The sequence below is a fragment of the Phascolarctos cinereus genome, unplaced genomic scaffold, assembly GCF_003287225.1.
Source record: "Phascolarctos cinereus isolate Bilbo 61053 unplaced genomic scaffold, phaCin_HiC Scaffold_9;HRSCAF=440, whole genome shotgun sequence".
NCBI classification, from domain to species: Eukaryota; Metazoa; Chordata; class Mammalia; order Diprotodontia; family Phascolarctidae; genus Phascolarctos; species Phascolarctos cinereus.
The window spans coordinates 74938420-75082598 of record NW_027556402.1 but is presented as its reverse complement, the minus strand read 5'-3'; the positions used below and the strand labels follow the sequence as shown (position 1 = coordinate 75082598).

Below are 144179 nucleotides of genomic sequence, written 5' to 3'. Positions count from 1 at the left end.
AATATAACACAGCAGCATAAAAATTGTCTGATCTTCAAGCTCAGACCTGTAGATATATATTCCAGCCTCATTAGTATCTAATCTTTAACAAACAAGAAACTGAAGTAGTTAAACTGTTATTTGAGGCATTTTATGACCTCTTACAAGTCAATCAGCTTCTCAGTAAATAGGAAGACCTGAATTCAAAACCTGCCTCAAACACTTACTGGTTATTTAATCCTGAGGAGGCCACTTAATTTCTTCTAGCCTCAGTCTCCTTATCTGTAAAATGGGGATAATAATAACCTCTACCTCAAGGGTAGTTGTGAAGTTCAAATGAGATAACATGTAAAGCATTGTACAAACCTTAAAGGGAAATATTGGAATGAATAATTATTAGCAATATATAAATTAGTAATGGTGTTAAAGTATTAATGATAGCTATACTTAATAATAGCTATTATTATATTCCAGCGATAAGAAAAAGCAGAATCAACTTGGTAAGTGTTGATACTTAAATCCATACTTCATATCCATAGAAAGTCAAAATGCCCTTAGATACAATCATACCACTAAAGTTTTTGTCCTCTCCCTTTCCCACTCTTTACAAACTGAAGGCTCTGGCATTATTAATACCTCTGTTTCCCATTCAGAACATTCTTGAACTGTGAAAGTGATAATCCATTCCTAAAGTGATCATGGCATTTACATTTGTTCTTTACACACATGCAGTTGTCTTTTCTAATAAAATGTCAATATACTAAAGTCAAAGAATTAATAACTGTATAGAAGTCATTAATAAATTTGCATTTCAGGCACAGTAAGACTGAATGAATCCATTAACAGTATGGCATGAAGGAGCCAATCTACTCCACGATGAGAAGCTGGCTTTCATCTTGTCACTGATTAGATTGTGCCAATGTGTGCCTACTGATCATTTGATAGACTCTTAATAATTAGCTAATAGTTGTCCTAATTTGATGGATGAATTTCCAGATATAGATGATAATATAAATACATCCTATTTCATTACAATATAGTTTATTATCACAAAATGAAATAGAGACATGTGTAAAGAAGGATGAAAAATGTAACTGAAAGCTAATCGGCTATAAAGATTTGGGAGATTCCTTTTATTATGTAAAATACAACTGAAAAATAAATTTTGCACACAGCTTGAGAAACAACAACCACATGCAACCTGCTGGAAAGATTTTAAATGGTTTATGCACAGCCTGCTGTAATTTTATTCTATTCACTTGTCTTATTTTTAAGTCTTTGGTTATTTTTTATTAATTAAAATTCATAAATAGTCTATATCTCATGACCTTACAACTATTTGCCCATCTCTTCCAAATTTGAATTTCTGCTGATTTCAAAGGAAATTCTACATGAAGAGAAAAGAATGAGGAGAGTCTTTTTTTTTACTTCACAGTCACTTCCAATTTTGTTGAGATTTTCTGTATTAGACATTTCAATAGGAAAATGTTTCCTCGAGTCTTACGTTGCTACTTAAGCTTGAAAATATTTATTGTTTAATGTACATGACTTTCCACTACCTGTCAGGGAATGCATATTCACCAGGCTCAATAAAAAAAAGTTTCTACCTAGTTTGAGAGAAAAATGAGGTGGCTCCCCTTGGGGCCAGGCTTCTAGTTGTCATCTAGTCATAATAATACAGGTTTACATTTACAGGCTGTTTTGAGATGCATAAATCACTTTCCTCATAGCCTACCTGAGATAGTATAATTCAGTCTCCTCATCTGTAAAACAGAGATAATAATAGCACCTACCTCAGAGAATGGTTTTGAGGATCAAATGCGATAATTTATGTAAAATGCTTTGCAAACCATAAATCACTAAATAAATGTTAACTTTCCCCCTCACCCCATTTTACACAAAAGGATACTGAATCTCACAGAGGTTATCTGACTTGAATGGGATCACACAGCTAAGAAGAGTCTAAACTCAGACCTGAGCTCAGTTTTATTGCCTCCAAGACCAAGGGTGTCCCCATTCAGTCCTATTACATCATGCTGTTGTTTGTCATTCATCCTTCCTTTTTGAAGAGGACCAATGCCATCAGGAGGATGATGTCTTGACTTACAAGTGAATACTTATTGTATTTAGGTGAGGTAGAGCTTTGCAAAGTTGTCAGCTTTACACTTCATGGCACAAAGGAAGCCAACAACAGATACTCAAGATCAACAAGAAAGAAATGAACTCTCTGTTTCTATCTTAGCCACCTAACCTTTGGGCAAAATGTTTAACCTCTCCTTGGATGGTAAGCAGGGAAATCAGAAGGAATGGGAAAATCACCCCCTTCCGTGTGGTTGGAATTGGCTCTAAAACCAGAACTAGAACACCAGATGAGGTTTGATGTTAGGATGAAATGAAGAACTTACAAGTCATTTATCAGCTAACAAAAGGATGTTTATTTTTCCCATCATAACAAGGATACAGTAGAACTTAGTTTCTCTGGACTCCAGCTCCATTTTGTCTCCATGTGGAACCATGTCTGGTGAATAGAACAGAATATGAGGAAGGAATTGGAACTTTGAATGGTCTTCAGAAATTTAAATTCTTGGGTCTCACATTCCACGTGGCTGAGACTTTTTATGCTCTCAGGTGACCAAGAAGCTATGTATGGGAAACGGGCCAATCAGGTCCCATGGACAGCCTCATCTCCTTTTAGGGAAAGCTAATCCTTGTCCCAGGAAGGAAGGGGGAAGGGTGGGCTTAATCCATGTAGTGAGCAAACCCTGGTAGCTATTAGACCTATCATACATGCATCTCTCAGTAGCCACTCAGATGGCATTGATGCCATCTGGTTCATTCCATCTCCAGCAGGAAGAACTATGATAGGATCTTCAATGCTTCTAACTTGATTTTATGTAACTCTCCTATCTGCTGAACAAACATTCAGTTTCCAATAAGATTACAACCATGATATATCACCTAAGATAACTTGTATAAAATCCCACTAGAAGAATCCTAAGGCATCTGATTTGTTGTTGTTGTTGGAATGGGGAGGGGGGAGGAAATAAGCATCTACATGATGCCCCACTATGTACCAGGAACTATGCTAAGTGCTTTTTACAAATTTTTTTTTTGATCCTCACAATAACCCATGTGGGAGGTGAATGCTATTACTATCCTTATTTTACAGTTCAGGAAACTGAGGAAAATGGGTTAGATGATTTGCCCAGGATTGCGCAGCTAGTAAGTATCTGAGGCTTGATATGAACTTCAGTTTATCCTGACTCCAGACCCAATGCTCTAACCACTGTACCACCTAACTGCATTAATGGTATATAAATCTAATGAGTTAACAACTAGAAAAGTTATCAGACTTTGAGAGCTGGAAAAGAAAAAAAAATGACCAAGAACTGATGGGGGCGGGGCCCAAGCCAAGATCTTCGCCCTTTGCCCCAAAGGGAATCTGACTCACAGGCCCCAGACCCTCATCTCCCTTGAAAGCCCTAGCTTACCTTTAGATCTTATTCAGATGCACCTTCAACCCTTGCCCTGAATAGAATCTGGCTCCTATTTGTCTACAGTACCTGAAAACCCTTAAACCTTCAAATTTCCTAATTGACTCTCATCTCCCTTTGAAAGCCTTAGGCTCCCTCTTGTCTAATAGGCCCCAGAAAGACCTTCCTTTGTCTTCTTTTGAAAGTCCTAGCCCCACATTGATTTTGTACAGATGCCTTTCAAACTTTTGCCTTCCTGTTCCTCCATTATCTATTCCCATTGTCTATTCAATCTCTCAGACCTCCTCAATTAGAATTTTTACCTAGACCCTTTACCCAACCCCCTTCTCTGGCCACCCAAAGTTACTTTAGTATTTAAGATCCATCTTGGCCCTCATTCAGATGCTGAGAATCTCAGGCCCACAAGGCTGAGAGCCTCTCATGCCCGCTCATCCTTACGGGGTGTCACCGGCCTATATGTTTTACCACTAATAAACTTTTCCTCTGGCTGAAGAAGATTTGAGTTGAATTCTTTCAGACAGGGCCCAGTACTGTGACCTTGGGGTCCCAGCACCCCAAAACCCCTAGACCTCTTCAGAACCTCTGTAGTTAAGTAGTGAATTAAAAGAAAGATTCTGAGTTAACATCTCTGTCTTTCCCACCCCTAATCCCAGCTATGGCCTCCCATTCTCCATTCAAGTCAAGGAACCATTTACCATCTCTCTTACACAACTCATTCCTGCCCTGCAGCCCCAGCTGATTACACCTTTAGACTGATTTCTGTCCTAGGAAAATGCATATAAGAGGTTCTAGGTAAGGCAGAAATTACTGTAATTTCAGAGTCTCCTTTTCTCTGGGGCTTCATGTCTTATCCTTTACTTTTGCTTGGTCTTGCCATTTGGTGTGTGTGCATTCCTCAGGTCTGACCACTTCTCTAACTTCTGACCTATTTCTTTACTTAACCACCTTCCTGCTTTCTGTCTTACCTGGCCTCTGAGTTCCTGGTCATGCAATGTTTGACTCTATATGGTGTAGCTCAGTCTCTTCATCTTTAAGATGGGGATAAAAATGGCACCTACCTACATTCTGCTCTAACTTTGTCAATTTTGGCCCAGCTTTCTGTCTTGCTGCCACTTCCCTTCTACTTATCATGCTAGCATGAGAGTGAAGTCTAAGATAGAGGCAATCTCATCCTATAATTTCATCTTGACTCCTTTTGTCCAGTTTTCTGGAACTATCTGTGAGCTACTAGTTTTATACGTATTTATTTAAAAATATATATTAAAATAAAATAAAAGTAAATATGTAAACTCAAAAATGAATCATGATAAACAAGAACAAAAATATGGAGTTGAATAAATCGTAATTTTTAAAAAATTGATTTATATATGTCAACTCTTAAATGGCAATATTAAAGAATACACATATTTCTCAGGATCCAATTATATGCCAATTAAAGCTGGTCATGTGCTAGGGCATAAAGAAGTCGTAATTAAATGGAAAAAAGCTGAAACAAATTCATCCTTTAAGATTCTTTTCAGTATATAACCTGGTCAGTTTTATAAAGTGATTATAACAGGGCAGGGGTCAGAGAAATGACTTATTGTTTAATATTTTCAGTGTATGGAATATGTTTTAACAAGATCAACAAAGCATTACTTCAATGGCTATTAAATGGAAAAAAAAATAGGACCAGTTTAGGTACTTCCTCATCTTCATTTCTCTACATCTTAAAACCCCTTGCTATCATCCTGTACTGTCTCCTTCTGTCCTTTGATGAAGAAGTTGTCCTGTGTCCTTGATCCATTCCCTCTTTCATCTCCTCCTGCAAATTTCCTCCAAAATTATACCACACCTCTCTTTAATCTTCTATCTCTCCTTAGGTACTTGTCCCCCCCCCCCATTCCAACAAAAATACTCAAGTCTTTCCCATCCTTTAAAAAAACAAAGCAAAATTCTCACAAACCCTCTCAGCCTCACAAGATATCATCCTATTTTTGATCTTTTCTTCACTGACAAACTCCTAGAAAAAGCTGTCTAATTTCATCATTCACACTTCCTCTCCTCTCACTCCTTCTAACCTTTTATAATCTGAATTCTAACCTAGTCACTCATCTGAAACTGCTCTCTCTAAAGTCACTAATGATCTCTTAATTGTCCAATCTGACAGCCTTTTCTCAGTTCCCTTCTATTTTGACCTCTGCAACATTTGACATTGTTAAACACCCTCTGCTTCTTAATATAGTACTCTGTGCTCTATGGGTTTTCCTGATATTGAATACTCTTGATTCTCCTCCTATCTGTTTAAATGCCCCTTATCAGTCCTCTTTTCGAGATTCAGCATGCATATCCCACCCACCCCCAACTGTGGGTTCCAGGGCTTTGACTCAAGCCCTCTGCTCTTTCTTTATTTCTCTATACTCTCACACCATCTCATCAACTATCTTGGTTTTAATTATCATCTCTATGCAGATGACTCTCAGATTTATATATTTAATCTTTCTCTCTTGAATTAAAGTCTCATATCACTAACTGCCACTGGACTTTTAAAATTAGATGTCCCATAGATACCTCAAACTTAACCTGCACAAAATAAAACTCATTATTCTCCTCCTCCTCCAAAACCAAGGTTTTCTTAACTTTCTCTTTCTGTCAGAGAAACCACCATCCTTCTAGTCCCTTAGGTTTACAACCTTGGAATCATCCTCAACTTCTCACCTCACCCCACATGTCCAATCAATTTCCAAGTCCTATAGATTTCAACATCTCTAACATCCATCTACTTCTCTCAATTTATTCAGCCATTAATTCCCAATTGCCCTTGTGCTGCAGCTCTGAGGCTAAGACTTAATCATCTTCAAGGAAGTGCCAGAGGGTCAATAGGCACCCTGACTAAGGGTACTCTAAGCCATTCATTAAGGAGATGTTGTCAATCATCTCAATTTGGTGTTAATGGGTTTCTCTATGCCTTCCATTGAGAAATCTAATCAAGTCCTAAATAAAGGACTTTAATCTTTTAAATTTGTTAAGTTGCCCTGGTCACAAAATTCTACAGAAAAAAAAAATAGCCGATGGAAAAGGATCAAAGGCAAAGCTAGGTAAGCATACAGCATAGTATGGTAGTCCAAGAGACATGTGCTCATGTTCCAAGCAGATAAAGTTGAAATAATCCACAGTGCTGGGAAAAAAAAAAAATATATATATATATATATATATATATATATATACATACACACACACACACACACACACACACACACGCATATATGCGTGCGTGTGTGTGTGTGTGTGTGTGTGTGTGTGTGTGTATAATTTTCAATTTTTAAAACTATTTGGAAGCATATCTGGAATCCTGGAAAGTGGCAATGTGAGAAGTTACCTACAGTCAGCTCTCCTCTTTACTTCCTCAAATAAATAAGAGACCCCAAATGCAACTGGAAGAAGGAAACTGACAAAAAGCCAAAAATTCACAAGATAATTCTTAGATACAAAATAACTTCAGAAAGTCAGTAGCTCTTTGCCGATACTTCTGTCCCAGCTTCCCTCCACCCCCAAAGTCCATGCCCAGGGTAACCTCATATTCCTAAATCAATTTACAGATTTAGTGTTATACCAATCAAATTTTCTAAAGGGTTCTTTATGGAATTAGACAAAGCAAAAACAAAATTCATCTGAAAGAATAAAAGGTATAGAATCTGAAGGAAAATCAAGAGAAAAATTACAAATGAAGGAACCATAGATGAGACATCAAACTATATTGTAATGCAAAAAGTAATTTAGTGGAACAGACTAGATAAGGAAGAAACAAAAGCAATTTAAAAACTGTAGTTCAGTTTTTGATAAATCCAGTAACACAAATTACTGAAGAAAGAGCTCTCTTTTTGAGGAATTGCTAGGAAAACTGCCAAGTATTTTGGCAAAAAAAAAAAAAAAGAACCTTTCTGGGGGGTTTTGGCCAAAAATTACAACTCAGTAAACAGGTTGGTCCATAGAGAGGCAGCTACGCTGCTGCTGTTTCTCCTTTGTGAGGAAGTTAAGATGTCATGACATGAAAGTGAATTGGATTTAAGTGAGGGAGGGCTGTGCAAAGTCACCAGTCTCACTTTCTCTCCTGGACCATCTGGGTCCAGTGACCAGATATGAATCAGGACAACTGGAGATGGCCCAGGATGCAGTGGGGGGACCTTGGCCTTTTTTAAGCTAAGGTCTTCAACAGGTCTCAACTTGACTGAGGCAGAGGCCTTTCAGTGATGGAGGAAAAGAATGGCCTCTTTAAAAAAACAGATCTGGGAGGGGAAGACCCTCAAGATTTCTGGCCAAAACAGATAATTTACATTCATTCTTTCTTTCTTTTGTCAGCTAGGGAGAGTAATGGTTGGAGTGCTGGGAGTCAGGAAGCCCTGAGTTCAAATCCAGACTCATACACTTACTAGCTGTGGGACCCTGAGCAAGTCATATAACCTTTGCCTCAGTTCCCTAATTTGTAAAATAGAGATAATAATAGCACCCTGCCTCCCAGGACTGTTGTGAGGACCAAAGAGATAATACTTGTAAAGAGCTTAGCACAGTGCCTGGCACTTTGTTGTGGTTCAGTCATTTTTCAGTTTGTGACCCTTTGGGGGATTTTCTTGGCAAAGATGCTGGAGTGGTTTGCCATTTCCTTCTCCAGCTCATTTTATAGATGAGGAAAATGAGACAAACAGAGTTAAGTGATTTGCCCAGGGTCATGGTAAGTATCTGAGGCCAAGTTTGAATCCAGGTCTTTCTGACTTCAGATCCCTTGTTCTATTCACTGTGCTATCTAGCTGCCTGACATATAAGAGCTTAATGAATCCTTCCTTCCTTCTTTCCTTCCTTCCTTCCTTCCTTCCTCATGCCAAAGGATGAAGCAGAACTGCATATGGCATTAAAATATTTGCTAATCTACCCAGTAAACTCTTCAAGAATAATTCGAGAGAAATAAGCTCTATAGGAGGAAAGACCCAAAGAGAGGTAACATCACCTGAAAGCTAAGTTCTTTTAATAGCACACACCATTTATCTTGTGCTTTAACGTTTGCAAAGCAGTTTACATAAGTTAAATCACTTGATCCTCAGACAACTCAGAAAGAGGCTCTACTATCATTTAGAGATGAGGAAATTGAGGGGTTAAGTGAGTTATCCAGGGTCACACAGCTCATAAGTGTCTGAGGCAAGAGTCAAACTCAGGTCTTCCTGACTTTAAGGTCTGTGATCTGACCATAGTCCACTGTTCCACCTAGCTGCCTTTTAATAAACAAACCTATTAGAAAATTAATTATTATATTAATCATATATCCTCTAGACTATGTCTTGGACATGGTAGACCCTCATTAAATAGAATTCAACACAAGGATAGAATGGCAGTGAAAAGCTGGAATGTCAACAGCATGTGAAAGATACTAAGCCCATCCCTTTAGGGGAGGTAGAAACTAGGACGTTCAGGAGTTCGACCTCATATTAGCTATGGAGTAATGTTTCATGTTACTCTCCTCCATGCATTCTACTGTCCAGGCAGGTTGGTCCACAGCTACGTTGTATCTATCTCTCCAGAGGGCCTTCACCCAGGCCTGGGCTTCAGTCCCTCTTCACCCAGGCCTGGGCTTCAGTCCCTCTTCACCTGGCCTCTTAGAATCTCTCCATCTTCTTCCAAGGTTTAGCTCAGGCAATACCTCCTCTTGGAAGTCTATCATCCTGGTGCTTACTACAGTACCTGGTACACAGTAGGCACTTAATAAATGCAGGTTGACTTATCTTGGTGCTGTCAGCTGTTAGTGCTCTCTTTACATGCTGGCTTATATTTATTCATCTATGTGTGTGTTATATTCCACCCAATAGTATACAGTGGGCTGGGCTTAGAATCCTGTAGACTTGAGTTCAAATCTGACACTCTGAATACCGACCATAATGAAGTCACAACTACTCAAAACCTTCAATACCTGTCTACCTCACTTGTTGTGAGGCTCATAATGTAATCCTTTACCAAAGTCTGGATGACTATTTGTCTAAAACATTTGTAAGGGAATTCTTGTTCAGGTATGGGCTGAATTAGAAAGTTGCTAAGGTACCCTCCAACTCTGAGTGTGTGTATTTGTTTTTAAGTAATCCGTTTATCCAGTCAGGCTGCTTCAAGTGGGAATATATTGCAAAATATGTTGTTATTGTTCAGTCATTTCAGTCATGAGTCTTTATGACCTCATTTGGGGTTTTCTTGGCAAAGATACTGGAGTGGTTTGCCATTTCCTTCTCCAGCTCATTTTACAGAGAGGAAACTGAGACAAGCAGGGTGAAGTGGCTTGCCCAAGGTCACCCAGCTAATAAGTGTCTGAGGCCAGATTTGAACTCATGAAGATGAGTCTTCCTGACTCCAGACCTCAAACTCTACCTATCTGCCTCATAATTGTAAAGAATAGGGCACCTCTAACCTGTTACTATTTCAGGTCATTCACTCATCAAACTTGGCAAAATCACATGTTCATAGCCATTTGAATGTATTTTTAATGAAACACATTAAGGCTTTTAAAGATTCCATGACAGAATTTTGATGTAGATATTCACTCATTAGTACAGATGGTAAGCCATACATAACTCCTCTTTCTCCACTATTCTGTTCATAGCTTTCCATAAAGCTTTTAATGAGAATCTATTGCACATGCTAGAGGCCTTTTTCTATGTTTTTCAATGTTTCAGAAGTGTCATAATCACATTAAATTAAATATATAATATATGTACATATATATTTAAAACCAGTTTTTGTAATAGATTCACTTACAAATTCAATCCTTTTTTTTTTTGCTTTCTTTATATATAGGAATGCTCATGTTTGTTTCGTTGATGATTTCTAGTTCAAAATACATTTTAGGTGACCCCCAGTCTCAAACAATCTAGACAAAGGGATCTATGCCCCCACTCCAACCAAATCTGTCTGAGTGAAACAGAGGGGCTGGAATTCAGTTAGATTAGATTCTCTTTGTGGGGGCCATCTTCAGTCGTCCTGATCCATCTCTGACCACTGGACCCAGATGGCTCCAGACGAGAAAGCTAGGCTGGTGACCTTGCACACCCCTCCCTCACTTAAATCCAATTCACTTGCAAGTCATGGCATCACCTTCCTGATGTCATAGTCCTCTTCGAGAGAAGGACAAACAACAGCAACATTTTAAGTCACGGCGTCGCCTATCCTCCTTCACTACCTAATCAGCTCATGTGTCTTTCTAGCCATACGTGTACTTGAGTCAAATGTGGAATTTAAAAGCGGACATCCCAGGTTGGGATGGTTTTGATGCAGTCCTGTTCAAAGAGAACTGGATGAAGAATGTCTTCTTCAGGTCCTGTTAGCCCCATTTCACTGAGATTCCCCCATTCTAATATTTTAATTCAACAAGTGTTTATCAATTACTTTCTATGTGCCTAGCACTAGAAGATCAAGAAGAAGAAGCTTGAAGGTCTTTGCCTCCAAGGCCTTTACCTGTCCCTTTTATTTTAGGAAGGGGAGGGGAGAGATTGGAGGGAAGAGTGTAGACAAGCTAAACCGTCAAGAAGGAGTCCCCAAAGAGCACAGGCTCCCAAGAAGACGACATATAGCTCAAGCTTATTTCAGTCCCAGCAATAATGCACCTATAAAAGTAGCAGTGTAGTTAGGTAAAACAGCAGGCCAATTAAAGAATTCATACAATTGCTAGGGCTTTGGGGGCTAATCTACTGCTTATTTACTCTGTCAAAAATTATCACACTGAGGCCTAACAACATAAATCTAGCAAGCAAAGCTTAGGTTCAGCAGTAAAGACAGATAGGAGATGCAGAAAACATAGCACACGACTTTATACTTTAAGTAAATTTAATCCTTCTCTTAATGTAAGAGATTAACATTCCATTATTGAGTTTTTGGCATTTTTAAAGGGATTTGTTGGGGGGTAAATTCTAGTGAAGATAGGAATTCTCTGGCAAAAAACCATTTAATCTGATTTAATCTGAATAAATCTGACCTGCCTAAGGCTAGCAGAGTATTGTAAGATTTTGAGATCTTAACCAGTATTACCAAGAGTACCTATTTGTACTGGAGTGAACCCATCAATGACAAAGCTGGAGGTTAACCCAGGATCACTCAGTGCCTTGTTCTCCTCTTCCCCTTTCAAGTTGACTAAAGAGGCACAAGGAACAATCTTTTTAAACGAAACAACAACAAAAAAAGATTCACTGAGGTATTTCCGAAAGAGCACAAAGCTGCCTTTTAGAGAGCTGAAATTACAATTGGAAACTGTGTGTTTCTGTCCTTAAATGTAGTCAACAAAATTGTTGCTCTCTTAGAAATGGTTTGTTTGTGATAAGTGAGCTTCCTGCCCATAGACTAAGCCCCAAGAGAAAGTTTTCATCACCAACATTTTATTTTCCTGGACTTTAGAAATTAGAGACCTCTCATAATGTACTTGTCTCCTCAGTGGCCTGAGAATGTTCTTAACTTCATGGGACTTCTGGGGCAGATTGGGAAATAGTCATCCCACAAAAACTCTCCAAGGAGTGGTTGAGAATGTTTATTTATTGGGACACTGACCTTCTGAAGTGGCATTGGCTTATTAAAAGTTTGTAGAATGTTTCTCAATTGCTCTTGTCAGTGCCTTTGTTCTGGGAAGGTTGAAGGAACTAGATACAAGTTATTAAGAATTTTCATTTATTAATGAAATAATAATATTCTGAAATAAAATTATTTGATTGAAAGGAACAAGCAGGGATATTTTCCCCCAGGGCTGCAGAATATTAGCAGTTTTCTAAGATGGGTGGATCTGCCATCCTATTGACATGAAATAGGGCAGACCATAATTCATTCAACACTCTCCCCTATTTTAAAATTGGGTATCAGTGTATCATATGTGCCCTCATGCTTTCATGCCTCCTTTTGTGGGATGACTATTTCCCAATTCACCCCAGAAGTTCCATGAAGTTAAGAACATTCTCAGGCCGATGAGGAGGCAAGTACATTATCAGAGGTCTCTAATTTCTAAAGTCCAGGAAAATAAAATGTTGGTGATAAAAACTTTCTCTTGGGGCTTAGTCTATGGGTAGAAAGCTCACTTATCACAAACAAACCATTTCTAGGAGAGCAATAATTTTGTTGACTACATTTAAGGTGTTACTGTGGTGAAAAAAACAATCTTGTTGTCAGAATATGATGTTTGAATGAACTGTGCTGTTGTTATCGAGTCATGTCTGACTCTTCATGACCCTTTTGGGGTTTGTGTGGCAAAGATACTGAAGCCGTTTGCCATTTCTTTTTCCAGCTCATTTTATAGATAAGAAAATTGAGGTAAACAGGATTAAGTGAGTTGCCTAGGGTCACACAGCTAGTAAGTGTCTAAGACCAGATTTTTTTTTAAAATTCAATTTTTTTTTTCTTTTTGGTGAGGCAATCGGAGTTAAGAGACTTGCCCAGGGTCCAATAAATTTCAAGTGTCTGAGGCTGGATTTGAACTCAGGTCCTCCTGACTCCAAGGCCAGAGCTCTATCCACTGTGCCACTTAAGTGCCCCTCAGACAAGATTTTTAATTCAGGAAGAGCACTGTGCCACCTAGCTGAATGACTGTTTTCTCCCTCACTGCACACCCCCATCATTTATAACTGAATACTTACAACTTAGCTTCTTCCATCCTCCTTATGCTGCTCACAAGCCCACAAATGTTGTATCTAACAGACAAATAAGGATTTTTCCAGACTAACTTCCTGGTCCCTTTTATTCAATTTGCAAATGATCTCAGCTGTATATTCATCTGATTTTAAATGTGGGAAAACATTCCCAGGAGGGAGGGAAAGGAACTTGAAATTTAACCTAAATGACTTAAATTAGTGAAATGTTTAAAAGATTGTAGCCACTAGAGCTGAGTTCTCTGGGGCTTCTAGCCAGCTCTGTCTATCCTGCCCACCTTATTCCTTAGTTTACCTAGGAGTTAAATGCATTTGTATTTATTGAATTGAATTTAGTTGAATTAGCATCAGTACTCAAATTCTTCCATTCTTCCTGACCCTCCCCTACCCTTTCCCTACTGGTATTGTTTCAGCAAAAATAAAGTCACTGCTAATGGAAAGCTCACTGACTTGCGAACCTGGGTTGAAGATTCAATTCTGCCGCAAGTCACTTCCCGAAGTGGGGTAGTTTCCCAATTCCCCAATACAAAGGGTTTGGACTTCATTGAGCCTACAAGGCTTTTTTCTCTTTCAGCTCTAATAATCTATGATTCTGTGGGTGGCACACCAAGTCTCAACATCTTTGAGCCTTCAAATAAAAAATTCCAATACATAGGGCCTTCTATAGGTAAAAAGGCGGAAAGGGTTAAGTCTTGAAGACAAGAAGCCTTGGTTGGGAGCATTTAAAAGACAGTCTTCATCCCCTTAAAGGAAGAATTCTTAACCCTTTTGTGTGTGTGTCATGAACCCCTTTGGTAGTCTGGTAAAGCCTATATACCCCTTCTCAGAATAATGTTTTAAAATAATTGAAAGAACTACTAAATTTCAGTTACAACGTTCATAGACTCCCTAAATTCTCTCACCAACAGATACTAGATTAAGAACCTCTGATTTAAAGAATTATCCCTTGTGGAAAAGAATGAGTAGGCATTCTTTTCCTTGTAGAAATGTAACAGGAAGGGCGGTTTGAATTGCAGTAGGAGATATTTATACAATATAAAGAAAACTTCCTAATTATAGTACAAAGGCTCCCAACCTCTTTGAAGTAGTATAGGATCATAGGATCAAAAGGCTGAAGGGACCTTAGTAGTAGATGTATTGGGCACATAAACTAGATGGATTTTAAATATACTCCCCTCACTAGTTTCTTTAGATAACTCTACCTTTTCCTCATCAGAATTGTTTCACTTAAGGGCTTCCCATTATTCCTTGGCTGTTGAAACTTAAGCTATGGCACGTTTTCTCTCAACCTTTAAAATTTGCTGTCTCGCTGTCTCCAAATCAAGGTTGAAGAGCAAAGTGTCCTTCCTCACTATCACAAATTCTCAGATGGAGTGCCTATCCACTGACGCAAGTTTCCTCCACCTGCCCCATTTCCACCTTATCAACCAGTTACTCCAGGACCAGCATAGTAATTCCCCATCTTGGTTCTTTTACCTTATGAATGATTAATTATCCTTAAGGCAAGGTTAGGCAATGCTTTAGGCACAGGAAACCATTGAATCCATCTACTGAAGAATAATGCTCTTATGCCTTCCTGGTGATTAGCTTCTCAAATCCTTCCCCATTCTCTTTTTGTCTCACCTGTACCATGTGCTGATGACAATATTTTGATTCTCTTTTCTGTCTCTACTGATCTTCACTCAGATGCTTTTCACCATATCTGACTCAAATGAGCATATGCTTTTTCTTACCCTTTTCTGTCTTGCTCCTTTTTAACAAGGTTTGCCCTCTGCAGGACACATTCCACTCATGGGTTACAACCCACCCAGCCTCAGTGACACTTAACGGTTTTGTTGTGGGAGTTTCTCATCCCGGGTTCCACAGGAACTCAGTGAATTTCAGACAATTATTTCACATACTGATACTTTCATATAATTTGTTTCACATTGTTATTGTTTTGTCCTTCATTCTCGAAGAGGACCATGATATGAGGAAGGTGATATCATGACTTGCAAGTGAATTAGATTTGAGGGAGGACTGTACAAAGTCACCAGCCTCACTCTCTTCTCTGGAGCCATCTGGTTCCAGTGGCAAGACATAGATCAGGATGACTGGAGATGGCCCTGGATGCAGTGGGAGACCTCGGTTAAAGCTAAGGTCTTTCCCAAGTCTTAGTTTGACTGAGGCAACACCTATTCAGCGATTAAGCCTAGATAAGAAATGAGGCAAAAATGGCTTCTTTTACCTAGTCAAAAAATGAAAAACAAACAAAAAATAAAAACAAAATTAATCTGGGAGAGGAAGAGCCTCAGGGTTTCTGGCCAAAATAGAAATAGTTGCTATTTACACTCATTCTGAGCCATCAGAGCCCAAACAATGACCAAGTGAGGCTTGCAAGTCACACATCATTTTCCTGATGTCATGGTCCTCTTTGAGAACTAAGGACAAACAACAATCTGTGAGTTGCAGTAGCTGCCCAACTGGGGACCCAACTGACCAGCTCAGTAGGACAATGTAGTTCAGCTCCTTCCCTCCCTCCTTCCCTTCCTTCCTTCCTTCCTTCCTTCCTTCCTTCCTTCCTTCCTTCCTTCCTTCCTTCCTTCCTTCTTCCTTCCTTCTCTTTCCTTCTTTCTCTCCCTCCTTCCCTCCCTCCCTTCCTTCCTTCCTTCCTTCCTTCCTTCCTTCCTTCCTTCCTTCCTTCCTTCCTTCCTTCCTTCTCTCCCTCCTTCCCTCCCTCCTTCTCTTCCTCTCTCCTCTCCCTCTCTCCTCTCCCTCCTTCCTCTCTCTCTCTATCCACACAAGGAATCATACCCTTACCTGCAATTGCTCTGCCCAAAGGAATATAAATTTTGATCACTGAAACCTCACAAGATATCTTGGGGCTTATGGGCTAGATTTCTTTTTTCAAGTTTTGTGCCTTAAACCCTAATCACTCTGGCTCTCTTTGATTGGCCAACAATAGGTTCCAGCCTCAAGCCTCACTTCACTGTTTGGACTCTGATGGCTCAGAGTGAGTGTAAATAGCCATTGTTTCTGTTTTGGCCAGAAACCTTGAGGCTCTTCCCCTCCCCCTTGATTTTTTGTTTGTTTGGTTTTTGACTAGGTAAAAGAAGCCATTCTTTGCCTCATTTCTTACCTAGCCTTAATCACTGAATGGGCATATATTTTACATATAGATGTTTTTAAGACCCTAAGAAATGCTTTTGAGATTTGGTGAGTCTTTTCAATGATTTTGATGTCATAAGTCAAAGGTCAAATACACACACACACACACAAATCAGTTGATACTACATTGTCCAATCCTTTAATTTTTCACAAGTGAGGAAAGGGGCTCAGAGAGATTAAGTGACTTGCAAAAATTCACACAACTAGAAAGTGGTAAAATTGCTCTAGGAATGGGGAGGGAGAGGGGGAGAAATGACCTGTACATAGACAAGTAAATTCAAAATATATAGAAGGTAAATTTCCAGGCAGTGAGAGAACTATATTTGGAGGAATCAGTCTCATGTAGGAGGAGGCACTTGAACTGACTCAGAGAAGGGAGAGAAGGTGCTATACAGAGAACAGCAAGTATGTGAGAACATGTGTGAGGGAGAATAGTGGGAAATGAGGCCACAAAGATAAGTTGGTACCAGGTTGTGAAGGTATTTAAACATCACCCCGTGACTGGGGGTTGTAGTAGGGGTAGGGTGCTTTGATAACCAGAGGTCAGACTTGTATTTTTGAAATATCAATATGGCATCTGGGTGGAAAATAGATTAGAAAAAAGGTTAGGACTGGAGGCAAGGAGACAACTTAGGAGATTGTTGTAGTGGTCCAGACAAAGGTGATGAAGGCCTGAAAAAGTGTATTAGCCCTGTAAGTGGAAGGAGGCAAAAATGTGAACAAATGTTCTGGAGGTAGTTTCTGAGGCAGCTGATTAGATGGGGGAGAGGGAAGAAGAGTGGGAGCTAAAAGGCCAAGATGATTAAGATTTATACCCAGACTGCTTGGGCCTAATTTCCTCTCCTCTGGAAACTTAAAGCTATTAACCGTAAATTCTAGGTCCGCACTTCAAAAAAACTTTCCAAAGGGGCAAACAATTCTTTTCCCATTCATATATACGTCTCCTGGGGGGGGGGGGCTGATACTAGTTTGAAAAGTTGTATGTCAAAGCCTCCTTCATATCAGTGAGCAAATTGCCTTTCTTTGATTCCAGAACTTTGTACAGTGTCTGGTGTACAGTAAGCACTTAATAAATGCTTGTTAACTGACTGACCAGGGTTGCAAAGACCTTTAACAATAGAAGCCTTTAGCCCTCTGCCAGGGCAAGGTGGGGTACACTTCTTTCTGCCTTTGTTCCTTCCTGTTAAAGGTGCAAAAAGGAGTTGCTTCAAATTTAGACCCTCCCCTTGGAAATTTTAGAAAATTCTCAGTTACACCTATCAATTCAAAGTCACTTTTCATTGACTCTCTAGTTTAAATTGCTGTGTTACCAATATTATATGCGCTTGTATAGACATCTGAGACCTTGAGTTTGGGGCTCTGTTAGATTTTGTCACCTGTGATTTTCAGATAAATATTTACAGGGGCTTTTAACCTAGGATCTCTAAACTTTAAGGAAAAAAAATTGATAACTATGTTTCAGTATAATTGGTTTCCTTTAGTGTCCTGAGTATTTTATTTCATGCATTGAAGAACATGAGAAGGGTTCCATAGCCTTCACCAGCCTGTCAAAGGGGGTCGATGCCACAAAAAGAGGTTAAGAATCCCTGCAGAATAAGTTTGAGGGAGCTGTTGCCTCATTGTAAAGTCTCTTCTTAGCTTCAGAGAGTAGATGAAAGATGAATTCCTGATTCAACTTGCTATCATGATGAGTGGAATTGTTAGAAATACAAGAAAAGGTGAGCTTATGTAATGGCAGGCATTATCTCCAAAAGCCCAGGGCTCTTAGTTCATCCCTGTTTAAGGGAGGAAGAGCTTTCAACTTTAACATAGGAAGGTTTTGAGAAGATAATCATGCTCTGGTAGAATAAAGAACAGAGATGCAGAGGGGAGATGGAGGAAGTTAAAGCACCCTCAGGAAATGAATGTGCTGTTAGCACCACTCAGAAATAATAATGCATCAGGAGAATGAGGCTGATGAGAATGACTAAGGAAATTGTGAGAGCTCTCAAGTGTAAATGAGAAGGCATGTGTCACCCATAGGGTCACACCACAAATTGCGAAAGGAACAAAGAAGAGTTAAGAACAAGGGCACACCATGAGGAAAACTATGATCTGCTATGGGTGACTTACTTCTGAAGGGAACAAATGGAAAGAAAAGCTATAAATATGTGTAGAAGGGAGAAAACAAAACTGTACTCACCTAGCCTAGATTCAGACTCAGGCTAAAAGGGCAGAGCAGGTATGTAGATTCATTAAAAAAAAATGTGGCTGAAAAATAAGATGGACTTGTCACATGGGGAGAAGGAACATAACCTTTGGACAAACCCAGTCCATTATTGCATATTCTGGATGTCAAGGGAATGTGAAGAAGGTCCCCAGCTCTTTGGGTAGATGCTGTACGATGAATTTACGGGAAAATTAGCATGAGAGTCCCAAAGGCAGGGCAGTCAATAAGCCTGTGTGCTGGGCACTGAAGCTACAAATAGAAAAGAATTAGTCTTTGACCTGGAGGAGCCTGTATTCTACCAGGGAGATAGAACATGTTCATAGATAAGTAAATGCTGTATATAAAAAAAGGAACTGGACCTGTCATCTCATTGGCATAAGGAGCTTCTGGGTGTGGAAATCTCATGAACCAATGCAAGTAGGCACATTCTCTGAAATGTATCCTTTTAGAGAGTTGTCTAGAGGACTGTGACGATCATAGGATCTTGTACATAGGATAATGTAATTATAGGTCTGGAGATCAAAGGTTCATAGATGGAGACAGAGGAGACCTCACAGGTCAACTCCCTCATTTTCATTTATTTGTAAATTAATTTTTAAAATACAATTTTCAATGAACAAAAATAGATTTTTCTTTTCAGGTCATCCCTCCTGCCACCAAGAGAGAAAAAAGAAAAAACCTTATAACAAATATGCATAGTTAAGCATGATAAATTCCCCATGTAAAAAAAAAAAGTCATATTCTGTACCTTAAGTCCATTTTACAGATAAAGAAACTGAGGACCAAAGAAGTTAAGTGATTTGCTTAGGGTTATGCATATAGTAAGTATCAGAGATAGGATTTGAACTCATGTCCTCTTAGCCTAGAGGTAGCAAGTTTCTACCATGGCTTGTGTAACGCTCCCAAGTGCAGCCCAAACCAGATTAAAATGTAAGTAGAAAATAAAATAAACACAGAACTGAACATAGATAAGGTTAATATGTGGTTTTCTAAATCAATATGCCCCTACAGGGATCCTTATGTATTTAGTGGCCCCTGTTTCTGGGTTTGATACCACTATACCCCACCATTGAGTGAATTGCCCAGGATCCACAGCTAAAAAGCGTCAGAGGTAGGACCTGAATCCAGGCCTTCAAGGTAGGCTGTCTTCCTCATCCTGCCTCTTTCCAGGGGGTGTGTGTGTGTATGTGTGTGTGCGTGCGCACGTGTATGTGTGTATATGCACATGCAGGCAGATTACATGTATGTATATGTGCATATATATAATGGTGTAATCTTCAACCCATCCCAATTACATAATATACAATCTATGATTATGTATATATGTACATATATACACATATATACATACATATACATATATATACATTATACATAGATTACATATAATATATATGGGACGGATTGTGGATTGTACCATTTTGGGAACGGGATCAGAGTTCCATTGGCACATCAGAGCAGATACTATATTATAACGTAACACAAATAATTACAATTGTTGATTATCTGTGTTGGATTTGACAGGTAGCTTTGTTTACCCTTTACATTCTAGAAAAGCTGAATGAGATTTATGTATTCCTGTCCATACATTAAAAACCATGGATATCAGAGATAGGCATAGACGCTTACAGCAGTAACTAAAGTGACTGGCTTCTCATAGAGACTTCAGGTTTAATTGTTTTGACCTCAGGTAGGGGAATTGGGATTTCTACCCTCTGTTTCTGATGACTCTGGCAAACTAGCAGCTCAGCTCTGTTATGGCTGGGTTCTCTAATAAAGAAAAGAGCCAACTCCTAATAGCCATGTTTAGAAAATTAATTGATGATGAAAACTTAGCAATGAAGTTTGCATTATTACCACTTCAATATACTCCATCAGGGAATGTCTTTAGTAGAAAATAAACTTTGACACTAGGTAGCTGCTAGCAATGGCCAGGTTTGGACTCACCCTGAGATAAGGTGACTCGGTGTGAACTAAGACTTCAAAACAATCATCCGGTAGTAAACATGTCATGCCCTCAATGGGCACTCAAAAATATGCAATCTGTGAGGATTATGACAAAATGAACAGGATCACGTCCTGCAATTAGCATCTAGAGCCATCAGCTAAAAAACATGTACTTATTAGGAAGGATGGGGCTATCTCCTTGAAACATGCTGGGTGCAAATTCATGAACCTGGCTATATGCAGGTCAAGGATTTGTAGGGGAGAGCAGGGGACTGTTGAGAAAATAGAGGTCTCATTCTGAAAACAAAGCATTTTTACAGTCTGACAAGAAACTGTTTTTAGTTTCTGTTAAGGAACCTTGCTACATTTTGTTCAGAATGGTCTGTGTACCAAAATTTTCACTTAAGAGGAGCTGAGAAAATGTACCTCCCTTTCTTCTTTACAGAGGTAGCAATCTATGGATATGGAACACAACAAATACTATCAGACCAAGTAGATGTCTTATTATTTTTCTAAGACACACACATTCTCTGTTTCTCTGTCTGCCTGTCTCTCTCTGTCTTGGTCTCTCTCTGTCTCTCTCTGTCCCTCTATCAGTCCCTTTCCCCCCCTTTCTTTTCCTTCTTTCTTTCTTTCTTTCCTACAGAGAGACAGATAGACAGATATACTGATTATTAAGATGATAATGATAGAATACTTAGAAGAGTCTTAGAAGTATAAGGAACCTCAGTTGATCATCTAATCTTTCTTTCTTTTTCCTTTTATTTTATTACAAGAGATGGCTCACTGGATAGGGCAGGGGAATAGTTATACTTGGAAATGAAAATTATATATTTTTTTAAAAACTATACAATTTAAAAATTCTGTGTAATAGATAGAGATTCTCTTAAAAGGAGCTTCCAGGAAGGTTTATATAAGAAAGGAAATTTTGAACTGAGCCCACTGCAACTTTAGCTAAGTTCCAGATCAAAAGTTTTAATGATGGAGGGAACCTAAGAGATACTCTAATACAACTCCTTCATTTTAGAAATGAGGAATCTGAGGTCCAGAGAGGTTAAATAACTTGATTCTTTTTTGAAAATTTTTTTCTTTGGCTAGGCAATGAGGTTAAGTGACTTGCCCAGGATCACACAGCTAGTGAGTGTGATGGTTCTGAGGTCAGATTTGAACTCAGGTCCTCCTGACTCCAGGGCTGGTACTGTATCCACTGTGCCTCCTAGCTGCCCCGGTTAAATAATTTCAGTCAATAAACATTTTTTTTCTATAAAACAGGAGGAAAGATCCTCAGCTAAGAGGGTGGAAAGAAGGAGAGCCACGGAAGGTTTGAGGAGGATTGAAAAGGTTTGGAAGAGCCACTGCAGAATGTGGGTTAGTGAGTTAATGAGAGAAGTGTAGAAGGATTGCCCAGCAGCAGTGAAGGCCCAATTGAGGTTGTATAACATAAATTTGTAGTGAACCCATTCGGAATGGTTCCGTGATTTTCTCTACTTTTACTCAACAAGCATGTGTATAGGAAAGGAAGCGGCAGACTGAGAGAGTCATCCATCGCTGAGGCTTAGCTAGGTACAATGGGCAATATGATAAGGGGGTAAGAGACTCAACAGGACACTGCAGAGTTGACTTGGTTCACCAAGCAGTCATGATGGGGAAAAGAGGAGAGAGTGGCTAATGAGGAGAGACTGCCCAGGACAGAACTGAGGGGTTAAGGAATTAGAAGTCATGGTGTGGAAGAAGAGGAGGGTTTTATAAGGGAAGGCAGAGGGAAAGGTGGAAAGCCAATAGATTATGGTCACATAATATGGTCAGAATATAGAGGTGGTGTATTTGTGGATGATGGAAAGATCAAAGGTATGATTAACTTTGTGTGTGGCTGAGATGGGGTGGAGGAGTGGGTCATGAAAAGGGAATAGGTTAAGGAATAGAGTGGTTAGGGCACTTGAGGAAAAGTCAGTATGCGTGTTGAAGTCCCCTAATTTAAGGAGGAGAAAATTGTGAGCTAGGTACTGAACTTATTAAAGAAGGAAGGGGAATGACCTGAAGGTCTGTAGACATCATCTACTAGGATTTTAATTGGGTGGAAGACATGAATAGCTTGAATCTCAAAGGAAGAGAGATTATTAGATGATGGAGGTAGAGGGACAACCTGGTAATGGGTATGGGAAGCAACGTGTATTCCTACTCTTCCATTTAAACCAGTTAGCTGAGGGGAATGAGTGAAGGTACTGCCAGTACTGGGAAGAGAGCCAGGGAGTTGTCATCCACAGGAGGCCAGGTTCTAGCGATAGGAGATGGAAAGAGAGGAAAAAATATTTATGATGAAAGGAAGATTGTTGCCTATGGAACTTGTCCAGGATCACATGGGCAGCAAATGTAGGATTTGAACTCAAGTCTTCTAATATCCTATTCTCTTTCCACAATGTCACATGACCTCCCATGGCTAAAGGATCATTGTTTAAAAATAAGAAGGAAGGAAGGAAGGAAGGAAGGAAGGAAGGAAGGAAGGAAGGAAGGAAGGAAGGAAGGAAGGGAGGGAGGAGCAATCACTGAAGTACTTCTTTTGAAAAAAATAAATAATTTAAAATGTTTAAATGAAGTAAAAAAACCTTCCAGGATTAAAAATAATCTTCTATATAAAAATTCATTGTTATAAGGGATGGCTCTCTGGAAAGGGGAGGAGAGGAATACGGGAGGAAATTTAGTAGATAAACAAACTGTGTGTATGTGTGTGTGTGTGTGCGCATGTGTGTGTACAGACAGACATAGATAGACAGATAGATAGACAGATACATAGATATACTGATGATTAAGATGGTAATGATAGAATCTTCCATAGAGTCCTAGAGGTATAAGGAACCTCAGTTGATCATCTAATTGAACGTATTTCCCCTTACTACGGATTGATGAACAACATTCCCTGACAAGTGGTCCCCCAGTCTACAGTTGAAAACCTTGAGCTGTATTATTTTAGACATGTTATTTCACTCTCAGAGTTTCATTTTTCTCATTTATAAATTGGGTCATTTATACTATCTACCTCACAGGGTGGTTGAGAGAAATGTGCTTTGTAAAGCACTATGTAAATATGAGTTATTAATACAGCCTAGGTTCATTTTTATACTGCTCTAATTAGGAAGGTTTTTTTCTTCTTCTTCTATGAATTCTAAATCTTCACTCCTGTAAATTTCCCTCATTGATTCTAGTCCTTAGGATCCTAGCACTAAACCTAGAAGGGACCACAGAGCTTCTATCATTTTAGAAATAATAAAACAGACGTCCATGCAAAATGACTTCTCTAAGATCATACAGTTAATATCAAGGGTGGAATTTGAACCCAGGTTCTCTGCCTATAGAACCAATGTTCTTCCTACTATACTACGTTGGCTCCAAAGGTGGGGGTGGAGGAATCCAAATTTCCCTCCCATATCACTATCTTTCAAATTTTAGAAAATCCTTCCCTTGTACAGGATAAATAATCTCAGTTCCTTCAACTATTTTGTTCTAGAGTCAGGGCTCCTACCCCATAGCAAAAAAGGGGCAATGGGAGGGAAAGACTGCAAAAAGACTACAAAAAGGAGCAATAGAAGACCCTGAGTATTCACATTGGTTACAAGTAATAAAACTAGCTTTGTAACCATATAGCCTAATTTGTCTTTTCTCCATGGATAGTATTCTAAGAACAAATTCACCCTAGGCATGCTATTTGAAGAATTTGTTATTTCATCTGTGAGAGCTTGTCCCACTATGGTTGATGACAGCAGTCACTTAGTAGATAAACAAAAGGGATAAGTGACTTGTCCAGGGTCATTCAGCTAGTACATATTGAGAGGTTGAATTTGGACCAGGTCTTCCTGGCTCTTAAGTCCACTATGTCAGGGGTTCTTAACCTGGTATCCTTGACTTTTTTTTTTAATAAATTGATAACTGTTCCAATAACCAGTTTCCTTTATAATCTATTTATTTTATCTTATGCTTTTAAAAACATTATTCTGCAAAGGGGCCCATAGGTTATACCAGACTGTCAGAAGTCTATGATGCAAAAAAAGGTTAAGAATCCAGGTACTATGCAATAGATTGTTGCATGGCTATTAGAGAATTGTTTCCTGTGATAGGAGCAATATCTCCTAGGACCCTGACACATAGGTTGGGCTAGCTTTTTCTAGGGCCTTACCAATATGGCAGATCTTTAATAAACCTTGTCTTTGGCTAAAAGAAGGCTTGGCATTGAATTCATTCAAATAGGACCCGCGTGTTGCTATTTTGGGGTCCTACTACCTCTAAACCTCAACATATGATTCCCTGAACCTCAACAAGAGAAGACCTAAGTCCCCCAGCTAGCAAAACTTGAGTTTATTGTAAAGTCTAATAGCATTCATACCAGCCATATCAGTAGTATGTGAATGATCTGCTTTCTGAATCATAGCAAGAGATCATGAACTTAGTTTGAAAAGAACCCTCTCCTCTCCCCAGTGACATCCTAGAACCCTAGACTTTCATCACATGACTAAGCCCTTCCCTCCCTAAGACGCTGTGGCTTTCAGAGGTGAACTCCCTCAGCCCAAGCCCTCCTCACCTCACACACACTCGACATCATCATTTTCTGTCTAGTCCTTTCCACTTGTTAGTCAGTCAGTGAACAAGCATTTATTAAACACCTACTGTATTCCAGGCACTGTGCTATGTGCTGGGAATACACAGAAAGGAAGAAACAGTCCCTGCTCTCAAGGAGCTGACAATCTAATAAGGAGAGAATATGTAAACAGCTGTGTACAAACAAGATTGTACCGAATAAATTGGAGGAAATCTCATTATTCTTATTATGGAGGGGGGGTAGAAAAAAAAGAAAAAAAAGGTATTGAAATCATCTTCAGCACTTAACTAGCTCCTTAATTAGCCCAGGGAATTAAGTAGCAGATACACCTGAATCTTGGTTGTAACTTCCTGGTGATCTAAGTAAAAAGATTGTTTAAGAAGAGTTCGAAGTTCCTCTGATTCCTGCCTGGTGGACCAACATGGTTAACAAAAAGGCAGGGAAGCAGGACCCACTAAATCAATGCCGTATCCTCACTGAGTATCTTTTCCATGTTATGGCTGAGAAAACCACTTTTTGTGAACTGTTATACAGTCAATAAATATCTCATTTCATCCCAATCCCAAACCTGAACCACCAGACAGACCTGAGTCTGGCCTGACCTACCTCATATCCCACATGAATAAGATTCATTTCTTAAATAAACAAGATTCATAACACATACAAATTATCAGAGAGATTTTAGAAAGGAGACAAATGCCCATTTTAATCAGATATATCTACTACCTTTCTGAATCAAGGGGGACAGCTCATTCAACATCCCTAAATAAACCCACTCCGGGACATTACAAGCTATTAAGATGACACAACTATTTGGATTTCTAGTTTTAGCAGATCTCATTGGCAGACTGGGGGGGGGGGAGGTGTTTACAAGGCTTACAAAGGATTTCCCCAGTATTACACAGTACAGGATGCAGTTTGCATTACCTAGCACGCCCCTCACTTCTCAGTTTTGTCAGCCTTGCTTCTGTACTCATGCCCAACACTATAGTGTCCTCAGCTCCCAACAAGTTTGTTGAGATGAATTTAATTGAATTGAAGTATGATAAAATTGCAATTGGGGATTCTCTAGAGAGGATCGGCCTCCTATTCCCTTGATGTATTTAAATGAAAAGATTTCTTTCACCTGAGAAGAGAATGAAACACAATTCAATTCCATTCTCTTGTGGAGAATCTACTATGTAGGTGTTTTGGGTGCTTAAAGGCTCAAAAATGAAGGAGGCATTGCTTTCACCATCCTTTCTAATCTAGCAAAGGAGATAAAACATCTATACAAATAGCTACAATTGATTGCCATAATTTGGTAAGTTCTGTAGGAAAGGAACGCATTTATTTTATATTTATTCTCGATGTATACTTATATGTGTACTTCTTGTCTTCCCCAATAGAATGTAAACTCCTGGATGCTTGAGACAGTGCCTAGCATACATTGGGTGCTTAATAAATGCTTACTGAGTGATTAAATGATTGATGGAGGAGATGCCTAGGGATGGATCAGATAGAGTAATACCTGGAGTGAATATCAACTCTAGTGAGCCTATAGAAGGGAAGTTAAAATGTTTCTGAAATTGTAGAAGTTTTAAAACATTTAAAACATTCAATGATCAAGGAAATTAATAGGATCAAATAAAAATAAATAGCTTAAGATAGTTAACAGGAAACTTAAAGGTGTCAGTCTAAATTCATAAACCATACAGATTTTCAATAATAGGATTCTGACCTTTTTTATGTTTTTCTTTTGTTGGTGGTGGTAGTGTTTTAGTTTTGGTCTAGACCTGTGATTTTGTGGGTTTAGGAAATTGCTGGTTTAGAAACTGTCAATGCAGGTAAATGACTTGCCAAAATCTGAATAGTCATAGAAGACTGACTGGTCAATCCAATAGGTTAACTAATTTGCCCATGGTTACACAGTTAGTGTTTGTCAAAGGCAGGATTTGAGTTCAGGTCGTCCTGGATTGAAGCAGACTCCCTACTATGCCAGGCTGCCCCTATAAAACCAGAAGAAAACACCTAAAAGGAAAATTATGAAAATACCCAAACCAGACTGAAAACTCTTATGGGGTCTCTATGTTTATCACCTATGTGTTAGGTAGATTAAAAAAAAAACCTAACCAAAATAAATTAAAAATGAATTTTTTCAATTAACAACCATTTTTTTTCTCCTCTATCTCATCTCCCCCTTCCTCTAAAAAACAACAACAAAAAAAAGAGAAACAAAACTCTTATAACAAATATGCATTGTCAGGCAAAACAAATTCCATTATTGGCCAAGTCCAAAAATGTGCGTCTCAAGACATTTATAAAGTTGCAGAAAAGTAAAACTGTGGTCTGAAGTTATAGTTTGATTCTTTATTCAAAAGGAGTTTGCAACTAAGAAAGAACTTCAAAATTTCTTAACTTGTCAGGCTGAGTAGTTCTGGTTTCCCCATTCATCAGAATGTTTTGGAATCTGTCAGCCTCGGTTGGCACTTCTTGCAGGACTTACCTGAAAATGAAATATTAAATCCAAGCTGTATTGTAGAAAATTATTGACTGCCCTTCCTTAAAACAATTCAACTTCCTACCTAGTTTGAAAGGCATTTCTAAGGTGAGGTTTGGGCTATATGATTTTCATATCTAAAACCTCTACAGATGTGTTTCTGTAAGTACCATGGCCTTCTCTATCTCGCTGACTGGACTGCTTAACCCTTCTGTGTCAGGCGTTTTGGATTTCCAGCGTGCCAGGCTAATCTCTTTTGTAGGTGAGGTCAACCTCGGAGGCAAGTTCCAATAAGTACAAGCTGAAGAATTAATGCAAGCTATTTATAATCAAGCTGCCACATAAATGTCTACTGAAGCAAGCTTCCCTATCTGAAAGACACCATAATTCCAGGTATAGGGCTGTAGCTGCCCCCTTTGAAAGCCAATACACGAACAGAATACATTATTTCTCAACTATTCTAATCTAAATCTTCCTTAAAGGTGAGTGCTTAACATAAACGTCTTTAAAAAAAAAAGAAAAAGAAAAAGTCAGTATTTTTCATTTGTGTTCCAGATGATACAGTTACTGTAAACCCACTGAATGGTTTAATGCTAGGTAGTTTAGTGATCCCTTATACTTTTCAAATCCGGGAAAATAGAGTTGATCAGAGCTGAATCTCCAGTTCCATTTGAGCCTAGGTCAATAATTATTAGAACATTGTAAAGCCGTCAGAGAAATTCCAAAAGATGTTTTCTAATGGTTTTCAAGATAGACTTTTTAGGATTCTGTTTTCTACCAGCATGTAGAGACTAATCCAGATTCTATTTTGATATTGGACTCCTTTCCTCCTCCTCTTTATAGAATCTGCCCCTTAACCCCATTTCCAGGAAATATCACCAACATGGATGCTCACTGATTCATGATAAAGTCTCAAATGGTGAAATGTAGATCAGACTGTGTCACTCCCTGTGGCTCTCTTATGCCCATGGAATAAAAATATATTCTTCGGTTTGGTATTTAACGCCTTTAATGATCTGGGTCCTGCTTACCTTTGGAGGTATACTCCAAATACTTTGGAATACATAGTACTCCACCTCACATAATTATGTTCCAGACACACTTGGTAAGTAGGCATGTTGACTTACTTCCTGTTGCTTGACATGCCATTCTCCTGCCTTTTTGTCTTTGCACAGCATCTCCCCAGGGTGAACTTAAGTCAGTTCAAACCCTGAGCTGATGGTTAAATTTGCAGCATGAACAGTTAGACCTCAGACCTCAGGAAATGCTACAAAATAAAGGTTTGATGTTTTTTGCTTTGATTATCTAGTTTTAAGAAAATGATAGAGAAAATGTTAATAATGCAGATTAAACATAAAAGTCTGTCATGGGCATGTTTTCTTTATTTTTTTTTTAGGAGAGCTGGTTGTTAAATATTTACCAACACAACATTGCTATCCTGAATCTCTAGAATGCACTCCCTTCTCACTTCTACCTCAAAGTATGAATCTCTGGCTTCTTTCAAAATTTGCTGAAGGTGTCAAATACTACAGCAAACCTACCCTGACCCATTTTTGCCCCTAGTTACTAGTGTCCTCTTGTATCTGTTTTGTCTTTACACATATAATAATAATAATAGCTAACATTTATATAATGCTTACTATGTGCCAGTCCCTGTGCTAAGAATTTTATAATTATTATCTTATTTCATCCTCACAACAACCCTGGGAGGTAGGTGCTATTTTTATACCCTTTTTACAGATAAGGAAACTGAGGTAAACAGATGCTCAGTGACTTGCCCAGGGTCAAACAGCTTCAGTTTCTGACTCTTTGTGATCCCATTTAGGGTTTTCTTGGCAAAGATACTGGATCGATCGCAATTTCCTTCTCTAGCTCATTTTATAGATAAGGAAACTTCAGCGACTTGCTCAAGGTGGCACAGCTACTAAGCGTCTGAGGCCAAGTTTGAACTTAGGAAGATGAGTCTTCTAACTTCGGGCCTGGCACTCTATACCTCATACACACAGCTAGTAAGTGAATATTTGAACTCAGCTCCCCCTGACTTTAGGCCAAAGGCTCTAATCTCAGCACCACCTAAGCTGCTCCTAAGTACTTGTTATTTAACGCCTGCCATATAAGCAGGCTTCTTGAGGACCTAAACTATTTCATTTTTGTTTTTGTATACCCATTCCCTAGACTGTGCATTCACAAAAAAAACAATTAATAAAAGTTTATTGAATTGAATGTAGTAGCAGTTTGGTTAAGACATGGAACTGGTGGTGTTTTTCTAACTGGTGAATAACTACCCTTGTTTTCAGACTCAAAGTGAGTGCTGCTATCATTGAGACTTCGCTCCACATAGAGATGAACTTGGTGATCAAGTCTTGAGATTTCTTTCTATTGCTTTTTGACATCCAGGGAGACGTACATGGATATAGCTGACAAAGTCTTCTCCGTCAAGTCCAAATGTGATTGAAAAGGCTACTCTGTGAAGAGCAATCCCCACCCAACCGATTTTATTAGGAATTTGACCTTTGGGTAATGACAAAACCTATTTCTACAGAGCCTGCCACTGTTTGAGTGTCATCATAATTCAGTGGAGTATTTTTGTTCAAACTTTGCTTACCTTTGATTGCTTCATCCTAGCAAAGTCCATCTGTTGCTGTCATTTCACAGCTGATGGTCCTTGGGGTGCAGCATTGCTTCAAACCACGCTTGATTGGAATCAAAGATAACTTGGAACACCTACAGAGTGCATTTCAAACTAACAATGTGCTGGAAAGTGGGCAAGAATCAGAGGCGAAAACCTGCCCCTGCTTTGTATCTGTAAGAAGTCTTGCTTTCATGGAGCTATTGTGAAATACAGGCTACCTGATTTGGCAGCTCTGTGATTTTAGCATTGTGGGAAGCTCCAGGGGAAGAATTTCTTTTATCAATGCAAATCTGCAAGTTTACTGCAGACTGGGATAAAGAGGGGTTAAGCGATTTGCCCCGAATCACAGAGCCAGTAGGTATAAGAGGCTGGACTTGAACCCAGGATGTCCTGGCTCCAAGGTCAGCTCAGCTCTTCATCTACATACCACATCATGCCGTTCCTCCAGCTTCAGAAGAAAAGAGAAGGTATGGCGTGTGAATAGTTGGCTAAAAGGAGGATTTCAGCAAAAAGGATGACAATTTTAGTGCAAGAATGACAAGGTTTAGGGGCAGCTAGGTGGCACAGTGGATAGAGCACCAGCCCTGGAGTCAGGAGGACCTGAGTTCAAATCCAGCCTCGGACACATAATATTTCCTAGCTGTATGACCCTGGGCAAGTCACTTAACCCCAATTGCCTCACTAAAAAAAAACAACAAAAAAACCCCAATAAACTGAAAATGGAGGGTTTAAAGAAGGAGAAAACTGCTTACAGTAATAGAGAAATCAAGAAGAGAGGAAACCATGTGGGAAAAGATAATGAATTCAGTTTTGGACATGTGGAATTTAAAAGTTCTATAGGACATATAATTCAAGATGCCTATTATGCAATTGGAGGTACAAGATTGGAAATTAGGAGAAAGATTAGGTGAGGAAAAGTAGATTTATAGAATCATCATCAGAAAGATAGTAATTGGATAAATGTAGGCTCATGAGAGGCCAGTAGGTGGCAAAGTTGATAGAGTGCTGGGCCTACAATGAGGAAGACTGAGCTTCTTGAATTCATATGTGACCTCACACATTTACTGTGTGACCCTAGGCAAGTCACTGAACCCTGTTTGGCTCAGTTTCCTCATCTGTAAAATGAGTCAAAGAAGAAAATACCAAACTAGTCCAGTATCTTTGCCAAGAAAACCCCAAATGGAGTCACAAAGAATTAGACACAACTGAACAAGAGCTCATGAGATCAGCAAGTGAAATAATATTGAAGGACAAGAGAAGAGGACCCAGGAAAGGGCCATTGTACAGAAAGAAATTCTGCATGTATTCTCTAAGCTAACTCAGGAAGCAGAAAGCCTGGAAAGTCTTGGCGGTGTAGGCTAGCTCTTCCTTTTAAAAAACAATGAAGTTATTTTTAAGAATTGATTGTTCTGGGAACTGAGGCTTGAACAGGTGATCTTGCTTAAGATGTTAAAAACCTACTACAACAATAGGTAGTGTTTCTCAGGCTTGATGAACACTGCTGTTTGTCCTTTGTTCTCTAAGAGGACCAACGACTTGAGCGTAAATTGGATTTAAATGAGGCACAGCTGCTCAAAGTCATCAGCCTCACTCTCTCCCAGAGTCGTTGAAGTTCAGCTACAAAAATCAAGATGACTGCCAATGTCCTGGGATGCAGTGGATGACCTTGGCCTCTCTAAATTAAGGTCTTTCCCAGGTCTCAGGTTGTGTGAGGCAACACCCATTCAGTGACTAAGGCTAGCTGTGTGAACCTGGGCAAGTCACTTAACCCTCTTTGCCTCAGTGCTCCCCACTGCTATGCAAGTCAATACACTCTCCCTACTAGATGTATCTCCATGGGGCATTGGAAGGTGATGGGGAGCACATCCAGATGATCCAACACCATATCCTTACGACACAGACTTTTAATGGTATGGTTGAGTAAGCTGATTTGTTAACCATTATATCCTTTACAAGCAGCGGTACACTGAAGTTGGCTCGTACTGGCTTATAGGAGCTGATTGTTAAAATTTCAGTGTGAACATCTACACTTCAAAAATTGGAAAAAGACTACACATTGGGGCTTGATTTATTTTTTGATTGTCTAGATCTAAGAGAGTGATAGAGAAAATGTTAACAAGGCAGATGAAGCTTTAAAGTGTGCCAGACATTTTTTTTCCTTTCCAAAGAACCAGTTGTCAAACTTTTATCATTGTACACTTGTCTACAAGAGTCTCATTTTGTTCCAGTTCCATGCCCAAACCACTGAACCGGGCTGAGTGAAACCAGCCCTAAATATAAAGACACCTATAAAATCTTACACTAGTATTTCAAAACTCAGCTGAGGAAAACACAAGAAGCAATAGTTCACATGACAAAGACTTGGAGATTTTAATGGATTGCAAGTTTACTATCTATCAATAATGTGACACTTTAACCAAAAAACCCTCATGCCAATTTGACTACGTAAGCATATAAACTTCAGTGCAAGGCAGGCAGATTACATTCTGGCTACGCTCTGTCCTCATTAACCCATATCCAGAGTTTTGTGTTTGCTTCCAGCCGTCACGCTTTACAAAGGGCATTGACAATGAAGCATATTCACAAGAGAATAACCAAAATGGTGAAAGAGACTTTAATCAATGACACAAGAGGATTGATTGAAGGAGCTGGAAATATTTATCCTCAACAAAAGGGGACTAAGAGGAAACAATAGAGAACCGTATTGAAATATTTGAAAAGTTCAGAATGTTGCTAAGGGTTTCATATTGTTATGCTTACCCCCAGAAGGAAGAGCTAAGAGCAGTGAATAAAAGTTAATACAAGGCACTCTTTGGCTCCATCTAAGGTTGTTAACCTGTGTTCTGTGCACTTGGTTTAAAAAATACATATTTTGGTAACTGCATTTTAATATCCTATGTATTTTATTTTATATATTTAAAAATGTTCTGAGAAGGGGTCTGTAGGCTTCAGAAGACTGCCCAAGGGATCTCTGCGACACACACAAAAAAGGTTAAGGAAACATTCTTTTCCCAAAGCAGAATGGCCCAATTTATGTGTTGGTGAGTTACCCTTCGCTGGAGTTCCTTAAGGGGGAGACTGGACAACTGCTTGTTCCATATATTGTCATATCTGTGCCTGTGTAGAAATACCCTGTTTTAGATGCCCTCAAAAGTCTCTCAAAACCTGAGTCTGTTCCTACAGACATATTGTTAGCACAAATGTTTTAGTTCCTTGCATTAGGCCATCATGTAATGACAAGTAAGTACTTTCCCTTTCAGTTTTCCACCTAGGGCAAATCAACCAAAAGAGGTCAGATATACAAGGGTCTGCTAGCAAAGAACTCTGGCTCCATAATAGATTGCATGAGTGATGTAGAACAATCTGGTATAGGGGGAAAAACGTGCGTGTTTGGTATTCCTTTGGTGTGGGAATACCAAGTTCAAATCTAGCCTCAGGCAGGAGCTAGCTGTATCACCCTGGTCAAGTCACTTACACTCTGAATACTTGCCTCATCTGTATAATAGCAATTATATCTCTAAACTTACTTCACTTAAGTTGTTGTGAGTATCCAATGAGAAAATGTTTGTTAAGTACTTTGCAAACCTTAAATGCCTATAGGAACGTCAGTTATTATTACTATTTTTGCTTTCATTATTATTAGCGCATTATTTATCACTAACAGTATTCTTGGTACTTCCATAACCACTATATTCCCAACAGTGCCATGTATATTTGTCTGTTCTTAACACTTCTCATTCCTTTTCTGTGAAGCTATAAGGCTTATTTTTTTATTGTGGGAAATTACAATAAACTCTTGATTTTGCCATATTAACTTCTAAAAATGCTATGTTACTGCCTTGGACCCAATTTTCTTTCTTGAAAAAAAGTACTTGATTATTCTGTTGAAATTATCCCCTCTTGAAATTTCAGAGACTGTACTGCCTTCTCATTTTTCACTAAGTTGTTTAAGATATGCAGAATTTAATAGTTTTCAGTCTATAAATTCAGGAATTGGGATATTTAAAGGCCTCCCTAGTCTTAGTTAGCCTTGCATATACTAATCACAAAGATTATGAAATCTGCCTAGGGAGGGCACATTTAATATTCATTTTCCTTCTAAATCCAAGAGTGTTCCTTGGACTGCATACTGTACTTTTTGTAAACCCTTCGGCAAGAGTAGGCCTGTATAATTAACTAGCACTGTGGAATTTATGGTGTGTTGAGATTATTACCCTTTCAAAAAGCCTTATTCCACTACTTCACTGTGCCAGAAGTGACCCTGGATTTTCAGAGGTTACACCAGCAAAGCACAAGCTCTGGCCTTTACTCAGGCTTCATTGTACTTGACCTCTCGGTCATGGTTGACCCCACAAGCACCTGCTCCTTAGATCCTTTCTCTTCTTTTGTCTCTAGGTTCTTCTCCTACCTCTCTGACCACTTCTTTTTTAAAGAAATTATTATTATTATTTAGGCAATTGGGGTTAAGTGACTTGCTCAGAGTCACACAGCTAGTGTCAAGTGTCTGAGGTCACATTTGAACTCCAGTCCTCCTGATTCCAGGGTTGGTGCTCTATCCACTGAGCCATCTAGCTGCCCCTCTGACCACTTCTTTTAAATGTCTTTTGCTGAATCATTATCCATTTCCTGTCCTCTTAATGTGCGTGTTTTCCAGGGTCTCTTCTTTCTCTAGGCTCCTCTGTCTTCCTGTTCTCATTAGCTCCAATGGATTTATGTATGAAGACTCTCAAGTCTAAATAGCCAGACTCTGTCCTTAACTCCTTGCATGCCCTATTGACTGACTGCTGGATATCTTTTCCTACATGTTCCCTAGGTATGTCAAACTCAAAATGTCAAATCCAGAACTCATTCTCCCCACCTCAAGCTTTGGGGGGAGATATCCCCCCCTCTATGAATTCCTGGGAAACTTCACATTGTAAATTTATGAAAACATCCTTGCTTCCATATAAAACAGAGAATAGGGTTCATTATTATTTATTTTTATCTTCAGTTTCCTTGTTTGTAAAATGAAGATTATAATAGCCCTTATCTCACAGGGTTGTTATGAGGATAAAATAAGATAACATATGGAAAGAGCTTTGCACACCTTAAAGTATTATATAAATGTTGCTGTTGTTACTATTATTGTTATCATTATTATTATTATTATCATTATTATTATTATCATATTGCTAAAGGCTAATCTTTTTGCTTTAGGAGGAAAGTGGAAAGTACCCAAGTGGAGAGTTAGGATACTTTAAGATTTGTTCTTTTTCTCTGAAATAAGCAGTGAAAGAAACATGCCAAAATGCATAAAAACAGGATGCTTGTTTCCTTTCCTAACTCATAATTTTGTAGGGGGGCTATTCTACCTTTTTCCTACTTTATTGTTTATTTTCCCCTAGTGCAAATAACGAAGTTCCTGAAGACACATACCATGCCTATGCCATGAACAGAACCCAATGAATTTTTAAAATTCAACTTAGTTTTTTTCAGTGGATCTCTGACTTCTTTTCCTCCCTCACTGAGAAAGAAAGTAAAACAAAACCCCTGCTATAAACATGTATAGTCAGGCAAAACAAATTGTGTCCTTGGCTCTGCATGTGTGTGTGTGTGTGTGTGTGCGCGCGCGCGCGCGTGCGCATACAGATAGATATAGATCTATATAGATAGCTCTCTTTCTAAATATATATATTTATTTATTTCTCTCTCTATATATGTATACCCACACATACATACATTCCATATCTCTTTATATAAAGAGAATTTACATATACATTATATATGTACGCACACACATTCCATTTCTCTTAATTGCCAAATCTGATAAGCTTTTCTCAACACTCATCCTTCTTGACCTCTCTGCAGCATTTGACATTATTGATCTCTCCCTACTCCTAGATTCTCATTCTCTTTTTCCTGGTTTGCTGAAAACAATGTAAGTATGTCTTCTATGGAGGGAAGTGGGAGGGAATTTCTTATACCCCAAAAAAATTGGAAATGGAATTTTCTAAGCTATTTAAAATTTTCCAGATGAAGAATTTCAGTAAAAATTATAAAAATGCAATTCCTTCCAATTAGTTTGCAAGAATAATTGATTGACCTAAGAGAAGATGAACTTGTACTTGCCAAATTTCAACAAAAACTTTTGCATAAACGGTGAATGGGATTGAAAAATTAGTATCACGATTTAGTAACCAATCAACGATGTCCTCCATTTGGATCTACCAATCTTTGTTGAAGGATCTGTTTAAACTGTATGATTAAAGCCAAGTATTAAAATTAATTGAACTTCGAACTAGACTTTCTAATCACTATATCACAAAGTGTTTAACCAAGACTTTCAAAAATAAATACTTGATCACATTGTTCTACAAAAAGGTTTTTGTATCATTACTGAACAAAATATTTTATTATTTTATCTTTAACTCAAATTTTTAAATTTCTGTGTTATATAAACTATTATACACTTATTAGTAATGTATGCATACAAATTCTAAATAATTAAATATATTGACATCTGTCATTGAAAATTTTTGATGATAGAGTATGAGATCAAAAATATTTGAAGCCCATTGGTTTAGATTGTTTTAAATAGTCACTCATAATAAAACATTTAAAAAATCTTCAAATATTAGCTTGGGTATTGAGTAGAGTACAGGTTGTGTAGTTAGGAAGAACTGGGAATAAATCCCCTCTCTGATACTAGTAATATAACAATAAACAAGTGACTTGATCTCTTTGAAGCTCAGTTTTCTCATTTGTAAACATGTGAATAAAAATAACATAAGATCTCCTTACACATTTGTTATAAGGTTCAACTGAGATATGTATGGAAATACTTCCCAAACTTTAAATTGCCATATAAATATATATCATCATCATCATCATCATCATCATCACCATCATTATAATTAATTGTAATAGTTTGAAACTATGGCTTTAGTTTCTTACTAATTCTCTGGGGTTTTCTAAGTACATCATCACAACATCTGCAAATAGGGATATTTCTTCCTGATTTTTCTTGGTGCTTATTACTTTAGTTTCATTCTCCTTTCTTGTTAGAGCTAATATTTTTAGGATGATGTTAACAGGGGCAGAAGGGTACCCTTATCCCTGTTTGTACTGGGATGGTGATATGGATTCATAGAAATTTTTGTTCCATAGGAAAATGGAAGTGACAGTATGAAAACTCAAGGATGACAATTCTGTCCTGCTTTAACCCCAGAAAAGAGCACAGACAAGCAGTAGACACTAAAGATAGTTTTGCCTATAAAACAAAGGTAGTTTTGCACTCTAGTTCTCAATGCTGTATGTAGCCTTGTTAGATTATATTGAGTGTCTAGAGTGAAAGTTCTTTTCCTGGGGCAGCTAGGTGGCTCAGTAGATAGAGCACCGGCCTTGAAATCAGGAGGACCTGAATTCAAATCTGGCCTCAGACCAAACACTTGACACTCACTAGCTGTGTGACCCTAGGCAAGTCACTTAACCCCAATTGCCTAAAAACAAAACAAAATTTAGAAAAAAAAAGTTCTTTTCCTGTTGGTGGAGCCTGTATAACTTGTGAATTTCCACAGATATGTGGAACAAAAATAACCAACTTGAGAGGTTCCTACCTTTGGGATTTACTTTCTACTACAAAAGTGTCAAACTAGTGTTTGTTACAGAGCATTTTATTGCATGTTGCATAGTCTGATGCTTAAAAGTTTCTCTTAATGTGAAGAAGTGGGAGGCTGTTCAGTAAATACAATGCAAAACACCTGCACATAATGCCCTCGAATGATAGTTTCCTAGATCCAGAGCTCAAATTGTGTGGAGTTGAGTGTGGAAGAATGCCATTTCTCCTTGTTAAATTGATGCAGTTAATTTATATGAGAGAGCAGAAATTAAAGAAATCTCCCCTATGTGACATGTTTGTCATTCCTTCTGGGAACCTTCCCACTGCCCATGTAAGAAGAAGAGTGTAGTTTCATCACCTGTAACAGATTAAGACCCAGGATGCCACATGAAGACATTAGAGGTTTGTTGTTTGTTTTATTTTGAAATCTTCCTAAGAAGCATGATTCAACACTCACTTTCCTATTAAATTCCAGGTATCCTGAGGTCCTGTCCTGTTGTTGCTTTCTAAAATATTTTGCTAAAAATATGTGGGCACGAGGAAGAAATACTGAATGTTCTGATATTCATTTGATTTCATTCATTCGATGACATTTGCATTTGACACTGATGCATTAATACTGCTTTGAAATTGTGATTTAAATCACATCCAACCAAACTGAAGAACTGTAATTTATCAATTATTCCTTTGTGATGAAGAGGCAAATAGAAATTCCAAGTTACAGCTGTATCTTGAAGTATATTTGGTGGATCCAGTGGGATTTTTGGATGGTTCATAAAGAAAAAACGTATCCCATCTGGGATGGGGAAGCATGGGAAACAACATGACTATGAGAAAGAATGTTACCTGGGAAGTTGCTTAAAGACAAAACCAGGAACACCTGATCTGGTGTTCCTGGAGCCATTATTTCCCTCCATCTCAATCAAAACAGATTTATCACCTCCTTTACTAAACCTTGCCCTTCTCAACTTTTGTATTTCTGTTCAGTACACTACTATCCTCCCCATCACCCCAGGTGCGTGTAACCTTGGAGCCATTCCTGCCTGTTTCCTTTTTCTCATCCTACCTATTCAATCAGAGGCCAAGTTCTAACAATTTTATTGCCACAACTCCTTCCCCTTCTCTCCATTCACAAGAACACCCGGCTCTCCTAATCTCTTGCACAGATTGTAATAGCCCCCAATTGTTCTTCTTGCTTCCATCTCTCCCTTTTCCAACCCATCCTTCACCCAGCTGCCAAAATAATATTTCTAAGCCATAGTTTTGACCATATCCACCTCCTACTCAAAAATGTTTAGTGGCTTCCTATTATTTATTGCCTCTAGGATAAAATGCAATCTTTACAGTCTGGTATTTAAGGCCTTCTACAAGGTCTTATTTCACATTACCTGGTCTTCATGTAGGGGTTACATTGTTTAAAATTTTTTATCCCCAAAGCTCAATACAGTGCTTGGGATATAATAGGCACTTACTTGTTGATTGATTGACTGATGTATTTTACTTTTTAGCCAAAGGGGACTACTAGCTATCTCCCAAACTCTTTATTTCATCCATCTCCCACCTATATACTTCTATACAAGCCATGAAAGGATATCCTCCTCATTTCAAAATTGTATCTTTCATCCAAGCTCAGGGCACATTCCCTCTTATCTGTGAAGCCTTTTCTAATTTTCTTATCATTAGTGTTAATCCTCCTCAGATTACCTTATATGGAGTGCCTCATATGTCTTAATGCAATTCTAAGTTATTAAAGCCATATTCATTCTATAGCTTTATTTAGCATTTACCTCACAGAGTTGAAATAATATTGAATTAATTCAATATTGAAATAATATCTGTAAAGAACTTTGAAGACCCTTAACTATATAAAGGTTTAGCTATTATTAGTAAAATTATTGTTGTTGTTTTTATTATTCATCTGGGTACTTGTTTATATTCCATGATAGAAATTAAGGTCTTTGATGGAAGGGAGCAGATTATTTATATTGTATTGTATTATACTATATCAATATATTATACTGAAGAGGTCTAGAGGTTTTGGGGTGCTAGGAACTCCAAGATCGCGATGCTGGGCTCAGACTGAAAGAATTCAACTCAAATCCTCTTCCAGCCAGAGGAAAAATTTATTAGTGATAAATCACATAGGCCAGGTGACGCAAGGACAAGTGGGCAAGAGAAGGTCTCAGCCTTTTGGGCGTGAGATTCTCAGGCTGAATGGGGGCCAGGGTAGATCTTATATACTACAGTGACTTTGGGTGACCAGGGAAGGGTCTGGGAAAAGGGTCTGGGAAGGGGTCTGGGTGAGAATTCCAATTGGAATGTCTTAAATATTGAATAGATGATAGGAATAGATAATGAAGGAACTGAAAGGCATCTGAATGAGATCAAAAAGGTAGAGCTAGGGCTTTCAAAGGGAAATAAGGGGAGTTGACAAGGGGAGTCGATAAGGACCTAAAATGGGAGCCAGATTCCTTTTTAGGGTGAGGGGCAAAGGCGCATCTGAATAAAATTAAAAGGTAGGCTAAGGCTTTCAAAGGAAGATGAGGAGCTGGGGCCTGTAGACAAATGGGAGCCAGATTCCCTTTGGGGCATGGGGCGAAGACCTGGGCCACACCCCATCAATACCATATCATTGTATATTATATAATATCATATCATTTCATATTACTAGCACTGACAACTATAACCAGGTCCTAAGTTTGATTACAAAACCTGGACCAGTTGACTTTCAAGGTCCCTTTAACGTCTAACAGAGTCTTAGATTTTAGAACCAGAAGGGACCTTACAATTCAGTTAGTCCAGCCTTCTTATCTCACAAATAGGAAACCAAGATTTAGAGCTAAATGATCTGTCCCTTAGATTTGAAGTGAGAATTAAAGGGAGGGAGGTATTGCAGGAGCTTGCCCTATCAAAGGGCAGAGAGAGAAAAACCTTAGTGTGGAGTCAAATCAATTCTTCCTTCACCATGTGGCAAACACATCCTAGAGGAGCAAAGAATAACTAAAATTCTAAAGTCCTTAGTTTGGAGTGAATCCACCCAATTTTTCACTGTTCCCCCTTTTCTTCTGTATAAAAGAAAGTATCAATACTACCTGATTTTCAAGTTAAAATTTATCACCCAGAGCTCCTTGTGCTCTTGTTTAGGACATGTTACAGCCTGTACTGAATCTGAAACTTGTCACACAGCATATATAAATTAATATTGTATGATAATGAGCTGTTCACCAATCTCTACAGAGGTATACTGATTTACAAAACTGAAGGAGTAGGCCATTAAGAATTATGGAACCTTTGGGGCAGCTAGGTGGTGAAATGGATATGATGGGGTTGGGATCTGGGCCCCAGAAAGTTAAAACCCTGGACTTTCCCACATGGCCAAATCTCTGGAGTTCACCTGAGGCTATAATCCTATCAACTTGCCTTTCACTGTGGCTACACCCAAACTCCCCTCCATTGTCTTGCCTCCCTATGGCCCCTGGCCATTTCCCACACTTAATCCTAGCTAGGCTCCATTGTCCAGGTCCCAAAAGTTCTGTTTACTCCAGATCTCCTTAGGCCCCTCCTCCTGTCACCCCAAACTACTTGGCCACTCCTAGATTCCTCCCACAGGCTTTCTGTATATAAGGTCCATCTCGATTTTATTAAGATGCTGGGATTCTTATAATCTAGCCACTGCTGAGATTCTTACAATCTAGCCACAGTATCTTACTAATGTTCAGATTCCTTAAGTCTGCCCAATATGATGGATGTTCTAATAAACCTTGTCTTTGGCTGAAAGAAGGCTTGGGTTGAATTCTTTCGGATAGGACCTCGTATTGTGATTTTGAACCCCTAAACCGCATCAGATAGAGCACTGGCTCTTTATTCAGGAGGACTTGAGTTCAAATCTGGCCTCAGACAGATAACACTAGCTGTATGACTCTGGGCAAGTCACTTAACCTCAATTGCCTCACCAAAAAAAAAAATTATGGAACCCTACTACCCATTTCCCATCAGGAGTGGGGAACCTGCTGCCTGAGGCCACATGGCCCTCTAGGTCCTCAAGTGCTGCCCTTGTTCATTCTGTGGAGTTTGGATTCAGTCAAAGGGCCTCAGTTGAGGACCTAGAGGGCCACACATGGCCTCAAGGCCACAGGTTCTCCACCCCTTAACTAGATAGTCTACATTGGTTTAAGAACTTTGGCGAGGACCATCAGGCAAAACTACCTAAAAACAGGATACACTGGTTTTAGGGACAGAAGAAGGTAGTCGGTCTAAAAGCCTCATTTCTTTGCCATGGTGGAAAGAAGGCTACAGTCAGAGACCCTAATCAAATCATTGAATCTGAGCCTTGATTTTCTCATTTGTAAATGGGGATCATACGGGCAGAAATCTGTACAATGGGGATAATATTCATTATATGATCTGCTTTTCAAAGTAACTGTGGAGGGGCACAAAATGCTTTATAGATGAGGCTCCAGCACCCTGAGGCTTTAAAACCTTCTTGTTGCTTTGAAAGGTTTTTCTATATGAAACACAGACATTCAGGATCATGTCGCCTTTCTGAGGTTGCGCCTAAATTTGGAAAGAAAATCTGTTTAATTTGACTTGTCCTGATTGTTTTCCTCTTGCCCTACCCATAAACCTGCTTCTGAACACAAAGTCCAGGACCCAGACGGAAAAATAGCGCTGAATTCCAAGATCAGAAAACCTGAGTTGGCAGCCTGTTTTAATACCTGTGGGATCTTGGACAGATTACTTGATTTCTGGGGGGCCTAAACTATTGGAGCATAAATGAATCAATGAGATGATCTAATCCAGATCCTTTATTTTACAGATGAGGGAATTGAGGCCTAAAGTCATTTGCTCAGTTGCCCAGATAGCAAGCTGTTGAGGGGCATTCAAGTCCTCCAGTCTCCTTAGGTATATACTTGTTTGTACACAGTTCTCTTCCCAAGAGATTGTGAGAGCTTTTCTTTGCGTGTCAGGTGTTTTAGCGCGCTGCCTGACACGTTGCAGGCTCTTAATGAATGTTTAGTGACTGGCTGACAAATCCCACACCCTTTCCAAGGCTCCAGGAGCTCCCGAAGGTCCCTTACTTCTCTAGACTGCGATTCTAGGATTCTAAGGGCCTGGTAAAAGCAGGAAGTAGAGAACACACACTCCAACAGCCTATCCCGGCTCCTAGCGGACTGCCAACCTAGGTCACGCCCACTTGATCTCCCGCCCCCGTGGGCGGGGATGGGTCGGAGCCTGAGGACTGGAGCCCGCTGGTTGGGTTGAAGCTCCCCTTAGCCCCTCCTAAGCGGACTAGGGAGCTGAAGCCCGGAAGAAACTTTGGGGCGGAGCTCGGCGCGCGGGAGATTTGATCGAGAGGCGCGGGAAGGCTCCCGCGCCAGGCACAGCTAGCTGAGCAGTTGTAGATTTCTCCAGGTGGGCTGGCAGCGCAGCCGGGCAAGAGAGCCAACCAAGGCGATGGTGGAAGGGCCGGGATGCGCATTGAATGCAGAGAAAATCCGGGCCCGGGTGCGCCCGGGTCAGGCGGTGACCGGCGTTCGAGGAAGCGCGTTGCAGCCACCCGGGGCACCTTCGCCCCCAGCAGCTTGCCTCGGGGTACCTGCCTCCTCTCCCTGGGTAAGCTTACCCCGCTTCCGTGAGGTTGAAGAGGGAGAACGTAAATGTAGGGTTAGAAGAGGCCTTTGAGCTCATCTAGTCCTGCCTCTCCCCTTTTGACAAATGAGAAAATCGAGGCCTATAAAACAACTTGCCCAAGATCCTCCGTGTAATAATTGGCAGAATCAAAATTTGAACCCAGGTCCTTTGACTTCAAATCAAACTTTCTTCCCATCTAAGGGCCGCCCTGCCTTAAAGTGCCCTCTTGTAACTGGGTTTCCTTCCTGGTTCAGTCCCACCTGTGCTTGCAAAACACAGGAGCGTCCCGTTTTCCAATGTTTGTTACTGTTAACAAGCGAAAGAGGCCCAGCCTTGTTTGTCACTAAAGTTGTTACTTCCGGAAATTCAGTCCCAAGTTGCACTTTTCTGGCTTTTCTTTTGCACTGTACCAGCTATTTTATTTCATAGATTTTTAAAGTAAGAATGGGCCTTAGACAGGATTTTCAAATTGCCTTGTATTTATTTTGGTATGTCTTTGTTTAAACTTATAAATGTCCTCTTCAACAATAGAATATGAGCTCCTTGAGGCCAGAGACTGCTTCATTTTGTCTTAGGATCCTCTGCACCTAACATAGTTCTGATGCATATTAGACATTTCATAAATGCTTTTTAATTGAAGTGATTTGCCCAGGGACATGGCATCGTGGATTTCCAAGTCAGAAGGATATCTAGCTCAAACTCCTCATTTTACAGATGGAAACTGAGGTCCTTACCTAAGGTCATATTGGAAATAAATGACAAAACCAGGTTTGAAATTAGGTTTTCTGACTCCAAATTAAAGTGAAATAATGAAACTCATAAGTGACAGATCCAGGGCTTCCAATCCAGGACTTTTGACTATAATTAATGATATATAGATAGCTAACATTTCTATAGAATATAAAGTTTACAAAGCACTTTACAAATATTATCTCCTTTTGTCCTCACAACAATCCTGGGAGGTAGATGCTATTTTCCATTTTACACATGGGGAAATCCTTGACTGTCTGACTAAATAGGAAACCATTGAAGCTTTGGGGTTTTTTGGAGGTGGGTTGAAGGTAGTGGATAGTCAAAACTCTTTCCTATGAAGTTATTGTCATCTATGTGAAGACTAGTGGCATAGAGAACCTGAAGAGATTTTCATGTGGCTATTAACAGTTTGCATTTCCTCCTTCAAAAATTATCTGCTATGTTCTATGACCATTGGGTCATATTTCCATTGGGTAGTGCATATTACTTCTATAGAAATGACTAACTAGTTCTTGTAATTCTAGAGTCAGATCTTAATCTTTCTCAGCTGAAGACTCCTCCGCCTTTTTGAGAAAACAGGCCTTCAGCATGAACCCTCACTCCCTTCCCTTCTCTTTCAAAATCCCTTTACATTGTCATTCCCGACTCTATCGTCCTTTCCCCCTGTCTCTGACAATGACTTGGCCCTTCTCCATGCAAAGGCCAGTCCTTCTACCTGTATGCTTGATCCTGTTCTTATTCCCCTTTTTTCCCCATCATCCTTTTTTTTAAACAATATTCCCCAATCTTCACCCTCTCTTTTTCTGCTGTTTCTTTCTCTACTGCCTTAAAAAAATGCCCCAGTCCTCCCAATCAGTAAACAACCTTCCACAGATCTTAAAACCCCCTTAAGCTATTGTCCTGTGTCTCTGTTCCCTTTCACAAATTCCAAAAAAAAGCTACCTATGCTGGGTGCCTACACTTACTCTCTTATTCTCTTCTAAAATACCTGTAATTTGGCTTTTGACCAGATCATTCAGCTGAAACTGTTCTCTCTCACATTACCAGTGATCTCTTACTTGCTAGATCTAATGGTCTTTTATTCAGTCTTCATCCTTCTGGGCTTATTTGCTGCATTTAACTCTGTTAACCACATCTTGGATATTCTCTCTTCCCTGGGTTTTCTTAATGCTGTCCTCTCTTGGTCTTTATCCTGCCTGACACTCTTCCTCCTCAATTTCAATTTTAGCTCATTCATACCCTGAGGGGCAGCTAGGTGGCACTGAGGATGGAGTGCTGGGCTTCGATTCAGGAAGACTAATCCTGAGTTGAAATCTGGCCTCAGATACTTACTATCTGTATGACCCTGGACAAGTCACTTAACTGGGCAAGCCTCAGTTTCCTCATCTGTAAAATGAGCTGGAGAAGGAATGGCAAACCACACCAGTATCTTTGCCAAGAAAATCCCAGATGGGGTCACAGAGTCAGACACAACTGAAATGACTGAATAACAACACCCTAATTGTAAGTATTCCCAAAACTGTCTCCTGGATGTCTTCTCACCTCTCTGCAAATTTCTTTCTGGGTAACCTCAGCAACTCCCATGAGTTTAACTATCATCTCTCTATGGATGATTCACAGATCGTTGTAGTCAGCCCTAGGCTGTCTTCTGTGTACTAGTCAGCATCACTTACTGAACATTTCAAACTAAATATCCTAAAGATATCTCAAATGCAGCACATTCTAGACTGGATCTTTCCTCCCTAAGTTTTCTCTTCTTCTAAACTTCCCTGTTTTTGTTGGCAGTACCCCAATTCTTCTGAGCCCCCAAGTTTTTAACCTTAGCAGTACTCCTTAGTCTTCCTTATGCTATATCAAACAGTTGCTGCATCCACATCAAACTCGGCAACATCTTTCACAGCTCTCATCTTCTCATTACTTCACTACCACTCACTTAGACTATTTCAGTGGCTTCCTAATTCATCTCCCTGCTCAAGTCTTTCACCCATTGTCATCCATCTTCCATGTGGCTGCCAAAGAGATTTTCCTTAAGCTCAGAGTTGACTATCATTCAGCTACTTTTTAACAATTAAATTACATTTCTTTCAATTAACAAAACTATTTTCTCTCGCTCCCACTTCACATTAAAAAAACCCCCCAAAAACATTTTAACAACTATGCATGATCAAACAGAGCAAACTTTCCCATTTAACCATGTCCAAAAAGTCATGTCTCATTCTGCAACTTAGTCCATTACATTTGTGTCATGGAAATGAGCCCCTTATCAGAGAAACTTGGGGCAATTAGGGCACACTCCGATGTCTGGCTCCCTATTGCCCCTAGGATAAACCATAAACCGGTCTGTTTGTCAAGGAACAGTTCATTTCTTTGTTAGCATATGTAACATTTCATGCCTATACTCCTTAAACCTACCTCTTTAACAAAAGAATGGCAGAAGATTTTCTCATCATTTCTCTGGTGCCATGCTTGGAGGCCTCTGCTTGCAGAATATCATCTGAGCAGATGATAAATTGGAGAGGTAAGAGACTAGAGGTTGGGAAACCAGTTAAGAGGCTTTTGCTTATTATTGGTGTTTGGGGTTTATTCACTATTGTGAATATACAGGCTATTATTTACTTCCCCTGCCAGGGAGATATTTTTATGTATGTATGTATGTATGTATGTATGTATGTATGTATGTATGTATGTATGTATGTATGTATATACACATATGTGTATGTATGTATATGTATGTATACACACAGATATCACATATACACATATATACACATGTAATATTTATTATATGTTATACTGTACAATATATGTTATATACCATATTAAAAGATTATATATAAATATAAAAATGTAATACACACACAACACACACACACACACACACACACAATTATCTACTTCTCCTGCTAGAGAGATTCCATTCATTCGAATTGGGCTCTTATGATTGTAAAAGAGAGCAGCACAACCTGGTACTCAGGCCTTACGAATAATAAAATTATTATCACGTCACTTATAATGTGGTAATGAGATAGCCCAAAGAAGTCAAACACCACAGACAAGAGGAAATAAACTTAAACTGTGCTGGAAGGGACTTAGCTGAGAAAATAAGAAATGATTTCCTCATTGGGAAAGATAACAGAAACTAGGATGGATCACAGAAGTTAAAACTGTAAAGCTACTCTTTTAAAAATTAGATTTTAGACCAAATGTTCAGTTAGAATCTCTGAACTCTCAGTACAGTCTTAAATATTTTTTCTCTGACTTTTCATTTTCTGGTCCTTTTGATCTAAAGGATAATCTTTGGTAAAACATAATGAGTGGAAAGATGTTTTTATGGAAAGATGAACTCTGAAAGATGGCAAGTTTTATCTACCTCAGGCAAGATCATGTTAGTGTAATAGATAGTAAGTATTTATTAATGACTACTGTGTGCTGGGCACGGTGCTAATTGTTGGAGGTACAAAGAAATGCAAAAGACAGTCACTTCCTTGGAGGAGACAACATGCAAACAGATATGTACAAATGAGCTACATATAGCATAACTAGGAACCAATCAACAGGCAGAAGCAAAAGAGGGATTGGGAAAGGTTTCCTGTAGAAAGTGGGACTTTAGCTGGGTTTTGAAGGAATCCAGGGAAGCCAGGAGGTGGAGCTGAATAGGGAGAGCATTCCTGCCATGGGAAACAGCCACTGAAAATGCCTGGAGCCAAGTGTCTGATTCAAGGAACAGCAAAGAGGACAGTGTCACTAGATAGAAGATTACTTAGTAGGGTATGAGGTGTATGAGGGTAGGGGAGGCCAGGCTATGAAGGGCTTTGAAGGCCAAACAGGATTTTATATTTGATCCTGGAGGTCATAGGGAGCCACTGGGGTTTTTGGAGAAGGGCAGTGACTTTTGCATACCTGTGCTCTAGGAACATCACTTTGGTAGCTGAATGGGCTAGAGACTTGTGGCAGAGAGAGCAACCAGCAGACTCTTTTAATAGTCCAGGGGTAAGATGATTAGGGCCTGCATTAGAGTGGTAGCAATGTCAGAGAGAGAGATGTTGCAAAAGTGAAATCGACCAGTCTTGGCAACAGATTGAATATGAGGGAGGAGAGAGGAGGTTTGAGAGACAGTGAAGAATTCAGGATGATACCTAGGTAGTGAGCCTGGGGGACTCGAAGAATGGTATATACTATACTGGAGATATATACATATATATATATATATATATATATATATATATATATAAAATGTGTGTGTGTCTGTGTGTATGTGTATATATGTATATACACACACATATACATATATTCTATATGTGTGTATATATATATGTATACTGGAGATACATATATGCTAGAGATATATATTATATATGCTGGAGATGGATATATATACTGGAAATATATATATGTGTGTGTATATATATATATTTATATACATGCACACTGGAGATATATATATATGCTGGAGATAGATATATACTGGATATATATGTATATGTTTATATCTATATGTAGAAGATATAGATAGAGATACTGGCAATTTTATATATGTACTGGAGATATGGATCTATATATACATATATGTATACTGGATATATTATATATATATATTATATACTGGAGATATAGGTCTATATATATATATACTGGAGATATGGATCTATATATACATATATGTATACTGGATATATTATATATATATATTATATACTGGAGATATAGGTCTATATATATATATACTGGAGATATGTATATGTGTGTGTATGTATATGTATATGTGTGTATATGTATATACTGGAGATATACACACACACACAACACACACACACACATACTATAGTGAAGTTTGGAAGGGTGTTTTTGGGGAAAAGATAATGCCTTCAATTTTGGATGCGCTGAGTTTGAGATGTCCAGTTGGCAATTGGAGATATGAGACTAGAAGTTAGAGGGTCTGGTTAAATAGGTTTTTGAGAATCAAATGAATACTTGAATCCATGAGAGCTGATGAGATCACCAAGTGAAGCAGTTTAAACGGTAAAGAGAAGACTATGACCCTGGACAGAGCCTTGTGGGACACCCGTGATTAGGAGTGATGTAGATAAAGATCCAGCAAAGAAACTGAAACAAAGTAGTCAGATAGGTAGGAGGAGAACAATGAGAAAGAATGTAGTGTGGGGAAAAGCTAGGGAGAAGAGACTATGAGGGAGAAGAGAGTAAACAGCAGTGTGGAAGGCTGCAGAGAGGTCAAGAAGCATGAGACAGATCCCATGTTTTCTAGGCATTTGTGACAGAAAGCTGAAGATGCTAAAAGGTTTCTGCCATATGTCTGAAACATTATTATTCCACAGAGCAGCATTTAAAGCATACTTAAGGAAACCACATAATACGTTCCTCATACCATTGCACTAAGCAATTGAAGCCTAAATTACAAAAAGCATCCTAAAAACCATTTGTTTAACTTTAGATTAAGAAAAATAATAACATGGTACAAGAAAAGAAATGGAGTTATTGGTAATTATCAGTGGATTTCTGGTTCTCTATTTTCCATATAACATGGGATCTTAGCTTGGATCAGTGAAATTTAAAAAAAATATATTTTGATAACTATATTTTGACATAATTGGTTTTCTTTATAATCCTATGTATATTCTTTAAAAACATTCAAGTCAACAAATATTTATTGCATGTTGATACTAGGAACTGGGGTAAATTTTGGGAATATAAATGCAAGGAAAAAGGAAAACAGTATTTGCTCTTCAGCTTATGTCCTTATGGGGGAAGATAATACAAAGAAGAAAACTGAAAAACATGGATTCTGGGAAGGTGAGCAGAGGCTTCATCAGACTGCCAAAAGGGTCCATGACATACAAAAATGTTAAGAACTCTTGCCATAAAGTATCTCTTCAGTCTAATTTTTAATGTGTGTGTGTGTGTATATGTATATATATGTGTGTGTGTGTATACATATGTATGTATATGTGTATATATACACATACACACATGTATGTATGTATGTATATGAATATAAATAAAAGGGACAGTTAGGTGGTACAGTGGATAGAGCAATGGCCCTGGAGTCAGGAGGACCTGAGTTCACATGTGGCCCAGACACATAACACTTACTAGCTGTGTGACCCTGGGCAAGTCACTTAACCCCAATTGCCTCACCGAAAAAGAAAAACAAAATCACTCGCCATCAACAGTGAATAAAAGTAGAAATTGGAATATGATATTATGCCAAAAAAGAGATCAGTTGTACTGAAGGATAATTTATTTCAAAATGATATAATTCTTTAAGAAAAAAAAAGATTTTTTAATAACTGAAAATTTCCCAATTTTCCTTGTTGGGAAAGTACTATAGATAATGAAACAGAATCAATATTAAATATATATTTTCCAAATTATACAATATCTAAATAAATACTTAAAGGAAAATATAACTGTCCGTGATTTGAATTAACCTCTTTCAGACTTCAATAAATATATCCAGGAAGACAGTGATTATAACATTATGAACAGAATGTTATAAAAATTAATATGTTTGGGGCTTTAGGAATTACTGAATTGGAATGAATAGGACCATACCTGATTTTGAACAAGACACAGTACCTTAACGAAGAGTAAAGATTTCCTGACAGTGTCTCCCCTTTGGAGACCTGGAAAGTGCTTGTGACTCGCAGTACCGGCTGGGTAGGCCTCCAGTTATGGGTGTTACATGCCTGTGCCTTTGCATCCCTGCTGCTCTCTGCTCTGTGTTTCTTGCCGCCTTCAGACCCTGCTGCTCTCAGCAGGCATCTCTAGTCAGTGCTTCCAATTGTTCTTTCCGTGCAGCACCTTCCATTATTCTGCTATAGTTTCCCTTCACTTCTAGCACTTCATAGTCACTTTGCTGTCATTGACATCCTTGGCAGCTTCTGTTAGTTAGACTACTATCAGCTCCTCTCTGTTCCCTGGTCTAGTCACTTAGCAGTTCCATTTGCCTCCAGGAAAAGCTCTGTGTCACCTGGTTTTACTGCTCAGCTTGTAGCTCTCAGCAGTTCTGTTCCTCAGTAGAGGTAACCCAGTCCCTTTTCATGGGGCCTAGCCAATATGGGACAAATCTCTTAGTGTGTTCAAAGAATAACCACCATTATATAGTAAACATAATATAATAATCATTATTTTTGAGCCTATTTTTGTGTGTAGTATATATTCCTCCAAAAGATCACACTGATTTAGGGTATGGGAAGATGGCCGTGGGGACCTCTCCTTCTTGTAGCAGAGAAGCAAACCCCTGTTTCTAATCCTAGAAGGCCTAACAGGCATGTGGTGAGTCATTGCCACCAGCCTTATCTGTTCTTTTTTTTTTTTTTGAATGAGGAAGTTGGGGTTAAGTGACTTGCCCAAAGTCACACAGCTAGGAAGTATTATGTGTCTGAGGCTGGATTTGAACTCAGGTCCTCCTGACTCCAGGGCTAGTGCTCCATCCACTGCACCACCTAGCTGCGCCCAGCCTTCACTGTTCTAAGCATTTCTGTGATTTGCTCCCTGTTGGTGCCATCCATCACTTCCTAATAGGTCTTAGGGTTTGGAGGGAATGTCCCTACTCTCCCAAGTTCTTCCATGACCCTCTATCTTGCCTCCACGTCAGTGGGGCTGCTTCTGAAACATCAAGAAAAAAGAGAACAGATAAAGACTAGCGTAAGTGAAATCTACATAATTAAAGCACACTCGTATCAAGGAAAACCATATCAGCGACTTTCTTTCCCTTGCTTTGATGCATCCATGACTTCTAGTGGAAGTACTCCCTCCACTGATGCAAATCATGTTCATTCCATGCCTTCTGCAATTCTTGTTGAGGTTTTTCTATTAATCTTTCATAGAAGATCAATTATTCAGAAGCCTTTGTTCTTATTGTTTTAGTATCTCAGCAATTCCACTAGGCCATGGAAATTGCCTCCCTGTTTTCTCTGTCAGCTCACATGATCAATCTGCCTCCTTTGTTGATCATACACATCCTTGATAATACTTTATATTGTTCCCTGTGTACAAGTTAACTATTGGTGACAAGCTACAGTCTGCTTGTCTCTCCATGCTTCTTTCCATTTCCTAGGGGCTTGTTTGGAATTTAAGTTCTTCTGATAATAGCCTTATAATTTGCAGCCCCATGGCATTATTAATGGAAGATTGGCTGAAAGAGATGGTCTTTTGCCGTGGTGGGAAGTTAGAGGTCAATGAGAGCACTAATTATTCATTTTCACACAGGTAGTCCATGATGTCCTTCCTCTTCAGTTTCATTTTATTCGTTTGCAGTGCTTATTATCCAAAATGTCACATAGAAAAACCAATTCAGTATGCTACTTGATTAGTTCAGGCTGCTCATTCAGTTGCATGTCATCGTCTTCATTCATCCACTTTATTTTTCGGTGTGGATGGTTACACTGATCTTTTTTGTATGATTGGGGATTTCTCTGAGGAGCATATATAACATTCTAAGGTTCAGTACAATTAATACATCATCTAGGAATAGAGAACCTCATCATCAAGAGATGAATGAAGAAATGAAGAAATATCCTGTAATAATTTCCATATAATGATTTTGACACATGCCAGTGACAGAGAGCTTGAAAGGCTATATTTCACATTCCATCTAGTCAAATGCTTGCTTGAAATCAATATACAATATATACGATAGGACCTACACCTCTGAGTCAGTTTGTGTGCCCATACAAACGTGGTCTGCTAGAAAAAGTCAATCTGAAAGCGTACCTATCCCTTTCTCATGTTTTCATTAATAAAATTAATACAATAATAGAGACTTAATGTATTTATTCATTTTATAGCGATGAGAAAAAAGGACATGGGTTTGTAGTTGATGATTGATTTCTTTTCAGTTGCTTTTGGGGGGGACAGGGACAGGAAACAGACCATACAAAAGCAACGTTTTTAAAAAATAATTTTATTTCAATCAGCAAAAATCTGCTTTCTTTCCTACCCATTTACCTTCTACTTCCATTGAGAAAGCAAACAAATAAAAAACCAACATTAAAAACATGCATAGTCAAGCAAAACAAATTCCCACATTGGCCATGTCCAGATGTGTCTCAGTCTTCATTCTGAGTCCATCAGCTCTTTATCAGGAGGTAAGTGGCTTATTTTGTCATCAGTCTTCCAGAATTATGTTTGGTCATTGTGTTGATGAGAGTTCCTAAGTCTTGTCAAAATTATTTGTCTTTACAGGATTGATGTTCTCTTATAATTTGTTCTCCTGGTTCAAAAACAGCATATTTTCATTCTGTTCTTGTTGTAGTTGTCCCTTCCTTGAAATGATCCTTCATTGCCTTTACAATTCTATTTCTCCAACTAATTTTTTTTTTCCATATGTGAGAAAAAATGTGACTTGCACTGGAGCTGAGATATTTATCTATGGAAAAGCCTTACTCTGCAATGAGAAAGTCTGTCTTCTCCGTGTTCAACCATGCATAGGCAGGATAAATGGTAATCAGCACAATAAATCATATGGCGTTGCTCCAAAAATGTATGTTGTTTTGAAGATTTCTTGTTATTAAGCCATTCTAAAATGGTAAGGGGAACCTCTCTCAGTCATACTTAGGTATGACAAAGGAGGGATGGGGAAAAGTGTAAATGTCAAGTAATATATTAACTGCTGAATAGAATTACAAAGGGCATCATGAGAAAGTCAAGTGTTCATTGTCTAATTGTTTATAGCTTGGGCCAAGATAAGTTTCCAGCAGCTAATTTTTGAATTATTCCTGGTTAGTTGTGAGTTCTATTGAAAAATATGATCATATTTCATATTGGGCTATTGAGCAACAGTACCTTCTCAGTCAATAAGCTGATGACAAAATCTTCACCGGGGAAGTAGAAAATAGCTCTTCCAGATCTCAGATCTAGATTTGGAAGGGACTTTAGAGCCCCCTCATTTTATTAATAAGGAAACTGAAGTCCAGAAACTATAGTTGACTTACCCAAGGTCATACATGTAGAGTATGTGTCAGAGACAGGATTTGAACCCAGGTATTTTGAATCTAGAGCCCTTCAAATTATGAGGAACAGAGAACAAGTGGTGCTGGAACTTAGCTCTCACTGGAAGTAAATAAAAGCTGACAAGAGTTTATGGAACTTAAGTGTTAAGAAAACAGTTCAAAGTTCTCCTTAAAGTCTTTGTGGTTAAGACCTCATTAATTCAAACGTGGTTAATTTGGAGCTAGCAGTTTGGTGTAGTGAAAAGAACAATGGAAGGAGAGTCAGGAGACTTGGGCTTTAGTCCCAGCCCTACCTTTATTTTAACTTCTTTAGGTCTCAGTTTCCTCATCTATAAAACAAAAGACTTGCATTATATGATCTTGATGATCTGTTTTCAGTTTAAATTTCTATAATTCTAAGTTATTAAATGAAAACTAGTCTTAAATTTATCTTTGGATTAGCTATTTTTTTTAAAAAAGAATTTAGTAAATGGATATTCTGAATAATGTGCCACTCTTCCAAGGCTGTGTATTCTCTGTCCTAGAATTGTGTATCAGTCAGCTGCTTTGGGCCTGTTTTTTAAAGGGAATTTGTGGGAAAGGGTGGGAGTGGGGAGGAATGAGTGATGGTAGGTATGGAGGCTTCTGAGAGATCTCTTGGGTGTCATAGGTTGGAAAATTTTTGAGAACTACTGCAATCTTATGACCTATATCACCTTGGTAGCAGGAGAGGAAGGGAAAAGAGTCCAGTTTTTTATTCAGACATTACCACCACCCAATAACTTCAGAGCCAATAGCACCAGTCTCCACAAGGCCCTTAAATCTCTTGGCTTCACTATGAGAAATACAGCTCAGGAGGGATATGGATTGGAAGGCATATTTTTATATCTTACCTTAGGAGAGAGAGTATATATGTGTACTTGTGTGTGCATGTTGGTATATACAGACACAAAATTTTCACATAGCTTTCAACTTTCTTTCAACAAAAATCATGCTCGGAATCGTGGCCCTGAAAGAACGAATTATATGACAAGAATTTTCAGTTTATTCTTCCAGCTGTCTGCTAACTACTCCTCCCACCCCCCAATTCTTCTGTCTTCTCTTTTTAAATGATTGCATAGCAATTTGGCAGGATCTCCTCTCTTTGTAAACGGCTGATTACATTACCTGACTTTTTGGAGAAGATCTCACCTCATTTAGATGCACCTGTGCATGCAGCAATATAAATATGTTTAAGAATTGAATTATAATGTTGTTGTGTTTGTGTATGTGTATATGTGTGTTTCCTACCAGATTGCTCCAATGAACAGTAATAAAGATTCCTCTTGGAATTTCCCAGGACTGCTTAATGGATGTGTTTACAGTGGTGTAGAAACTTTGGGGAAGGAGCTTTTTATGTACTTTGGACTAAAAGCTTTAAGGTAAGATAAATATGTATCAGCATGTCTGTATTTTTAAAGAGGTGTTTCTTGTAGGATTCTTCCTGCTGTTATATGTCCTAGTAAACCATGACTGTTAAAATCCCAAGTAAGTAACTGTGATGCTGTTATGGAGTAGTGAGCAAATTCAGATTGTGATGTCATGATAAATGGAGACATTTGGGGGATGGGTACACACAACTGTGTATTTTCTTTCATATATATCTATGAGATCATAATGTGTTTGAGAAATCACAAAATGTGTTTAATGATTTCTCCATTATTTACTTTTAAAATTTCATTTTTTATAAAATTATGATTTTTAACAATGATGGACAAACATTTCCATTTTTTTCAATTAAATAAACATTTATTTCTCCCCTCATCTTTTCCCCAATTGACAAAAAAAGAAAACCGTCATTACAAATATTCAGTCAAGCAAGCAAATTCCTGCAAACAAACATTTCAAAACACAAAGAACACAAAAATGTTATATATGAAATTACTTATATTATGCAGATAGTAGCTCTGTGACCATCACTTTTTCTCTTGGTGTATGGAGCAACTCTTTAGTACTCTAAATAATGATGAGTTGCTGACCTGTGTCAGTGGAGGGAGTTTATATATGGGGGAGTTTTTAAGCAGATGAAATAAGAAGACCAGACCAATAAAACCCCCCAAAACAAACTCCTACTTACCTCTCAGGATTATTGTGAAGAAAAAGCTTTGTAGAATTTAAAGCGTTTTGTAGAAGAGTTATCATTACTTCTATAAATACCAATTTATTGTATATCTGTATATATATCTATGTAGATATATACACATACATATGAAAAATCTCTGAGTTACAGTTTTGATGCAGCCTGACTTTGGGCTCTGATAATTTTTATTTACAAAGTCTAATATTGACTATCTTGAAAGTTATTCTATCTTGAGGTATAGTCTTAAAATAAATATAGCATAAATTGAACAAATTGAAAACCTATAAACTTCTTTTAAAAGGAAAGAAAAAATATTAATGAGTCCTCTGCTCCTAAAGGAAGGAGAATGGGTCACAAATACAGCATATGACTTCAGCATTTGTTAGTGCTTTTTCCCCAGCAGTGTTTAGCATGTTTGAGGTTTTGTTTATTTTGGTTTTTTTTGTTTGTTTGTTTTTGGCTCCTCTTTTCTGTGAAGTCAAGTCTTTCCTCTTTCTTGGCAGCTGCGGTCCTTGGACACCAGCATCAGTTTGTGATCCTTTTTTCTGAAATTGGTAACGTCAGCAAATATCTGCAAGTGCATGTAGTCCTGATATATTGCAGGTTTCATTACAGCTGTAGGAAATGGGTGTGATTGGGGTGTGTGATATGTAGAATTTGGCTGAGAACAGTGCAATTTACACTGAAATCTGTGCTGGAGATGTATAAGCATTGATACATTATCAATGAGCAGGTATAAGGAATGGATTTATTGCTATGGAAAGAGAAGGAGGTTTTTATATTTCAGTTTTAATTTTTTTTTTTAAATCAGATGCCCTCCACTAGGCTTATAAGGGGAAAAACCCAACAACAACACTTCTAAATCCAGTGATATTAGTTGTCTCTCATGTAGTACTAAAATAAGGACACTCTGGCTTCTAGCTAAGCATTTTGTTCCTGTCCCTGGGGAATCTGTAGTTCAGCACCAAGATGGAGAAAACACCTAAAGATTGCCTCTTTTGTACTATTTACTTACCAAAAGAAAACAGATATATAGCATTTTCTGAGGTTAGTAGAAAGCATCTATTTGAAGCTGAACTTGGGGACCTAAAATCAATTGTATCTCCTAAAGCAACTTAGTATAGTGTTCTGAATATAGTAGACAGTTTATCTACTATATACAGACCCGGGTTAGAGATGGAAGGGATTTTGAAGATAAATTTTAATTAAAGAATTTTGTTAATAAGACTAGTAAAGTGAATTGCTCTAGTTCACACCACAAGATAGTGGTAGAGTCAGAACTAGAATATGACACTTGGCCTACAATACTCAGATTTTTTACTATTCATTCCTTTCTTCCATTTTTATATTTTTGCCCTTTTTTTTTGTTAGGCAATGGGGTTAAGTGACTTGCCCAGGGTCACACAGCTAATAAGTGTTATGTATCTGATGCCAGATTTGAACTCAGGTCCTCCTGAATCCAGGGCCAGTCCTCTATCCACTGCGCCACCTAGCTGCCCCTTATTTTTGCCTTTTAAAATGTGTCACTGATGTCTTTTTTTGCATTGTTCACACTTCCCACTGATTTTCCCAACTTCTTTATCCCACCCAAATAGAACTAAAAAATAATAGCATTAAGCATAATTAGACAAAGCCCTCAACACATTGGCCATGTCTGAAAATGTATGGTCCATTCCACACCTTTACTCCAATAGGTAGAAGGCATAATTCATCATTAGTGTTCTGAAGTTAGGCTTAATAACTGCATCAGTCATAATTCTGAAGTCTTTTAATTATTGTTCTCTTTCATACTATTGTTTCATCATGTGAATTGTTCTCCTGGTTTTACTAACTTCACTCTGCATCAGTTCGTATAGGTCTTACCAAGTTTCTCTGAATTTTTATATTCCCTCCCCCCTTTTTTTTAAGGCAACAACTGGGGTTAAGTGACTTGCCCAGAGTCACACAGCTAGTATCAAGTGTTTGGTCTGAGGCTGCATTTGAACTCAGGTCCTCCTGACTTCAGAGCCAGTGCTCTATCCACTGCACCACCTAGCTGCCCCTTATATTCCTCATTTTTGCTGCCTAATAATCTATTATATTCATGTGCGTAATTAGTTCAGATATTCCATAATCTATAGGCACCTTTTAGTTCTTTTGCTACTTTGTTGTTATATGAGATAATTACCTATGTCTTCAACCTCCTGGGATTTTTTTTGGTTACTAATGCTAAATTGTGTTGTTAGTGAATTTTTAAAACTTAATTCCAAATTGCATCCGATAACAATTGGACCAATTCACATCTCTAACAATAGGGTATTAGTGTATGGGTTTCCTATAGCTCTTCTGGTAGCAACTGTTTCTGTTTTTTATCATATTTGCCAATTTACTGAGTGTGAGTTGGAACTCCAGAGATATTTCATTTCTTTCTTTTATTAGTGATTTGAAATAATTTCATTTTTCATTAATGGCTTGTATTTTGTCTTTTGAAAATACACTGTTCACATCTTTTAATCACTTTTTCACTGGAGAGTGGCTCTTGGTTCTTATATATTTATATCAACTTCCTAAAGATCTTGGATATCAATTGTTTCTATCAAGTATGTTTGCTGCAAAGATTTTTCCCAATTAATTATGTATCTTTAAATTCTAGCTGCATTGACTTTGCTTATTCAAAAGCTTTTCAATTTTATATAATTGGATCAGTTTATTCTTTTGTGATTACCTCTATCTTATAATCTATTAAGACTTCTTCTAGCCATAATTCTGCAAGATATGTCATTTCATTCTCTTCTAAATTTTTTAAAATAATGCGATATTTCATATTTAGGTCATTTTTCCATTTAGAGCTTCTTGTGATATATGATATATCATATAAACTGTCTAGACCACTACTTTTTTACTTTGCTCTCCCTTACTGACTCTTTGTCTAAGTAGCGCAGTTTCAATCTGCTACCACCATTTGGAGAATTTATATTAATGTTGGACAAAGCTTTCATATTCCTTAAATTCCATGATGATAAATTTCCCATAAAATCAGGATAAATTTTAGAGCAGCAGAATAGTATACTAGAAAGTTGAATTTTAAGCAAGGAGACCTAGGCTCAAATATGAAATTCTACGCTTAATTGTATGACTGTTTAGTTTCCCAGAACATCCATTTCCTCACACGTTAATGGGATAACAATGCTTCTACTACATACAAAATCACTATGAGCTTTGTCTATATACAAACTGAGGATAATCCAAATGAAGGAATAAGCAGGAGTAGGAAATAAACAAGTTTTCACAAGCAGTATTCAACAATGCATTGCGTCTGTATCAGTCAGTGTGCCACTATACAACTGGATTTTTTTCCAAAAAAATATGTCACATATGAAAAATATTGAAGCTTCCATTAAATATGTAACTGAAATAATCATATTGAATGACCCAATTACAAACATAATATGGGGCACAAAATAAGAAAAATATATGTTTACCATAAATGCTTACCACTGTGATGGAGGAGATCCAGAGCACAGTCCAAGTAGAAATAATTATTCCCTTCAAATAGTTTGTTCTTCCAGATGTTACTTTTTGTGGATGACATTATGCTGATTGCATGAAATCCCATAACTCTTGGAAGAATATTTAATCATTCAAAAGAGTTTGAGATGACCATTCACACAAGAAAGACCAAATGGATAAAGACTGTCTTTTGCCCAGATTATTGCATACTTTTGAATGGGGGGAAAAAATGGAAGGACAGTGAGTTAGTTCCAGAGTTGAGCAGGAGGAAGATAGTGGCCATGGTTGCTCTTAGGAAATTGCAAAACTCATTTAATAACCCCAAGTTTCCCCATGAAAGCAAAGGTCCACCTTTTCAATATCAACATTTTATCTTTGTTGCTATATGTCAATGATACATAGAGTATAATGGTCTCTGAAGAATTAAAGATGGATGTTATGTAGTGGTCAATCACTGGAGGGGAGAATGGTGGATGTAAGCAGGCTACAACATATAACCAATGAAGAAGAATAGTAGCAAAAGATGTCATTATCAGGGAATTGTTTGCTAGAATGAAAATATAGGCAATTCATGTGTCAAATGAGGGATGGCAGATAGAGTGTTCCATTGGTATCCTTGCAATATTAGAAGGAAGTGACGAAGAGGATGTTAAGCTTCCCTGTGGCTGATTTATTGGAGGACAAGGGCAAGAATGGGCAGGCATGATTGGATTGTAATGTCTGTTGTTGGAGGGAAGTTACAGAGCGAAGTGCTAACAGAACCATCGGAATATTGTCATCTTCATAGGGTTGTTGTGAGGAAGGAGCTTTGTAAATATTCAATTGTTATGTAAATATAGGTTGAGAGGCCAAACAAGCACAAAAAAATCAGACATGCAGTGCTTCATTCCTGTAACTCCCCACATTCTCCAGGGAGTGAGAAGTGTCTTCCAACATTTCTTTAGGGCTAAACTTGTTCTTTGTCATTTTGCAGCCTTTTATTTCAGTTTTTTAAAGGTTTTTGTTTTTTCCATTTCCATTCTTGTAGTTGTTTTTTAGGTGGGGTTCTTGGTTCTGCTTATTCAATAGTGTAACTTCAAGGGGTAGAGAGTACTAATAATTGAGGGATACAAGAGATCAAGTCTTTCATAAGAGAATGAACTCATGTTGTTTGAAGAAATTGAGGGATTCTCCAAAGTGTAGGTAAGAAAGAAGTACCCTCTGGACATGGGGGAAGATCACTTAGGGCAAACACACAGTAGGAAGAGATGGAAGGTCAGCTACTGGGAATAGTTCACAGGCCAATTCAACTGTGTTAGAAAGTTGTCGGTGGGGAGGGCATACTGTGAAATAAGACTTGGTTGACATGCAGGAGCTTGATTATAAAGGGCTTTAAAAGAGTTATATTTACAGTTATACCTTTTGTGTAAAGTAACTTTGGTACTACTTAACATTTTCACTTCTAACCACTATCCGACAGTTACTCCTAGTAGCATGTATTTCTAAGTCCCCATGGACAGAATTGTCTTCTCATTAAGTATTTGTTGGAAAAGATTATCAACAAAAGAGTCTTTTCAAAAGATATTCAAGCTTTCTAGTTTGTGCTTTATCTGACTTTCTGATTGTTTTGAAAATTCAAATACATAGAAGCTACAAAAGGTAAACTTAAAACAATTTGCAGCATATATCATTTTAGAGACTCTTACCTTGAAGTCAATTGTGTGATGTCTCAGAGTATGAGGTGATGTGTGGTGTGTACGTCTTAACAGAGCTGTGGAAGATAATACAGCAATGCTTTTTAGCAGGCTAAAAAATCCTGATAGAATCCACTGATATCAAAAGTTTTGCTGCCTAAATATACCTTCATAGACTTTCACTTATCATGGTAAGAAAAACTAACAGTGAAATGTGGATTCCAAATAACAGAGGTGATTTGGAAGGTAAGCAGATCACTTTTAGTTTAAGAAATGGAGGTTCTTATTTTTTCTCTTTTTAAGGAGCAGAATTGCCTTATCCACCACTGGAGGACATGTCTTTCTTATCTGTCCCCTTCTCAACTGAGGGGAGTTAGGTGTCACTGTGGATAGAGCACTGAGCCTGGAGTCAGAAAGACCTGAGGTCGAATCTAGCCTTGGATGCTTACTGGCTGTGTGATTCTTAGAAAATTACTTAGCCTCTTTCTACCTCAGTTTCTTTATCCATATAATAGGGAAAATAATAGTATCCACTTTGCAAGACTGTTGTTAGGATCAAATGAGATAATATTCATAAAGGGCTTCGCATATGCTGGGCATATCATAATCACTTAATAAATCCTCCTTCCCTCCATCCCCAAATAACATTACTATGGGAAGTTGAAACAGCAGTAGTTGCTACTCCAACCGACTTGAGGAGTGTCAGTGTCTGCTTATATCATTGACTGTCCTCCAGATCTTAAATGGACTCCAGCACTCAGCTCAAATGCCACCTTATTTGTGAAACTAAGTCCTACTTCCTTCCCCAGTATTGTACTTATTTTGTATATGTCTGTATATGAATATAAATATATACACACATATACATATATATGGGTGTATATTCATATGTATGTTTGCAAATTTTATGTATAGATGTGTGTAGATATGCATGTGTATAATATATATTATATATGTACACACTTATTTGTATATATTTGTGTATAGTTTCCCTGATAAAATGGAATCTTCTTTTGGTCTCTTATACTGAATGTGTAGCACAGTGGGTGCTTAATAAATGCTTCTTTACATTACATTAAAGGGGACTCCATTACAGTCTCCTTTAACACATTTTCTCTTTACTGCATTTTTTAATGAATTTTTTTTCAGTGAACAAAAATCGATTTTTCTCCTTCCTATCAGCTCTCCAGTTATCATAGAAAAGAAACCCTTGTAGTAAACTACAAGTAGTAATAAAACTAAACAAATCGCCATATCACCATGTCCAAAAAATTTATACCCTTAGTTTATCACCTCTGTATCAGAAGGATAACATGCATCATCATTAGTCTTCTGGAGTTATTGTTGGTTGTTGCATTGATCAAAATGTCTAATTCTTTCAAAGTTGTTTGCTATATACATTATTCTCCTGGTCCTGGTCACTTCACTCTGCATCAGTTCATATAAATCATCCCAGGTTTCTCCGAAACTGCCCCTTCAGTATTTCTTACAGTTCATTACTATTACATTGTGTTCACATAGCATAATTTATTAAGCTATTCCCTAATTGATGGGGACTTCCCCCCCCCCATTTTCTTCTAATTCCTTGCCAACATAAAAAGGGGGTGAGTAGAAATAATTTGTAATTGTATATTATACATTATACTTAATCATATAAAATGAATAATAATTTGATTTAAGTGCCTACTATTTGTCAGGTACTGTGTTACATGCATTACAAAGATTATTTCATTCAACAAAGAGCTACTATAAATATTTTTGTACGTGTTAGTCCTTTTCCCCTTTCTTTGATCTCTTTGGGGAATAGGCCTCATAGTAGTACCATTTGGTCAAAGAATATGCTCAATTTAGTAACTTTTGAGGCTACTAACTTTCCAAAATGGGTATTTCCTAGACTTTCTGCAACATTTGCCGTTACCCATTTTTTTTTGTCAGCTTGCTAACCTAATGTGTGTGAGGTGGAACTTCAGAGATGCTTTATTGCATTTCTCTAATTATTTTTTCATTTGGTTTTTGAGAGCTTGGATGTCTTTCTTGGAAAAGTACCTCTTCATATCCTTTGATTATTTGTCAGTTGGAAATAGCTCTTATTATTATAAATTTTGAACCATTTTCTCATAAAAATAGCTTGGAAATGAGACCCTCATCGGAAAAACTTACTGTAATGTTTTTTTTTTCCCAGTCACCTCTTTCCCTTCTAATTTTAGCCATATTGAGTCTGCTTGCGCAAAACTTTTTTTAATTTTATGTAATTAAAATTGTTCATTTTATCTAATGTGAACTTCTCTTTCTCTTGTTTGGGCATGAATTATTCCCTTATCCATAGATCTGAAATTTAATTTTGAAAAATAATTTCTTCCATTCTCCTCTGTTGTTAATGATGTCACTTATTATGTTTGTCAGTTATCTATTTTAAGCTTGTTTTGGTTGTATGGTGTGAATGCTGGTTTATACCTGTTTTCTGCCAGACTGCTTTCCAGCTGTCCCAGGTATTTTTATCTAATAATGAGCTTTTACCCAAGTAGCTACGAGACCCCATTCTGTGTGTCAAACACTGTCAAACACTTCTGTGTATTGAGTACCTAATATGTTCCATTGATTGATCTCTGTATTTCTTAACCAGTGCCAAATTATTCTGATCGGTTGTAGTTTATAGTATAGTTTGATATCTGGTACTTCTAGACCCTTTTTCTTCCCACTTTTTTTCATTCTTTTTTTTTCTTTTTTCTTTTTTTAAAATTAATTTATTTATTTTTAGTTTTCAACATTCACTTCCACAAGATTTTGAGTTCCATATTTTCTCCCCATCTCGTCCCCCCCGCCAAGATGAAAAATAGGGAATGCCTCACGAATTTGCTTGTCATCCTTGCTCAGGGGCCATGCTAATCTTCTCTGTATCGATCCAGTTTTAGTATATGTGCTGCCAAAGCAAGCACTTTTTATTTTCATTCTTAATATTGATTATTGGATTGTATGTCCAGCCTTGGGTCATAGGATCATACAGCTAGAGCTGGAAGGGTATCTCAGAGGCCCTTTAATCAAACTCTGTCATTTTACAGGTGAGGAAACTGAGGCCCAAAGATGCTAAGTAATTTGCCAAAGGTTGCACAGGTAGTAAGTATAAGAGTTAGGATTTGAACCTGGACCCTCCGAATCCAGAGTCATTGCTCTTTCCCCTATATTGTACTGTCTTACCTCTGACCAGCCCTGGGCTCCATTCTTGAATCATGTAAGGAAGAAGTAGATGACATCATATAATCTTTCCTTTTAGATATGTAAAGAAAGTGAGAGGGTTTATGACCTGCCTAAATTCAGACAGATAGGCTCATAAGATTTAGACCTGTAACAGACCTTTGAGATCATCTACCCCTGTTTTCTAGAGTCTAAAACTGATATTCTTTTGACTATACTTTTCAATTTCTCTCTGTAGGTTTATGATGTATACGTATGTGTGTGTGTGTGTGTGTGTGTATACACATATACATACATACATATATATGTATGTATAAACACCTATGCATATAGATGTAACCACTGTACACTTGTATACATGAACTGTCCCCCATGTCTGACATGAACTCCTTCCTCACCTTCACATATTGTAATCTCTATATACCTCCAAAGCTCAACTCAAATACTACATCTATGTGAGCCCTTTGACTCAGTTTCCTTAACTGTAGAATGAGGATAATAATAGTATTTACCTCTCAGGGTTGTTGTAAAGACCAAATGAGACATTTGTGGGAAAAAAACAACCTGCTTAGCACACTGTCTGACACACAGTAGCTGCTATATAATTGCTTATTCTCTTCTCCATTGTGTTAATATTGTGTCTTGTTCTGGTCCCTCTGACAACCTTTCCTTCTAGTCAAGTATAGTGAGTTTCATAGATAGCTAATATAATGGAGCACAAGATCAGATTTTAAAGGGGAACCTGGAAGTCACATACAAACTGTCCCAAAGATCAAAAGAGCATCATTTACAAATTATATCACATATTAACCAAAATTCATATCCTAGTAATATGTAATGAATCAAGGGAAGCCATCTAGGCACTGCTTATCAGGTTTCTGGTTTTATGCTATTTAAATTACAAGTAAGTTCCGGACCACCAAAGTTCCAGACCAGCAAACATCCAAAAGGTGCTGATGTCTTTGAGATGTAACTTGGAAGCTTTACCAGTCAGTCTGACGTGCTTTAGATATGTTAATCAACTAATTAATTAGTTAATGAACTAGGTAGCCCAGAATGGAGTTGTTGGTCTTTCCCCAGAAAATCCTTTAAAAATGGGACTTCAAAATTCTTGTCCCCGACAGAGTCTTCCATCTCCATCGGGTCTACAATGCTTAGTTCTCCCAACTCTAATCCATGGTTATGTGAGGGGTATTCTGTGCCTCTGCCTCTCGCCATCCTCTTCCCTGTGCTGCTTGGCTTACTTCACCATTCTATCCCCCTCTTCCCCTGTTCCTTAGTCCCTGCTTGTTTCTGTACCTTCTGTGATTATTAAAGTGTGATTGCCACCTTACTTCCTGCTGCCAATTGTGGTTTTTCCTGGCAAGTACCCAAAGAACTGAGTGTGCCTTCCCCCATTTTATAATTTACAAATTAATTATCAATTCATCAATCCTTCCCTTTCCTAGTCTCCCCAGATGTCAGTGTGCCCCCTGAAATTAGTTTGTATTCACTTTGTACATGTATTATATTTACTTACATAGGTACATCTTCCTTCCCTAAAGAGAATTTAAAAGTTCACTGAGAATTGGAGCTGTTTCACTTTTGTATTTCTGGCCCACGTGCCTAATACAGTGCTTGATGGTTGAGCACATAATAAATGATTGTTGATGTTCTTATCACCCATCTTTTATCCCTCCTGCAGTTAAAACCACATCTCCTTACAAATACTTCTTATAATTTCTCAGAATGAATCCTGCTTTTACAGGCCACTATTCAGTTCCTAATATATATGGCTCATTTCTCACCCTTAGGTAATTTTAAGCCTCTTGGTAATTTCCATGAGAAACTACCCCATTTGCCATAATGCATTTCCCATTGACAGTAATGAGAAACCGACTATTGATTCATTCAGGCCTAGGGATGCTCAAAATGTTCTTCTTCTAATAGTGATATCACAGAAAAGTGTTTACTTTGAAATTGTCTTTATTTATGTTTAAAAATCAGATCTTGACCAAAATGCTAACATGTTGTTTTAGGGAACATTTTTGTTAAATGGAGTTTTTCTTATTCTTTTATTTGCAAAAAACTGTCTTGGAGAGATGGATCAGTTTTCTCTTCTATAAAATGAGGGGTTGCACTCCAGCTTTAAATTTGTGAGTCTTTAATCCTAGTGAGAATTTTGCCTATCAGTCATGAGTGATTGTCACGCTATATACCTTTATTGATTTATTATTTTTGGTAAAAACATTTAGTACTTTACACCTAGCTCTTGGTCTGACTGTGATGATGATAACACAAATAATTATTGAACACTCACACATACAAAGGCATTTAAACTCTTTTACTTAGTAAAGGGGGTGGGGACAGCATTGGCAGGTTTGCTATGGGGACTGTATTCATAGAAAATCAGAGTTTAGAAAGGACTTCAGAGACCTTCTAATCCTAGTACAACCCATATGTGAAGAGGGGTTATTAATGGAGAAAAGCTCCCGTGGGAGGGATACTTAACTACCTTTTGAGTGTGCCATCCACTTTGTTTTTGTTTTTTTTTTGGTGAGGTAATCAGGGTTAAGTGACTTGCCTAGCGGCACACAGCTAGTAAGTATGTATCTGAGGTCAGATTTGAACTCAGGTCTTTCTGACTCCAGGGCCAGTGCTCTGTCCATTGCTCCCCATAGCTGCCCCTATATGCCATCCACTTTTGTATAGCTTTAATTGTTATTAAGATTTATTCTGTAATCTCTGCAACTTCTACCCATTTCTAGTTCTGCTGTCTGAAATTAGATAAAACAAATCTAATTCACGGGGTAAACTAACTCAGATTGAGTGAAATAGCAATTGATGTACAGTTGAAGGAGTGGCAGCTAATCATTTGATTATTAATTATTAGATATTCTCTTTTTCCATTTATATTTTTAAGGCATTTAATTTGCTATTTATGTTCTTTTAATGAAGAATTCTTTGAAAAAGAGAATATTTGGATAACACTGGCCCTGGAGTCAGGAGGACCTGAGTTCAATCCAACCTCAAATACTTGACACTTACTAGCTGTGTGACCCTGGAAAGTCACTTAACCCCGATTGCCTCACCAAAAAAAAAATAAAGAAAGAAAGAGAATGTAATTCTGATATGAGAAGCAGCTTGACAGAGTAGATAGATAGCTGACCTTGGAGTCAAGAAAACCTAGGTTCACGCTGTGTCTCTTGACACATATCTTCTGTGTGGCCATTGCAAGGCACTTAACTCTTGGGAAACTCTCAAAGAGTATAAGTTTACTAAAAATTATAGATCGGTACTGGTAGAGGCATTTTCCACACCAAGAATTTCCCATGATAACAAAATCATAGATACAGACCAACAAATCAGAGTACAAGGTTATGAGGACAACTGCATTAAAAAGCAGTTGAAAAAAGGCTTATATAATTGTACCTTTATATCATTAGATCACATGGCTAAAAACTGAAAGAGACATTAGAATAATCAGTTCACAGATGTCAAAGTGATTTTCCTTACACACAAGTCTGACCATCTCCCTGCCCTCTTCAGTAAACTCGGTGATTCTCTACTTCCTGTAATATAATATGTAAGCTCGTCTTTGTTTTTTCTGGTGTTACTTTTTTCTTAAACCCACATCAAAATCTCTTACAATGGAGTAATTTGTTTCCTTATTTATGCTTTCCATGATAATTGTACTTATTTACCTTTCGTGTATTTCTTTTGGTTTTTGTATTTGTACTAGGAATACTCTACTCATTTTTTCCCCCTTTTATTTAACATCAATTTCTTTTTCATTAGTTATTAGTCAAGTTTGCAGGATACGTTATTTTTAAATTGCAGTTTCAGCACCTTTGCGGTTCAGAATGTTTTTTCCATTCCTTCCTGTGATTTCTCATTGCTGAGGAATAGTCTTGTGTTATTTAGATTTCCTTTCTTTTATGTTTGAAGATCCTTCTCTTGGCTTCTTACAGAGTTTGTTCTCATTGGCATTGTTAAATTTAACCATTATCTGTCTTCAAGCTTGAAGAGGTAGATTTTATTTTCCTGGAGGCAATTTGTGGGTTCTCTCAATTTATGCTTTGTTTTCTACATTCAGAAATTCTGCACAGTTTTCTTGGATGATGTCCTGCATTACCTAAGTTGTCTCTGCCTATCCTATCTTCACAGTCAACTGCTTTAGTTTGCATAGAGTTCTTACGTTCTTTTTAACATTTTTGCCTTTTGCTTCTATACTAGTGTTTTTCTCCATCTCAGTATTTTTGTGTTTCAAAATGTTAATGTCACTGTTTTAAAGTTAACTTTCCATTGTGGATTCAATTTTCTCTATTCTACTAATTGACTTTTTAAAATTTTTTCATTGAGAACTCTCAGTTTTGAAGTTTAGTCATTCCTCATTTCATCTTTTATGTTTTTCATTTGTCTTTTGAATCATTGTCAAATTTCTTGTCATGACACTATCTCTTTGGAGTCAACTCCATCAGGCATTGATTCACTTTGTTTTGCTGTGTAATATTTGTTAAAAGAGATTTGAAGAGGTAGTGCCAATCCTTCCTACTGACCTTAGGACCCTTAGTGCCTAGCCTTTCTTCTAACCTTAAGATTTGATTTGTCTACTTGTGCCCTCAGGTTTTTTGTTTGTTTGTTTCTTTTTGGATAGTTTTCCTTCTTGAAATCTTCAGTGTTTCAACTTGAAAAAGATATTCTCTCACCACTCATATTTCTGATTTCCCTCCCCCACCCTCACTGATATACTTTTCCAACTGGTATATAAAGATACCTCAGTCTACTCAAATACTGGGGAATTTAGGCTTCACCAGCCTGAGTCACTACCCTGAGTAGCTTAGAGGAAGGACAGAGCAGGCCTCTACTTGGGTTCTATTCCCTTTTCTTAAAGCTGAACACAGACACATGCTGACTCCTTTACTTTCTTCCTCGGTTCTCTTTTCCTTTTTTTGCATGAGCTAAATGAGTATTACCAAAATTAAGTAAACTTTTTGCAGGCGAAAGGAGGAGAATGAGAGTGTTCCAGGTAGAGTCCCTAACCTAATTCTGAGCCTAAGAAAGCAATATACTTTTATTCCTCTCTTCCTCCTCACATGGCTGGGCAAAGTAAGTGTCTGCTCTTTGCTGTGGGGGTGAGGGACAGGCAGGAGATGGGGTATTCTGGCAGTCTGCCATGCAGAGAATCCCACAGTGTGATTTGGGCACAAACCTATAGATTACTTTGTGCGTTCCATCTGAGCACAAAAGACTAGAGTTCTCAAGTGTTAATTAATAAGGACTTTTACCTTTTAAAGGTTCTCATCTTTGTCCTGTGAACTTAGCTGTAATCACTCTACATCTGTGACATAATTCTCTCCCTCCCCCTTTTTTTGGAAGCTTACAGAGTAAAAGAGCTCTGTAAAAAGTGATTAATCTACCATGTGACACAGCTGTCTGTGTAAAAAGCCTCTTATAACCTTACACTAACCTACCTTTCCAGCCTGATACATTACTCTTTTTCCTGCAGTTTATGGTCTATCAAAACTGGCCTTCTTAATGTCAAGAATACAAAAGAAGTGTAATGATGAGTCCATATACCAAAACTTCTAGGATGTAACTAAAGAGTTGCTCAGAAGAAAAATTATCAAAAATGAACAAAAATAGAAGATGGAGGAGCAATGAACTAAATAGACAGTTAAAAAATAGCCAAGGAAGGTGAAAGGTCACTAGTGCCACAGAACAGTCAGGCAGAATGTGGTCAGAGAAAAGGAGATTGGCTTTGGAAAAAAAGGATGGCACCAGAGAGAAATGTCAGTAGACTGGTAGGGAACCAAGGCTGGTGTCACAGGTTATGGAGGAATGGATGATGAAGTAAGAAAACAAATTTATTGACTTCTCATTTATCCCTTCTTGATGGAGCCTGGGTCCTTGTTGTAGATTCAGAGGATTTAAATTTAGGAAGGACTTCAGATGTCATCTAATTCCAACCCCGTTATTTTAGAGGAAACAGAGAGGTTAAATGAAAAGGGCACAAAGGTAGTGGTTAACATAATTCAGGTCTTCTGAGGCCAAATCCAGTGTTTTTTCACACTATATGGCACTGCTTCTCTAAATGGAAAGTAATAGTTCTGAGTTTTAAAATATTAAAAAGCAAAATATATACTGGACAGGCTAATGTGTTCATAATAATTATTAATTTTGAAATCCCTAAGAGATAATGATGATAACTCACGTTTATATATAATACTATAAGGCAAATAGTGTAAATATTACTACCCCCATCATTTTATGAATATGGAAACTGAGTCTCAAAGGAGTGAAGTAACTTGCTTTTATCACACCAGTGGCAAATTTTGGAGCTAAGCTTCCAACCCAGTGGGATCTGTTGATACCAAGTATAACATGATAGCTGCAATACCACACTCCAGTTCAAGTAGCTAATAGCATGGTGGATAACCTAAATATGATTCCTTCACTGGTGCTTGGTTACTTGCATATAATAACTATATGTATACACAACACGCACACACACACACATACACACACACACATAATACAAATAAATAAATAAATAAATAAATAAATATATATATATATATATATATATACACACACACACACACACACACACACACGTATTGCCTAATAGCTTCTGCTTATAGCAAAATAAAATCTGACAAATATGTGTCCAATCATTTCTCCCTAAGTAAAGAAACTTGAACAACTGAAGGATCTTAAAAGTTGTCACTATGAGTAGGACCCCAGTGTCAATTTTCCCTCTCTCCTAAAAGCTTTAGTAATCAGTCTTCATGAGTGACTGTGGCCAAAAATCCATCACTTTGTTCTGAACCTCTTTATGAGCCTACCCAAAGTTAACTAGACTGGTCCTAGGATGAAAAACCAAATCATTCTTGCCAAGCCTATATACTTGAAGCATTTCTAGCTTGATAATAGCACCTGCCAAAGCTCAGGCCCAGTCAGCATGGCCTTGGAGAGCTCAGGATCACCTCCACTCTATAATGAACCAGATGAGGACTTTCCTGGAGGCTAAATGAGGAGATGATATAGAAGTCATTTGATTTTTTTTAAAAAGACTAACTCATTTCCAGGTACTTCTCAGTGTTAATCCTGTTGTAGGACTAGAGGTTTTCTAGCCCAGCCCTCTAACCCATATGAAGTTTCATTATAGAAGATAATGGAAGAGTTATTATATGAGCCATGCAACTGAAAAGACTTTGGATATGATGACTTCTGGGCATGACAGTTGTGCACCTTTCCCAGGGAGTAAACGTCCATGGAGTAAATTATGGAGTACTTATAGGCACCCATTTTTCCTTTCAGAAACCATGGGGCATGTTAAATGCACTTATGATGGATAGCAGGGCATATGGAGTTTAAAGCCCACATTTTTAAAGTGAGCCTGCTTAACCTTGTACGATACTTTAACATGGCACTTTAGAATTAGAAGCACATAGCAGTAACATTTGTTGCCAACCTAGCTCTATTTATTAACTTGGTGGAGCTGTGAGGAGGAGCGTTTGAAAGCCAAGATCTGGTTCTTCATCTTGAAAATCATTTTTGATCTTTCTCATCTGAGGTCTTACACAAGCACTGTTTAAAAAAAAAAACTGGACATGCTAATAATCAATCCTATATAAACTGAAAGCTTATGAATTTTTCGTAGTGACATTGTAGCTTTAAAGCTAATCGTAAATATTTATAAAGCTCTTCTTTCCAATACTTCTTAAAAGGAGATCAGTGCCTGGCATGGCTAGGAGATGATAGTGTTTTATCTGATTTTCCTTTGAAATGTAGAAAAGTCTTCAAATTTTCTCACATTATTCTCCCTAATGTACACTATAAAGGGTAAATATTATGACATGGTTAGGCTAAATCTTGTGATGGTAAATATTATTGAAAGTACACTTTTCAATGCTGAAAACTAAAATTAAATAAAATTTTTTTTAGAAGAATGTACACCTTTCCCATTGGAGTAAATGGAAATAAGATATATTAAGGGATTTAAAGTATTTTCTTTAACATATGTTACAAATAATGCAGCTTAGTCTTTTTTTCCTGTATAATTTTTACTCATAATTCAGAAAAGTCTAGGCTATCCATAGACTAGTCTTTTTTTTTTTTTTAACAAAAGACAGTTTTCTCTTCCAATTAAAAATGATCCAACTATAAACGAAAAAGTAGGGCTATATTTACTTAGTCTTACTATTGTATCCTTTAGAAAAGAGTAACATTTCTCTGGGGAGGTCAGTCTTTGGTAAAAACAGTTCATCTGCAATTTTAATTTGAAATAGAACAAAAACACTCAAAGGTTGAAGACTTGTGCTGAATAACTATGGTACCATTTACTTGCAGCCTGAAAGCCTTCCTTTCCAGAAATTAGGCAGTAAAAAGCGAATACTTGTCTTATCACTGCCTCTGGCTAGCTTGGCCATTAGCATCTCTCAGAATTGTATTTGTTTTTCAGAATTCACTTTGGAATGAATGGTGCTGTCCTGATTAATCCACTCAAGAGCAAAGATCACACTAGAGCATCCCCGGTTTTTGAACTACAGCTCACTAAAGATTTGATTTGTTTCTATGACTCAAGTGTAGAATTCAGGTGAGATAAAATCCCTTAAAAAAAAAATCAATGTCCAGCATTTGACTGGGGACCAGGAACATAAATGAAAAATAAGTGTTTATATCAAATGTTGGTGAGCCTCATCCTAGAATGAGTACTTTCTCTAGCTTTCTACCTTAAGTAGGTTTAAAAAAAATAAGTGTTTATTGGTGCTCTTTCCCTTTTTTTTCCACCAGTTGCAACCCAATGATTCTCTTCTACCCCTTTCTCATAGAACCCTCCCTCAAATTAGAGTATAGCTGAGCAAAACAAATCAACACATTGACTATATTTACAAAATATTCTCCATTCTACCTCTGTCATCTATGACCTCTGCTGATAGTAACGAGTCATGCTTCAACAATTCACTAAAGTATGATTAGTCACCACATTGGACAGAGGTCTGATGTCTTTAATTTTGCTTTCTTTTCGCTGTAGGAAACTTTATGATCACCTCAAAATTTTCACAGGATCATACTTACAGCTGACAAGCTGAAAGATACCTTATAGGTCATCAAATCCAACGGGCTTCATTTTTACAGGTGAGGGAACTGAGGTCCAGAGAGCTTAAGTGTCTTGCCCAGGGTCACGGAGCTAGTGAGTGTTTGAGGGTTGATTTGAACTTAGGACTTTCTGACTTCAAGCCCAGCTCTCTTATTCTCTATGCCACCGAGCTGCCTCATCATGAGAAATAAATTCTCCCAAATATTATGTCAATATTTCATATAAATGATTGGCATATCCAGGTTGGTCATGATTTATTTGTATTTATGACAAAGCCCATAAAATGTATGTTTTCTTTTTCTTAATTAACAAAATTGTGAACTTACTCAAAGGTAATATATTTCCTGTTCTTCAGGAGTTCTCTGGAAAGTAAACAGAGGATAAAAATGATGGAAGATTTAGATGTCTGCTCACCCAAATTTAACATCTCAAGGGCAGAAAGTGAAGTGAAAAAGCAGAAGGACCGGATGTTGTGTGATGTGTTATTAGACCAGAATATGTTACCTGGTGTTGGAAACATCATCAAAAATGAAGCCCTCTTTGATAGTGGACTCCACCCAGCAGTTAAAGTATGTCTTAAAGAGGTTTTTTTGTTTTTCGCGTTTCTCTATTTGTAGAAATAGTAGAACTCCTTCGTACTATTGGGGATTAGGGAATAGAATTAGCCTTCACCTCACATACCATACCATGTTGTTGTTCAGTCGTTTTTCAGTCATGTCTGACTCTTTGTGATCTTGTTTGTGGTTTTCTTGATAGAGATACTGGTACAGTTTGTCATATCCTTCTCCAATACTGTGCAGTATTAGCCTTTAAAAATTATTGATGTCTCTTGTTTGTACATTATTTTTATTCTGAAATATATATCCTACCTACCTGCCCAGTGAGCATTCCCTTGTAACAAAGAAAAAAAATTAGATTGGTAAAATCAACCATAACAGAAGCCATGACTGATTGTAAATACAGTATTCCACACCCATCACCCTCCCACCTCTGCCAAGAAGAAAGACACCATACATACCTTTTTATGTGTAATTGCAGTCGTGGTGGGGTTAATCCAGAATACAAATCAGTCTGTGTAATAATGAACTATTACCAGAATAACATTCACAGAAACCTCTTTCTGTGTGTTGGATACGCCTACCACAGAAGCGGTGGCACACATACTTCAGCATTTCCAGGACCCATAGTTTCACGTGGGGTGGATGCTCCTTCCACTGATGCAGCAGCTTGCAAAGCTGCCCTGCCATAGTGAATGTCTTCATAAGCAGAGAGAGACAGAGACAGAGACAAAAGCAGAGAAGCACAGACACAGACAAGAGAGCTAGAGGCAGATGAGAGGTAAGAAAGACAAGAGAGGCAGACAAGAGAAATAGAGACAGACAGAGAAAAAACAGCAACAGAGAGATGTTGCCTGCTAATCAGCTTTTGATGATGTGTAGGCACTTGGCCCATGGCCAAGGCTATACTTGTAGTCTATGTAACCTTATAGAGGACCTGCAAGAGATTGCCCTTTACTAGCATAGGCTTTGAGAGCACAGAGTCACTTTTATGTGATGAGGTAACATTGGAATAGAATATATTGGGTGGTGATGTATTTAAGTCCATCTTAGAGTTGTTTAGGGGGAAAAAAGACACTGATAAGTGTTTTTTGTTTGTTTGTTTTAGCATCAAAGTATATGTTTCTTGAAACCAGTTAAATAGGGCTGTTGAATAGTGAGACTGTGACTTAGAGGAGTAATACCATGTCCCAGTCAATGGCGCCTTACAAATTTATGTCATATGTGGTTATTTTATTAGTAGACCAAGGGCTCTTACCTTGTTTTGTATCATGTAGTCTTTTGGAAGTCTAGTGAATCTTGTGGAAGCCTTCTCAGATTTATATTGTTGTTGTTCTTTTTAACCCATTCATAATGGAAGGAAATGTTCAATTTCAGTTAGGTTTTATGGAAAATAAGGATTAATTTTCTTCCATTCAAGTTTCTGGATCCCCTCAAATCTGTCCACAGACCCCATGGTTCATGGATCCCAGGTTAAGACCCAACCCCAAAGCTAGACATTTTTCCTGGGTCTGACAAGTATGCCTTACTCTCTGTGGTCTCTATATGAGCCCACTAATGTTTATCATCTGTTGTGACTATAGATTCTGTGTGACCATAGCTAGCAATAACATTTCTACTAGTAAGGAAAAAGTTAAATAAGTCAGTACCCTACTAATAGAAAGTATGAGAATACATCTGTTTTTTGGTGGTGGTAGTCTTTTTTTTTTTGTTTTAACCCAGTCACCATAAGACTGGGGAGTATTTGTTGATAACGGGCAGGTAGCAAAGTGTTTATTGCAGTAAGGAGAGAGAAAAGGATGTTACTTAGGACTGTTAGATTATCTAAATTCAGATTGTGTTATTGTAAGTCAATTAAATGCATAGACTCAGTTTTGCTTTCTTCATTGGTTTGAAAGATGTTAGTCTGGCCTCTTATTGAAACAGAATGCTTTAATATCTATCCAGCTGTTATAACCAGTATTCACACTGATTCCAACTGACTACAAAGCTCTATGAAAATAAATCTTAAGAGATATCTTAATAAGCATACTTTTCTCCCTTTATATTTTCTTTATCCTTGGTGTCCTCTCAGAACCTCTTGTGAGACATTGAAGGCTTTCTCTGGATACTTACCAAAGTTTTTACTTCTGCTAATTCTTCCTCTAGAGTTGGAGGTAGAGTTGTAGGGTGAGGAGAAGCAAGAAGAGGGTAACTGGGAACATTAGTAAATAAGAGCCGATATCATCTCTAATTGATATATTGCCTCCCCTTCCCCATCACAAGCAAAAGTACACCAGTAAGGGTGGGGGAAACTAACAAGAAAAAAAAAGAAATTTCTATGAACAACCAAAGAGGCCAAAGGGCGTTTGTGTCATTTGAAACTCTAGGGTAGGCTGAAGGAGGGAGGGTATGACCATATTGAACTGTCCAGGCTCCTAGGCAGAACAAAACAGAAGAAGCTGCACTTTGCTACCCCTATGACTTTTTATACAGGTTATTGGTCAGATGCAAATTAGGTGAAGTAGAATAAAGGAAGGTTCAATAAGTGAAATTTAATGAAAGGGTAATTTTCCAAGCAAGATTTCATTTATGAATGGGGCATACAACCTGATAATAAGGATGGGTCAACTGGCCCTGTCTCTGGCCAGAAGACCTCGAATTAAGGGTGCAATATGTTTTTTTACAAGCTTAGAACAAAGAAAAGAATAATAATTACGTAATTGGCCAGCCCTATAGAGATGAGAGATTATTGGTGACATCAAAGAAAGTGGACATAGCCCCAGGTGGGACAACAGCCACCTCTCTAGATCTCTTAGAAATGCTTTTGTGAATTTTATGGGTCCAGCTGCATCCTTAGGTTACTGGTAAGGGCAGACTCAGCAGCAGCTGGGGAATAAGATGAGATCACCTTAATTGTTCAAGATGGGACAAGTTTAGGTAGTCCTAGCCTCTCAAGGATACCCCACAGACCCTGCAGGAAATGCTGAGATAATGTGTTATGAGAACATTGGAGAACAGAGTTTTTCTTTAACTAACAAGCTTAAGCCTTTAGAGAGAAACTGAACTTTAGCCTACATGAGCTGCTTTGCTCAAACGTCAGAGAAGAAGCTTCAGGTTTGACAAAATATGATTATAGAATGAAATCAAATACAAACTATGGGAAACTATAGGAAGAGCCCATCACCACAGAAGTAGCCAAAGTAGCTTCATCAGCAGACCATAGAATCATCATTGATCTAGAGCTGGAAGTGACCCAAGAGACCATTAAATCCAACTCCTTCATTTTACAAATAAGGAAACTGAGCCTCAGAGATGTTAAGTGATTGCCCAAAGTCCCTCAAGTAGCAAGTGGGCAGAGCTAGGATTCAAACCAAAGTCTTCAGATTGAAGACCTTAAAGAACTAAAGAAGGTCTTTAGTGTCTCATAACACAAATGGATTATCCCTCATAGACAAAACAACTACAGAAATGCAAGGTGAATCTATACCAACAGTGTTATTAGAAATAGCATATAATAAATTAAATTATATTATAAGCACATCAAAAGAAGATTCTAATTTCACCCCTCCCCCAAAAAAAAGTACACAAAAAAGCAAGAAGCAAACAACTAAATTGCAAAGCAACAGAGAACGAAAACATCAATAGAAACACAAGAAAGCAAAATAGTGAAAATGTTAATAGGTATGTATTTGCCTCAGTAGCTTTCATTAGAGAAGCAAGATGATAAAATCTAAGAATAAAGTCAAGGGAACAAAAAAAAAAAGTCATGGCAGCACAGATAGAACTGGCCATCCTAAGTGTGAAAAGTAACTCCCCAGTAAAAAGAGGGTCAGGATGTCTCAGGGAGTCACAAAGATCATAGTAGTGTAAAACACAAAAATTCAATTTGGTTTAATTTGGTTCATTTATTTACATTTAAAAAAAATCTGAATTTAATGAACATTGACAAAAGAAACATTTCCATGTACAAAGTATACAAGTAAAAGAATTCCTGTTCTATACAGTTGGCTTTTTTTAGAAGTAAATAATAGATTTTAACATGTGACTTTCAGAGCTGTGTCTACTTATCAGTGTTTACTTCTGAACTTTCCTTAGTTCTCTTCTGCGCATTTTTTAAATTAATTTTTTAATTGGCAAACATCCTTCTTTTCCTCTCTTCCCCCAAATGAGAAAGAAAAACAAAACCTCTGTTACAAACTTGTATAGTCAAGCAAAACAAATTTCTGCATTGACCATGTTTTTTTTTAAAAAAAGTCTCATTCTGCTCTCACTCCTTCACCTCTCAGGAGGTGGGTACCATTTTTCATGAGTCTTCTGGAATTGTAGTTGGTCAATACACTGGTCAGAGTTCCTAAGTTTTTCAAGTTTGTTTTTATGTCATTGTCACTGTATAAGTCGTTCTCATGACTCTACCCACTTCACTCTATATCAGTTCATGCAAATCTTAAGTTTCTTTCAACCCATCCTTTTCATCTTTTTTATTTTGAATTTCCAGTTTTATTTTTTAAAAAAATCATTTAACAAGAACAATAACCAACTTTAAATTCAAATGAACAAAAAGTCTATGTAAGATGGATTAATTTACAACGAAATCTTCAACTTAAAATATCAGCCCTTCTGTGTAGGACCAAGGAGGCCAATAAGCTCCAGTTTAAACAGCAGATTTGTGCAATTAATATATTTTCCTGCATTTGGTGGCACAAAAACATATAGGTTATATAACTCCTAATGAGACAACCCCCATCTAGGAGCTGTGCAAAGAACAGGAATGACCTGAAATTCCCTTTCCAAGGTCACTCGAATTCTGTCACCAGTTATTCGGAAATCTCTGTGACAGATACTCTGACGTGGAAAATACCACTTCGAACCAAATGGTTCCTTTGGAAAACTAAATGATATGAAAAATATTAGCCGTGTGCTGGTAGAATCACAGACCAACTGTTGGAACTGGAAGAGTCTCTAGAGCCCGACTCTATCCTTGCTGAGGCCCAGACCTTTAGTGACTTGCCTAAGGTCATATAATTACATGTAATTTAGTGGTAAAGATGAAAGATAAATTAAAATCTTGTCAGTTCCAAATACAAACCACCAAAACTTAATATTCACCCTAGTGAATGCCTCTTTCCTCTTGTGATTCCTTAGTTCATATTATTAAGTTGAACTACCTGAATTTTTCATTTGTTTCTTGTGTCCTGGGAGCCAGACATGCTACATTTGGGTTTAAGTATTATAGAAGGCTCAGGGGAAAAGAAACCTCCCAAAGTTAAAATAAAATTAGATTACTCTTATTGAAATTCATGCGGGGGAGAAAGAACCTGAAATTTTTCCATGAATATGTTGATTTTTTTTTAAAATCATATCTCATTAAGGTAAAGACTTTTCATCATTTCTTACAGCACAATTGTATTCCATTTATTTACCATAACTTCTTCAGCCATTCCTCTTTGTTTCCATTTCATTGCTGCAACAAGTGATGCCATAAATATTTTTTGTGCATTCTCTCTTTTGGAATTTGGTTAGTAAATTAATAAGCATAACAACTCACATTTACATACGCTGTAAGGTTGACTAAGCACTTTGCTAACAACAGCCCTATAAGAATACCTTATTCCCAGATTATTGTTTCATTTTATAGATGGGGAAACTGAAGGTCAAAGAGGATAAGTAACCAGCCCAAAGTCCCAGAATTAATTAGTGTCTCCACCAGAGCTGGAAACCAGAGATCTCCTTATTCCAGATCTAGCACTCTTTTAACTACACCATATTGTATATTTCAAGTTGTCTTACTGCATATATACTGATTTCCATTTCATGCCCTGCATCAAAAGCCAAGCCTATAGCCCTTTAACTTTATCAAACATGTTAGAGGTGGTGACATTCTCTCTTCCTATGTGTATATTTTAGTTCAGCACAGAATATCCTCTTCTCTTTTCTCCAGTAAGATTGTTCTAAAAGCCCATCATCAATATGTCTAGTCCCATCTTACTCCCTTAGACTAGGTCATTTCACAGTCAATGTTAAATTCACAGAAGTCATTTGTTAGAAGAATCAAAACTTCCTGGACCCTTGGAGTCAAGTTGCAAGGTATAGGGCACTAGGTATTAAGAAAATTAAAAAAAAAAAACCCTGGATCTCTTCCATGCTCACACTGTCAGGAGGCAGAGTAAGTTCCTCATTTCTCTATAAAATAGAAGTGTGGCAACTACAGCTTCCCAGGGGTGTTATGAAAACTAAGAGAGAAGAGGTATCATCAAAGACATCTAGATTCTTCTATCTCTACATAAACTCAGAGTGTTGTAGGATGAAGTAGAAGGTATTTCCTCTGAAACAGTCTTAGAAAGTACATGTCAAATATAATGAATTCTTCAAGGATAATGCTGAAGTTTATTTAGGACTTTTATTTAAAAAAAACCAAACAAACCTCAATCAGGTCTATGTATAAGTTCTTCCGTTAAAAAAAATTACTTACTGGTCATAGGATATTGACATTGGAAAGGGTTTAAAACTCATTTAGGTCAAACTCCTCTATACAGGTAAGGGAACAGTGACAGAAGTATATTGAATATTGTCAGAGCACTAAAGATTTGAATGCATAATTTATATTTGTTTATAAGAATAATATTCCGAGAATTGGAAATTGAAGGGATGCCCATTAACTGGTGAATAGTTCTAAACAAACTATGGTATATGATCATGATGGAATATTATTGTGCTATAAGAAATGACAAGCAGGATGATTTTAGGAAAACCTGGAAAGACTTATATGAACTTATGCAAAATGAAGTGAGCAGGACCAGGAAAATGTACACAGTAACAGCAATATTGTTTGATGAAGAACTGTGAAGGACTGAAGTATTCTCAGCAATACAGTGATCCAAGACAATCCCAAAGGGCTGACGATGAAGCATACTATTCACCTCCAGAGAAAGAACTGATATTGTTTGAATATGGACTGAAACATGCTATTTTTCACTTTCTTACATTCTTTTTCATTTATTCAAGTCTTCTTGTACAAAATGACTAATAAGGAAATGTTTTTACATGATTGAACATTGTAGAACCTATATCAAATTGCTTACCATCTTGGGGTAGGGGGGAAGAGGGATAGAATTTAGAACTCAGAACTTTAAAAAAAAAAGTTAAATATGTAATTGGGGAAAAATAAAATAAATAAAATATGTCATTAAAAGAATAGTGTTCTGTTTAGTACTGACATTTCAGAATACAGTGTTTATAAATTAATATATGACCCGTCAGGATAGAGAAAGTATTGGAACCTGCCTATCTATTTGTCTGCTATATTATGTTACCTGTATATGTTTATATATCATCCACATGTGCATAATTATTTTACTGATGCACTTTAAATATTTTAGATTTTTACTTTTTTCACTTTTTTATCTCCTATATGCACCTCCAAAAAAGGAAAAAAAAAACCCTTGTAACAAACATATATAGTCAAGCAAAACAAATTCCCGTATTATCCATATGTCTCATTCTGCATATTAATCCATCACCTCTCTGTCAGGAAGTAATTAGCAGCCTTCGTTGTCCATCCTACTGATGTGTTTTCTTAAAATTTCAAAATAATAAACGTGATCAAAATATCCTTAAGCATTTTCCCTTCATTTTAAGGTTTCTCAGCTAAAAGATGAACAGATACGTCACCTTGTGAAAATGATACGTGACTTTACAATCCTCTTTTATAGGGTAAGAGCAAAATGTTTGAACTTATCTAAATATTCAACTTTATTTTTGTTGACAACAAAAATTTTCATCTAATGGAGAGAATATAAAGCTACCTCATAACAACATTGTTACTTTAGGGGAAGAAACCAACTTTCCCCTAAATCATATAGAGTATGTGTTGGTCCGTATTTGACCAAAAATGGCAAGGCTGATGAACCTTATGTCCAATTGTCTTTCAAAGGACCATAGGTATGGAGCTAGAAGAAATATTGGAGGTCATCAAATCCAGCCTCCTTGTTTTATAGAAGGAAACTGAGGCCAGGTAAATTAAGTGACTTTTCCAGAGTCACATAGCTAGTAAGTGCAAGAGGTAGGATTTGAACTCTGTTCTTCCTGACTCCAAACTATGTGTTCTATCCTCTACTTGCATTTCATGTAGAATGAACTACTGTGGGTGAGGGGGGTAGAGGAAAAAGAAGTTACATTGGGTGATACTGCCTTATAAAGTTAATAAAAATATTTTGCTTTTTAAAAATACATTTGGACACACCCACCCTAGTAGTGACTATACAACAGTATCACAGTGTGTTAGTGTATCTATTGGGTGCTCAGTTGTCATGTTTACCGGAATAAAAAAGGATGGCCTCGGTTAGATTTAGAGCATTTGGCAATTTTTAGCATAATCGAATGAAAAGTATACAAGTACTTCCTGGCTCATTACTAGGTATTTCTGTTTTCGTGTGTTCTCCCAGAGAGACTGGTTACAGAAAATTTCCCATTTTGTCCATCCTATAAATTTGAAATTTTAATACCTTGCCAAATTAATATTAAATCTGTGTGTAATTTTCAGTTAATATATGCTGAACAGTATTTCATACTGCTGATTGAAAGCCACAGTGTTCTCTTTAAATAGTCTGTGAGCAGGATTATATCTGACGGAAACTGTCAAAATGTCTTTTGAAATGGCATTGAAATTGTTCATGTGTTGTACCTAAACAGAATACTTTCTGTACTGGAAATGTATTGAATGTTTTTTAGAGTAGGTGTAAGATGATGGTGATGATATTAATAACTGCTGACATTTATATAGTACTTTATAATTAAAGTAATTTTATACACATTGTATTATTTGAACTGTACAACCCTGTAAGGTAGGTAATAATAATAATGATAATAAAAACAACTAGCATTTATATGGTGATTTAAGGTCTGCAATCTGCTTTACATCTGTTCTTATTCTAATGACTTTGTGAAATAAGTCCTATTATTATCCCAATTTTACAGATAAGGAAACTGAGGCTGAGAGGTCACACAGCTAATTAAATGTCTGAGGGAGTATTTAAACTTAGACTCCAAGTCCAGTGCTCCTTCACCCCCTTAACAGTATATCATTATCCCCATTTTACAGATGAGGAAACTAAGGCACAAAGGGGATAAGGAATTTGCCCAATGTCATACAGCTAATAAGTAGTGGAGCCAGAACTCAAAGCCAGGTCTTCTGAATCCAAATCTAATGTTCTTTACACTGCACTATAAAAGCTTAATGCTTTAAACCAGATCTGGGCATTAGAAATTAGAATAAAATACTGCCCACGAGAGGAAGATGTCTTCTGGGTTATTGAAATTAGACTTAAGAGAAGGATTAGATTTTTCAAAAAGTGACCAGGCATGGAATTCTCTTGAGAACACTTCATTGCATTTGAAGTAAAATCCCACTATAGACAGTAAGATGACTGTAAGCAAAGAACAAGAAATGTAAACAAGACATAAGGTTATGAAGCAATTGTGTCAAATGACAGGTGTTTAAGACTCTTGCCAACATCTTTTTTTAAAAGATAAAAAAATGCAGATCTTTTCAAATTCTCTTTAGGATATCATATCTATGAATAACGTTGAAGATTATAAATTTGATTCCTTAGCAACACAACTGTCATGTTAGTTGGTAACATAAAGTCACATAATTGTTTTGTTTTAAGTGCCGCAAAACAGGCTCAGCTCTTTATAAACACTATAAGGTGTATAAACGTTCTGACTGTGGTCAGTGTAGAAGCAAGATAACTGTATGTCGCTTGGGGGAGAATAACAGAATGACATATTTCTGCCCTCGTTGTCAAAAGGAAAATCCTCAGTCCATTGATGTAAGGTAAGATATTCACCTTCAGTACAACTTTCTTATAATTCTGCCTCCTAAGAATGCCAAGAGAATTAGTAAGAAGATATATCTAAAATTGGTTAGTTCATTGTGAAGAAATTAACCACTGAATATTTATTAAGTACCTATTATGTGCCAGGCCTGTGTTAGTCACTGGGGATTCCAAGACAAAAATGAAACAGTTTGCCCTCAAGGAGCTTACATTATAATGAAGAAGATGTGATATATACATCCGGGTGTGATACATATAAAGTAGACACAAGGTGACCATAGATGGGAAGGCACTAACAGCTCAGGGGTCAGGGAGAGTCTTCTGCAGTAGTTGGTCTTTGAGAAAGAGAAAATAACCTCATGATAACGTCAGAAGAATATTTCTTCTGGAAGTTTTGTGGCACAAATTCCTGTCCTCAGGTAGCTTAACACCTGTAACAAGTGGAAGAACTTTGGTCATTGTGTTAATTTCCAGTCCTCAGCTAAATTACATCTATCTCGTGAGACAAATACCAACAAATCTAGCAATATCATTTTGGAATCTCTGTGAAGGATGGATTGGAAAGGGGAGATATTGACTATTGGAGAAAATTATAAAAGTTTGTGAAAGCCTGTGAAGAGGGACTGGATAAACCGTGGTACTTGGAGGGTAAGTGGAGAGAAAGGGATGGATATAAGAGATGTTACAGAGAAGGGACTGCCAAGACTTTGGTGAAAGTGAAAGATAAGGTTGTGAACTTAGGTGACTGGAAAGTTGGAGGAATCTTTGATAGAAATAGTGAAGTTAGGACAAAGGAAGAAAATGAATTTTGTTGGGGATTTTGAATTTGAGACTTCTAAGTAGAGATTTCTAGGAGGCAAATGGAGATATGAGTCTGGAGGATAAGAGAATAAGGGCTGGATATATGTTTAGAAGTTACCTAAATATAGATGATAGTTGTTTCCAGAAGTGATGATTAAATCAATCTGTCAATGCGCCTTTATTATTAAGCATTACATATCACCAAAATAGTGAGAAATGGATAGAACCTAGGACATAGGCCTGGGATTCACCTATGCATAAGGAACAAGATACAAATGATGATCCTACAGTGGAGACCAAGAAGAATTAGTCTAATAGGTGAGAAAATAAATCACAACAGAGAGTGTCATGAATACCCCGAGAGGAGAAAGTATCTAGCAGGAGGGGATATTTGATATTATTAACCACTGGAAAAGACTGTTTGATTTAGCAGTAAAGAAACCATTGCTAACCTTGGGAGGAAACAGTTTCTATCTAGTCATAGAGACAAAAGACAGATTGCTAGGGGTTAAGAAATGAATGGACAGTGAGAAAGTAGATCTAAGTCTCAGCTTTTTCTAGGTGTTTGGGCTATTAAAGGAAGGCAAAGTATAGGGCAATAGCTTGAGATGGTGGGATCAAGTAAAGGATTTTTGCAGGCAGGGGAGATTTAGTCATGTTTTTTGGGCAAAAGGGAAGGAGTGGATAGGGAAAAGCTGAATGAAAATCAGAGGAAGAATAGATGTAGTTAAAGAGCCAAGTTCTTGGAGATGATATAGAAGAAATCAAGAGTTGAAGTTGGCAAGAAGGGCTCCCTTATCCTCATCTGATAAGAGCGAAGGAGGAGAGAATTGGTGATGATGCTAAGGTGATTTGAAGTATAGCACTAGGGATGAGAGAGAGCTTACAGTGGGTTCATTTTTTTCAGTGAGTGAAGACCTTTGTTGATAGGGATGAGAGAGAAAGGTGGTATGGGGACTGGAGAGGAAAAGGCTTAGATCAGCCTCTGTGAGGAGAGAGATAAGAGAACTGATTAGTGTAGAGTAAAAGAATTGACTCTTGGCAGTGAAGGTCCAGTTGAAATTAGAGAGCCCAAGTTTCTAGGAGACTCAGCACAGAAGTACTAGGGCAAGAACAGAAAAGGCAGATGGCAGGAACAGTATAAAGCAGGAGTGGAGAACCTTCAAGGCCACCTGTGCCCCTCTAGGTTCTCAAGTGCAGCCTTTTGACTGAATCCAAACTTCACAGAACAAATCCGCTTAATAAAAGGATTTGTTGTGTAAAACTTGGACTCAGTCGAAAGGCTGCACCCAAGGACCTAGAAGGCCACAAGTTCCCATCCTTGGTCTAAAGTTTGTATTTGGAAAGGGATAAACAGAGACTGAAGATGAAGACTGAGAAGGGATTTAGGAGAGGTAAGCTGAAATGACAAGTCTGTATGGTCAGAAAGGAATTTCAGAGTTATGGGTTACAGAGATAGAACTCTTGTGGGTGATGACATGATTGAGGTCATGGTTGTCCTTAATATATCGCTGAGTGTAAGTCATTAGAGTTGAGAGCAATGAACTGGGAAGCAAGGGTATTTGAGGGGACATCTCTATGTAACCTAGAAGTCCTCAAGTTTGTGGACAAGGATTGGGATGTGTAGGAGAACTGTGAGCCAGATATTGAACTCTGAGGAAGGGAGAATGACCTGGGGACTGGGCACTAACAGCCACCAGGATCGGGATAGAGTGACATATGTGGATTGAGTGCATTTCAGAAGGAGGAGAGTTAACTGAATAAAGGTGGTTGGGGGAAGGCCTGGAAATCACAACAAAGAGGAAGAAACATGATTTTACAGACACATCCAATTATAAATGTGCATGGTAAAGGATCTTTCTGTTCTTGTCTCCAAAATATCCAAAACCTCTGGACAAAGTAATTTAGAGTAGATCTGCTTATAATGTTGATTTTTAAATGTATTATCTTGCAGCAAGCTGCCCACAAGAAACAGTCTAATTGGCTGGGCCTATAGCAGGGGGCTGTATCCTAATGAACATGTTGCTCAGAAAGCTGAGGAGGAATGGACGTGTGCTGTCTGCACCCTAATAAACAAGCCTTCTGCTAAGGGCTGTGATGCTTGCTTGACTTCAAGGCCCAATGGTAAGATTGAGTGTGGGTTTCTTTGATCATTCTGTTTGCAAGACTGTTAATTATACAAAGTCAAGCATCTATTTTACCCTTTCCTGCTGTTCAGTAATCCTAATATAAGAATAATACTTTCTTCCTGAAAGCTCAAAGGAATTATCCTTAATTTGAGCAAGTATCCATCGTACAAGTATTTATTCACTACACTATATGTATTTCTGCATGTAAACTATCTCCATAGAGATCTGTAAGCACCTGTTTTTTTTCCCCCCTTTTATTTTAGAGGGAGGGAAAACATGCTTGTACTAAAACAGTAAGTTCTTTTGTATCTCAAAAATTGAGATTATCACATCTGTTCTCCTCCCCTGTTTCTGATGAATTATTCAATAAAGCTTTGTTTTATGCAGATTTCAGCAACTTTCTAGTTTGTTATTCAGTCCAAGTGTTATAAATTGAAAGAGAGGTTTTCTAAAAGAATGTATTTGCAGGTGGAATGGAAAAATTCCTCCTCTCTTCTTTATCTTCCCCACCCCCTTGTTATTAAAAGCTTTACATAGACAATTGTACTGATTTCATTGAAATCCTTCAAAATAACTCTTTGCAACTTGCAATCTTGTGTGTTGAGAGAAATGTAAAACCCTTCATGGAAACCTGTGATTAAGACCCATCTCATTGATGCTGATTCTATTGTGTTCTCAATCTGTTATTTTCCCCCCTCAATTAGAACAGAACAAGTTCATTCTTGACTTATGTTCTCCCACACTTTGTAGACTGGAATTCTGCATCTTAGTGTTTGGGCCCAGGAAGCAGGCCTTGCTGAGCACAGAACTTCACAACTTTCAGTAGAAGCTGCCTTGATAATTCTTACCCTCTTGTTCCAATATTACGAGGCTTTTAGAGTCCTAAGATAAGAGCAACCTTGGGTTTCTAAATTTACTTCACCATTCAGAACATTCTTATTCTCTGCTAATGATCTTTCTTCCCATTTTCTTTGGTAGCCTGTGCAGCAAAGATATAGATCAGAATAACATCCTGATAGAACATGTTCTTGACACAGGTTCCGTAGTTCTTAGATACAAGGAATTACGGGGCAGACTCTGATTTTCAGTTCAGCAATATTTAATAAATGTGAAAAGCCCTTTTCATTCATCTATATTCATATTATTTAAAATAAGGCTTTCATTGTAAATCCAGTTACTCATAGAAACAAGGCTTATAATGCCATTCAGATTCTATTCTTTTATGAACTGTAATAACTTAAAACACCTGTACTGGTTTCAGCTGCAGCTCCTTTGGAGAGAATTTTATAAAACCCGACATCACTATTGCTATTTCTGTAGTCTCCCCAGTTCCTAGAAGCTAATAGCTCAGTGTTATATGTAGATTCTTGGAACATAATGAAAGGCAATGGAAAACTCTGTAAATCTCCTCTGTGGTACCATGAAAGTAGACTGTGGAAACCATGAAACTCAAATCATAGTCCTTTTGCTAACTATTAGGTGGGACAGTGAATAGAGTGTTGAACTTGGAGTCAGGAAAGGTGTGAGTTCTGTTCTTGCCTTTGATACATACCAGTTGGGTGATCCTGGACAAGTCTTAACCATTCTCAGCCTCGGTTTTCTTATCTGTAAAATGATATAATAATAGCATTTATCTAACAAGGTTGTGTGAGGATCAAACAAATTAAGACACATCAATCATTTTGCAAGCCTTGTTCAGTCATTCAGTTGTGTCCAACTCTTCATGATCCTGTAGACCATCTCCATGATCCGGTGGACTATAGCATGCCAAGCCCTTCTGACATGAGGGCCTCATTTTCCAATGTCATATCTTTTAGCATTTTAAAAAATACTGTCCATGGTTGTTTTGTTTTGTTTTGGCAAAGATCCTGTAGTGTGGTTTGCAGTTTCCTTCTCCACTTTTATGTAGGCAGAGGTCAAATGACTTGGTCACACAGCTAGTAAGTACTTGAGGTCACATTTGAACTCTGGTCTTTCTGACTTCAGACCTACTGCTCTATCTTCTGTGCTGCTCAGCTGCCCCAAAGCATCGTATAAATGCTATTACTATTAACTGAAAGTTAAATTTGAAACACAAGGAGTAAACTTTGTGATCTAAGTTATTTTTCAAGAAATTCTTTTTTTAAAAAATAACTAGCAAAACACTATATGAAATATAATAGCTAGCATGTTTATGACTCTTTTGTGTTTCTAAAGTGCTTTGCAAATGTTAATTCATTTTATTATCACAACAGCCCTGGGAAATGGGTACTATTATTATCCCAATTACAGGTGAGGAAACAGAGATGTGCAGAGGTTAAGTGGCTTGCCCAGGGTCACACACCTAGAAAGTATCTACTGCTGTATTTGAACTCAGATATTCTTAACTCCAAGTACCAGGCTCTATCCGCCTAGCTTCCTCAATATATTGTAATACCTTTTCCTTCCATTTCAAGATGCAAAAGCAGAGGAGGATGCCAATAATTCTGTCAGCTGTGACAACAGTTTGATGAAGTATCCTTGTAATAGTTTTGTCAAACGCCATCCAGAAGTGAAGATCAACCGGAAAACTGCATTTGGAATGACAACTCTGGTTTTGACAGACCTAGGCAATAAATCCAGTTCTGCGGAACATATCAGAAACCAAAACATGAAGTCCAGTGGAGATTTTCAAAACTCTCCTGTTGGTGACATTTGTTTTAGTGATGCACAGCACCCCTCCAAGGAGAAAGGCAAATATATGGCTCTACCATCGGACAAAGTCAATGGATCACCCGTATTTGACTCTCAATCTAGTTTAAGTCCTGCACACAAAAAATTAAAGACTAATCACTCACTTCCAGAGCTCAAAAGTTGCAACCCTGGCTTCTCAAACATGTGTAATGCTTCCAACAATGGCCCTACTTCTTTCAGGTATTTCACTTAAAGTTATAATGGGGTGATGGTGTAAAGGGAGGAGGGGCAAGGGGAAGGTGGCATAGAGAATATTCATTGCTGAGATAGCTGGAATTGAATATGGGTAGTATAAGCCAGCCTTTGGGGGATTACTGTTATATTAACCAGCCTTTCTCTTTATTCTCTGTTCTGGTACTGCTAACCACTGGAAAAGGTCACGGGATTTAGCAATAAAGAAATCATCAGTGACCTTGGGAGGAGACATAGTCATAGAGATGAAAGCCAGATTGCTAAGGCGTTAAGAAGTGAAAGGGCTATCAAAGCTTTAAACTGCACTCAGACCTTTGGGACACTCTGTATACGCTACTTGACTCTTGGAACTTGCCAAACCCATAAAAAGATAATTCTTCAAGTTTATCATAAAAAATCATGACCTATATGTATTTATCAAGTGCTCAACTTCTGATGGAACTCAGAAAAATCTTGAATGTCATAACCACTAAAAATCTATAGAGGAGAAAGGTTGGTGTGAGGATAGAGTGTTGAGGCTTGGTCACTTCCTAGCTGTGGGTATCCTTGGCAAGACATTTAACATGTCTGTGCCCTAGTTCCCTCATCTTTGAAGTTAAGGAATTGGATTTATTGGCCTTAAAGGTCTCTTCCAGGTCTAAGTTGATAATCTTATGATCCAATCTTACAAAGAAATTTTTTTCTTGATGTGGACTTTGGAAATATGACATTTCATCATATAAAGAACAGAGAAGAGAATTGTGTATGTTACTTTGAACTTAATTACACGGTTTTGTTTTGTTTTTGCGGAGGGAAAGTATTAAATATAGTACTAACAAAATGGATTGAAGGCTAAAGAAAAAGGGGATGATAGAGAATGAGATGGATAGATGGTGACTTGAAAACAATGAATGTGAGCTTAGACTTTGAGAGATAGTGGAGAATGGTCTGTGGATTCACAAAGAGTCAGACACAACTGAACAGCTACAACAAAACCATTTGGCTTCTCCGTGGTCCCTTCCAAACTCTGTACTCACCTGTATTTTTAAAAAGATTTCATTGATATTCTTCCTTTTTTTAATGTTATTTTCTCCCCCTCTGTCGCCTCCCCACCGGTTTCCCAAATGGAAGCCCTTTCCTCTGACAAATAAGTATGAATTCCATCCTAATTTCGAATGAAGACTTCACTCCTAAAGTGTTTACTCTGCTTTTTGATTCTGTGGTAAAAAATGTGAAAGTATATTAACTAACATGCTATATTAGATTAGTTATGTACACCAGGATATCAAACTCAAATAGAAATGTGGGCCACTATATGATACATTAGGATTCTTGTAGGCTGCATATTGACTTAGGAAAAAAAACCCCCACATACTAACATTATCTATATTTCATAGTATTTTTATTTGTTATTGATTGATTTTATATTTCCTAATAATATTTTAATGTGATTCGAGCCACACTCCGGAGTGTTGTTGGCTGAACAGGCTTCATGTTTGGTATCTCTGTTTTACACTGTACTAGGCCAAGCCACAACCACTGCTTTGTGCCAGAAACACTTCTTTTTATTTTTCTCTGGGGTCTAAGATTTCATCAGTATGGGCACTCCTTCCATTGGTGCAGACCACAGCTCTTCTGTGCCTTAGACAACTGTCTTCCTGAGAGGTCATTGCCCCCCCAAAACTCATTAACCAGTATTTAATCTTCTGGTAATTCATCTGTCAAACAGACTAGCCCTCTGGAGACAGTCATAGAGTTGCATTTGTAGTTGAAACTCTGTCATCTTGGGTAGGTCTTGTAAGAGCTTTTCCTTGACTAGCATAGTCTTCAAAGACCCAGGGTGTCCTCCATTCCATTAGAGTAGAATTTCGGAGGAGAGCCATACAACATCATTATCAAGAACCTACAAGTGATGATCAACATTTCCTTTGCCCCAGACCCCCTCTGTTATGCTCCTAAGTCTCGACAACCAACAAAACAGTCACTCAAGCCCTGATTTGAAGTGTTTGCTAATATTTGAGGTATAAATACACTAGAAATTTAACAACGGGCTCTGATTCAAGCTGGCTCCAGCATATCCTTACTTCTCTGCCTCAAGACTCTCTATATGGGCAGTATACTTTATTTATCAGAGAAAGACATTTACTGAACTTCTTTTAAAAAATGATTCTTTTTCACTTTTCTCCAAGTATTTAGGTAGGGCGTGCTCAGCACTTTATTAGGTGCTGTGCAAAATGTGAAAGAAGTAATCAAAGTAGATGCTGATCTAAAGGAGCTTATATTCTGGTTCAGTCATTCAATAATCATTTATTAAGCATTTACTGTATGCCAGGCACTTGGTAAAAGCACCAGGGATACAAAGAAAGGAAAAAGACAGTCCCTGCCCTCAAGGAGCTCATACTCTAATGGAGGTAGCAACATGCAAACAAGCTATATACAAGCAAGATATAGACAGAATAAATTAGAGATACTCGATGGAGGGAAGACATTAGCATTAAGTGAGGGGTTTCTTTGAGTAGATAAAGTATGTATTTCTTTTTTCTTAAATTTATTTAATTTTAGTTTTCAGCATTTATTTCCATAAGATTTTGAGTTCCAAATTTTCACCCCATCCCTCCCTTCCCTTACCCCAAGATGGCATGCAATCTGATACAGACTTTATATGTACACAACAATACATTCATATTAAACTTATTTTCACATTAGTCATGTTGTAAAGAAGAATCAGAACCAATGGGAGAAACCCCCCCAAAAGAAGAAACAAACAAAAAAAAGAGTGAGACAGCAAATAACATGCTTTGATCGTCATTCAGACTCCATAGTTCTTTTTCTGGATGTGGATAATAGAATTTTCCGTCATGAGTCCTTTGGAGTTGTCTTAGATCCTTGCATTGCTGAAAAGAGCTAAGTCTATCAAAGTTAGTTGTCGCACAGTGTTGCTGTAACTGTGTACAATGTTCTGGTTCTGCTCACTTCACTCAGCATCAGTTCGTATAAATCTTTCCAGGTTTTTCTGAAGTCCACCTGCTTATCATTTTGTGCTATAAGCACAATAGAATTCCATCACATTCATATACCACAAGTTGTTCAGCTATTCCCCAATTGATGGGCATCCTCTCAATTTCCAGTTCTTTGCCACCACAAAAAGAGCTGCTATAAGTATTTTTATACATCTGGGTCCTTTTCTAATTTGTATGATGTCTTTGGGATACAGACATAAAAGGGGTATTTCTGGGTTGAAGGGTATGCACAGTTTTTCAGCCCCTTGGCCATAGTTCCAAATTGCTCTCCAGAATGGTTGGATCAGTTCACAACTCCACCAACAATGCATTAGTGTCCCAATTTTCCCACATCTTCTCTGGCATTCATCATTTTCCTGTTTTGTCATGTTAGTCAATCTGATAGATATGATGTGCTACCTCAGAGCTGTTTTGATTTGCATTTCTCTAATCGATAGTGATTTAGAGCATTTTTTATATGACTATAGATAGCTTTAATTTCTTCCTCTGAAAACTGCCTGTTCATATCCTTTGACCATTTATTAATTGGGGCATGACTTATATTCTTATAAATTTGGCTTAGTTCTCTATATCTTTTAGAAATGAGGCCTTTATTAGAGACATTGGTTGTAAAAATTCTTTCCAGTTTTCTACTTTCGTCCTAATCTTGGTTGCATTGACTTTGTGCAAACACTTTTCAATTTAATGTAATCAAAATTACCCATTTTGTATTTCATAATGTTCTCTATCTCTTGTTTGTTCATAAATTCTTCTGTTCTCTATAAATCTGATCAGGTGAACTATTCCTTGCTCTCCCATTTTGCTTATAGTATCAGCCTTTACATCTAAATTGTGTGCCCATTTTGACTTTATCTTGGTATGGGGTGTAAGATGTTGGTCTATGCCTAGTTTCTGCCATACTATTTTCCAGTTTTCCCAGCAATTTTTGTCAAACAGTGAGTTCTTATCCCAGAAACTGGTAAAGTTTGTATTTCAAAGAAAGACAGGGCTTAATTAAGATGGGCTATCTGAATACAAATTGACATTCTTTTTTTTTAAAAGATAGTTTTAAAATTATTTTTATTGATTTTTTTTTTGTGCTGTTAACAACCTTGTCACTTCCCAATCCTTCCCCCGTCCTGGGTCAGTGAGATCCGTACTTATGAAAAAATATGTACAGTTAGGCAAAATGTAACAACATATTAATGATACAAAAATGTATGCCTCATTCCACACTTGTAGTCCACCATCTCACTGTCAGGAGGTAGGAAGTATGCTTTATTTCAGTCCTCTAAAGCCACAGTTGGTCCTTGCATTGATTAGTTTTGAGATTTTTTTCATATTGTTTTCCTTTCCATTCTCAACTTTCATTGACCTTTTTGTCAGTCTAAAGAAGTCCATGGATCTTTTCTCAGAATAATGCTTTTAATTGCATAAAATAAATACACAGGATCACAAAATAAACCGGTTGTGCTGAAATACAGTTATCAAAATATTAAAAAGGAAAGTTCATAGACTGAAGGCTAAGAACCTCTAGTTTACATTATGGTGGCCATTGTATAATTTGTTACCCTGGTTCTGTTTATTTTGCTTTAAATCTGTTACTACAAGTCTTACTACATGTCTGAATTCTTAGTATTCTTATGGTGCAATTATTCCATTATATTCATATAGTCCAATTTGTTCCGCAAAATAGCATTTTTTCCATTGGATATGGATTTGCTAATGGAATTCCTTTTCTGACTCATCAGATCAGCTACTCTTGAACAGCTCAATAGACCTCCTATAGTTAAATTGACTTCTAGGGGGTCATTAAAGCTTAATTTTTGACTAATGACAGTTCTACTGTAGCTTATTGGCTTGTCCCATGTGACAACTCCCCAGCCTGTGTGATACCACTTTTACTAGCTTAAACAGTAAGTTTTGTCTCTGAGATGTTAACACCAGGGCACAGGAAGGCACCCGTTATCCCTGACTTGTGCACTATTTGCTGGACTCACACGTGATTTATTCTTTTCAGACTACCAATTGCACATTTATTAAGCACCTACTATGTGCCAAGCACTATGCTAAGTGCTAGGGATATAAAAAGAGGCTAAAGACAGCCCTTGCCCTCAAGGAATTCACAATCTAATATGGGAGACAACAAGCAAGCAAACATATACAAAATGAGCTACCTACAGGATAAATAGGAAGTAATTAACAGAGGGGAGGCACTGGAAATGGGAGGGGATGGGGAAGACTTCTTGTAGAAGGTAAGATTTTAGTTGGAACTTATAGGACTTTTTCGACAGTATGATAACTTTCATTGTCCAAGTTATCCTTTGGATAAAGAAAAAGTTGGAGTCCCATCACAGAGATGGGACTTTTAGGTGACTTGATGAATACATGACATTTTTTCATAGGACCATTTGGAGCTAGAAAGGATCTCAAAAGCTATCCAGTCCATCCCTCTTGCTTTTGAGATGAGTAAATGGAAGATTTGAGAGGTTCAGTGTCCCACAGCTACTGGGAATCACAAGTAGGATGTCAACCTGCTTCTTGACTCTGTCCACTCCCTTTACAACTCCCTTACCTTTGGCTCTAATTAACATGCTGGTGTTAATCTTTCATAAAGGAGGGAAATGGCTAGAGAGCTGGCCTTCAAGCCAGGAGGAGCTGGATTTAAGTCCTGCCTCTGACACATAGTGGCCATGTGACCCTGGACAAGTAATTTAACCTTTCAGGGCTCTAGGCAACTTTATAGGCAGCAGAGAATTTATCAGTATGCAATGGCACAAAAATTTTCCTCATCTGGAATTTCTTAGTAATAGAAGGATAGCAAATATTTATTGAGAACTTTAAGGTTTGCAAAGCACTTCATACAAACTAAGTCATTTTATCCCTGTAACAACCCTCAGAGTTAGATGCTATTGCTCCCATTTTACAGGTGAGGAAATAGGGTGGGCAGGAAAGTAAGTGACTTATCAGGGATCACACAGTTAGGAAGTATCTGACTGAATGTGAACTCATGTCTTCCTGACACCAACCCCAGCACTCTATCATCTAGCTGCCTATCCTCTAGGATAAAATGAAATCTGATTTAGGAAAAGTATCCCTCTCCCTGATTTGGTAAAATGTCTGATACTTGAAAATAACCTCTGAACATCCTGCTTGGCTCCATATTTCCAGAGAAGAGAGAAATAGTGATAATTTTTAAATATACTGAAATTATGTGGAATTATTAAATTTCTCTATTTTTACTAACAGCAAATCATGAACAATTGAATTAATCAAGGGCTTAAATCTATAATTTAAAAATTATTTCTTTATAAGTCATTGGCAGCCAAACTAGATGATTAAACATGGCCTGGTGTACTTTTTAGAAATGCTGGTACATTATGTACATGTTGACTATAGCTGAGCCGTGATTGGTTCACTACGATCTGTCAAGATCAACTAGCAGAATAAATGTCCAAGGATGAAATAGATTCTCCCAGAAGCCCTTGTACATCCAGCTACTTTACAAGGAGTAAATTGTAAATTATAGTTATTTGTTTAATTTTTTTCTCTTTGTCTGGAAGACGCAGTGTTCATCTTTTGGTCAAGATTCCCAGCAGAAGCTCATGGAGTCCTATTTACTCTAGGACTGGTGGTTCAATCACAGACTGTTACCAGTCCAATTTGACCTTAATAATCATTTGACATAGTAGTCGATTGAACACTATCATACTCATTACCCATATAGTCATTCTGTGAGCCGTTACCCTTTTTCTACTAAAGAGATAAGCCATTTTCCATTGTAGTCTTTAAGAAAATAAAAGTTAGAATTTCATCAAACTAAATTAAAAATTAGTTGGTTGAACCAATTATTTTACTAGTTAAGAATTGTGAGCTGTTTAAGAAGCATTATAATAATTAGAATATAATTATATATGTATTATATATTATATATAATCATATATAATATAATTAGAAATAAAGCACAGTAATGTGAGTTAATGTATACTTTTTTCTTTTTTTATAGAAGAAACAATGCTCTGACAATCAAAGTATCCTCACTTTTAGAACAAGAGCTCTTAACCTGAGGTTTATGGACTTGTTAGTAGTGGGTTTTTTAAAAAAAACATATTCTGATAACTATTTTAATATATTTGGTTTCCTTTGTAATCTTATGCATTTAAAAACATTCTGAAAAGGTTAAAAAAGGCTAAAAAACTCCTGCTCTAAAACTTAAAGGAAATTTAGAGATCAAATATAACTCTACTTCATTTTACAGATAAGTAAACTGAGTCCAGGACAGATATGTAACCTAAGGAGGTGAAAAGATTTTAAAAAACCCATCAAAGTGACCTTTGTATTCAGTTACCTTTAAGGTGATGTTCAGAAGATCTTATTCAAATCACTATTGCAGTGTCCCTAATGCAGACTGGCTTTTACCTGTTTTCTTTTGTGCTTTTCTTACTGAGGATTTATATTTGGCCTGGTTTAATTACCTGAGCAAGCCCCTTCCCCTTTCTGGGCCCCAGTTTCCTCACCTTCAAATGGACAAAGACTATGTCTATAAGATGCTATGATTTATTTTGTGCATGGATATTGAAGATCTGAAGGTAATATTTTAGTTTTGAGTGAAGTTCATCTTAAGCCTCCTTCCTCTATTCTTTCCTCTGTATTTTGTACATATACTCTTCTCACACATACGAGTTAGGGGAAATGATGACAGCTCCTCCTCATTGCTCACATAAACTTGTTTTCATAGGTTTCCCTTAACTCCTGTGTTTGTATTCAGCTTTGGTCTTTTCATCAGAAATGCTTGAAAGTCCTCTATTAAAAGATTACTTGTTTCTCTCTTATTATATTTAGGTTGTGGGCTAAGTTATTTTTGGTTGTAAGCCTCTCTCTTTTGCCTTTTGAAATATTGGATTTCAAGATCTCCTCATAGAAGTTTGCCACAACTTATGTGATCCAGACTGTGTTTTTTTCAAACTTGAACTTTCTAGATGATCACAGTATTTTTTCTTGGATATGGAAGCCCAGGATTTTGGCTATAACACCCCAGGGACTTTTTTTCATTCTGGGTTTCTTTCAGGAAATGATTAGTTGACTCTTTCTATCTTTACTTTGCCCTCTGGTTCTGTTGAATCTGGGTGCTTTTTATTTATGATTTATTGAAAATAGTGTCTAGGCTTTTAAAAAAAAACACAAACAGATTTCAGTTCAGTGACTTTTCAACTATCTTTCCTTGACCTGTTTTCCAGATCTTTTTTTTTTTTGGTCAGATATCGTTCTCTTCTATTTTTTTTTAAATTTTTAAATTTTGTTCTAATATTTCTTGCTAGCTCATGGAGTCATAGATTTCTGTTTGGTCTGCTCTAGTTATCAGGGAATCCATTTCTTGAATAAAGATTATCACTTTGCTTTCTAAGTTACTTATTCTCATTACAATTATTTTTCCTAAAGTGTAATTCATGTAGCCCTGTTGGTAAATCCATTTTTCCTTTGAGCCTTAGATATTGTGCAGTTATTCTCTCCCTTTGCGGGAATCTCCAGGTCTGCAGTAATTTCTATACTGATTGGTGTTTTCTTTGATTTAATCATCTCTCTCACTTTAGTTCTAGAATTGGGGTTTTGTGCCAGAGTCAGGCTCTGCCCTTTGCTGCATTTTGGTTCTGCTTGTTCTTAACCTAGATCCATTGGGTTTATTGTCTGGCTGACCTCCACCTCCTAGGTTCAGCTTCCTGGATCTTTGAGATGGATCTTCAGTGCCATCTATGGCAGTGTTGGGGGATTTGAGAGCTCCTGAGCCTACACTGACCAGATCTTACTTAGCCCTGTCACCTGAACACTGCAACACTGCGCTGATCCTTCCATAGTTTTTGACCTAGGGCCACCCTGGGTCTTTCTCAGAGAATTTGTCCTCTCTTGCTTCTTATAGACTACGTGTTCCCCTGGACATACTGGCACTTGCTTTACTGTAAGAGCCTCCTTTCTTCTTGCCCATCAGCTTCTGGTTAACTTTTTATTCAGTTCTATAGTGGAAAAACTAATGTATTCCAGCTTCTCAATGAATTTCTTGATCATTATTTGGTCTGGTATGAATTTGAGGGATAGCTTGATGATCTGTTCTATTCACTCAGCTATTTCATCAGTAAGTTCCACTGTTCATGTCTGTTGATTGTTAAATTCACAATTAAAAAAAAATAGAAATAAGGACATTTAATTAGATATTCTATAAGAACCCTTTCTGATCTTAGAAAAGACTAGCAATCAATAGCATCCATCTCAGTAATATTAGATGTTGAATAAAATCAATTTGAAAATGAGTTTTAAAAATAAGCCCTAAATTTAGTATTAGTAGATTCATTTCTTTTCTTTTTTTTTTTAAGGCAGTTGGGGTTAAGTGACTTGCCCAAGGTCACACAGCTAGTAAGTGTCAAGTGTTTGGTCTGAGGCCGGATTTGAACTCAGGTACTCCTGACTTCAGGGCCGGTGCTCTATCCACTGTGCCACCTAGCTGCCCCAATAGATTCATTTCTTTAACAGGACCAGTGAGCTCATCAATACAGATACTCCCTTTAGTGATATAGGTTGTAGTCCATCCATGTCTGCTCATTTTCTGTGACATCAAGCTATAATCTAAAAATATTCTGCAGCATGGGTTATGCTGAAATTTTGTTAAAATAAAGAATTCTCTCATTGTAGGAGACTCAGGATCTGCTGAGATGTTATTCGTTCTCATAGTACCATTCTAAAAGAGAGTAAAGCACAGTTTAGCTTTAGATGCAAAAGATATTAAGTTCATTATGGTATGTACTATTTTTTAAAATGTAGCAATTCCTGAGAAAAGTCTCTGTGGACATTATAGATAAAAATTTCATATTATTATTATTGCTGACTTATTTTAAAGGGGTGCCTCCCTTTGTGATTTTTTTTAACCTTTGGCTTTAATAACTGGGAAATACTACTTCCCTCTGACTGATCCCATAAAAGACTAAGTAAGCTATTAAAACAGCATTATGAAAAATATAAAAAATTAAAAAATGAAGAATCATCATAATGAAGATATTCATTTCAAAGCAAGTATTCTGCAAATTGACATTAGAAAGACCTATTTGAGTCTTTCTTTTTTTTCCCTGTATATATGTATTACCTCCACATATCTTAGTCATAATGGCAAGAATAAAATTTCCCTAGCAGCTTCATAAAACAGCCATCTCTACTCTGCTAGCAGAGACTGTTTGTTTTTGCTAAAATTTGATTGGCACCATTATAGTGGCCTTGATCAAGGAGAAGTGTGGAAAATCACCCTTAATTGGACAGTAAAGGGGATGTTCTCTATGGTTAGTAATGACTATTAGAGTTTACTGTGGGTGAAAAATTATCTTTGGAAAGATTGAAGGTTTTCTTTTTGTGGAATTTGGGGAACGCAAGAAAGAGAAAAAAAATGCCTGATAATTGGACAAAAATGAAATTTAATCTAAGAGAAAAGAGGGCTAACAGGAGAGCAGAAATTGAGAATATTTTAAAGGTGATAAAGTAGCAACACTTCAGTAGGGGGCGGGGCAAGAAAAAGGAGCATAAGAAAAAATAGCCATTCTTGTGTCTTAGATGAAAATTGTAGTCTTGCTCTTTACAGTACTCATTGTAGCCTTTAGATATGGAAGAATCTTGGACATCATGAAAATCATTTGCAGAGTGGCCTAGAAAAGATTTATGCCATATACATTCTTGTCCATGGTTGACCAGAGGTCCATTCCTGATCATTTTATTAGTAGTTGGTTTTTTCTAGGTGGGGAGCAGTGGTGGTGTTAATGATCTCTTTAGAACGATTAAGCTGGAGTTATTTTGTAACCTATCATTTCAGTGAACTTCAAGTTAACATGACAGATAATACTTGTACCAAAAACATTAACAGTCCTCGCTGTAATAAACATAACCGCGTCTGCATTCTTCGAGTTGTGAGGAAGGATGGGGAAAGCAAGGGAAGGCAGTTTTATGCTTGTCCTTTACCTAGAGGAAGCCAGTGTGGATTTTTTGAAGTAAGTATAAGGTTCATTGAACATTATATAATAAAGATAGTAAAAAAAAACTTTTAAAAAAATTTGCATATATTTACTACAAGGTAATAGGTAACAATTTTCCTACAAAAATCTCCTTTTCAGATTAAAAAATTAAAAGCCCCCATTGCTATGCTTTCTGAAGACCAGATAATAAGTAACTTAAAAATCAATGAGACTCAGCAAAAAGTTTATTAAAACCCAGTTAATAGGACTTATCACATCCCTCCTCCACAGAGCTTTTCAAACATTAATTTGTCCCCCCTGAGAAAAGAAGTATTATCCTTAGCTTATGTATAAAGAATAGGATTAAGAGATTTACCCATATAGCAAATCTGAGATAAGAATCTCATAGTCCTGACTTCACGTGCTACGTGTGTGTGTGTGTGTGTTTGTTTGAGTAATAAAGGATGGGAGAGAATATATGTGGTTTCACTCCCTAGGAAGCTTTTATAGATATTGGGCATTTAATCGATGCTAGTGACTGACATTATTAATATACTGGAATCTCACTGAAATATTGTAGTGTAAAATTCCACAAAGGTATGTCTATCTCAACCACCATGTCCCCTCCCCCCTCTTTTGGATAAGGGGAATTTAATGTTGGACTATGTATTCAAAACTGTGCCTTAACAATAATATTGTCCTAGAGTAAACTATATTTGAGTCATTAAGACCTGGGTTCAAATATGACTAGCTGTGTGGTTGTGGGCAAAACTCATAACCTCTCTGAGTCTCCATCTCCTTATAACAGAGTTATATGAAGGAATTGAACTAGATGACCCCTAACATCACTTCTGTCTCTAAAGATATAACCCTGAAACTGGATTTATCATCATCTATTTACCATAGATAATAATCACTAAACATTTGTTAAGCACCTGTTATGTGCCAGATATGTTATATCTTAGACATTACATCTGCATTACAGTCAATGTACAGTATAATTTTCACTAATATCTTTATGAAAGTGGAGGAAAACCTAAAAGCTAATTAAAATGGGCAATTAAAGAAATTATCCAGGAAATTTTAGCTGATTGGGGAAGGGGGAGAAGGAAGAACTAACTTTTCTTAGGCACTGAGCCCCTTGGGGGCAAGAACTCATTTCTTTCTAAAGTTATCATAGTGTACCTATTCCCAGCTATCATACATAGCATTATATCATCTTTATAAGTTTATAATATCTCTTTATTTTCCATTTTCAGTGGGCTGATTTATCTTTTCCATTCTGCAACCATGGAAAACGCTCGATCATGAGGACTGTGTTGAAACTTGGTCCTAATAATGGAAGAAACTTTTTTGTGTGTCCCCTCAGGAAGGATAAACAGTGTGATTTCTTTCAGTGGGCCCAAAATGGACCAGGAATAGAGATTATCCCAGGATGCTAATTATTTTTAACTTGTATAGCATATCTGGTTCTCAGTCTCTTAAGATGGTAAATACGATGTTAGTTCCTTTTTATTTAATTTTGGGATTAAATAATAGCCATAGTTCACTGGGAGTATCACCATGATGCTTGAAGATTATTGTTATTCTGAAGCTTTTAATAGATTTCTTCCAGTCTCTTCCATATATATCTATATGTAATCTTCCACTTACTCCTGCTCTGTATTACTTTTTCCTCATGAGGACATTATGTTTTGTCAAATATATTAATACCTCCTGTGTAATGAATGTATTTCATGACAAAAATAAAGCACTTTTAGCATAATAGTAATTACTTGTAATGTGTTCAGGGAAGCCTGGACTATGACTGGAGAGGGGATACTTAACCAATACCTTTTTCAGCTATATCTGGTATCTGTTCTTCACCAAAGGGACAAAGCAGAGAGTGATGATGAAGCAGACAATAACAAGAGATGAATTTGTATTCCAGCTGTGCCACTAATTATTGGTATGATTTTTGGGCAAGTCATCTCACCTCTATAAGCATCAGTTTCCCCGTTTATAAAATGGACTTGGACTAGATGAGTGACCTCTTGAAGACGGACATGATTCCCTACCCTCACTGCAATATCCATGCACAAGGCATGTCTCAAACACCACCACAATTCCTGTCTCACATTTTTGCCTCTCTCCCACTCTACCTCTATCTTTTCCCCATTCCCCCTCCTCAAGCTCTGTGCAAGTTCCCACCCTCTTCCTAGTACTTAGAGTTGTCACTCAGGCTCTATTGGGAAAATTTACCCATCCCAACCCTAGCATGCTCCAAACTTCCCACCAGATCCCTTCACTGGGATACCCTACAGCCAACTCAGTACTAAGAAATAAATACCTCAGTTTCCAGCTTTGGTGGAAGTGATTTTTTAGAGTTGACATTCATCTCCTTAGCTAGCTGCATTGTTAAAAATGATTGTTTAATTAATTGCTAACAGTTATTTACAATTTCACTCTATCCTCCAGGGACACAAACAGGAATTTTTCAGAAATAATAAAACATTTAATCACACTACTCTCATTAAAAATTATTATTGAAAACAATTTTTATTACTAAATTATTTTAATATTGTTTATTACATCTTTACCTCAGTCTTTTAATAGTTTTATTTCATTATGTTTCATAAGAGGGACTACAAACAGAAGAAAAATGAAAAAAGACTTGCTTAAATCATTATGCAAATTGTTTTCTCCATCAAGAATAGTGGGAATACCACACCTGGACCTTAACATTCAGTCTGTAAGACACAGAGGAAATAGAAGTAGCTTTGAAAAGAATGAAGAAGGGAAAAGCGTCTTGATTATACATATAAAGGAGATTGGTTCTCAAGATGATTCCATTATGAAGATATTGAGAGATAAGGTATCTAAGGCAGGGGAAGATATCAAAGATGTAAAAAATTCAGACCTTATAGATAAAAAAAGTTAATTGAGAAAAGATCAACAATTAATGACCTCTATACCTGTCCTCTCATCTACACAAAATCTTTATGAATGTCATCTATCTACGAATTGTGGACCTCTTCAGTGACAGTATTAGTAGGGAACAAACAATTTCCTGAATGATATTCAACAATGAGGTATATCTACATCTCACAATTGACTGAAGGATTGGGAAGATATAAGATCCTGCTGCCTTATTGTTTGCTGATAACAAAAAAGCATTGGACTCAGTGGGACAAAAACACAGTTTTACAGGCTCTTACAACAAAGTGCCTGCCAAACATCTGTCGAGATCATTCAAGATCCTTTGGTATATGTAAAAGTAATTAATTCTGTTCAGTGACCTGCTGATAAGAAAAATCAGGTAAGGCATAAAGCAAGGAAATATAAGCTCGTGAAAGGTATTTGCTATAATGATAGATGAGATCCAGCAGAGTCTAGGTTGAAGAAGAATTCCCTGTCCATTGCATCAAGCCCCAAAACATTGTAAAGTCTGTTGGAAGAGATTCTATAATCACCTAGCACTGTTCCTGGCACATAAATGTTTATTGACTTACCGACTCAAAGGAGTTTGGTCTGTCCATCCACCCAGAAAGGACCAAAGGAATGAAGAGCATCTGTTGCCCAGATTTTAACAAGCTTCTGAATGGACATCCTGTATAACTTGTTCAACGGTGTGTATAAATAGGACTGATAATCCATATGGTCCCAGAGTTGAAAGGAAGGAAGAGAGAAGACTGGATTGTTCTCTGGAGTTTGTAAAGCACTATTACTGACCCCCCAAGTTTCTCTTAGTAGCAAAAGTCCATCTTTTCAATGGGAACATTTTACTGGTATTGCTGTGTCCCATAATACCACTGTATGTGAAGAATTAAAAATGAGCATCATACAAAGGGCAATGGAAAGTCACATGGTGCATTTGAGCGGACTGCAAGCAGTAAAAGAAGTACCAAGAGTAAAAGATCATGTTAAACAATTGTATGAGAGAAAGATAAGTATATAGTGTATAAATACTTGAGCAGACCTGTGATCTTATGGATAGAGAGCTAATCTTGAAATCAGGAAGACCTAAATTCAAATCCTGCCTGTGATAAAAAAAAAAAACTGACCATGTGACCTTAGGCAAATCATTTAACTCCCCAATATTTTAGGTAACTTTCTAAGAGTGAGTTGCAAAGAAAGTACTACCAATATTGCAAGAGGAAGCTGCCTCACCCAGTAATTCTGTAATCAGTGAAATTACAGGTCCAGTACCTATAAATGTTTATGTACACACACACACACACACACACACACACACACACACACACACATATGTTGTCTCCCCCAATAAAATATAAGCTCCATAAGGGAAGAGACCTTTACTTCTATCTTTATTGATTAGTTCTATGCCTGGTACATAGTAGGCACTTAAAAGTTTATTGACAGATAGATTGAATGATGAAAGTCTGCCCTCTGACTCATACTGGTTGTGAAAGTCTTGGCAAATTGCTTACCCTCTTAGTACCTAAAGGTATCTTTCTAAGACTATTAGTCGGCTATCTGAACTGCTAGTTGTAGTTTCCCCGGGAATTCCCTAAATGGATAAAATTACAGGTGTAGACACCACTCTCCCCAATTCTGTATTAATATTGGGCTATTCACAAACTGAGCAGTATCCATGGTGCTGATTGAGGCATTCACAGTTTGGGAAGTGGGAAAAGAGACAAATGAGAAGTTCCTACAGGTAAAGATCATTGTACATGGGATAAATCCACCACTAAATACCATAAGAATGGTGATGAATCTGCAGAATCTCCACACTTAGAAAACAACAATTCCTTAAAGTATTTTTTAAAACAGGTTTTTTCTTTTCCATATTTTGTCCTTAGCACCGCTGTGTGAAGGCTTGTTAAGAGGACTGCTGGCCCTCAAGGTTCAGAGGACCAGGCCAAGCAAGGGGATTAGACAGGACACTCATTCCCAGTACCCCTTTGAATGGTTTCGTGGACCCCAGATGTGAGGTAACTTCTTTCTTTCCTTTGGAAGGATATTTGAGTAGGTAAGGTTGTATGTAGCACCTTATCTTGGTTTCCTGGGAGAGATTTGGAAGGAACAGTGACAAAAAGGTGGTTATATTACCTGGACTTGCCAGAATTAACATCAGGTCTTCTGGTCAAGTTTTCTAGGAGCAACCTGTTATTCTCAGGTCCTTCTTTCCACACTCCCCTCAAACAACCTCACCCCCTGCCCAGTTTTTCCCTAGCTTCTTCTGAGCTGTTCAAGATGAAAAATTCCTTACTTAAGACAATCTTCCATTCTCCCTTTTTTGGAATGCCTTTTCCTCTCTCTGTATAGAAAATATACTAAAGACGGTAAATAAAAGTCAGCAATGTGAAGGTGAAAACTTTCTGCATTCCAATTTCGGGAAAAAAAATGTAGAAAAAAATAATTCACAAGTAACTTACTCTCAGTTTTCTAGGCACATCTTTAAAATTTATAAATTGCAGAGAATGTAGTAACTGGCATGGTAGAGAAAATTTCCTCACCTTGAAGGTCCTCATATCAGTGAAATCACAGGTCCAGCCCCAATCTCTGCTTTAATGTTTAAGGAGAGAATTGTGTATAGTAGATAGACAGTTTGCCTCAGGGTCAGAAAGACCTGGGTTCTCTCTACCAAGGCCAGTATCTGACGCATTCTGTCTGTGTGACTCTGGGCAAGTCACTTAACCTGTTTCCCCAGGCAGTTCTCTAACACTATAAATTGCACTGGAGGTATAAGTTTGCATTGGTGAATGGAATTTCCTTCCCTGGGTGTTCTCCACACCAGTGAAATTATACAAGCAATTTGGAGGTGTGGGAGACTTTAAGATTTACAGAGCACTTTTCCTCACAAGTTGGTAGTAGGAAGGTTAGCTCAATTTTCCAAATGAGGAAACTGAGGTTCAGAGAGGTGGAAGCATCGGAGCTGAACCTTGAACCCAGACCTTCTAGCCCTAACTATAATGTACTTTCTACTCTCTTTTCTGTAAATAAATAAATAAAACATTTTAATCTCCTAAATTACTTTTAAATATATGTTTAGATGGGTAAAATGTTTAATTGGAATATTAACTACAGTTCTGGGAATGGTTAAGATGGCCATTTTCTTTTAGTTAGGTACCTCCTTTTAGATTTTCCTGGGAGTATTTCAGTTCTGATTTAGTTCCCCTTCTTTCCATGGGCTGAATTTTGTGTCCCTGCATGTGTATGTTAGTATTGCTGAGAAGTTCAGTGGGTGTAGGACCTGAAATAAAAATATGTTTCAATCTGAGTCCCTGTAGATTTTTCAACACAATCTGTCAGTTGCTGTTACACGTTTTTTAACCTTGCTGACACTCTTCAAACATAAATTCCACTTAAATGTCATCTAAAGAGAGTATTTTGAGTTTATTACAAATGGAGAAAAATCTGCAGTGATTAAAGGCTGCTGAATCTTTCTAGTAATTTAAATGACAGTTCTCACAATTGTCATTTTCTTGAGCAATCTTAGAAAAATAAGCTTACAAGGAGATAGGCCCAAACTAATCAGATTAAAGGGTATGTATTCACAGAAAAGGAAGGAGAGATAAAAATAACTCCACTTTTATGCTTCATTGTATTGGATCACAGAAAGAAAATGAATAGATGGTAATTATTACTCATGATACCCATGATTGGTGTGTGATAGAGTAGCAAAAAATCCTGTACTTGAGGAGATGTGGTATTGGGTCCTGGCTTTGACACTTATTTGCTGTGTGACCAGAGCCATGCTAGTTAGCCTCACCAAGCCCCTGTTTCCTCATTAGGATAATGAAGATAATACTTGCCCAGCCATCATAAGGTTATGTTGTGAAGGAAGTTATTTAAAAGGCTTGATTTTCACAGAGTTAAAGCTGGAAAGAACCTCATAGGCCATGAATGCCTCTTACCTTCTTTCTATCCCTAGCACTTAGCCCAGTGCCTGGCACATATTTCCTCCTAACAAATGCCCATTGACTGTTATTGACAAATAGTCCATCTCTCTTGCTTTTTTTTCCCCCCCACAGGTGAGGAAGCTGACATCTAGAGAGGTAATTTAATACGCTCAAAGTCACATAGATAACAGTCATCAATGGTAAGATTTGAACCCAAGTCCCCTGACTCCAGAGCCTTTTTTGTGTGTGCACACATGTACTAATTACCTTATTTGATAGGAAACTAAGTCAGATGACTAAGTTAGGTTATAGTCCCAAAGAGCAAATCATCTTACAAAGCTAACCTAGGGAACTTTCATTCCCTAGATTCAGAATTCTGCTAGCTCAGAAATTTGAAGAGGGAAGACTAGAACCCCATCACTCATAAGTCTCAGAAATAGTCATTGGGACATAGCAAGGAGGTGGCCTGACATTAACGCTGAAGCCAGCGGACCTAAGTTCAAATCCTGCCTCTGATGATGAATTGTGTGACCTCAAACAAGATATACAACCTCCCTTATCTGTAAGATGGGAAGGGGTGTACTTTTATGGACTTGTAGTCCCTTCCAACTCCAGATCCATAACCCTCCAAAAAGTTTGAGTATTTTCTGTTCTTTGGCGGAGGGGAGTATTTAAGTAAATTGTACGTCGAGAGAGTAAACGGCATAGTGTATAAAATGCTAGGCCTCGGAACCAGGAAGACTGATCTTTCTGAGTTCAAATCCAGCCTCAGACACTTACTAGGTGTGTGACGCTGGGCAAGTCATTTAACCCCGTTTGCCTCAGTTTCCTTATCTGTAAAATAAGCTGGAGAAGGAAATGGCAAACAATTCTACTATCTTTGCCAAGAAAACCCCAAATCGGGTCATGTAGAGTCAGACATAACTGAAAACCACTGAAAACAGTCCAAAACCCTCATTTTATTAAAGAAAGGAAATTAAAGCTTAGGGAGATAGAGTCATTTGCTCAAGGTCATGTAGTCAGGTAGCATCAAAGCTGGGACTAGAACCTATTTACACCAATAAGGTGCAAGGACCTACTTCACCACTTTCTGTAATTCGTGGTGAAATAAAAAATATAGACCATAATGCTCCATTTCACCAAGTTTTTATAATGTGGTAGCCTGATACAGGGCTGATAAGAATGTCAAATTTTTATTGAAAAGTTGAAAAACTGTTCTTAGCTGGAGCTGTAGAAAAGCAGATGACAGGCTGGATTTGGCTATAGATTAACCAGCATTTGTTGCCATTAAAAGACAGGATCCGAGTTGTTACATAGCAAATTTAACCTAAATTGATTAACCCTTGGCTTTTTAGAACTATCCAAATTATCAAATAAGTAACTGATTTTGTGTAATAGTTTGTTTTACAAAGCATTTCACACACACACAACTCACACACACACATCTTTTGATCCTCACAATAACCTTGTGAAAGAATATTATCTCTATCTTTACATCTGAGGAAACTGAGCCTCTGAGAGGTGAGACTGTGCCTATGGTCTTAGAGGCAGGGTATTAACCTAGCTACTGCTGCTTACTACTTACTGTTTACTGCTACCCATCCCCACCCCCACTACCTATTGCAATGTTCAGCCTTTCCCAGGACTCTAATAAGCCTCCTCTGGCCTTATTTCCCCCTTCTTTAATAGGCTTCCATGCACTGAGAATTGTGGGACTGCTTGGGCAAAATCTGAATATAATGCAAGTGATCTCTCCCTTTCTTTCCATTCCTTATTGGGAAAGCTCACACCATAATGATCTAGAAAAGGGAAACTTTGTCTTCCTGCTCAGAAGACCAAGTGAGAGATTCAAAGCACCTGAATAATGCTGGCATCTGTTAAAATGCAACAACCAAAAAAGGGTGTAACTCTTGGGTCTTGGACTTCAGTGGTGCAAAGAACTTGAAGTAAACTTTGAGAGATTTTCTTACTTTTGGGGTTCACCTAAGATAGTTGAAAAAAATAATCTATTGATGCATTCCCCATGGTGAATTGAGACCAATTCTCATTGCCAGCACAACGTTCCCAGCATTTCTAAAGAAAATAATGTTTGAAAAAGGAGAAAACAAACAAACAAAAAAAGGTAATCCTTTGAGTAATCTTTAGTCTCAATATTCCATGTCAGAGATTCTTAACCAAAGGTCCCTGGACTCCTGAAGGGTCTATGAATAGATTTCAGGGAATCTGTGAACTTGGATTGGGAGGAGGGAAAATTACCTGTTTATTTCCACTAATTTTTGTGTTCTTTTATAGTCCTATTTAAAGATATATTTCTCTTCTTTGTTAAATTTTAATAGATGCCAGAATTATTCTATTCATCCAGTTTGAAAGTGCAGGGACTACTCCCAGGTACAATCTCACTACTGATTAGCATAGAAGCTTTGACCTGCTGATTTCTGACCTGAACCTGTTCACCTCTCAGGTAACCTTGTTCCCCACTCCCCCTAAGAGCTTACCATATTGATGCTGGATTTGGTGCAGAAACCTGATCAGATTAGCCCAGTGTAGTTCAGAACTCCTAAGCTTAAAGATTCACCAGCCTCAGTCTCCCCAGAAGCAGCAACTCCATGCGTGTAACTCCACGCCCAACATTCTATGTGTTTTGTGCATTGACAGACATTATTCTGAGAAGGGTTCTTTAGGCTTCTCCAGACTGCTGTAGGGATTCATGACACAAAACTAGTTAATAATCCCCTTCTACATAAGTCCTCAAAATCACTTAGTCTCACGTAAGAAGACTTCTTGTGACCAAAGCTCCCTTCACCCCAGTTCCTGCTGGCCTGGTGCTCTCTGTTGGTTAAAGTGGAGTAAGGGGCTGTTTTTCTTCCTCCAACTCTACTGTTCCTTACTGGCTCCTTTCAGCTCTGTAGTATGGCTCAGCCCCAGTGGTTTCTCAGGCAAAGACAAGGCAGGGGTGAATATGGGTCTGCACAGAATGAAGGCAGAAGCTCCTGAGTTCCTTTCTCTCTAGAAGCAGCAACTCCATGCTACCCACTCCCTGACAGAGAGGTGTTAGACTAACTGCAGAATAAGTCACACTTTTTTTTTGGACATTGCTAGTAAGGGAATTTGTTTTGTTTGAATATGCATATTTGTTAAGTTTTCTTTTTCTCTTTTTTTCCCCTCAGTGGCTGCTGGAGGGGAGGGGGGGAGGAGAGTAAATGCTTGTTAAACCAAAAAACAAAAATTTAAAATAAAAAAATGATCAAGGAGGCCTTAAAAATAAGAGAAAGGAGGAAAACTACCAGCATAGATCTGTCAAATTTGGTAAAAGTATGGCAGATACAACAAAGGAAAAATAGCAAGAGAGAGGACCAGTAACTTACTGGAGATATAGTAATAAAATCCATGTCCATATAGAAATGGAATGTAATTAATTAGCAGTGAACTAGAGATCTTAATGCAAGGAGGTATTTTTTTTAATGCTTTACCATAAACAGTACTGAGCTGATGTTAACTGATTAAATCAATTAAAGATACTTTTCCATCTTTATTCCACTTCTTATCCCTTGCCTGCTCTCAGGCCTCCTTCCCTCATACACACTCCTAAATGGGCACAGAAGGGAAGAGGGCAGAGAGAAGAAGATGAAGGCTAAGCCACACCTTTTTCAGAACATTGAGTACATATCACAAATGGAAAAAATTCAACCGATGTATCTCTCGATAGTGATGTTGATTTCTCCTAAATATGGGGAGAAACTGGTGAAGAGATCTTGGGAACCAAAGGCTGGAAGGGTAAGCGATCAGTCAACAAGAATTTATTAAGCACTTACTATGTGCTAAGCACTAGGGGTTACAAATACAGTCCTTACTCTGAAGGAAATTACATTCTGATGGGGAGACTCAGAGATAAATAAGGTATAATCTCTGTCCTCAAGAAGTTTATTATCAAGAAATGGTTAGAATGGATACGTTTCATTTCTTTTGAGCATTTAGAACTGCAAATAAACACTTTAGTTAGGGATAGGAAAGGAAAAATGAAATCCATAGTTTTAATATATATTTATAAACTAGATACTCATAAAATGGATAAACTGCTGAAGAAATCAGGTGTCCTTAGGCAACATTTCTATATCTATCTACTAGATGATGAACGTGCATGTAACTCCAAATCACCAGCATAGGTATCTCAGTTTATATTTTAATAAATACTTGTCTGCTTTTAGTATGTATTTATTTGTCTCATTATTCTACTACACATAACTTGTTTGGCAGCGTTTAAAAAAATTTATTTTGTTATCAATGAAAGAAAGCAATTTAGGAAACGGAACAGTGCAGGAAAATGTTACATCTAAGTATTTGAGTGGGTTATTGACTCGTTAGTTTAATAACTCATTTTCTCCAAACTTGAATAATTTAAATGCATTAGAAATGATACAGCACTAAAAAGTGCATTCTTAAACTGGTAAACACTGGATCTTGGATCTGAGCTTGTAGTTATTACTTATTTAAAATAAACAAGCAAATTCCATTGAGATATGGTCTCATTTCCAGGAATGGTCTATTAGCAGGCAGCAGTGAGTGCAACAATTAACCATATCAGCACATTAAAGCCTGATGTGTAAACTCAAACATAGCAACAAACACACATCCTACCATGGCCTATTAAGTAATCAGAAATGATTGCAGATAATTAGCTTGTGAACAGCTGCATAAACTCAAGTATTCCATTTTTTATCAGTCATGGAGACTTCAAATAGAAGGGAGGTTTATCAAGTGTGGTTTGTATCAGGAATGTCAAAACGAAACGGATGGGCAACAAATTCAAACTTTTGCCAAATATTCCATCTTCTTCGTTTGCAGAATTCCCTCAGATGAAATTTCTAATATTCATGCTGTACATATGAGAGGATAATGTCAAGGAAAGGGCTCCATCAGTAAATGATTTAAAATTATTGCAAAGCATGATTGATGGGAAGCAAGGTGCTAAAAGATGGACTCAAAATGGGATCTGGAACAGGGATGATCTTCAAAGAGGATTTTAAAGAGGCCATTCATTCTCATGTGTATCATTTCTACGTGGTTGTGTTTTTTAGTTTAAATTTGCTTCTCCCACTCCCATGTGTCACTTCTGAATGGGATTGTTTATAGAGCTCCAGGTTTTGAAAACGTAGTTATATTTGAAGTGACAAGGAGCATAATTCATGACAAGTTTTTCAGCTTTGATAGAGACTCTTCTTTAAGCCTAGAAAGAGAAGGCTTAGGATAAGCATGAGAACTGCCTTTCAAATATTAGGCAGTGGCGTATAGTGGAAAGAGTCCTGGAGGTGAATCCAACATTTGGCCTTCCACCTCTGTAAAATGATAGACCAAAAAGGTTCCTTTTAGCACTAGAACTCATTGCATTTATGAATCTAGATTTGGGTTTGAATCCAGGCTTTAATATTTTGCTATTTATGTAGGAAGTCATATTCTACGAGCCTCTTTTTCAACCTGTGGTCCTGTAGACCTCTGACACTAGCTGTGACTGGGAAAGTCGTTTAACCTCTGTATATATAGACCATGCACTAATGACATCATAGCTCTTCAGTAGTACAAGTATAAGATGTGCACATACTGATATTAGATACACATGACCACACAGATTGCATAAATGACCCTCACAAGCAGAACAAATAGATGTCTCTGGAATCTGGACCACTGCTTTCCAAGGAGACTATAATTATGACACTGAGGGGAGCAGAAGAGCAATGGCTAGGGGCTTCCTGTTCCCCTCGTCTATCTCCAAAAGTGTATTGAGCCAGATTTATATTTTCCCTCACTATATATATATGTGTGTGTGCATATGTGTATCTAGCTGTAGACATGTCTATATCTATAGATATACACATACATATGTATACATATGTGTATGTGTGTGTATTTGCTAGTCTGGAAGTATGATTCAAAACAAAAAAACATTTCCCTGGTCACAAGTCATTAAGTTTACACTTGCCAATCTTTCACTCAAATGCTTGTCACACAAAAGACCACCCCAAATAGAACAGGAGCAAGCTTATTTATCCAAGAAAACAGGAAAGGGAAATTGGAGAAGTTATACAGACTATAATATACCAGAAAACACATAAGATTAAATGAGCTTTTTCTCTAGGAGCAAGATGAGATCTTGGCTCAAACCAAGAAGGGAACCCCAGTTTTACCAAAGGGGAAAATCTACCAAGTCTCTAGGGAAGCAGCTGGAAATCAGGACTGCATTAAGAAGTTGGTTTCTCCTACATGTCTGCAACTTCCAAAGCCTTCATCTCCCTGCTCTATAGGTCTCTCCTGGACATCACCTCCTGCCCTTATGCAGTTATACAGCATCACATCAAGCTCAACATTCTCTCCACTAATCTGGAGTCTAACCTATATACGGAGAAGCACTCGAAATGCCCCAGGCTTGGGTGAAAGCTCAGCTACACAAGAGTGAGTAAAATAAAACAGTCAACTCAAAAAGTAGCTACCATGCTTCCTTCTCATCTCTCCAGAGCCTCTTCTACCTCTTTGCTCCTGAGCCACATTTGCACTTTTGTTCTAAAGGCTTTGCTAAATTGCTTTTTTTTTAAAAAAAAAAACAACTTGACTTTGATTCATTACAAACCATTCATCCCTTCCCTTCCAAACTTAAACCACTGGAGGTGGAGCTGAACTGCCCTTCTACCTATTTTCTATAGCCCAATGCTGTCATTCTTCTGAAATCCAGGGATTCTGCTATATTTAAACAAATACTAGGGTGATAATTAGGTGGCCCTGATGGATTAGTATCTAACTTTTAAAAAAGTGGACTCTTTTGAAGTGCAGTGGACTGCTTTAACACCAGCTGTTTAGCATAATTAAATCAAATGCTGTGTCTTTTGACATTCCCTTGATCTTCCAAACTTCTGTCACATAATTTAAAAGTCTCCAGCCTCTGTCTCCATTATACCCTATAGATTCTTTCTCGTCTTTTAGTCTGCTGGGTTTTTATTCCTCATCCTCATTTTGCTTTCTCTCATCACTTCAGACCTTCTTTCTACTTTCTATTTTTAGGAGTGGTCTACACTTTTGTCCTGAATTATTTCAATACTTCAGTGATCCTTGGTTTCCTCTATCGGAGTACTTCCTCCATCTTGCAGATTGCCACCCGTCCATAACATGGTAACTGCTCTTTGAGAGTTTCTGAGCCCCCTAAACTAGGAGGGAATAAAACATAGAGCAGAGATTTTTAACCTGAAGTGTATGGATAGAGTTCAAGGAGCCCATGAAATTGGATAGGAGCAGATATATACCTTTATTTTTTTTTAACTAACTTCAAATTGAAATTTAGCATCTCCTTCAATTATGGATGTAGGCAACAAATATTATATGAGAAGGAGGTCACAGGTTCAAGATTGTCAAAGGAGTCTATGATGCAAAAAATGGTAAAGAAGCCCTGGTGTAGAGGAAAGGACCAGAGGATCTAGGTTCAAATTCTAGTTCTGCCACTTCCAATCTGTGTGGCATTGGGTAAGTCACCACTTTTCTGGGTTTCAGCTGTAAATGAGGGGGTTGGGCTTCTAGCTTTAAATCTGTGGAGCTTATGAAAAATATCCCAGGTGGCCAACCCAATATCGAGCATTTACACATTTAGCTTAGCACACAAAACATCAGTAGGCCTTTATTCAAGGTATTTCTGGCTTGATAGAATCTGCTGTATATTGTATTCCATGGGCATAGCCTCCTCCAAGAATCCAGGGTCACCTACAGGCTAGGTTGAGACATTAAAGGAGGACTTTCATCGAGGTCCTGAATTATTCAGCAAATTGCTGCCAGCTCTCAACCTTTAAATATATGCTTAACTCCCATGCTGACACTCACAATGTGCTATTAGACAAAAAGCACTTATAGTCAAATGGTACAGTGGTGTTTACTAGCAATGTGGACATAGTTAATACGGATACTAGATCAACAAATTACAGGGAATAAGAGCTCAAGAGAAAAGAAAATATCCTCTAGATTAACCACATAGTAAGTGGGAGAGGCAATAAGGTCACAGGACATGCAGTTAAAAGATTTGGGTTTAAAATCCCAGCTCTAACACTTATTAGCTGTCAAATCACATAGGAATCTTGAGCATCACTTTCTTCCTCTGTAAAATGCAATTATTTATTATTCTTTGTACCTACCTCACATGGTTGTTTTGAGGTTATCACTTTATAAATCTTAGAGTGAATGAAAAAGCAATTAATATAAGCCAGTATCTGGGTAAAGTTCTGAGGATACAGGTAAAGAATCCTTTCCCTCAAGGAGCTTACATTCTAATGAGGGAGAAAATATATATGGAGACTGTGTATATATATGTATATATACACACATATATTTAGTGTATGTATGAATGCTATGGGACTTGTAGTTAGGGAAAGCTATTTTGGTCTGGGAAATCATGTGGATAGTGAATGAAGCATAGGGTAATGTTCCATTATATTCAAAAACACATAATTTATTCGTCTATTCCCCAATTGATGGGTAAACTTGTAGTGTCAGTGATTTACTACTACAAAGAGAACTGTTATAAATATTTTTATACATATAGGTCCTTTTCTTCTTTCTTTGCTTATGATATCAGTAGATCAAAGGCATGAGCAGTTTAATAATTTTGGGGGCATTGTTCCAAATTTTTCTCCAGTATGGCTGGACTAATCCACAACTCTACCAACAATGCATTACAGTGCCTGTTTTCCCATAACCCTTCCAGCATTTGTCATGTTCTGTCTTTTGTCCACTCTTTAATCTGATGAGTGGGAAATGGAATCTCAGAGTGTCTTTAATTTGCATTTCACAAACTTAGTGATTTGGAGCATTTTATTTAAGACATGGCTGTTGATAGCATGGGCAGCTAGGTGGTACAGTGGATAGAGTGCTGGGCCTGGAGTCAGGAAGATGCATCTTCCTGAGTTCAAATCTAGCCTCAAATATTTACTAGCTATGTGATCCTGGGCAAATCACTTAACCCTGTTAGCCTCAGTTTCCTCATCTATAAAATAATCTGGAGAAGGAAATGGCAAATCATTCCACAGTCTTTGCCAACAAAGTCCAAACTGCAGTCATAAAGAGTCAGACACGACTGAAAAATGACTGAACAACAACATTGATAGCAAGATTTCTTTCTTAGAAAAAAATGTTTAAATCTTTTGGCTGAACAGCCTTTCCGGACACAATGGTAGCACTGATTAGATTACAGTTCCCAAAGCAAGAGATGGAAAGGTGGGGAGCCTGCTCTTGCATGGTAATCCAGAAGAAGGTTGGGATGGAATGATCAGGTCTGGTTTGAAGAATGAAGGAGTAACAGGATAGAAGGTAGAATCATGGTTATATTTGTGACCCATAGGAAGTGGAAATAATGAGAAGCAGTTGGGAGAAGAAGCTTACCTATATACTTTAACAACAAGAACAACAAAAAGCTAGTTTTGTATCTCTATGTTCAAGACCTCTTTGTCTGTCCAATGCCTGTTAAGCCTGTCCTTTTCAAAGGGACTTAATCTAGATTGTAAACCACCCAAAGGAAGGGGCCATTAAGTCCCCTTCTAGAGAACTTAATGTAGCAAGGATGAGGATGATATGAAATGATGATATGCCTTGTAAGCTTGGCCTCAGGTCAGCGAGGTGGTACAGCAGATAGAGCACTGGGCCTGAAATCAGGAAGACTCAACTTGCTGAGTTCAAATCCAGCCTCAGACACTTACTAGCTATGTGACCCTGGGCAAGTCACTTAATCCTGTTTGCCTCCGTTTTCTCTTTTTTTTTTCTTTTTTCTTTTTAATTTTTTTGCCTCTGTTTTCTCATCTGTAAAATGAGCTGGAGAAGGAAATAGCAAACCATTCTAGTATCTTTGCCAAGACCTGCCTGAAAAGGGGGTCACAAAGAGTTCGATATGACTAAACAACAATAAAACTTGGCCTTGGTCAGTCATTTTGTTTATTCTCTGTGTTCTTCTGAGCTTTTAACCATCTTCCTTTTCTCCACTACTTTGAGAAATTTCATGTATTTGATTCTGACACCTGCCACTTTGATTCCTGGTCTCTATTATTCTTTTTCATCACACCACTCAAATAGAAATGTCCGTGCTTTCCTCATGTTTCCCTCAGTATTCTCTTTTAGTCCCATGCACAGTCCTATTCTGGTTTTCCACTCCTAAACATAACGCTGCTTCTGCTTAAGTACCCTTGAGAATCTGCCTTATGCCATGTACATGGTTGATCTACAAATTTACAATAACTCCACTGTGCCTCCAATAGGAAATTATAAGAGAAAGCTCTATTTGAGCATTGTTTTGCAACTTTCTCCTCAATACCCTACTTTCTTTTTGCCTCCAAATTAGTTTAATGATCAGTTGATTTGCTTGTTTTTTGTCACTGTCCACATTTCACCAGAAGAGAACATGAATGCTTTTGATCAATAATTTACTTCCTAGCATCAAGTCTTACCAAAATGGCCTTTTTTTTTAAAAAAAAAACTCTGACTTAGTACACATATCTGATGAGTATGATCAAGATTGTTGGGTAGATCTACCAGCTGGTGCCCTGAGTAAGGAGACCATTGCCCACACTTTCTCTTACATTAGTCATGTAACCCCCTTGGGTCTCAGTTTCTCCATCTTTAAAATGAAGGAGGAGAATCAGAGGACTTCTCAAGCCCCTTCCCGCTTTAACTGTATGATCCCATAGCATGATCTTATCTCAACATTAATAATCCCAAACAGTTTTTATGTTTATCTCAATATTTTGATCCTAATATTTAAGTCCATCTAGTTTATACATAAGGCAGCAAGTAACAATGGGTAGAGAACTCACTATAGAGCCAGGAAGACCCTGAGTTCAAGGCCTACCTCTGACAAATGCTGTCTATGTGATGCTGGGCAAAAACCATCAAATTTTTCAGTGCTATAGGGAGCTCTCTTAAGACTTTAAGTTGCTGACCTGGATTGGAATAGAGAGTTTCCTCACCTGAGCATTCCCTATGTTAATGAAATCGCTGGGCCAGTCCCTTATCCAGTCATATACTTCATCTTCTTGGGCAGCCCAACTTTGCTTTGCTTCTTCAACTTGCTTTCCTCCTAGTTGGCCTCTAATCCCTCTACTTTAATAAGCTGTAGATTATTCAGAGGAAACTGAGCCATCCTACTACTTTATTAAATCCTTTATTACATTCTTCCTCTCAACTCTTTAGCTGTTTCTCATGTTCTCTCTCCTCCCTTTCCCGCCCCAACCTTTTTCAGAAAATGAAAACTCATCTGAAAGGATCAATCAATATGTCAGCCTTTTTCCTTCCTAGACTGACGCTGCCACCAAGAGCATTATTCTTGGGGTGTTGCTAGACAACCCACACTTTTAACTTTGCAAACAGTGTTTTGGTTGACATTGTATGCTCCTCCCACTCAGGTGAGCATTTTATGTTTTTGCTCATAGGTGCTTCTGCTCTACTCCTCCCCCACCCCCAATTTTAGAGGAAAACCCAGATGTAGCAGTTACATAGATAATATGTTTGTTTTTATTCTGGTAAATGCATTAGGCTATGTATAATGAGATGTATTTTGTAAGTTTAATCTTAATGATGTTTACACTTTGAACCCCCAAGGCATGAGGTAAACTTTTCTTATGACACTTAAATTTACCCTGTACTATTGCAATTTGTGAACTGTCTTTTATCCTGTTGTCTCCCAAACTCCCCAACACACACACACACACACACACACACACACACACACACACACACACCCCTCTCACCTTTACCAGTTTTCTGATCCTGGTGGATTATGCCTTATTAACCTTTGCATTCTTCTTGGTACCCTGTACACAAGAGGCATTTAATAAATATTTGCTTATTGAAATGAACTTGTATTATGATGTTTCATTTAAATGGCACTGAAATTAAAACTGAGCAAATTCAGTTCAAGGTTTATTAAGCTTTTGTGTACTGAACTCTATGCTAGGTACTGGGGAAGACACAAAGTTTCACTGATACCTGGCCCCTGCTCTGATGGGGTTTACAGTCTGATGGGAAATGACATAATTGTGCAAAAGAAAGTGCCATGTGAAGTTGGGGTGGGTGGGTGAGGGGAGGTTTACCAATTGATGATATCGGGAAAGGCTTCATGGAGAACATGGTATCTGAATTGACCTTAGAGGATGGATAAAAAGCAGTTAAATGAGGGAAGAGGAGGAGCCATCCCAGACATAATAAATAATGTGAGTGAATGAGTAAGGTCTCAGAAGTGAGTTAGATCAGGTCATGTGGAGGTGGGGGGATAGAGTAGTCTAGTTCTGCTAGAACATACAGAATACATGGAGGAGAGTCAGTCAATAAGAATTTATTAATCACCTACTATGTGTCAGGCATCATGCTAAGCACTGAGAATAAATGGTACAGTACAGGATGAGGCTGAAAAAGGATGGATTGGGCCCAATAACTGTAAACCATAGGAAATTAAAGTTTTAGGCAGCAACTACAGTATTTTTCATCTTTAGCAAAGGGATATGATGGCCAGAACTATGAATAAGGAAGATGTGTCAAACAGAAGAATGAAGAGCTGACTGGGAGATAAGAGGAGGTAGAGAAGAGGATGAAAGGTCTGAAAGAAGACTGACAATAACATGGGAGAATGATATTCTGGTCAGAAGTCAGTTTTAAGTTGAAAAAAATGAAAGGAAGTAATATATTTAATAGGTCCTTTATTATTTTTTTCAGTATCCCAAGGGCTTCCCAAGCTAGGGGACAAGAGAAGATTCACAAAGCTGTTTACTTGATGTGTTATTTATCTCTTAAATATCTCAAGGTCTTGTAGGGACAGAATTTCTCATCTCTTTTATTTTCTTTATGTGTCTACTGAGGGAAACGCATTTGGAACTGAAGGGATTTTTTGTTTGTTTTTGTTTTATATCGTAAGATCAGAGGGTTAACAAAGGCAAGAATTTCCCTTCTGATTTTTGTTGTTGTTTTCAGGGCTTCAGAATGTAAACTGCTAGCCTTTAGGATATGAATTCACATACCTGGCATCCAAAGTCCTCTGCATTCTGACTCATGCCTACCTTTCCAGTCTTGCTTCATTCACCCTCTGTTCTAATCATATTGGCTTGGTGTTTATTCCTCACATACTAAATTCCATCTTCTGTCTCAGAACCTTTGCATCTGTGGTCATTTCACCCCCTGTGTCTGGTATGTATTCCCTCTTCACACTCCTAGCTTAGAATCCCTTTTCTTTCAAAGCACATCTTGGGTGCTATCTCCTGTATGAATCTTATCTTTGTTTTCCCCCCCTCTTCATATTTTCTTTTTTCTTTTTTTAATCTTTTTTTATTTTAGACAAATACTAAACCTTAAACACATAATAAGAAAAGGAAACATATTATAAACTTAAATGTAAAATAAGAAAAGAGAAAAAAAATATGTCATGTGCAGCAGAACATAGGAGAGGATTCAGAATACATAGCAATAACTTTCCGTTTCAAGAAAGCCTATATATTAAATACTGAACGTAATGTTCAAAACTGTCCATCTTTTCGTTGCTTCCTTGTAGGTTTTCTTTTGTCCTCTACTGTAACACTTTTTACTTTGTTCTTTTTCCTCCTTCCTCCCCCTTCCTCCCCAGGCTACAGTTAAGTGTGGATATATATACATATGCAGGTATACATATATACACATAGATACATATATACTTATATATACACGTATATAAATATATACTTTTGCTAAAAGATTATACTCCTAATCTTTGTGCATATATCTTTTTTCCTATCTCTCCTAACTCCTCTACCTTACTTCTACATTCTACCTTGTCCTCCTATTACTTAGTTTACTGCCCCCTGCAAACAACCCCTCTTTTATCTTCCCCTTCCCATAAATCAGAACACCCTTTTGTACACCTCTTTGATCTATTCCCTCACCTTCTATAGATCCCCCCTTATACTCCCATTCCCATTGATCTAAACACCCTTCTATATCTCCTTTTTAATCTATTCCCTAACCCTTGTTTCTAAAGATTCCTCCTTTATCCTCTCCTTGCTCCTTATCCCCTTTGTATTTTATTTCTTTCTAAATTTAGAAGATTTTTATACTCTTCTAAATGTATATATATATATTTTTTTTTCCCGATGTAACTAGTTCCAGAACTAACAGCTTCCTTTCCCCATCTAATTACTCTGTATTGGTTCTTCCTCTTGCACCTCATTTGTTTAAGATAATTAATTTTTCAGCTGTTCTTGAACTGTTTTACTTTTTGAAGTCATATTACACTCAGGTCTGCCCCAGTCTTTCTTTTTTTTTTTTTTGTGAAACAATCGGGGTTAAGTGACTTACCCAGAGTCACACAGCTAGTGAGTATTAAATGTCTGAGACCCGGATTTGAACTCAGGTCCTCCTGACTCCAGGGCCAGTGCTCTATCCACTGTGCCACCTAGCTGCCCCCCTCCCCAATCTTTCTTATAAGCTACCTAATTACTAATAACCATCTTAGACATAGGTTTTACATATAACACATAAAAGGTAAACAGTCTATCCTTACTGAGTCCCTTGTAATTGGTTATTGACCTTAACATCTGTGTTACATCTCTTGGCTCTTGTATGTCAATTCTTCTATTAAGTTCAAGTTTGTTTGTTTGTTTTTTAACAAAGTCCTGAAAGACTGACAATTCATTAAATATCCTTTTTTTTTCCCATTCAGAATTATGCTTAGCTTTGCTGGGTATATTTTCAGCCAGAAGCCCAGTTCTTTTACTCTTCTGTATACAATGTTCTGAGACCTGTAATCTTTTAGTGTCATCACTGCTAAGTCTTGTGTGATTCTAACTGTGGTACCGCCATATGTAAATTGTTTTTTTTTGTTGTTGTTGCTCATAAGACTTTGTCCTTGAGTAGGGGGTTTTGGAATTTAACTATAATATTCCTGTGAGTTTTCCTCATAGGATCTCTTTCAGGTGGTGATCAGTGGATTTTTTTATTTCTACTTTCCCCTCTTATTCTAATGCTTCAGCACAATTTTATTTAATTATTTCCTGTATTACTGTGTCAAGATTTTTTTTTATCATAGCTTTCAGGTAGTCTAATTATTCTTATGTTTCCTCTTTTTGATCTGTTCTCCAGATCAGTTGTTTTTTTTAATGTGATGTTTCACATTTTTTCATTCTTTATATTTCGTTTTTTATTTCTTTTATTTCTTGATCTCTTATGGCTTTACTGGCTTCCAGGACTGGCTTCTTTTTGCCCAATTCTGATTTTCAAGGAGTCATTTCCTTCCTTAAAATTCTGGATCTCCTTTTCTAATTGGTTGACTTTGTTTTCATAATCTTCTTGTTTTTCTTGGATTATTCTTATTTTTCATTTTAGTTTTTCCTCTATCTCTCTCATTTGATTTTTAAAGTCTTTTTTAAGTTCTTCAGTGAATTCTTTTTGGGCAGGTGACAATTTGACATTATTTTTTAGGGTAGAAGAGGGTCTCTTTGCTTCAGTATTCTCCTCTGAAGATGAACTCTGATCTTCTCTATTCCCATAATAGCTCTCTGTGGTTGGATTCTTTCTACTTTGCCTGTGCATTTTTTTTGAATAGTTTAGTTTTTATAATCACTTCTAGTCCTGGAGTATGAGAGATGGTGCCTCTGCCCCACTACCCCCATCCTCTTCAGTTCTCCTCTCTGACCTTGAACTCAAACCAAGACCTCCAGCCTCCTGTAAGTGCCCACAGCCGGCAGTGTCCTGCCTCACAGATTCTGCACTCACAAAGGCATGTGCTGGTTCCTTCTTGCCCCTACTAAGTCTCTGCAGCACAGCCGAGTCAGCAGAGTTTCCCTAGATCTTCCCCAGCTCAGAGGCCCAACTCCCCTCACTGTGCCCAGGATAAATGTTCCCTGGCAGAGGCCGAAGCAGCCTCCCAATCCAGATAACCCCAGGGCTTACCCCTTGTTGTTTAAGGGGTCCCTAGCCTGGAGATATTCATTCTTCACAGGGATGAAACCTCATCCTGGGGATCTCCCTAAGGTGCTATTTTATCTCTTTTGCGGAGAAAAGTCTTGAGAGCTTGAAATTTTCTGACCTACTCTGCCATCTTGCCAGAATCCTTCTGAGTCTTATCTTGATGGGAAGTGGGGATAGAGTTGTTTGTGCTATCTTCCTCTAGAGATTTGTTGTTGTTTAGTCATTTTTTATTTGTGTCCAAGTCTTCTGTGACCCCATTTGGGGCTTTCTTGGCAAAGATACTGGAATGATTTGCCATTTCCTTCTCCAGCTCATTTTACGGATGAAGAGACTGAAGCAAACAGAGTTAAGTGGCTTACTCAGTCACACAGCCCCATAAGTATCTAAGGCTGGATTTGAACTCACAAAGAGGAGCCTTCCTGACTTCAGGCTCAGAACTCTAACCACAGCCACCTAGTTGTCTGTTCATTTTACTTTGTATAATTGTGTATTGTATGTATACATTGTGTTTACTTTTCTGTGTATATATTGTGTTTCAGCAGTAGAATGTAATCTCTTTGAGGGTAGAGATTGTTTCATATTTTTGTCTTTGCATCCCCAGCAACACAGACAAACAGATGGTGCTTTGGGTATACAGAGTAGTACTCAATAGATGTTTTGAATTTATTGTCATAGTGCCATTTCAAAAAGCTTTTCTCCATTAGTGTACAATGACTTTCATGGTGAATCTTAATTGGTCAGAGAAATTATTTTACTCCGTGAAGGCTGATTGTTTCAGTGTTAAATTATTTGCATGCTGTTAATTAATTTTGAGGTTGAGAAGGCTGGGAACTATTTTTTTTTCTATGCTCCTTCCACCCACTGACATCCCTACTTCTACATTGCTGCTAATTTCTTCTAAAACAAAAAGGGTTTAGATATAGAAACTTCAAATGAAGTAAATCAAAACCATTATTCTCTTTTTATTTTTCTCCCTATTTCTTGGCAGGCAGCCTAAAGAACATGAGTAGTGGACAGAATATTGAGCTTGGAATCAGGAGACTTGGTTGGAATCTTGGCTCAGACACTTAACTAGGTGTCTTACACCATGGGCAATACCACTGCTGTAGACAATTCAATTCAGTGAACATTTATTGATCACCCACAAGGTTCAAGACATTCTTCTAGGCCATGAAGATTCAAAACCAAGAAAACAAAAAGGAGCTAATTTATATTCTGGTGGCAAGTTCCTTAACCTCACAGAATCTCACTTTCTTTATCTGTAGAATGGGGAGTTTAATATCTGCACTATCTGCCTCAAAAGATTAATGTAAGGAAGCACTCTACAAATATATAAATGTATAGTAGTAGTAGTAGTTGTCATAGTAGTTGTAGTAGTAATGAATATTACAACATAAACATGAAACCAAAATTCAAGGCACAACACTAAGGACTTAAATGGCTTTTTAGTCATTATTTAACCTTATGGAGATTTTTTTTGTGCTTTAAACTTTCACTGACCTAAATCTTCAAACTTCCTCCTGAATCAGAGTAGTGTTTATATCGCATACACTTCAGAAGTTTGTCCATGGTTGAAGTCTTAATATTGCTGCTTACTTTTATATATATATATATATGTTCACATTGTTTTTGCTCTACAGAAACCTCAGTAACCAGAATGCAGACAACCAGGGGAAGAGTAAATGGGGTATCACATTTCCATAGGCAAAACTCATATGCTTTACTCATCAGGGTAAAGTCCTCAGGCCCTCACTCAGACCCTATTTATTCTTAATTTGCATGCAATCTTAACAACTCTTTTTAACAGGCTTCCAAATCCGTTGAGTCTTGGCAGAATCAAATTAGAAATAGAAAGGTGATAGATGTGACAACTCACAGACTACAATAATGTTAGCTAACATTTATAAAGTTTGCAAAGCACTTTATTTATGTTTTCTCACTGGATCCTCAAAACAACATTAAGTGCATTAAGTGCTATGATTCCTCCTGTTTCGCAGATGAGAAAGCTGAGTCTGAGAACAGTAAAGTAACTTGCCTATTGTCACATGATTAGTAAATTTGAGTCAGGATTAAAAGCCTAATTCCAATGCAACCATGCTATCTATAATACCATCTGGCTACCTAAAATGAGGGAAACGGCAAAGAAAAGAAAAAAAATTAATAAAAATCAGACATAAAAGCTCAAAACCCTCAGCAATTTAGGGCCTCCATATCCTAGTAGACTCAGAGGACATCACCAAAAGAGACAATACTATACCTGACATTGCATATACCCCCCCACCCTTTAAAAAGCATGGTTATATGCATATTTCCTGGGCTCACCTTAATCAAAAATGGTCATCATGGTGTTAAAATGGTTAAAATGTATTTTCATGATTATAAAATTTGTGGTTAAAATGATGGATAAAGAGAGTTTTCAGGTTTCCTGAAAACTCAGCTATGCAGAATGGTCCATTCCCAGAGAGTCAAAAATTTCCAATAATATTAACATTAACCTCCAATTTCTTTTTAAAATTGCTTTTCAATTAATAAGTATTCATGTTCATTCCCTCCCATCTTTCCCAAACATACACTGAAAAGGAAAACAAAACTCACATGATGGCTATTCATAGTCAAGCAAAACAATTGTGTCCGTTGGACATATGCTGAAATGTATGTCTCATCTTGAGCCCCTCCCCTCTGTCAGGAGGTAGGGAGGATTTTCCATCATTGGTCCCCTCCACTTAAGTCCTCCCCTAATGCCATGTCATGGCAGGAGGGTGATTCTGTGTTCCCAAAGCCAATGCCAACAGAGAAGAAGCTCCATCTCCTACCAAACTGGAGAAGCTTGGAGGATCAGGTTCTGATCCTCTGTTATCCAGGATTGAGCGTACCTCATTTCAATGAGTCTTGCCATGACAGTATTGTCCACCAGTTCATTTCCCCCCCCCCATTCTTTGTCTATCTGCTAAGGCTCAGAGGGGTCATGATCTGCATTAGTAGAGACAATGCCTGTCCTAATAAAACCATTTGTCCTTGATCTGTTGAAATAAATTGTCCATGAGAGATCTAAGGGATCCAGCAGGTCTGTCTTAACTCCCCCTGTATTATCTTGTTCTAAATTTTCTTTTAAAAAAATCCAGAACTCAACAAACATATACACACCCATAAACCAAACAAGAATTTCCATGTACAAAGTAGAACTGAAAAAAAGGCATTTAGATGGCGAAGTAATTAAAGAGCTGGACCTAGAGTAAGAAGATGGGAGTTCTAATCCTGTCTCAGATATTTACCAGCTATGTGACCCTAGGTAAGGCACTCTTAAATTTTGTCTCCATTTCTTGATCTATAAAATGAGGATAATAATCATACCTACCTCCCAGAGTTTTTGTGGGGATCAAATGAGAGAATATGTGTAAAGTTCTTTGCAAACCTTAAAGTGCTATATAAATGCTAGATGACGACGATGATGATGATGTTAAGCTTCAAAATTCCATTGGATTCCTTTATTCATTCTTTCTCTTCCATTTTCATCATAAGTGCAAAAAAGATGTATAATTCAAAATATCCTGTGGTAAATACAGCCGCATCGACCTTTTCTATAACAGTGTTGTTTTGACCACCAAAGATAAAACCAAGGTATCTTTGGATCATATATTTAGTATATTAGACAAGAGCCAGAAAAGGCTTTTAGCTGACAACAAACCACACCAAAAAACAGAGATCAAACAAGCTTTTTCATTATATGTATATATAATATATACATATATAATACAAATATGTATATATGTATTATATCTGTACATATTATATGTATATATAATATGTACAGATATAATACACATATATATGCATATTTGTATATTATGTATATATTATTTTACTATTATATAAATAACGTGTTATATGAATTATTATAAATAAATTATATTTATTCTAATTATAATTTATCATATATATGTGTATATATTTACAAGAAGATCCAAGAGTGGGATAAGGAAACGTTTAGGATTAAATGGATGCTGAGAAAGGTAAATAGGCTGCAGAGTTAAGTTACAAAGGTAAGCAAATGAAAGAAAGTCTTAACTATGAAGAGTAAGAGAAAGAGATAAAGAAAAAGCCATCAAAAAATATTGCAGAATAAGGTAAAAAAGGGAGGCCTGTATAGACGTTGAGAGTGGAGGGATAGGAAAAGGAGGAATAGAGTCATTTAGTGTATAATTCCAGTTCTTTCAAAATTAGGAGATTAAAGATTTAAGAATCTATAAAAATGAAGCGTCGAGTATCTGATATAGGAAATGATTAAGATATAAATAAAGGTCTCAGTAAAAGCAGAATTAAGGAAACAATACTTTTTGTCAATATAGTAGTGGATGGCAGATGGCTGGGGTGACAAAGGCATGGGAAGTAATGGGAAGTTCAAAGTCAAGGAAAACTAAAATATGTTTTGGCCTTAAGAGCAAAAGGGAAAAAAATAAAGATTGGCAGGAAAGAGCCAAGACCAAAAGACGTTCCAATATACCTAGAAGGTAGACTTTACTCTTTGAAGACTGAAGAATGACTTGCTATAAAATGCAAGGTGATACCAGAAACACAACACAAAAAAAAAAATAGTATGAGAGAGAAGACCTAAAATATGGAGGAGAAAAGAGCAGGCTTACTGAATGTTGTCATTAGAATTAAAGAAATCCAAATTTTGGTTATTTTGAAAATGTAAATTGCCATTTAAAATTGTTTTGTTTTGTTTTGTCTTGATTTTACCATAGTAATTCACAAAACTCAGGTGTGGAGAGGTTGTTTATATAGTAAATCCAAGTTTCATTTTTATCTTTATATGCCTAGTGTCTGACACAGTACCTACAGATAGTAAGTGCTTACTTAATATTTATTTCCTTGGGGAAAATATTTAAAAAATTAAACATGCAAATTGTTCAAGTACATCAGGGCTACATCTTTGTCTTAAAGACGTATTTTGAAAGTTAAAATCAAGTGAACTAAGGAAGTGCTGCCCTGCTGATTCAATTAAATTCAAATCAACAAACATCTAAGTGCTTACTATATGCCAGACTTTGTGTTAGGCTCTGGGAATACAAAAAAGTAACATGAAGGAATACCTGCCCTCAAAAAGTTAATATTCTACTGGAGGAAACAACAGGTGAGTGGATAATATATGCAAAATATAGGCAGGGTACTTTGGAGGAAAGGAAAGTTCTTATTACTGGGGGACTCATGAAGGGAGTTAAGAAAGTATCTGTTAATAGGGTGAGCCTTCTAGGTGTGGGAGACAAACTGGTCAAAGACAGCAGAGAAAACTATATCCCACTCAAATGCACGTAAGCTACTGTACCTGAGTATGTACCAATAAGTTCATTTTTCTGAATGCTCATTTCCCGCCTCCCTCATTGCTCCCACACACTTACATAGACACACCTGGTAATTAGACAGTGATCATAAAAAGGAGGAAGCTGCCGAACTTCAGTGGATATTGTCCAGGGATGTGCACACAATCATTTCTACCATGTGTACACACACACACACACACACAAGGGTGGTATTCCTTGCGTTCATCTATTCAACTTATTTATTCTGATATTTTCATTAATCACATAGAGATGATTATGCATGGTACTTTACAATAAATATTCAAACATCAGAAGCAGTAAAATACAGCCATGCAATTTAAGTGACTTATTAATGAAGCATTATTCCTTAGAGACTTGTAACCTGCAAAGTTAATTATTTGGAGTGGAATTTTTAAGGCAATAAAAAGGTATCTTTGGATTCCTCGAAACCAAAGAGAACTTGTAATTGCAAAAGTCTGGCCTGCAAAAATATAACTTCCTTTGAAACAAAACTGGAAAATAACCTTTTAGCATATTCTCTTATATGAAAGGATTTTGAATGCTATACATTTAACATCTAAGAAACAACAGCAGAACCATATCGGAAACCAACAGTTTGTTGTACCATTTCCAGAGACTTAAAGGAACGTACATTTTGTCTTTTCCCCATTACTGAGTCTGTTGTTATAACAGGAGTGTGCACATTTGCTACGCATGAGAGAGTCTTCTAAGAATAAAAACAAAGGTAACACGACTACCCAAAATTTCAAGATGAAAATTTTAGACATAACTTTCATGCCATGATTAAATGACTAGAGACAAACTCCTATCTGCTCAGCACTTTACTAACAGACATTACAGTTAGTTCTTGGTAATGCTAATGGGAAAGAATCATAGCATGGATAGTCCAAAACATATCCAGAAACTTTTTCCATCTGAGTACAGATGTGGTTCATGTTCTAGGACTTCACAGCACGTTAAAGAAAATAATGGAGGCACACTCTGAAGACTCAATTTAGGAATAGCTGGAAAATTTCCCTGAGGGGCTCCCTGCTCAATTCTTCACTTCACTACTCTCATGATCCGGTTAGTCAGCCAGTTTCAAATGCACATAACTGAATTTTCAATCCAACTGGGATTTCTATATCTTGTCCACAAAGGCTGTCTTGAGAGGCAGTGGGGTATAGTGGAAATAACCCTGGCTTTCAAGTTATAGAACTTGGGTTTAAATCTTGCCTCTGATGCTTCTCACCTGTGAGACCTTGGGCAAATAACCTCCCTGGGCTTCAGTTACTTCTATAAAATAAGAAGCTTAGACTAGATAGCCTCCTCCAGCCCTAAGTCAGGGATCTTAGTCTATGACTTAATTAAAAAATCTTACTGATGTCAGAGTCATTCTTTTGTAGACACTTTTCACAATGCAAATGCCCTCTTTCTCAGATAAGCTGAGGTTGATCAAAGTGCCTGCCTGGGCAGAGCTGTCCATTCTAGGTTGGGAGGAAGGAAATCAATAGGAGGTAATTAATTGAGGTTTGTATAAAATGAAGGAAGGAAGGAATAAAGCATTTATTAAACACTTACTATGTGCAAGCACTGTGCTAAGCTCTGGGGATACAAATGGAAAAATAAGATGGCCCCTGCTTTCAAGAATTAATATAGTGGGGGAGAGAAGTATCTGCTGCAAGTTACTCAGAAATGGACCTTGGTCCTTAGAGTGAAGAAGCAAAGAGGATGCTAATGCCTCTTCTTTAACATCATCCCTACTGATAAAATCATATCACTTTCTATTTCATGCACAAAGATTTTTGACCAGGATGATTCACTACCATTATTGGAAAAAACCTGAGAGTAGCATCTCTGAGGGTAATGATAATCAACAGTCATTCTAGACACTATCAGCAGATTAGTAATGTTATTGCCGATGACCTGCAGTTATAGTCATGCCTCTTTTAATGACGAGAATCAATCAGTGTTTCCTGCTGGCTTTAGCCTGCTTACTGATGTAGAATTTACTGATGAGGAACATGTCAGGGTTATTTTATTGAATAAGAGGCACAAGGTTTTGATAAAAAATGAGAAATGATAACTATGTCTTTATTCTCATTTCGCTCACACTACACGGGACACATTTTCCAATATCTTTTCTGAGTATTCACTGAAAATGATAGTAGATGTGAGGTTCCATGTGATTAGGTTCCATAGCAGGACCCCTAAGACAGCATTTTTTTTCTTTTTATTGATGTCTTCTATGTGTGTTTTATATCACAGTCATTTTGCCATAACTTTCACCCAAATTCATATACACACACTTTAAACTCTCCTGTGCGTGACCTGGACGTGTCTGGGCATGCCCAGTTTGACTAACATGGAGCCCTGTGATCCCCTAACATGTGGGTGAGGTAGCTTCCTTTGATTGGTTGCATACATCTTCAAAAGTTGGCAGACTAAGAGAGCTCAAGCCAATTCCCCTTTTTCTGCTGTGCTCTTTCCAGCAACTCTTGTCTACTGCATCCAAAAGAGATCACCATTTACCCACAGCATTGGTGGCTTGAACTGACTGTTTGAGAGGGGAGAGGCTTTCCTTGCCTTGCTCCTTCCTTTTCATCCTGGCCCCAAGAAGTGGGCCTGGTGGTGGTTGTTTCTGTTTAGTGTTTTGTCCACAGTTTTGGGTGCTGGAGGTGATCCTTATGGGACAGTTGACCTTGAGCCATGCAGACTTTGGAGCTGGATTGCAGGCAGGATAGTGCAGCCAGCCAGGCCAGCGTGGAAGCCCTGAGAAGCCAAGCCTGGAAATAAAACCCAAGGGCCAGGGCGTTGCATTTGGAATTGAGACTGATCTCTATGGGAACTGAGCTATGGTATGAACCTAATCTCCTTCCCCCCATAGAGACTGAGGTGGTGGAGGGGACAAGGATTGAGCTTTCCGTGACGTGTAAAAAAGTTGGTATATTTATGATTATACCTTCTGAAGTAAATATTTCTGTATAAAAGCTAATCTTACTTTTAGAGGCTAATGGAACTGGAGTGCAGAAGACCCCGTGCAATTGAAGGAACACAATTAGTGGGGACTGGTGCTATTTGCAGAGAGCCTAGACACCCCAATCAATCAAACCCCTTACAGCTTACAGAGAACGCTGGGGAAGAGTGAAATCTAACCAACTTGGCTTTCAGGCAGTAAGGGACATGGTGGGCTCTGTGTTGTACTTGTAACGAAGAAGAACAAGCAATGACAGCTGACCAACAAGGCAACCACATCTCATAATGTGTGCAACATGCCAGACAATAAATGCAGCATTCTCCACCTGTACACCCTCAACTCTCTAAACACTGGAAAGATGTGTTCCAAGTATTTCTGAAAGAAACCTAGTGGTGAAGAAGGTAACCAAGATTGTTCATTGCAATTAATGTGAGTTGTTTCCTTTCCGAGTTATCTGCATTAACATTACCACAGTCATATATAGATGGTTCTGAGTGGTTTTGTTTGCTTACACTATGTCAGTTCATGACATGTATCTTTTAGTTTGTCATGGTCATAATTTCTTAATGGAAAATATATTCCATTATATTTATATACTATAATTTGTTCACTTGTTACCCAATAAATGGGTACTAACTTTTCATATTTCAATAAGGCTCTGTGGAAACCGAGTGAAATGTTTTTTCCACCCTCCCTCATTACACCCCTGCCACCCAAATACTCAGAAACAAACTCAAGTGTCTTTTAGTGTTGTAGAGTTGAACAAACATACTATCATAGATTTGGAGCACAAAGGGAATTTAGAGGCCATTTAGACTAATCCCCATCATTATACAGATGAAGAAACTGAGGCCCTCGGAGATCGGGACTTACCCAAATCAACACAAGTAATGAGATGTAGAATTTGAACCCAACTCTTCTGACTCCAAAGCCAATGCTTCTTACACTGCCATGATGCTGAAATCCCCAGTGAGATCTCACTCACTCACTAGCACTTAGCTAATTTGAAAAATGGGATAATTCAGTCTCTGGGCTTCCATTTCTCTTTGCATTGTTTATGAAAAAAATAAAAATAAATGATTAGTGTAAATGATATTGTAAGTAAAATGTTTACCTACAAAAGAAAACTATTATCAAATTCTTTTGAAGCGTTTACTTCCATGCAAGCAGCATAATTGCAGTGTAAACAGAGGCTAGCTCTGCTTAGCTGCCCCCTTTGGTATGCTAATTACCAGTCATTTTTATCTACTCATTAAAGCAGAGCTACCTCTACCAAGCAATACCATATTAGCTCTGCTCCCATTACTGTAGGCATTTGAAAGTAATGAAACTGAAATTCTTTAAAAAACAAATTCTATGATTTTGACTTTTTATCTGTTCATGCTGGCCTTTCTCCCAATTAGTTTTGGTTAATGAGGTTTCCCTTAGTTTCTGTTTCTCCTCTTCCAGACAGTACACTTTGCTGCAAGATGATATTTTGCAAAATAAGAATTTTATTCTAATTTGACAGAGGACAATTGCCGGTGATCAAATTTAGTTTTGTCCAAAGGTGAGCATGAGGGCAGCTGCCTCCCAAGAAGAAAGAGGCTAAGATTTCTTCCACATCCATTTCAAAGTCCTTAGCACAGAAGGGATGCCTCATAGTTACCATTTCTTCCCTAGGGAAAAAAAATGTGGGTACTCTATAAAGCCAAGTAACCTTGTTTTCTCATTATCTTGACAATGATCAAGAAGAATCTTGTTCTGAATAAACAGAGGAAGAAAATCATTATATTGTTTACATACTTTATCATTTCCCATAAATCTAGGCTTGTCCTATAATTCAGTTTCATCTCTAAAATGAGGGGGTGGGATTGCTCGGTTTCTAAGGTCTCTTCTAGCTCAAAATTCTATGATGGTACAATCCTGGTTATAAGTGAAAAAGCAGAGATTAGGTTACAATGAGATGTTGACATTTCACATTTCACAACAGTTTTTTTTTCAAATGATTTTTTTCCCCCAGCAAGCTATTAAGATATTCTCTTAAAATAGACATCTTTGTGCCCTAGTCAAGTTTTTTTTAACCCAATAATTGATATTAAGGGTTTAAGGAACTCTAGATGAGGTACCAGTGTTGGTATATATTCTGCAATTTATAGTCTTATAGAGTAGCCTGGGGGGCACTTAAAAGTTAAAGGACTTGTCCAGGGTCACACAGTCAGTGCACAGAAATGGGACTTGAATGAAGGTTTTCCTGCCTCGGAGACCAACTCTCTATCCAATACTTCGTATTATATCTCTTTCAAGCATTCTCCCTTCAGTGTATCTGTATATAGCAGGACTGACCTGAAGCCTGTTCCCCTTAAACAGGACCCAGGCAAGCCCCAAGTTAACCAATCCATGTCGTGTGGGATATTTCCCAAGGTCTGACATTTTATTTCCATTTCCTAGGAAACGGGGTGTCTGTACTTTCCCTGTAGCCATTGCTCATGGCAGCCTGCCCACATCTGATCATATCAGAGAATGGTTACTGTGTCGGACTCCGATGGGCAGTAGAGCGGCTAGAAGCAAAGTTACAGATGGGTAGTTTGGGGACAGAAACGATAGTTCAGAGACGAAATCGACAGCACAATAGGGAACTTTTATATTATGCCTGGAGATGGTGGAGACTGCTGCTGAATATAGAAGTGTTTAGTTAAGGAGAGAGCGACTTTTTTTTCATATTATGCCTCTTCCTAACAGGCTCATTTATTTTCAGAAGTAGTCTATGATAACTTACTTTGGTATTCTCTCCATGAGAACAAACCTCCAGGAGCAATACCAAGCTGGTTGCTTATTGCTCTGCTGTGAAATAGTATACCCTGACCAATCTATTTCACAGGACAATACTCCAGGCATGACATGGGATGCAAATGTGATGGAGCTGTTTGATTTTCAAGTAGCACAGTGTAGCCAAGCCAGAGCTGCAGGCCACAGTCACTGCACAGGAATGAATGTCTTCCAACAAAATTTTAGCATTGAACAAGAAGTAGCACACAACTTCCCTAAAATAATCATTGAACCAGCTTTTGTGGGGAGTGGGGGGGGGAGGTGAGGGGGGGAGCGCAAGCTTGGAAGAGTCAGGTTAGTCCTTCCTTTAAGTCACTTCTCTCCTCAAAGATGGACATAGAATATTGATAGCTCTGTATACTAAAATGCGTGATGTGAAAAAAGATCATTTTTTGATTAGGAACTGCTATAAGAAAAGAAAACATAGATTAATATTTAATTTTTTCAATCAAAACTCTTTTACCCTACTCCCAACACTGTGAAGCATGTCTCTTTCAGGTTACTTGCTCAGATACAGAAATCTCAAGGTTAATTTTGACTCCTTCCTTATCATACTACATGAAAATAATTACAAAACCCTGCCTCCTTTCTTCTATGACAGTTGTGATAGCTATACATTCTTCTCCATGGTCAAATTATTTGGCCCAAGTCTTTGCCATCTCATGCCAGGTCTCCTGCAATTTTCTACTCCACTTAGTTCAAACTGCCACTGTGAAAAACCATCTCTCTAGGCTGTCAGTTCATATTGGCCATGTCACTTAGCTCCTCCATCTCTCCAAGACTCCCCCTTAGCCCAGTGTATCAAACTCAATTTCATCTCTCTGGGTTTCATCTGCCACTTTGTTCACAGCTTCATCCTCTTATTCATTTTACTGTATTTTCTCACCTGCCCCTGTTGATCATAGGCCATTCTTTCAAATCCTTCTCTGGTCGTTGATGAGCTGTGTGATCCTAGGCAAGTCACTTTGCTTTTCAGAAGTAAAAAAGTGTTTGTTTAGCTGTGAAGCTGGGTTTGCTCATCTATTGAATAGGCTTAGTAATAACTAAATTCCTTACATCACAAGAATATTGTGAGCAAAGTGCTTACTAAACTTCAAGGCCTATATAAAGACCAAATTGGCATTCTTGATGATTCTCACACACTAATGTGCCTTTACATGATGGCTCTCCCTCCCTCATGCCTGCAATGCACTCCCTCCTCAATTCTGCTACATAGAAATCCTTAAAATCTGTTGATTTTTTCCAAAGCACAGCTCAAGCACCTTGCCCTACAAGGACCCTTCCTCTTCTCCCAGCTGCTAGTCTCCAATTACTTTATAATAGCCAGTATTAATATAACAGTATATATTTACAAAGAATACTTAATATTTATTTTGCATATATTTTATAGATACAAATACACATACATATTTACCCTGATAGAATATAAGCTCCTTGAGGGTAGGAACTGCATCATTTTAATCTTTCTATCCTTAACATCTAGCAAAGTACCCAGAACATTGAAGGTGTTTAATAAATTATTGTTGATAAGTGAGAGAAATGTGAGCTATTGCCTTGTTGTAAGCTTGTATAAGCTTGTTGTAAGTTTTTTTATATACCTTAAGGGAGTTATTATTATTATTATTATTATTATTATTATTATTATTATTATTATTGTTATTACTTGGTCTAGCCAATCAAATCTACTCAGTTCTTTCTATCATTCTCCCACTTTGTATTCAGTATCTTTCCCCCCCATACTGATACACTTGGAATGCCTCCCATTCACCAGGCCACTGACCTTAATTCAACCAAATCCCATCCTCTTCATAAACTCTGTCCCAGCTTTTAAGGGCTGAGGAAGGTTACAGTAATTCTGCGTAACTATGAACCAACTAGCTGGAGCTGCAGTCTAATTTTAGGAGAAAGAGGCAAATAACAGCAGGAAACAAAATTCCTATCAGAAATTTAAGCCAAAAAAAAAGCCCATAAAAATTTCCTGGGGTCAGAATATTTTTCCAATGAAATCCTCTACAACTGTACAGTAGACTGAACTGTTCAGAGTAATTATCCTACAACCTCTAAAGATCCTGAATAATAATAATGATAATATCAGTTTACACTTACATAGCACTCAGAGGTTTAAAAATGCTTCAGATTTTCAATGAATATGTGACTTAATTAACATTTAAGTTACTGAGCAGTTATGGTCATAACTGCCGCCGCCCCCCCCCGCCAAATGATGCATTCCTGCTTATGAGGAGTTTGCAATCTAGTAAGAAATGAGACAAAATACTATTTTCTGTAGAGTTTATAGAGCTTTATAATGCCATAAGATAGGCAGTGCAAGTACAATTATCCCTATTTTACAAATGAGAATATTGAGGCTGAAAAGGGTTAATTGACCTGTCCGAGGTCAAAATGATTATACCTCTAACATCATAGGTGTCTGAGTCCTCACTAGTATGCTTTGAATAAACACTTATCCAGGAGACTTAATTAAGTTTTAGCACAGGCATTTACTAAGACAATATAGCAAGAATAGTTGATACAAAATATTCTCCTCACCCTTCCTCCACCAAAGCCTACAACGTATTCTTCCACAGATACACTCAGGTCCATAGGAAGAGTGGAGCCCAAATTTAGAATATGGTCATTGTGAGCACACAGGTAAGGGAAACACATACATAGCAAGTGGGTTACTTATAACTCCAGGTTCTAGAAGTTCTTTTTACTTTTGTAGCATCCTTAGAAGGTTCTCTTTAGGTGCAGCTTTCTGTAGAGTGGGCTTCTCCGCTGAGCTCCCAGGATATGATCTTTTTTTTGCATCTATAGCTAACATTTTTCTCTACCATCAGACATAATGCTACCTAAATTACCTCCTTCCTCAGTTGTCTTTCCACATCTCTGTCTGCCTTTGGTATGTTTCTCCATTCCTTGTGTAGCTGCTTCTGCCAATAGCCAACATGGCCCCAGGGACACTGTGGCTACTGTTTCCCAAGCCTTCCAGGACATTGAGACTTTTTGGAGCCCATAAGAGCACTGCCAGTCCTGGAAATATCCTCTATGAGATACTTGTTTGGGTAAGATCGGGAGAGAACAAACACAAAATAAGTAGAGGCTGCCGCATTCTCCTAGCCACAGGGAGGTCATGTAGGCCACAGGGCAACCACCTGCTCCCATACATATCTACATGCAAATACAAGTCTCAAGACTAGCTTGAAATACTTCCTACCCTCTGTAGTTGGAAAGTAGTAGAGCCCAGTAGTTTTCCTTTCTAGAATTCTTGTGTCATCAGCTCTTTTAGCTCAGCAACTAATTGGGAGACTCTTTGTTATCATATACAGAATAAGCCCCTCAGTCATGCATAGCAGAAGCAGGGTCTTCTCAAATTTCCACATGATGAACTGGAATCAGCCTAATAGGAATATCTATGTATGCTCGAGGGAATGGCCAGTTCACCCATTATAATACATATGAACGTACATGTACACACATATGCATGTATGCACACATATAGACAGCCTAGCATGTATCTATATGTATCTATGTACATGTGTTTGCATGTGCATACACACAAGCACATGTACGTACTGTTGGATATTTGATAAATAGGTCAGTTCATTTATGTTCTATATTTAGATGGGTTCTATATATGCATATAAAATATACATATACATACCATAGGACCTCATTTGCATAAGATGTAGCCCTATAGGTAAGTCCATCCATTTTTAAATATTTAAATTTGCATATACATATGGAAATTCAGAAAAGGGGAGAGTGGGGAAAAGCTAATGTACTGCAATCTTCAATAATATTACAACCCATCCATTCCTACTCATGCTATACAACTCACTCTTATTCCACACAAAATAAAAAGAGAGGAAAGGTGATTCTAATATACTTATCTGGACCTAAGAGATCAGCTTCTCAGGGGGCACTTGCCATAGTGGTAATATAATCTGTAAGTTGGGATGGCTACACTTGGGGGTCAGTATTTTTCCAATGGTACTGGTGCAGCAGCTACTGCTATGGGTGCCAGGGTATCTAGAAGGTATAACTGCCATGAGGGGCCTATGCTTTACTAAGAAGAAGGGAGGATAGGGACATTTGGGGAAATACGACTGGGTGTGCTTGTATTGGAGATAAGCCCCCCCATTGGTCATTGTGGAAAGGTGGGCTGTAACCCATCTCTCTACCCTCTGGTTGTTTAATCATATATCCCTTGGGGTTAGGCTATTTAAATACTGGACAAAAAGGTTTGAATCTTGCATCTGACATTTAATAGCTGTGTGAGGTTCAAATGAGATAACTTCTACAAAGTGCTTTGGCAAACTTTAAAATCCTAGGTGTATCATCTTTTACTATTACCTATGATCCCATACAGTGCTTCTGATTTCACAAAATGCTTTCACCATCACAATCCTGAGTTAAATTGTGTAAGAATTTTTTTCATGCCCACTTTACGGATAAGGAAACTGAGGCTCAGGGGAAGAAGTTAGGTAATTTGCCCTGAATTATATGGCTATTTAATGTCAATGCTAGAATTCCAACCAAGTCTTCCAATGTTATGGGCAGTTTGCTTCCCTTCACATCAAAGAAGAGAAAAAGAAGGGGAAAACTTTGCTAAAAGAAACCAAGTGACCTTTCTATGAATTGGCTGGGCATTTCATCATCATATAGACACAACTGTGATAGGACTAAGATCTACCAGTGTTTCCCCACAAGGTGGGCCCATGCCTCTACTCCCTTTCCACACATGAGTTACTTCCACTCCTCTTTCCAAGATGAATTAATTTTCCCCTCAAATGTGACAAAACTGACCCTGGGATCAGATTGGCCCCTGCCTCCCTTCACACAACTTTCTGGTTACCTAAGATTATATATAAAAAAAAATCCCATGTATGTAGAGTCCATATCTGTCAGACTTGGTGGGTGCCTGAGAACATTAGAATTACCACACGTTGTCCTCCTGGAAGGGGAGGAAAGTAAGACAGGTCCTAAAAAAAAAAAAAGGTTCTAGCAAAGCTGAAGCTAAGTACTACTGTTGATATATTTTCTATATTTAGCTAAGTAAACCACATTTGTTAACTGGGACCAGGAATGTCTTATTCCATCCCAATATTGACCCTGAAATAACCGGGTGCCAGTGTTAGATGGACCCACTTAACCATTAAATTTAAACTTTGTAGGAACACTAATAATAGGCAATAATTGTACTTGGCATAGGCATAATACTTTACAAAGTTCTTTCATAAGTATTTGATCAACACAATAATGAATTGAGGGAAGCAAGAATAAGTTTATCATACCCATTTTATATATAAAGAAATTGAGGCTTAGAGACACAAAATATCTTCCCTATGGTCACAGAGCAAGCAAGTGGCTGAAGTGAGATTTGAACCCAAGTCATCTGATGGCCTGTGCCTATTCTACAAGCTGCAGAAGTGTGTGAGTGACTGATAAGGATTGAATTAATAACAGATACCTAGAGTAATTACAGTAATAATTCTTTTTTCTATATATGACAACTTCCTTCTGAAAAATTTAAACCAATTTTAAAAGATAATCTAATTCATTTTCATGCTGTCCCTCCCAGGCTAGTGGCAAGCTTTATTATCTTCTATTTAAGAATAAGCTGGGTAATACATTACCAAGGGCATCTGCAAGAAGGGCTGGTTGGAAAATCCAGGTCCCCATCTCCTAGGCCATTTTGACCTCCCCACAAGGACTCATAGGTAGAAGTGATTCAGCTATTAAGCAAGTGTTATCTGGAAAAATGAATTGACCCATTGAATTTAAGGTAGAAATGATGAAACTATCCATTTTTCTCCTCCCTCAAATGTGTATCTGTATTGCAGTTCTGAGCTACTATCATTTGGTTATTGCAATAGAAAACCAAAGCGTGATTAGTGCTCGTTGTCTCAATAGTGAAGATAGGAATTCCTTGAGGTGATAGGAGAAAGTAATGATTTATCAGGATTGGAGTAAGAGATTGATGGTATGAAAAAGAATTTCAGGCAGGCAAAGGAAATGACTAGAAATAAAAACCTCAAGCTTTATTGGGTCTTCTAAAGCTATGTTTTGGAGCTGCTGGAGGGAACAAATTCATAGCCTCATTGACCACACAGCTGTTAAAAAGTTCTACTAAGATTTGCCGAGGTATCTCTGGTGTATGCTTTTGGCCAAAGAGTAAAAAAAAGGTCATGGCTGTTATTTCCAATGTGCCTTTCTAAATCTTCTTAGTATATTGACTTTCTAATATGTATTTTCTTATTTATTTTATTACACAATGTTTTATCAGTAAATCAAAAACTTAATTAATATGAAGATAATAGTAAATGGATGTAATCCTGAGAACCCTCCCTCCTAATTCCATCCTCTGAACCCCAGTGCAGAACAATCACTTATATTTAAGGTCAGTTCTAGATTTTATGCTTTTTGGGGGTTCTGGGTCTGACCTCTGGGAGTTAGGGTCTGACCTTTTTGCAACGATGCTGTCATTTATATTAGTAATAATGAAAAAAGGTAAGCTCAGTAGTCTCCTGAAAAAAGTTTTTATTTTCTCTGCAGAAATTCATATCATTGTTACCTTTTTGCCTTTGCAGATAGATAAAGATTCATTTTAACTCTCTGGTGGTTTGATGGCTTTCTGGTTCAATCATTTCTCTTAATTTCATTTCCATCTCTTTTCTCATTTGCTGAGTGACTTTAATCAGTTAATAGACTTTATTTTATACTATAAATCTCTAGTTTGTAGTCTTGTGTGCTTAGTGTCAATTGGGTGATAACAGTGAATAGAGTCTTAGATTTGGACTCAGGAAACTGAGTTCAAATCTTGCCTCAGACATTTACTAGTTCTGTGACAATGAGCAAGTCACATAACCTCTCTCTGACTCGTTTTCCTTTTCTCTAAAATAGAAATGAGAATAGCACCTACCTCAAAGACTGTTGTGAGGATCAAATGAGATAGTGTATGTTAATAGAGGAAATTTTCTTTTTCTTTTCCTCATCATGTTAGTTTTCCTCCTTTAAAGCACTCCAAAGCCTTAGAGTGATGAGGTGACTCTGGATTGTGGGCCCATATTGTAAGGTAGAAAGAACTCTGGATTTGGATCCAGAGGACTTGGATACCTGTATGACCCTGAGTAACTTAACTTCTCTTGGTCTCTTTTTCCTCATCTGCAAACTGAAGGACTTAACAGTCTCTAACATCTCTTTCATCTCTGAATCTAAGACCACTGGATTTTATGCCAACAGAAGACAAGTTCTGGCAGCTGAAAGGCCTTTAAGTGAAAGCCAACATCTGAGGATCAGGCTTTCATTTCAGAGAAGCACAACACCAGAACTTTAGCTACTAGTTAATGCATTTTATCTTATATTTTTGACCACAGCAATTCCCAAACACTCTCTGTTAAGATACGGAATGTTGCCAGTTTGCAATCTTTTGGAGTATTGAAATATTGAAGAAGTAAAGGACTTTTATGGGAAAAGAGAAAGGCCCTGGACTTCTTTCTAAGAGCAAATAAATGGCCACGGCTTCTGTCAGACCAAGAGTCTAGATTGCCTAGTAATTCATTTCTGACAGTAACATCAAGAGACTTCTAATAGGAAAGCATGATTATCTTCCATGGCCTCCCTTCCGTTCCATGAACAAGTCACTTCCTCTCTTGGCTCTGGGTATTTTTTCTGGCTGTCTTCCACTCCTGGATTGTTCTCCCTCCTTATCTCCCCTTGGCCTCCCTGGCTTCCTTCAAGTCTCAACTAAAATTTCATCTTCTATAGGAAGCATTTAAAAACCTCCTCTTAATTCTAGTACCTTCCCTCTATTAATTATTTTCTTTTTATCCTGAATATAGCTTGTTTGTACATATTTGTCTGCTTGTTATTTCCCCCATTAGATTATAAGCTCCTTGAGGGCAGGCACTATCTTTTTGCTTTTCTTTGTATCCCCAGGGCATAGCACAGCCCAAGTCAGAATAATTGCTTATTGACTCAAAATTGTTTATATATCTCAAAAGGACAAAACATTCTTTCCCTGAATAATCAATTATCAATTGTTTTTTTTTTAATTTCCCCTCTTATAACAAATAAATATAGTGAAGCAAAACAAATCCCTGTCCTGGCTGTGTTTAAAATAAATATCTCATTCTCCATATTGAGCCCATCATCTGTTTGTCAAGAAGTGGGCAGCTTCATCATCTGTCCTCCGGAGTCATGGTTGGTCATTGCACTGATCAGAAATCTTAAATCTTTCAAAGTTGTTTCTCTTGACAAAGTTGTAATCTAAATTGTTCTCCTGGTTCTGTTCTTTCCTGCTGAATCAGTTCATGAAAATCTTCCCAGGTTTTTTTTTTTAACATCATTTCATCATTTCTTATGGCATGGTAATATTGCATTACATTTAGATATCATAATTTATCCAGCCATTCTCGAATTAATAGGAACCTCCCTTAATTTCCAATTCCTTGCTACAACAAAGAGAGCTACTATGAATGTTTTTATACATATGGGTTCTTTTTCTTTTTCTTTGATCTTTTTGACATTTAGGCCAGATAGTGGTATTGCTGAATCAAAGTAAATTGAATTTTTGGTCAGAGTTACAAATTCCTTTCCAGAGTGACTAAAATAATTCACAACCACTAACAGTGAATTCATGTATCTGTTTTCCTAAATTAATGTGTATATTTCCCATCATGAATTTCTTTTAACGGTCTTTGTTACGTTAAAGCGTGTCACCCCTCTCAGTAATGGGTTCTCACAAATTTAACCTATGATGAAAAGGAGTTTCCTTTTCTGTCTCCCAAACTAAATATTTCAGGTTTCAAGGTGTGTCTTTTAGCAGTGCTCTGGAATTTGATGAATAAGTTTGTTCATTGAATTTAATTCAATTCAGTAAAAATGTATCAAATGCCTGCTATGATCAGAACACTTGTGACAGTCATTTGGGAGAAGAAGCAAAGTTTAGATCAGACATGGCCTTTGCCCTTATACAGGATATAACCCAATAGGAGGACATCATGAATATGCAAATGATTCCAATACAAAATTATATAATAAGTTCATCATAGAATTGCAAGTGTAACAACAGCCCAGGAGACTGGGATCCACTTTCATTTCTAGGGTAGGTTGGTCTTTAAAGAGAATTATTAGGAAACTTGAAAAATAAAAATGTAAAACTCCCTAAGAAATAAAATAGAAATTCTGAAAATTAAAGAAGAGATTAATAAAATTGAAAGCAGGATGACCATCAAATTGATACATAAAGCTAGGAGCTGATTTTTTTTCTTGAAAAAAGAAACTAATGAGAGATAATCAGTTGGCTAATTTGATATAAAAAAGATGGGAAAACTAAATTATTCATATAAAAATAAAAAAAGAATTCACAAAATTAGAAGAAATAAAGGAAATTATCTAAAACAATTTTGCCTAATTATGTGATAGCAGAACTAACAACTTAGAAGAATGTATGAATATTTTAAAAATATATAAATGCTCAAATTAAGAAAAGAAATAGATTAGTTAAATAACTCAATATATTA

General features: G+C 37.6%; 1 protein-coding gene and 1 non-coding gene across 4 annotated transcripts; one reads left to right on the top strand and one right to left on the bottom strand.

Annotated features, from left to right (window-relative positions):
- The first annotated feature begins 42993 nt into the window (after nucleotides 1-42993).
- Nucleotides 42994-102529, top strand: NEIL3 (nei like DNA glycosylase 3). 3 transcript variants are annotated; one of them, XM_020997851.2, is made up of 10 exons: nucleotides 42994-43317; nucleotides 55378-55459; nucleotides 72958-73092; nucleotides 73952-74165; nucleotides 81771-81845; nucleotides 83801-83967; nucleotides 86724-86893; nucleotides 89334-89790; nucleotides 100624-100798; nucleotides 102022-102529. In XM_020997851.2, exons 1-10 carry the CDS (start codon nucleotides 43176-43178, stop codon nucleotides 102202-102204), a joined length of 1800 nt encoding a protein of 599 aa, XP_020853510.1. In that variant the 5' UTR covers nucleotides 42994-43175; the 3' UTR covers nucleotides 102205-102529. The 3 variants fall into 3 exon arrangements, with proteins under 3 accessions (XP_020853510.1, XP_020853509.1, XP_020853511.1); XM_020997850.2 differs by having other exon boundaries at nucleotides 55332-55459; XM_020997852.2 differs by lacking the exon at nucleotides 42994-43317 and adding an exon at nucleotides 50490-53550 and having other exon boundaries at nucleotides 55332-55459.
- LOC144455546 (U6 spliceosomal RNA) lies at nucleotides 64149-64255 on the bottom strand. The gene has a single exon (XR_013484265.1). It is a non-coding gene; the product is annotated as a U6 spliceosomal RNA (small nuclear RNA).
- Nucleotides 102530-144179: the final 41650 nt, after the last annotated feature.

Coding starts and splice junctions, on each gene's coding strand:
- NEIL3 (XM_020997850.2), top strand. CDS start 43,159: ATGGTGGAAGGGCCGGGATGCGCATTGAATGCAGAGAAAATCCGGGCC. Junction 83,968..86,723: donor CCTCAGTCCATTGATGTAAG/GTAAGATATTCA, acceptor ATTATCTTGCAG/CAAGCTGCCCACAAGAAACA. Junction 89,791..100,623: donor AATGGCCCTACTTCTTTCAG/GTATTTCACTTA, acceptor CTATCATTTCAG/TGAACTTCAAGTTAACATGA.